Here is a 120,418-nt window from a genome sequence, read left to right as displayed (position 1 = left end):
GTTGATGGTCGCGGGGCGACATTTTCGAAAGAATCGACACAAAATTGTGAATTTTTGGAAATTTCAAAAATTTCGATATTTCAACCGCCGATTCTGGAGAAACGGTTGCCGCTATCAAAAAATCGAGGCCGGAAGTGAGTTCTAGGGCTCGAAATCTACAAGAAAATGTATTCAGTTAGGTTTCGAAAATGTCAAAATGTGGCCGAAATTTGAAGAAGGGGGGACCATTGGAAAATTTTCGATTTAAAAAAAGTCGTCTAAAAATTGTGAAAAAATTCTGCGACGTAGATCTCGACGTGCTGATTCTAAAAATATAGCCTGTTGATGATCGCGGAGCGACATTTTCGAAAGAATCGATACAAAATTGCGAATATTTGGAAATTTCAAAAATTTCGATATTTCAACCGCCGATTCTAGAGAAACGGTTGCAGCTATCAAAAAATCGAGGCCGGAAGTGAGTTCTATGGCTCGAAATCTACAAGAAAATGTATTCAGTTACGTTTCGAAAATGTCAAAATTTGGCCGAAATTTGAAGAAGGGGGGACCATTGGAAAAATTCAGGGACGTAGATCTCGACTTGCTGATTCCAAAAATATAGCCTGTTGATGGTCGCGGAGCGACATTTTCGAAAGAATCGATACAAAATTGCGAATTTTTGGAAATTTCAAAAATTTCGATATTTCAACCGCCGATTCTGGAGAAACGGTTGCCGCTATCAAAAAATCGAGGCCGGAAGTGAGTTCTATGGCTCGAAATCTACAAGAAAATGTATTCAGTTAGGTTTCGAAAATGTCAAAATTTGGCCGAAAATTGAAGAAGGGGGGACACTGGAAAATTTTCGATTTAAAAAAAGTCGTCTAAAAATTGTGAAAAAATTCAGGGACGTAGATCTCGACGTGCTGATTTTAAAAATATAGCCTGTTGATGATCGCGGAGCGACATTTTCGAAAGAATGCCGCTATCAAAAAATCGAGGCCGGAAGTGAGTTCTAGGGCTCGAAATCTACAAGAAAATGTATTCAGTTACGTTTCGAAAATGTCAAAATTTGGCCGAAAATTGAAGAAAATTTTCGATTTAAAAAAAGTCGTCTAAAAATTGTGAAAAAATTCAGGGACGTAGATCTCGACTTGCTGATTCCAAAAATATAGCCTGTTGGTGGTCGCGGAGCGACATTTTCCAAAGAATCGATACAAAATTGCGAATTTTTGGAAATTTCAAAAATTTCGATATTTCAACCGCCGATTCTGGAGAAACGGTTGCAGCTATCAAAAAATCGAGGCCGGAAGTGAGTTCTACGGGTCGAAATCTACAAGAAAATGTATTCAGTTAGGTTTCGAAAATGTCAAAATTTGGCCGAAAATTGAAGAAGGGGGGACCATTGGAAAATTTTCGATTTAAAAAAAGTCGTCAAAAAATTGTGAGAAAATTCAGGGACGTAGATCTCGACTTGCTGATTCCAAAAATATAGCCTGTTGATGGTCGCGGAGCGACATTTTCGAAAGAATCGGTACGAAATTGCGAATTTTTGGAAATTTCAAAAATTTCGATATTTCAACCGCCGATTCTGGAGAAACGGTTGCAGCTATCAAAAAATCGAGGACGGAAGTGAGTTCTACGGTTCGAAATCTACAAGAAAATGTATTCAGTTAGCTTTCGAAAATGTCAAAATTTGGCCGAAAATTGAAGAAGGGGGGACCATTGGATAATTTTCGATTTAAAAAAAGTCGTCTAAAAATTGTGAAAAAATTCAGGGACGGAGATCTCGACGTGCTGATTCCAAAAATATAATCTGTTGATGGTCGCGGAGCGACATTTTCGAGAGAATCGGTACGAAATGCGAATTTTTCAAAATTTCAAAAATTTCGATATTTCAACCGTCGATTCTGGAGAAACGGTTGCAGCCATGAAAGAATCGAGGCCGGAAGTCAGTTCTAGGGCTCGAAATCTACAAGAAAATGTATTCAGTTAGGTTTCGAAAATGTCAAAATTTGGCCGAAAATTGAAGAAGGGGGGACCATTGGAAAAATTTCGATTTTAAAAAAAGTCGTCTAAAAATTGTGAAAAAATTCAGGGACGTAGATGTCGACGTGCTGATTCCAAAAATATAACCTGTTGATGGTCGCGGAGCGACGTTTTCGAAAGAATCTGTACGAAATGCGAATTTTTCAAAATTTCAAAAATTTCGATATTTCAACCGTCGATTCTGGAGAAACGGTTGCAGCCATGAAAGAATCGAGGCCGGAAGTCAGTTCTAGGGCTCGAAATCTACAAGAAAATGTATTCAGTTGGGTTTCGAAAATGTCAAAATTTGGCCGAAAATTGAAGAAGGGGGGACCATTGACAAAATTTCAATTTTAAAAAAGTCGTCTAAAAATTGTGAAAAAATTTAGGGACATAGATCTCGACGTGCTGATTCCAAAAATATAATTTGTTGATGTTCGCGGAGCGACATTTTCGAAAGAATCGGTACGAAATGCGAATTTTTCAAAATTTCAAAGATTTCGATATTTCAACCGTTTCCACTCTAGAAAACAATTCCAGATAACGTTGCTAGAACCATTTTTCAGTCAGAGAATTTAAAATAAACAGTTAACAATAAATCAGACTACACTCAGACTCACGTGACAAATTATAAAAATTACTTAGAAACAAATTATATCTTTTTGAACACGATTATTATCAGCCGCATCATGTCATCTGATTCGGTCAGTTTTGAAACGAATTTGACATTTATACAAAACTTATTTCATTTAATTTGGCATTAATCCAGCAGAAAATTTGGGTCACCGTAGCTTTGTTATCAGTTAATAAAAGCACAAGGTGATCTCTGCAACATGTGTAACATTTAGTACAGTACATAAATAATAAAAAAATAAGCAAATTATCTGTGACAGACAACATCGTACTCCACAAAATCGATTCTTTATTTTGAAATTATGCACATTTCATCATCTCCACTGTCAACAAGCGTCGTCGTATCTTATCTCACAATTTCACGAATTTGATTTACGACAAATAAACTTATTGTTTGTTTTTATTTTCCATAAATGGTTATTTCCGGTTTATTTTTTTTTTTTTCAAGAGATTGCAAAAGATCCTCTCCTAAATTTCATTTTTACGGTTTGTTTAAAAACCGATAAAAAAAATTATCTTTTAAAATGTTTAATATATTCAACACAAGTTATCACCAGATGCAAGCTTCTGTTTACAATCGGAATTATTTAAATATAGGTACCTACTTACAAAAGCTGTATCTCTACATCAACAATGATACGACACTTTTATAATTACTCTTTATTTTGAATTCCGCAATTAACGTAAGTTGGATTACATAATAAAGTTGTAAATAATAGTTTACTGCGTTTACAGAGGACTTTTGCGATTAGCTGCGTTATTTTTAAAACAACACATACTACAAACAAGACTTATCGGAGCAGTATCTTAGGATAAATAAGTTTTTACAAAGGGGGCTTCGCCCTTTTGTCGTTCTGTAGCAGGTAGACTCTGATGGAGTCTTTGTCTAGGGTTTTGTCCATTATTATGGCCACCCATTTACGATGGGATGAAATAAGCCGACTCAGCAATAAATCACTCAGTTTGTATCTACCGAAGTAAATCCTGAAGGTCCAGGTATTGTCAGTGCCTGAATTGAAATTGTGCCATTTAGAACTTTACAACTAAAGAACGAATCCAGTTTCCTTCACTTGTTTACTGTTTGGGCTAGGTATTAGAAAATGAGTCATCTTTAGAATTTCGTGGACACCTGTGCCCGATCGCCACTGCGTAGAGTTCGAAGAATTGCCACTATTTATTAAGAGACTTCAACGCTGTCGTAAACACGGAAAGACTTGCTTAAAAGAAACACAAAAATACATTGGAACTGTGAAAATTGTGTCATTGTTATGAATCAATTTTTGAAAAATAAATCTTATTGATATTCAACATCTGTGCTTCTTCACAGAAGTATTTTAAATTCACTACAGGTGAAGGTTAAAACAGTTTTATGAAAGGGACGTACCGAGTCATATTTTCTTCCTTCACTGCAACAAAGGAAGAACACGTAATGACAATTTACAACTTAATTTATTCATTCCTTAAATCTTGTCACATTTTCGCAACACTCATAGATCCCCTAAAAACTGTTTACATGAACTATAAATTCTTATGGTAAACATAATAAACCGCTAATCAAAATTTATGTGTTTATGCTCTGAGACAAAAGCCTGCTAACGTCCTGTCAGGACTACTTTATTAAATATTTTACACAATAACGATTTACACAAATTTAGTTTGTTACTCTTCGATTTACACAGATAATAATTAATTGATAAAATGTTGATGACGTCATCGCACAATTTTGGTTCTAGTAAAAAAAATTAAATTCGTATAATCAAATTCTATAATTTTTCGAAAAAGCTAGATTTGCTTCTTTTTTAACAATATTTTTGTTGTTGTTTTAGCGCTTTTGGTCCTCTTTTTCCAGGACTTTTTCAATTCCCATCTTTTATTGGCATTTTTGTCGCGTTTTTTGGCTCCTTTTTTTAGTCACTGTTTGAAGTGGGATTTTTCTAATTTTTATGTATTTTGTCCTCCATCTTCTCATTTTTTGGCTACTTTTTGTCTTATTCTATTGTTTCATTTATTGTGACATTTTTGACTCCCTTCGACTGGTCGTATTTTTCTTGTTGTCTTTTTTTCTGTTTTTGTCATTTTTTTGTAGTGGAGCTTTTTTTGTAGATTTTTGTCGACTCGAAAATGTAAAAAATCCAAAATTTAAAATATCGAATAGATGAAAATGTTGAAAAATGTGAAATTGAAAAACTCGCAAAATTTTAAAAAATCGAATAAGTAAAAGCTCAAAAAAAACAGAAAGTCGAAATGACGAAAAATTGGGAAATCGAAAACTGAAGAACTGAAAAATCGAAAAATCTAATAATTTTAAGATCGAAAAAGCGAGAACTCAAAAATTAAAATCGAAATCTTGAAAAATCACAAAACTTTAACAGATAAATCGAGAAATTGAGAAAACGAAAAATCCAAAAATTGAGAAATGCCAAAAATTAAGAAATGCCAAAAATTGAAAAATCTAAAAATCTAAAAACGAGAAAGCAAAAAATCGAAAGAGTGAGATCTAAAATTTAAGAATTCGTAAAATTGAAAATTTAAAAAATCGAGAAATCAAAACATCAACAAATCGAAAAATCCAAAAACTGAAAAATCGAAAAATGTAAGATATAGAAAGTCGCAAAATTATTGCAAAATCCCAAAATTGAAAAATCTTAAAACTTAAACATCGGAAATTTGACTATTTGAAAAATTGAGAAATCGAAACATCGGAAAGGTGAAAAATCGAAAAATTAAAAAATCGGTTAACCGAGAAACTACGAAATCGAAAAATCCAAAAATTTATAAAGTCAAAAATTAGAAGAAAAAGATAAATTATTGTTGAAATACTGAGAAATCCAGAAATCGAAATCGAAATCGATAAATTTAAAAATCGCGAAATCGAAACATGAAAAAATCAAGAAGTCGAAAAATCGAAACATTTTGATATCACAATTTTTCCATTTTTTAATATTTCGGTTTCATAATTTTTTGTTTTTGCAACTTTAATTTTTTTCAATTTTCAGTTCCTTCACTTCCGAATTTTTCAATTTTTCGTTTCTTCAGTTTGCAGTTTTTCAATTTTGCAATTTTTCTGTACTACAATTTTTGATTTTTATTTTTCATTTGCCCCATTTTTTAATTTTCATTTTCTCGATTTTATATCGCAATTTTTCGTTTTTTTTTGTTTAATTCTTCAAACTTTCGTTGTTTGATTTTTCAATTCGTGGATTCTTTAATTTTTCGTCTCTGATTTTTGATCTGCAATTTTTCGTTTCGGTTTTTCATTTTCTTTATTCTTACAATTTTCCGAGTTTCGGATGTTCGGATTTTATAGTTTTGTTTTTTCAATTTCGATTTTTTCAATTTTAAAATTAAAAATTGTAAAGTCGAGAAATTTTAAATCGAAAAATTGCAAAGTTTAACAGTGGAAGAAACAAAAAAAATAAAAATTGAAAAATTGGAGAAATGAAAAATTCAAAAAATTTAAATTGAAAAAACACTAAACACTAAACACTTAAAATTCGAATATTTGAAAAAATAAAGAAAATAAACGGAAACGAAAAACTGCAAACAGGAAAGTTTAAAAATGAAAACTCGAAGAGTTTATGTCGTAACTTTGAGGCAACAAAAAAAATTCCAAATCGAAAAATTAAGGAAATCGAAATTGAAAAAATAAAATTTTATAAAATTGGGGACTCGATAGTCGAAAAACTGAGAAATCGAGAATTGTAAATCGAAAAATTGAAAATTTAAACTTAAAAAATCCGATAAATCAAAAATTAAAAAATCGAAAAACGAGAAAGCAAAAAATCGAAAGATTGGAAAATCGAAAAATCGAAAAGATGAATTAGTGTTGAAATTCTGAGAAATCGAGAAATCGAAATCGAAAAGTTTAAAAATCGGGAAATCGAAACATGAAAAAATCAAGAAGTTGAAAAATCGAAAAATTTTTAAAAATTTTTTGAAATCACAATATTTCGTTTTTTCATTACGTTTAATTTCTTTAATTTTTCCATTTTTTTTATATTTCGGTTTCATAATTTTTTGTTTTTGCAACTTAAATTTTTTCAATTTTCAATTCCTGTACTGCCGAATTTTTCAATTTTTCGGTTTTTCAAATTTTCAAGGTCTTGATTTTTATTTTCCATTTTCTTTATTCTTAAAATTTTCTGAGTTTTGGATGTTCGGATTTTATAGTTTTGTTTTTTCAATTTCGATTTTTTCAATTTTAAAATTAAAAATTGTAAACTCGAAAATTTTTAAATCGAAAAATTGCAAAGTTTAACAGTAGAAGAAACAAAAAAAATAAAAATTGAAAAATTTCCAAATCGAAAAATTGGAGAAATGAAAAATTCAGAAAATTAAAATTGAAAAAACAAAAATATAAATTCTAAACACTAAAAAATCGAATATTTGAAAAAATAAAGAAAATGAACGGAAACGAAAAATTGCAAACAGGAAACTTAAAAAATGAAAACTCGAAGAATTTATGTCGTAATTTTGAGACAACAAAAAAAATTCCAAATCGAAAAATTAAGGAAATCGAAATTGAAAAAACAAAATTTTATAAAATTGGAGACTCGATATTCGAAAAACTGAGAAATCGAGAAATGGAAATCGAAAAATTGAAAATTTAAACTTAAAAAATCCGATAAATCAAAAATTGAAAAATCGAAAAACGAGAAGGCAAAAAATCGAAAGATTGGAAAATCGAAAAATCGAAAAAATGAATTAGTGTTGAAATACTGAGAAATCGAGAAATCGAAATCGTAAAGTTTAAAAATCGCGAAATCGAAACATGAAAAAATCAAGAAGTTGAAAAATCGAAAAATTTTTTAGAATTTTTTGATATCACGATATTTCGTTTTTCCATTACGTTTAATTTTTTTAATTTTTCCATTTTTTAATATTTCGGTTTCATAATTTTTTGTTTTTGCAACTTTAATTTTTTCTATTTTCAATTCCTGTACTTCAGAATTTTTCAATTTTTCGGTTTTTCAAATTTTCAAGGTCTTGATTTTTATTTTTCATTTGCCCCACTTTTTAATTTTCATTTTCTCGATTTTATATCGCAATTTTTCGTTTTTCTTTTGTTTAATTCTTCAAACTTTCGTTCTTTGATTTTTCAATTCGTCGATTCTTTAATTTCTCGTCTCTGATTTTTGATCTGCAATTTTTCGTTTCGGTTTTTCATTTTCTTTATTCTTAAAATTTTTCGAGTTTTGGATGTTCGGATTTTATACAAAAACAAATTCTAAACACTAAAAAATCGAATATTTGAAAAAATAAAGAAAATAAACGGAAACGAAAAATTGCAAACAGGAAAGTTTAAAAATGAAAACTCGAAGAGTTTATGTCGTAATTTTGAGGCAACAAAGAAAATCCAAATCGAAAAATTAAGAAAACCGAAATTGAAAAAACAAAATTTTATAGAATTGGAGACTCGATAATCGAAAAACTGAGAAATCGAGAATTGGAAATCGAAAAATTGAAAATTTAAACTTAAAAAATCCGATAAATCAAAAATTGAAAAATCGAAAAACGAGAAAGCAAAAAATCTAAAGATTGGAAAATCGAAAAATCGAAAAGATGAATTAGTGTCGAAACACTGAGAAATCGAGAAATCGAAATTGAAAAGTTTAAAAATCGCGAAATCGAAACATGAAAAAATCAAGAAGTTGAAAATTCGAAAAAATTTTTAGAATTTTTTGATATCACAATATTTCGTTTTTTCATTACGTTTAATTTCTTTAATTTTTCCATTTTTTTATATTTCGGTTTCATAATTTTTTGTTTTTACAACTTTAATTTTTTCAATTTTCAATTCCTGTACTTCCGAATTTTTCAGTTTTTCGGTTTTTCAAATTTTCAAGGTCTTGATTTTTATTTTCCATTTGCCCCATTTTTTTATTTTCATTTTCTCGATTTTATATCGAAATTTTTCGTTTTTCTTTTGTTTACTTCGTCAAACTTTTGTTCTTTGATTTTTCAATTCGTCGATTCTTTAATTTTTCGTCCCTGATTTTTGATCTGCAATTTTTCGTTCCGGTTTTCCGTTTTTTGAAAATTTAAAACAATCTTGAGGTTCTAAGTATTCTTGTTTGGAAAGAATTCGAAAGTGCTAGGGACTCCTAGCGTCATTTTTTTAAATCCTTGTGATGTTTCGTTTTTGAGGGAGAGATCAAAATATTGTCAAAGCCGGAAAATTGAAAAATCAGGAATTTAAAAAATCTAAAAACTCCAAAATTTAAAATATCGAATAGATGAAAATGTTGAAAAACGTAAAATTTAAAAACTCGCAAAATTTTGAAAAATCGAGTAAGTAAAAGCTCAAAAAAAAAATAGAAAGTCGAAATGACGAAAAATTGGGAAATCGAAAACTGAAGAACTGAAAAATCGAAAAATCTAATAACTGAAAAATCGAAAAAGCGAGAACTCAAAAATTCGAAACATCCAAAAATCAACGCAAATTTTTGAAAAATCGAGTAGGTAAGTAAAAAGTCAAAAAACAGAAAGTCGAAAAATCTAGAAATTTAAAAATCGAAACCTTGAAAAATCCCAAAACTTAAACAGATAAATCGAAAAATTGGAAAATAAAAAAATCGACTAATCAAGAAATTGAGAAAACGAAGGATCCAAACGAGAAGGCAAAAAATTGAAAGACTGAGAAATCGAAACAAAAAAAAAAAGTGAAAAATCTAAAATTTAAGAATTCGTAAAATTGAAAACTTAAAAAATCGAGCAAATCAAAACATCAACAAATCGAAAAATCCAAAAACTGAAAAATCGAAAAATGTAACATATAGAAAGTAGCAAAATTTTGAAAAATCGAATAAATAAATTATTGAAAAATCTCAAAATTGAAAAATCTTTAAGAAACTTAAACATTGAAAATTTGACTATTTGAAAAACAGAAATCGAGACATCGGAAAGGTAAAAAATTCAAAAATTAAAAAATCGGTTAACCGAGAAACTACGAAATCGAAAAATCCAAAAATTTATAAAGCCAAAAATTGAAAAATCGAAAAATCGAGAAGAGGAATTATTGTTGAAATACTGAGAAATCCAGAAAAATCGAAATCGAAAAATTTAAAAATCGCGAAATCGAAACATGAAAAAATCAAGAAGTCGAAAAATCGAAAAATTTTTTTTAGAATTTTTTAATATCACAATTTTTCCATTTTTTAATATTTCGGTTTCATAATTTTTTGTTTTTGCAACTTTAATTTTTTCAATTTTTAGTTCCTTCACTTCCGAGTTTTTCAATTTTTCGTTTCTTCAGTTGTTCGATTTGCAGTTTGTCAATTTTGCTATTTTTCTGTACTACAATTTTTGATTTTTATTTTTCATTTGTCCCATTTTTTAATTTTCATTTTCTCGATTTTATATCGCAATTTTTCGTTTTTCTTTTGTTTAATCCTTCAAACTTTCGTTCTTTGATTTTTCAATTCGTCGATTCTTTAATTTTTCGTCTCTGATTTTTGATCTGCAATTTTTCGTTTCGGTTTTTCATTTTCTTTATTCTTACAATTTTCCGAGTTTCGGATGTTCGGATTTTATAGTTTTGTTTTTTCAATTTCGATTTTTTCAATTTTAAAATTAAAAACTGTAAACTCGAGAAATTTTAAATCGAAAAATTGCAAAGTTTAACAGTGGAAGAAACAAAAAAAATAAAAATTGAAAAATTGGAGAAATGAAAAATTCAAAAAATTTAAATTGAAAAAACACTAAACACTAAACACTTAAAACTCGAATATTTGAAAAAATAAAGAAAATAAACGGAAACGAAAAACTGCAAACAGGAAAGTTTAAAAATGAAAACTCGAAGAGTTTATGTCGTAATTTTGAGGCAACAAAAAAAATCCAAATCGAAAAATTAAGGAAATCGAAATTGAAAAAACAAAATTTTATAAAATTGGAGACTCGATAGTCGAAAAACTGAGAAATCGAGAATTGTAAATCGAAAAATTGAAAATTTAAACTTAAAAAATCCGATAAATCAAAAATTGAAAAACCGAAAAACGAGAAAACAAAAAATCGAAAGATTGGAAAATCGAAAAATCGAAAAGATGAATTAGTGTTGAAATACTGAGAAATCGAGAAATCGAAATCGAAAAGTTTAAAAATCGCGAAATCGAAACATGAAAAATCAAGACGTTGAAAAATCGAAAAATTTTTTAGAATTTTTTGATATCACAATATTTCGTTTTTTCATTACGTTTAATTTTTTTAATTTTTCCATTTTTTAATATTTCGGTTTCATAACTTTTTGTTTTTGCAACTTTAATTTTTCAATTTTCAATTCCTGTACTTCCGCATTTTTCAATTTTTCGGTTTTTTCAATTTCCAAGGTCTTGATTTTTATTTTTCATTTGCCCCACTTTTTAATTTTCATTTTCTCGATTTTATATAGCAATTTTTCGTTTTTCTTTTGTTTAATTCTTCAGACTTTCGTTCTTTGATTTTTCAATTCGTCGATTCTTTAATTTTTCGTCTCTGATTTTTGATCTGCAATTTTTCGTTTCGGTTTTTCATTTTCTTTATTCTTAAAATTTTTCGAGTTTTGGATGTTCGGATTTTATAGAGTTTTGTTTTCCAATTTCGATTTTTTCAATTTTAAAATTAAAAATTGTAAACTCGAGAAATTTTATATCGAAAAATTGCAAACTTTAACAGTGGAAGAAACAAAAAGAAATTAAAATTGAAAAATTTCCAAATCGAAAAATTGGAGAAATGAAAAATTCAAAAAATTAAAATTGAAAAAACACTAAACACTAAACACTAAAAAATCGAATATTTGAAAAAATAAAGAAAATAAACAGAAACGAAAAACTGCAAACAGGAAAGTTTAAAAATGAAAACTCGAAGAGTTCTATGTCGTAACTTTGAGGCAACAAAAAAAAATCCAAATCGAAAAATTAAGGAAATCGAAATTGAAAAAACAAAATTTTATAAAATTGGAGACTCGATAATCGAAAAACTGAGAAATCGAGAAATGGAAATTGAAAAATCGAAAATTTAATCTTAAAAAATCCCATAAATCAAAAATTGAAAAATCGAAAAACGAGAAAGCAAAAAATCGAAAGATTGGAAAATCGAAAAATCGAAAAGATGAATTAGTGTTGAAATACTGAGAAATCGAGAAATCGAAACCGAAAAGTTTAAAAATCGCGAAATCGAAACATGAAAAAATCAAGAAGTTGAAAAATCGAAAAATTTTTTAGAATTTTTTGATATCACAATATTTCGTTTTTTCATTACGTTTAATTTCTTTAATTTTTCCATTTTTTTATATTTCGGTTTCATAATTTTTTGTTTTTGCAACTTTAATTTTTTCTATTTTCAATTCCTGTACTTCGGAATTTTTCAATTTTGCGGTTTTTCAAATTTTCAAGGTCTTGATTTTTATTTTTCATTTGTCCCATTTTTTAATTTTCATTTTCTCGATTTTATATCGCAATTTTTCGTTTTTCTTTTGTTTAATTCTTCAAACTTTCGTTCTTTGATTTTTCAATTCGTCGATTCTTTAATTTTTCGTCTCTGATTTTTGATCTGCAATTTTTCGTTTCGGTTTTCCATTTTTTGGAAATTTAAAACAATCTTGAGGTTCTAAGTATTCTTGTTTGGAAAAAATTCGAAAGTGCTAGGGACTCCTAGCGTCATTTTTTTAAATCCTTGTGATGTTTCGTTTTTGAGGGAGAGATCAAAATATTTTCAAAGCCGGAAAATTGAAAAATCAGGAATTTAAAAAATCTAAAAACTCCAAAATTTAAAATATCGAATAGATGAAAATGTTGAAAAACGTAAAATTTAAAAACTCGCAAAATTTTGAAAAATCGAGTAAGTAAAAGCTCAAAAAAAAATAGAAAGTCGAAATGACGAAAAATTGGGAAATCGAAAACTGAAGAACTGAAAAATCGAAAAATCTAATAACTGAAAAATCGAAAAAGCGAGAACTCAAAAATTCGAAACATCCAAAAATCAACGCAAATTTTTGAAAAATCGAGTAGGTAAGTAAAAAGTCAAAAAACAGAAAGTCGAAAAATCTAGAAATTTAAAAATCGTAACCTTGAAAAATCCCAAAACTTAAACAGATAAATCGAAAAATTGGAAAATAAAAAAATCGATTAATCAAGAAATTGAGAAAACGAAGGATCCAAACGAGAAGGCAAAAAATTGAAAGACTGAGAAATCGAAACAACAAAAAAAGTGAAAAATCTAAAATTTAAGAATTCGTAAAATTGAAAACTTAAAAAATCGAGCAATCAAAACATCAACAAATCGAAAAATCCAAAAACTGAAAAATCGAAAAATGTAACATATAGAAAGTAGCAAAATTTTGAAAAATCGAATAAATAAATTATTGAAAAATCTCAAAATTGAAAAATCTTTAAGAAACTTAAACATTGAAAATTTGACTATTTGAAAAACAGAAATCGAGACATCGGAAAGGTAAAAAATTGAAAAATTAAAAAATCGGTTAACCGAGAAACTACGAAATAGAAAAATCCAAAAATTTATAAAGCCAAAAATTGAAAAATCGAAAAATCGAGAAGAGGAATTATTGTTGAAATACTGAGAAATCCAGAAAAATCGAAATCGAAAAATCGAAAAATCGCGAAACATGAAAAAATCAAGGAGTCGAAAAATCGAAAAATTTTTTTAGAATTTTTTGATATCACAATTTTTCCATTTTTTAATATTTCGGTTTCATAATTTTTTGTTTTTGCAACTTTAATTTTTTCAATTTTTAGTTCCTTCACTTCCGAGTTTTTCAATTTTTCGTTTCTTCAGTTGTTCGATTTGCAGTTTGTCAATTTTGCTATTTTTCTGTACTACAATTTTTGATTTTTATTTTTCATTTGTCCCATTTTTTAATTTTCATTTTCTCGATTTTATATCGCAATTTTTCGTTTTTCTTTTGTTTAATCCTTCAAACTTTCTTTCTTTGATTTTTCAATTCGTCGATTCTTTAATTTTTCGTCTCTGATTTTTGATCTGCAATTTTTCGTTTCGATTTTTCATTTTCTTTATTCTTAAAATTTTTCGAGTTTTGAATGTTCGGATTTTATAGAGTTTTGTTTTTTCAATTTCGATTTTTTCAATTTTAAAATTAAAAATTGTAAACTCGAGAAATTTTAAATAGAAAAGTTTGCAAAGTTTAACAGTGGAAGAAACAAAAAGAAATTAAAATTGAAAAATTTCCAAATCGAAAAATTGGAGAAATGAAAAATTCAAAAAATTAAAATTGAAAAAAGCAAAAATATAAATTTTATACACTAAAAAATCAAATATTTGAAAAAATAAAGAAAATAAACGGAAACGAAAAATTGCAAACAGGAAAGTTTAAAAACAAAAACTCGAAGAGTTCTATGTCGTAACTTTGAGGCAACAAAAAAATTCCAAATCGAAAAATTAAGGAAATCGAAATTGAAAAAACAAAATTTTATAAAATTGGAGACTCGATAATCGAAAAACTGAGAAATCGAGAATTAGAAATCGAAAAATTGAAAATTTAAACTTAAAAAATTCGATAAATCAAAAATTGAAAAATCGAAAAACGAGAAAGCAAAAAATCGAAAGATTGGAAAATCGAAAAATCGAAAAGATGAATTAGTGTGGAAATATTGAGAAATCGAGAAATCGAAATCGAAAAGTTTAAAAATCGCGAAATCGAAACATGAAAAAAATCAAGAAGTTGAAAAATCGAAAAATTTTTTAGAATATTTTGATATCACAATATTTCGTTTTTTCATTACGTTTAATTTCTTTAATTTTTCCATTTTTTTATATTTCGGTTTAATAATTTTTTGTTTTTGCAACTTTAATTTTTTCAATTTTCAATTCCTGTACTTCCGAATTTTTCAATTTTTTGGGTTTTTCAAATTTTCATGGTCTTGATTTTTATTTTTCATTTGCCCCATTTTTTAATTTTCATTTTCTCAATTTTATATCGCAATTTTTCGTTTTTCTTTTGTTTAATTCTTCAAACTTTCCTTCTTTGATTTTTCAATTCGTCGATTCTTTAATTTTTCGTCTCTGATTTTTGATCTGCAATTTTTCGTTTCGGTTTTCCATTTTTTGGAAATTTAAAACAATCTTGAGGTTCTAAGTATTCTTGTTTGGAAAAAATTCGAAAGTGCTAGGGACTCCTAGCGTCATTTTTTTAAATCCTTGTGATGTTTCGTTTTTGAGGGAGAGATCAAAATATTGTCAAAGCCGGAAAATTGAAAAATCAGGAATTTAATAAATCTAAAAACTCCAAAATTTAAAATATCGAATAGATGAAAATGTTGAAAAACGTAAAATTTAAAAACTCGCAAAATTTTGAAAAATCGAGTAAGTAAAAGCTCAAAAAAAAAATAGAAAGTCGAAATGACGAAAAATTGGGAAATCGAAAACTGAAGAACTGAAAAATCGAAAAATCTAATAACTGAAAAATCGAAAAAGCGAGAACTCGAAAATTCGAAACATCCAAAAATCAACGCAAATTTTTGAAAAATCGAGTAGGTAAGTAAAAAGTCAAAAAACAGAAAGTCGAAAAATCTAGAAATTTAAAAATCGAAACCTTAAACAGATAAATCGAAAAATTGGAAAATAAAAAAATCGATTAATCAAGAAATTGAGAAAACGAAGGATCCAAACGAGAAGGCAAAAAATTGAAAGACTGAGAAATCGAAACAACAAAAAAAGTGAAAAATCTAAAATTTAAGAATTCGTAAAATTGAAAACTTAAAAAATCGAGCAATCAAAACATCAACAAATCGAAAAATCCAAAAACTGAAAAATCGAAAAATGTAACATAGAAAGTAGCAAAATTTTGAAAAATCGAATAAATAAATTATTGAAAAATCTCAAAATTGAAAAATCTTTAAGAAACTTAAACATTGAAAATTTGACTATTTGAAAAACAGAAATCGAGACATCGGAAAGGTAAAAAATTGAAAAATTAAAAAATCGGTTAACCGAGAAACTACGAAATCGAAAAATCCAAAAATTTATAAAGCCAAAAATTGAAAAATCGAAAAATCGAGAAGAGGAATTATTGCTGAAATACTGAGAAATACAGAAAAATCGAAATCGAAAAATCGAAAAATCGCGAAATCGAAACATGAAAAAATCAAGGAGCCGAAAAATCGAAAAATTTTTTTAGAATTTTTTGATATCACAATTTTTCCATTTTTTAATATTTCGGTTTCATAATTTTTTGTTTTTGCAACTTTAATTTTTTCAATTTTCAGTTTCTTCACTTCCGAGTTTTTCAATTTTTCGTTTCTTCAGTTGTTCGATTTGCAGTTTTTCAAGTTTGTAATTTTTCTGTACTACAATTTTCGATTTTTATTTTTCATTTGCCCCATTTTTTAATTTTCATTTTCTCGATTTTATATCGCAATTTTTCGTTTTTCTTTTGTTTACTTCGTCAAACTTTCGTTCTTTGATTTTTCAATTCGTCGATTCTTTAATCTTTCGTCTCTGATTTTTGGTCTGCAATTTTTCATTTCGGTTTTTCATTTTCTTTATTCTTATAATTTTTCGAGTTTTGGATGTTCGGATTTTATAGAGTTTTGTTTTTTCAATTTCGATTTTTTCAATTTTAAAATTAAAAATTGTAAACTCGAGAAATTTTAAATTGAAAAATTGCAAAGTTTAACAGTGGAAGAAACAAAAAAAAATAAAAATTGAAAAATTTCCAAATCGAAAAATTGGAGAAATGAAAAATTCAAAAAATTAAAATTGAAAAAAGAAAAACAAATTCTAAACAATAAAAAATCGAATATTTGAAAAAATAAAGCAAATAAACGGAAACGAAAAATTGCAAACAGGAAAGTTTAAAAATGAAAACTCGAAGAGTTCTATGTCGTAACATCGAGGCAACAAAAAAAAATCCAAATCGAAAAATTAAGGAAATCGAAATTGAAAAAACTAAATTTTATAAAATTGGAGACTCGATAATCGAAAAACTGAGAAATCGAGAATTGTAAATCGAAAAATTGAAAATTTAAACTTAAAAAATCCGATAAATCAAAAATTGAAAAATCGAAAAACGAGAAAGCAAAAAATCGAAAGATTGGAAAATCGAAAAATCGAAAAGATGAATTAGTGTTGAAACACTGAGAAATCGAGAAATCGAAATCGTAAAGTTTAAAAATCGCGAAATGGAAACATGAAAAAATCAAGAAGTTGAAAAATCGAAAAATTTTTTGATATCACAATATTTCGTTTTTTCATTACGTTTAATTTTTTTAATTTTTCCATTTTTTAATATTTCGGTTTCATAATTTTTTGTTTTTGCAACTTTAATTTTTTCTATTTTCAATTCCTGTACTTCCGAATTTTTAAATTTTTCGGTTTTTCAAATTTTCAAGGTCTTGATTTTTATTTTTTATTTGCCCCACTTTTTAATTTTCATTTTCTCGATTTTATATCGCAATGTTTCGCTTTTCTTTTGTTTAATTCTTCAAACTTTCGTTCTTTGATTTTTCAATTCGTCGATTCTTTAATTTTTCGTTTCGGTTTTTCATTTTCTTTATTCTTAAAATTTTTCGAGTTTTGGATGTTCGGATTTTATACTTTTGTTTTTTCAATTGCGAATTTTTCAATTTTAAAATTAAAAATTGTAAACTCGAGAAATTTTAAATTGAAAAATTGCAAAGTTTAACAGTGGAAGAAACAAAAAAAAATAAAAATTGAAAAATTTCCAAATCGAAAAATTGGAGAAATGAAAAATTCAAAAAATTAAAATTGAAAAAAGAAAAACAAATTCTAAACAATAAAAAATCGAATATTTGAAAAAATAAAGCAAATAAACGGAAACGAAAAATTGCAAACAGGAAAGTTTAAAAATGAAAACTCGAAGAGTTCTATGTCGTAACATCGAGGCAACAAAAAAAAATCCAAATCGAAAAATTAAGGAAATCGAAATTGAAAAAACTAAATTTTATAAAATTGGAGACTCGATAATCGAAAAACTGAGAAATCGAGAATTGTAAATCGAAAAATTGAAAATTTAAACTTAAAAAATCCGATAAATCAAAAATTGAAAAATCGAAAAACGAGAAAGCAAAAAATCGAAAGATTGGAAAATCGAAAAATCGAAAAGATGAATTAGTGTTGAAACACTGAGAAATCGAGAAATCGAAATCGTAAAGTTTAAAAATCGCGAAATGGAAACATGAAAAAATCAAGAAGTTGAAAAATCGAAAAATTTTTTGATATCACAATATTTCGTTTTTTCATTACGTTTAATTTTTTTAATTTTTCCATTTTTTAATATTTCGGTTTCATAATTTTTTGTTTTTGCAACTTTAATTTTTTCTATTTTCAATTCCTGTACTTCCGAATTTTTAAATTTTTCGGTTTTTCAAATTTTCAAGGTCTTGATTTTTATTTTTTATTTGCCCCACTTTTTAATTTTCATTTTCTCGATTTTATATCGCAATGTTTCGCTTTTCTTTTGTTTAATTCTTCAAACTTTCGTTCTTTGATTTTTCAATTCGTCGATTCTTTAATTTTTCGTTTCGGTTTTTCATTTTCTTTATTCTTAAAATTTTTCGAGTTTTGGATGTTCGGATTTTATACTTTTGTTTTTTCAATTGCGAATTTTTCAATTTTAAAATTAAAAATTGTAAACTCGAGAAATTTTAAATCGAAAAGTTTGCAAAGTTTAACAGTGGAAGAAACAAAAAAAAAATAAAAATTGAAAAATTTCCAAATCGAAAAATCGAAGAAATGAAAAATTCAAAAAATTAAAATTGAAAAAACAAAACATAAATTCTAAACACTAAAAAATCGGAAAATTGGAAAAATAAAGAAAATAAACGAAAACGAAAAATTGCAAACAGGAAAGTTTGAGGCAACAAAAAAAAATTCCAAATTGAAAAATTAAGGAAATCGAAATTGAAAAACTGAAAAATCGAGAAATAGAAATCGAAAAATTGAAAATTTAAACTTAAAAAATCCGATAAATCAAAAATTGAAAAATCGAAAAACGAGAAAGCAAAAATCGAAAGATTGGGAAACCGAAACACAAAAAAGTGAAAATTTATATTTTGCCTTTTTTCTTAATATACGTAGTATATTTTGAGCAACACGATACTCATTAACATGTTTCTAATTCCTTGTAAAGAAATGAGTATTTTGCAGTTAAGTTCCGCCTCCTTGATTCTTGAATAAAAAAAATCATCACAAATGAGATAGGGCGGGTGGGCGGGCTTACATTTTGCCTTTTTGTTTTAATATGTGTAGTCTTCTTTTCAGAACAAGAAACTTAAAACATGTTTGAAATGGAAATATTAGACAATTTTAACTAATCTGAAACCAAAGATCCACGATTTGGAACGACGAATGTTGTTTCCTCCCCTTCATTGCGCGATTGGACCTATCCGGACGCTTTTACGTCTATTGCGACAGTTAGTATGACCCAAGTATGTCAACGCTGCGACACAGTAGCCACATTTTAGGATTTGATGAGACGGTTTTCAGTTTCTCAGGAAAAAAATGGTATCAAGGTGTCAGGCAAATAGATGGAAATAATGAAAACATATTTATTAATAGAACAATGATTGCATGTATGAAATGATTTTTATTACACTTCAAACTTCTAAAGGTGTAACAAACACATATTTACCCAAGAGTAAAATACGAAACCTGAAAACGCACATTTTTATTACATCTATGTTAAGTTAAAAGATTAGATATTGCGGTCATATATAAAATCAGGGATACACCGGGAGGATTACAAAGTAACATTCGTTGTAAAGTGTAGGTTCTATTGAAGCAGACGGACCAACTTGACGATTTTAAGACGGACAGCTTAATGGGATTAGTAGTGGGCGTACTGGTGGCGATTTCGTAACTGTTTTCCACTCCATTTGGTAAGGACGTCCGAAGAAAAGGATAATAGTTTTTAAACGCTTTCAAATCGCGGGATAGATAAATTTGAATTATATAAAAAAGAAGAGTAATGACTTTCTCTAGGAACTCCTGTATTGATCTAGGCTTCCTGCCAAGATAAAAAGCGTCTCGATGTCATGTTTACGTCAAAACAATTACGTCACAGCAAAAGCCGCCCCCGAAAAATCAATCGCCCAACCCCACAAACCCCTTGTGAATCCCCACATCCCCCATCGTTTTTCCCGTCACACAACATCACCTGTTCCCGTACATCCCATAAATGGGTAAGTGGTGCAATCCTTCGCCCATGCGTATTTCCTCATTCTCCGCATCTCGCACGCTTTTCTGAGAAATCTCTCAATCGATTTTCTTTCATCAAGCTGGCGCACGACCATGCCCAAGCCGTCCTCTCCCGAATCCGCCGTCTCCTACCTGCTCCGGCACCTGCTTCTGACCTGCTCGACCCATTGTCCCATCGGCGCCAAAACCCATGGCCACAATCCGAACAACAATTTACCTGGCTGTGACGTGTATAAACTCGTTACCAAACCCGTGCGGCGTCCTCCCCTCTCTGTCTAACCCATCGCGCTCTTCGTCGCTCTCTGTCGCGGTTTCCCCTTCACTCGGTCCGCGTAGAGGGGATTTTATCAAGAGGATCAAACACCGTCAAGATAACGGGAATTGGTAGTATTGTCGATTTTCGCAATGGTGGTGACGGTTCCGTGCAAGGGTTGCCCCGAAATCGGCGCGGTTTGACCTCTCCGCGTGCTCTTTTGTGCTCCGTGCGTGGCCATATTGACCACTTTTCCACCTTTTGCCTTCAGGAGTTCGTACGTTCGAACATGCTTTCATTTGCGTTATGGTCGGTGCGAGTGTAGTTGGTGTGTGGTGCGGTGGACCTTAGCGATTTTTCGAAAAGGATTAGGATTTCCGGGATTTCTGGAATATGTGAGTGCGAGTGCGGAAATTACTCCCACCAGGTGAGGAACGTGTTGTTGTTGTTATTGATCACGAAAAAAATGATGGCACATTGTTTTTCCCAGAAAGGTGGGTTCGGGGGTGCACTTTAAGGTTTAAAGCGACGGATTAGGAAAAGTCTTGAAAACCCAAACTATCTATTTATGTAGTTATACTTATATTGATTGAGGGAAAGTTTGGATTTAACCTTTACCACGAAAACGCAAATTTCACCCTTTTCGTGTCTCTATTTCTATACTCCCCTTCATCAAAATTTTCTACTCTCTTTCTATTATCGCTGTCTTTGTCGTGTCGCCATTCACCAAAATTAAGCTAGGAATATTTAATACAAATGAAAGCGGCTAGAAGGATACTTCTATTAACTGGTGCAAAACACACACAAACTTTATTGTTGCTATTTTTTACCTCTCTCATTTGCCAAAACATTCCAATATTATCAACCATTGTCTTTCAAATCATACTCCAGCTCCTATTTTTGTCATACTGTGTATATTTGCATCACGTGATATGCCGGACGTCTGATATTTTGTTTTATAGATAACATCGCACTCGCATTTACACTGGAATGCGATAAAAAAATGTTTTAATAACAAGCGAAATTGACGTCAAGTTTACTTTTGGATTGATTTTGACAAAAAAAAATGGGTCAAAGCTTACGAAATCGCAACCGGTCTAGCGTTTTTTGTGGTCGAAAGATTTACTAGTCCGTCTGGAGCTTGATTATGATAATGCCAGGGGCGGTTCCAGGACAACAAACTCGGAAAGTCGTTTCAAAGCAACGCAAATAACTCCAAAACGGCGTAATTATTGTGTTTTCGATCTATTGTTGTTGGAAACGTGCAATTTTTTGCGAGGTTTGAAGACTATTAAATTTCGAGTGTTGGGTTCGAAATGTATGTAAATCTGATTCCGATCAATTCATTGTGGTTGAATAATTACACGTGATTATTATGTTGGGTCGCGATTTTGTAAATAATTAGTCTAATTAAGCAAAAATTATGCAAACTAATTTTATACGTGTTTTGATACCCATTATTTTGATGTCTCTATAGTTAGCTATTTTGCAATCTTAGAATATGAAAAAGTAGTTCTCTCGTTTTGTCGAAAAATTTTTTTTCATTTTTCGACCACCTTCGAACATTAGCTAGACATTTTCGAAAATTCCTACCATTTTGCGGAATCATCAGTTGAAATATGGCAATTTTTAAGGTTATTAAAAATTTGGTTCTAAACCGAGTATTTCGAAAATCTTGTTCGGGACCAATAAAATATGTATATTTCTCGAATTAGCGCGTTGAGATCTGCATTTCAGATTTTTTTGCAGATTTGTTGTCAATTTTTCAGTCCTCAGTTTTTCAATACTGTTTCATATGAAATTTTTGATAGTTTTTCAACCACCTTGAAAGACATTTTTTGTACTTCAACTCCCAGAAGTTATTTTCGGGTCTATTTCCTCAAAAATCTAAAAACTGAAAAATACTTAGTAAAACAAAAAATCGGGAAAGTGGAAATTCGAAAAATGGAGTTATTTTAATATTTACCACCGTCGAAAATTAACTAGATATTTTTTGAAAGATTCAACCCCTAGGAGTTATTTAGGCTCCATTTTTTCGAAAATTCGTACCATTTTTGCATAATCGCCAGAAATATGCCAATTTTTAGCACTATTAAAAATTTTGGTTTTCAAACCCAATATTTTGAAAATTTTGTTCTGGAGCAATAAATTCTTTACATTTTTCGTGTTAGCACTTTGAGCTCTAGAATTTTTTTAGATTGTTTGTTAATTTTTCAAAAATCTTAATTTTTCAATACTCCCCCACACCTCTAAGAAATTTTTGATCATTTTTCAATCAACTTAGAAAACAGACATTTTTTGTAGTTTAAGTTCCAGAAGTTATTTTCGGCTCCTTTTTTTAAAAAAATCTGGATGTCTACGGTAAAAGCTTAACACGGATTTATAATCCGCAAGTGCAGGCGTTTGTAGCTTTCTCAATAAAATCAAATAATTTTAAAAACCAAGAATTGCAAACTGATACATTGAAGAAAAAAAAATTTTGAAAAATCAAAAAATTTTAATATTTAAAAGCTGTAAAAATTGCAAATCTAGAACTGAAAAACCGAAAAATAGTAAAACTAAAAATCAGGAAACTCGAAATTGGAAATTCGAAAAATGGAAAAATCGAATAATTTCGAACACGAAAAATTGAAATCTCCAGGAACTGAAAAATTTTCAAAAATTAGCTGAAGAATTCAAAACCTAGGGGTCATTAAGCCTAAAATGACTCCTAGGTTTTGAATTTTTCGAAAATTCCGACGTAATTAATTTTTTTGAAGGGGACAAACGGATAAATTTAAAACTGAACATTTGAAAAATTCTAAATCGTAATAATGTTGCAAATCGTAAAACTAAGAAATAAACTAATTTAAAAAACCAAATATTAAAATATCTTGATTATGAAAAATTTAAAAATTTTAAAAGCGAGTCGAAAAACTGAAGGAATAAAAATTTGGAATATCCGAAAATAGTAAAATTAAAAGTTGGAAAATCGAGAAACTAAAAAATAGTCAAACTAAAAATCCAGAAACTGAAAAATCGAAAAATGGAAAAATCGAATAGTTTCAAAAACGAAAAAATTAAATATCTAGAAATTGGAAGGTTATAAAACCGAAAAACTGACATTTTTCGATTATCTTCGAACATTAGCTAAAGACTTTTTTTAAAGAATTTAACCCCTTCATTTCTTCGAAAATTCCTACCATTTTTGGATGTCAATTTTTAGAATTATTAAAAAATATTTCAAAAATCTTGTTCTAACACAATAAATTCATTATATGTTTCGAATTAGCACGTTGAGATCTATACCTCATAATTTTTGTAAATTTATTTGTCAACTTTTCAAAAACTTTTTCACCAACTTGAAAATTTGCTAGACATTTTTTGTACTTCAACTCCCAGAAGTTATTTTCGGTTCCATTTCTTCAAAAATTTTTATGTCTAGGGTAAAACTTAACTTAAAAATTCGAAAAATGGAAAAGTCGAATAATTTCAAAAGCGAAAAATTAAAAATCTAGAAATTGAGGGTATGTTATTTGACAAAATCAGTCTTATCTTAACAAATACTAGTTGACCACTTTCTAAAATTAGCTAAAAACATTTTTTTGAAGAATTCAAACCCTAATAAGAGATATTTTAGGCTTCATTTCTTCTCAAATTTCTACTATTTTTTCTAAACCTCCAATTCAAGTACATTTGTCAATTTTTAAGATTATTAAAAAATATTGGTTGTCAAACCGAATATTTCGACCATTTTGAATCCACCTTTTCAAGAACCTCAATTTTTCAATAGTCCCTTTTATGACATTTTTGATCATTTTTCAACCACGTTCAAAAATCAACTAAAGACTTTTTTGTAATTCAATTCAATTTCTTCGAAAATTCCTACCGTTTTTGCGGAATCATAAGTTGAAATGTGCCAATTGTTAGGGTTATTAAAAATTTGGTTCCAAACCGAGTATTTCGAAAATCTTGTTCTGGAACAATAAATTCTTTATATTTTTCGAATTAGTGCGTTGAGATCTGCATTTCAGAATTTTCTTGTAGATTTGTTGTTAATTTTTCAAAGTCCCCAGTTTTTCAATACTGTTTCCTATGAAATTTTTGATAGTTTTTCAACCACCTTGAAAATTTGCTAAAAAACATTTTTTGTACTTCAACTCCCAGAAGTTATTTTCGGGTCTATTTCTTCAAAAATCTGGATGTCCACGATAAAAACTTAACCTGGATTCATAAACCACAAGTGTATGAGTATGTAATTTTCTCAATCAAATCAAATAATTTTAAAAACGAAAAATTGAAAATTGAAAAACTAAAGCTATACAAATTTGAGAAATTCAAAAATTCTAAAATTCAAAAGTTGAAAAATCAGATCTAGAAACTGAAAAATACTTAGTAAGTATTTAAGTAGTAATCGGGAAGGTGGAAATTCGAAAAATGGAGTTATTTTAATATTTACCACCGTCGAAAATTAACTAGATATTTTTTTGAAGGATTCGACCCCTAGGAGTTATTTAGGCTCCATTTTTTCGAAAATTCGTACCATTTTTGCATAATCGCCAGAAATTTGCCAATTTTTAGCTCTATTAAAAATTTTGGTTTTCAAACCCAATATTTTGAAAATTTTGTTCTGGAGCAATAAATTCTTTACATTTTTCGTATTAGCACTTTGAGATCTAGAATTTTTTTTAGATTGTTTGTTAATTTTTCAAAAATCTTAATTTTTCAATACTCCCCCACACCTCTAAGAAATTTTTGATCATTTTTCAATCAACTTAGAAAACAGACATTTTTTGTAGTTTAAGTTCCAGAAGTTATTTTCGGCTCCTTTTTTTAAAAAAATCTGGGTGTCTACGGTAAAAACTTAACCTGGATTCATAATCCACAAGTATAGGAGTGTGTTATTTTCTCAATCAAATGAAATAATTTTAAAAACGAAAAATTGAAAATTGAAAAACTAAAGGTATACAAATTTGAGAAATTCAAAAATTCTAAAATTCAAAAGTTGAAAAATCGATAACTCAAAAATTTAAGTTAAACGCGGTAAAAACTGCAGATCTAGAAACTGAAAAAATCGGGAAGGTGGAAATTCGAAAAATGGAGTTATTTTAATATTTACCACCGTCGAAAATTAACTAGATATTTTTTGAAGGATTCAACCGCTAGGAGTTATTTAGGCTCCATTTTTTCGAAAATTCGTACCATTTTTGCATAATCGCCAGAAATATGCCAATTTTTAGCACTATTAAAAATTTTGGTTTTCAAACCCAATATTTTGAAAATTTTGTTCTGGAGCAATAAATTCTTTACATTATTCGTATTAGCACTTTGAGATCTAGAATTTTTTTTAGATTGTTTGTTAACTTTTCAAAAATCTTAATTTTTCAATACTCCCCCACACCTCTAAGAAATTTTTGATCATTTTTCAATCAACTTAGAAAACAGACATTTTTTGTAGTTTAAGTTCCAGAAGTTATTTTCAGCACCTTTTTTTAAAAAAATCTGGATGTCTACGGTAAAAACTTAACCTGGATTCATAATCCACAAGTATAGGAGTGTGTAATTTTCTCAATCAAATCAAATAATTTTAAAAACGAAAAATTGAAAATTGAAAAACTAAAGGTATACAAGTTCGAGAAATTCAAAAATTCTAAAATTCAAAAGTTGAAAAATCGAGAACGGAAAAATTTAAGTTAAACGCGGTAAAAACTGCAGATCTAGAAACTGAAAAAATCGGGAAGGTGGAAATTGGAAAAATGGAGTTATTTTAATATTTACCACCGTCCAAAATTAACTAGATATTTTTTGAAGGATTCAACCCCTAGGAGTTATTTAGGCTCCATTTTTTCGAAAATTCGTACCATTTTTGCATAATCGCCAGAAATATGCCAATTTTTAGGATTATTAAAAATTTTGGTTTTCAAACCCAATATTTTTAAAATTTTGTTCTGGAGCAATAAATTCTTTACATTTTTCGTATTAGCACTTTGAGATCTAGAATTTTTTTTAGATTGTTTGTTAATTTTTCAAAAATCTTAATTTTTCAATACTCCCCCACACCTCCAAGAAATTTTTGATCATTTTTCAATCAACTTAGAAAACAGAAATTTTTTGTAGTTTAAGTTCCAGAAGTTATTTTCAGCTCCTTTTTTTAAAAAAATCTGGGTGTCTACGGTAAAAACTTAACCTGGATCCATAATCCACAAGTATAGGAGTGTGTAATTTTCTCAATCAAATCAAATAATTTTAAAAACAAAAAATTGAAAATTGAAAAACTAAAGGTATACAAATTTGAGAAATTCAAAAATTCTAAAATTCAAAAGTTGAAAAATCGATAACTCAAAAATTTAAGTTAAACGCGGTAAAAACTGCAGATCTAGAAACTGAAAAAATCGGGAAGGTAGAAATTCGAAAAATGGACTTATTTTAATATTTACCACCGTCGAAAATTAACTAGATATTTTTTGAAGGATTCAACCCGTAGAAGTTATTTAGGCTCCATTTTTTCGAAAATTCGTACCATTTTTGCATAATCGCCAGAAATATGCCAATTTTTAGCACTATTAAAAATTTTGGTTTTCAAACCCAATATTTTGAAAATTTTGTTCTGGAGCAATAAATTCTTTACATTTTTCGTATTAGCACTTTGAGGTCTAGTATTTTTTTTAGATTGTTCGTTAACTTTTCAAAAATCTTAATTTTTCAATACTCCCCCACACCTCCAAGAAATTTTTGATCATTTTTCAATTAACTTAGAAAACAGACATTTTTTGTAGTTTAAGTTCCAGAAGTTATTTTCGGCTCCTTTTTTTAAAAAAATCTGGATGTCTACGGTAAAAACTTAACCTGGATTCATAATCCACAAGTATAGGAGTGTGTAATTTTCTCAATCAAATTAAATAATTTTAAAAACGAAAAATTGAAAATTGAAAAACTAAAGGTATACAAATTTGAGAAATTCAAAAATTCAAAAATTCAAAAGTTGAAAAATCGAGAACGGAAAAATTTAAGTTAAACGCGGTAAAAACTGCAGATCTAGAAATTGAAAAAATCGGGAAGGTGGAAATTCGAAAAATGGAGTTATTTTAATATTTACCACCGTCGAAAATTAACTGGATATTTTTTGAAGGATTCAACCCCTAGGAGTTATTTAGGCTCCATTTTTTCGAAAATTCGTACCATTTTTGCATAATCGCCAGAAATATGCCAATTTTTAGCACTATTAAAAATTTTGGTTTTCAAACCCAATATTTTGAAAATTTTGTTCTGGAGCAATACATTCTTTACATTTTTCGCATTAGCACTTTGAGATCTAGAATTTTTTTTAGATTGTTTCTTAATTTTTCAAAAATCTTAATTTTTCAATACTCCCCCACACCTCCAAGAAATTTTTGATCATTTTTCAATCAACTTAGAAAACAGATATTTTTTGTAGTTTAAGTTCCAGAAGTTATTTTCAGCTCTTTTTTTTTAAAAAATCTGGGTGTCTACGGTAAAAACTTAACCTGGATTCATAATCCACAAGTATAGGAGTGTGTAATTTTCTCAATCAAATCAAATAATTTTAAAAACGAAAAATTTAAAATTGAAAAACTAAAGGTATACAAATTTGAAAAATTCAAAAATTCTAAAATTCAAAAGTTGAAAAATCGAGAACGGAAAAATTTAAGTTAAACGCGGTAAAAACTGCAGATCTAGAAACTGAAAAAATCGGGAAGGTGGAAATTCGAAAAATGAAGTATTTTATTTTATCAAGGACAAACGGACAAATTTGAAAAACTGCAAATCGTAAAATTGAAAAATCACTACTAAATTAAAATCGGAAAACTGCTGCTCGAAAAATTAAAAAGTCAAATCATTTAAAAGAATATCTTGAAATTTTGGAAAATATAAAAACGAAAATTTTTAAAACGAAGAATTGCAAATCGAAGAATTGAAGAAATAAAAATTTGAGAAATCCGTAAGTTGAAAATCGATAATTGAAAAATTTAAGGTTGAACGCTAAAAAAATTGCGAATCGATAATTTGAAAACTTGAAAAATCGAAAAACTGAAAAATTTAAAAAGTGGAAAAGCAAAACAAAAAAAATTAAATGAAACATTTGAAAAATTGCAAATCGGAAAATTGTTAAAAAAATAATTAAAAACTTGTAGAAACGAAAAATTGAAAAATTTCCAATTAAATACTGGAAAAACTGCAAATCGAAAAACTGAAGGAACAAAAATTCCAGGAATTCAAAAACTATAAAATTTAAAGGTCGAAAAATCAGTAATTGAAGAATTTAAGACTGAAGGTTTAAAAAACTGCAAATCGTAAAACTGAAAAATCAAAAATTAAAAACGTGAAATTGAAAAATCGTAAAATTCCAAATCGAAAAATTAAAAATCAAATAATTAAAAAAACGAAAAATTAAAATATCCGGAATATGGAAAATTGTAAAATTCAAAAGTTGAAAAATCGATAACTGAAAAATGTAAATTGCGAATCGATAATATGAAAAATTGAAAAATCGAAAAATTGAAAGAATAAAAATTGAAAAATCGAAAATTTCCAAAATTCCAGGGACCCAAAAACTGTAAAATTCAAAACTTGAAAAATCAATAATTGAAAAATTTAAGACTGAACTTTTGAAAAATTGCAAAGCTAGAAACTAAACAATAGTAAAATTAAAAACTGGGAAACTAAAAATTCAAAAAGTTTATCAGATTTCTTAGACTTCGCGAATAACTGTCCATTTTGTTGTACGTACCTTTCAATAACACCCTGTATATAGAAATCGAAAAATTGCAAAAACACAAAGCAGCAAATAAAAAATTAAACGGATAAAATGTGAAAAATCGAAAAATTCCAAAATTCAAATGATGAAAAATCGATCATTCAAAAATTTGAGTTTGAATGCTCAAAAAAAAATTGCAAATTAACAAACCAAAAAGTCGAAAAATTAAAAATCCAGAAACCGAAAAATTGAAAAAGTGAAAGAAAAGAAATCCAAAAATTGTAAAAAATAAGAGTTGAAAAAAATTTAAAACTGAACGCTAGACAAATTGCAAAACTGAAACATAATTAAATTAAAAATCGAGAAACTGTACATTCAAAAATTGAAAAATCAAGTAATTTTAAGGACGGAAAATAAAACATTACGAATCGAGGAACTAAAAAATCAAAATATATATAAAAAAAATTGGGAGACGAAAGAATCGAAGAATCTTAAAAAATGAAAATAAAAATTTCAACATCGAAAAACTGAGGAATCAAAAATTAAAAAATTCGCAAGATAAATAGAAAAACTGAAAAATCGAATATGTAATTTAAAAAACTAAAAATTAAAATATCTTGAATATGGAATATGGAATTTTTTTAAAAACGAATTATAGCAAATCGAAAAATTGAAGGAGTAAAAATTAGAGAAATCTAAAAATTGCAAAAATCAAAAGTTGAAAAATCTATAATTGAATAATTTAACATTGAACGTTCGAAAATTGCAAATCTAGAAGCTGAAATATCGTAAACTGAAAAACCGGAAAACTGCAATTCAAAAAAATGAAGGAATAAGAATGTGAAAAATCGAAATTTTCCAAAATTCAAAAGTTGGAAAATCGATTTTTGAAAAATTTAACACTGAACACTCGAAAAATTGGAAAACGAAAAACATTTTTCGATCACTCTCGAAAATTAGCTAAAGATATTTTTTTGAAGAATTCGCCCCCAGGAGTTATAGTTGCTATAGAATTTTGATTTTTTTTTTTTTCAAAAAATCTAGATGTGTGGAGTAAAACTGAACACGAATTCATAAACTAAGTACAGGCCGGGAAGTAAAAACACAAAATTTGACGGTAGAACCTTACTTTTATCGTCACTGGTTTTTTGGGGAGTTTTGATGGTGACAAAAAAGAAAACCCGTATTTTCGTGTTTTGCGAAATCTACAGTTTAGCTTTAACGTCAGATTGATTCAGGTAAATGCTTTCTATGTACCTTCCAAAGGCGAAAAACTGGAACTCTTATAAGTGTTAATCCGATAAAGCTTTGTCTGATATAATTGGACCTCTAATCGTTTTATTCTTGTGTGAGCTGTGTACCCAAGATAGTTTTAGTTCGTTATTTCGTTATAAAAAAAACCCGAGTAAGACAACAATAGATTATAATATCGTAAATATAAAAGGATTTTCTCTTATCAAAACAGTGACATCTTTAATAAATTTATATTTACTACCGTATACTAGAGAAACTAAAAATAGTCCAGATAATCGTGAAAATTTGAAATGATAATAGTTTTGTCTATTCAAAAAACAATCAAATATTTCTTAAAACGCAGAAATTTATGTTGTTTTTCCAGCCGTCACATCAAAACCTGATTTACTGCGCAGACAGTATCTAAACTCATAATTTATCATTTTGACTCATAACTAAAACCCCACTTAATTGCGGATCGCTCACATAGTTAACTTTCAAAAATTAGAATATGGGTTTTTCGTAACCATTCCTCCACTTTATTGGTTTGCGTCTCTAGGGTGTGTCTTTCTGGCTTTTTGCGTTTATGGGTGGGTGGAGGGTGTTCTTTGTGGCATCGAGCCATTGGAACAGGAAACGTTGATTTATTGCGGGACAGTTTATCCGGGGAATAGCTTTGTTGTTGAACTTGGCCAAGCTTGAAACATTTATATATTCATATTGATTGTGAGAAAGTGAACGTGTGATGGACGCAACCCTGCAAAAGCGGTTTTTTTTATAATTTTAGTAGCACAGAACGGAAAGTTTTAATTGGAGTTGTGCGCACATGTAATCCACTTAAATGGAAGTTCCACATTGTCTAAATAGCTTTGGCCAACTTTCAGAATCTACTGCGCTTGGAAACAAATAACAACGTTTTTTAGACGTTGCGAAAGAGATTATTGATAATCGCGTGGAATTAATATCTCGTTTGTGATAAATGCAGAAAAACAAACAAAATCTTTAATCAGTCAGTCGATGTTGTGTGAAATAATAAATTTGCTCATTTTTGGAAGTTCAGGTAGATGAGAATGGTTCTATTGTCTGTGTTCTCTGGTAACCCAATTCTGCTGAATATCCAAGGTTAATAATCAAGCAAAACTGTGCACGATTGCACAGACATAGTTTTGAGGTCCTGGCACGCAAACAAATTGGGTTACTAATTAATAATTATTTATTATTAACCAGAATAAAGTCCGGCGTACTGATTTTTTTTCTTTTCAGTTTTATTACACCAGTTTTTAGTGTTTTTCGTTTTAGTGGCGAAAATGACGTTCGAACCATCCTCGTTTCGCTAATTACGTGATCGTCACGAAATCATCATTTGCAAATATATTCCGCAATTAAGTGCTCGTATACAAATTAAAAATACCATTGATAACATGATGCAAAATTTACTTGGCCTTGTATCGAGTATATTGGCTACTTTCTACTTTGTGTGTACACAGTTTCGCGAATTAAGCCATAGATTTCCATCCATCACCCTCAACGCTTCTAATAAAAGTCACGGAACTATTTAATACACATCCACATTTGCATAAAATGCGAACTATGTTTAATAAACACGGCTCGACTAGTTTAAATATAAAAATTAGTATGCGATTCCACGATGATCAAAACAACTTTAGGTATGTCGCAGATAAAGTTTAATCAACTGACACAGATCTCGTGGCAGCTTTAGGAAACATCACGCTGAGGTTATTAACTTATCTTATAATGGAAATACTATTTGTTATCTGGCTCAGAATGCGTAAATGAATTCATTTGCAAATAACAGAAATGCGGTGTTGCCTACACGCTCGAGGGCCCGAATCGCCGAATTTCCAATCTCGGAATGAAGTGTCGTAAATACTTGTCAAAACTGTAATGTGCTGATAACGCGAAAATGCACTAATTGAGGGTTTATTGTTGGTTTGGTTGCGAAACTCAATTAAAGCAGCGGTCTTGGAAATAATTTAATTAGTGTTGTTGATAAGAGTGAAATGTAAATATTTAAGGACTACTATTAGCTGAAATCCCGTGCAAACAGATTAGAGCGGGCTGATATTAATAACAGTTAAGCCGAAAACGGTTCGCGAAAATTGATAAGGAATTCGGTGATAAAAAGTGGTCTTTGGACCAGTAAATACGTGCGGCGTTCCTTGATTTTTGATTGCAATTTTCCAATTCCTCGATTTTCCCATTTTTTGGATTTCTAGAAATGCGATTTTCCGATTTCTTTAATTTTCAGTATTTCGTGTTTTACAATATAGACCTGGTTTTTTCGGTTTTGTAATTTTTCGATTTTTAAGTTTGTCAATTTTTCAAGTTCTCGATTCCCAATTTTTAGATTTTTCAGTTTTCATTTTATTCGTTGTCGTTTTTTCATTTTCGATTTGTCAGTTGTTGAATTTTTCCGTTTTTTTGATTCCAAAACTTGAAAAATACAAAAACTGGAAAGTCGAAAATTAGTGAATTGAAAAATTGGGAATAAGAAAAAACTAATCGAATCGGTAAATTGAAAAACCCAAAAAATGTGAAAAAAGCTGGAAAAGTGTAACATTCCCAAAAAAACTGAAAAATTAAAAATAGAAAAACTGAAAAATCGACTAATTGAAAAATCAAAAGCATTCCAAAAATAAAATTTGAAAAAGTGAAACATTTTAAAAATTATTGTTATATATTTAAATTGAAAATAGAAACAAAAAAATCTAAAACTGAAAAAACGAACAATTAAGGAATCAAAAGGCTGAAATATCTAAAAATTGAAAACCGAACATTTGAAAAACCCAAATTGAAAAATTTTTCTTTGACAAATTCTAATTTGTAAAATCTGAAAACTGAAACATCCAAAAGTTGGAAAAAATAAAAATCCGAAACAAAAAATTGCAAAATCTAGAATTTGAAGGAACAAAAAAAAATTAAAAATTAAAAGACCGCAAATCGTACATTAAAGAAACGAAAAACTGAGAAAATCAAAATTTAAAACACAAAAAAATTATAAAATTGAAAAAATAAAGAAAACAAAAACCGAACCGAGAAATTGCAAGTCGAAAAATGAAAAATTGAAAAACTAAACACCGGAAAAAATTGAAAAAGCGAAAAATTGTAAAAGCGAAAATCGAAGAACTGAAGAACCGAAAAATTGAAACATTAAAAAATTAAATATGTGTAGAGAAATCGAAAAATTAAAAATTGAAAAATGGATTAAATCAAAAATTTTTAAAATACAATAATCGAAAAATCCAAACAATTCTAAAATTGTAAAATTTGAAAAAGTGAAACATTTTAAAAATTATTATATACATACATTTAAATTAAGAATAGAAACAGAAACATCTAAAACTGAAAAAACGAAAAATTAAAAAATTAAAAAATTAAAAGAAAAATTGAAAAACCCAAAAATTGAAAATTTTCACATTGAAAAGAAAAAATTATAATAACAGAACATTGAAACACCGAAATATTGAAAAAATAAAGAAAAGAAAAACCGAAACGAAAAATTGAAAAATCATAAAATTGAAACATCCAAAAGTAGGAAAATCGAAAAATTGAAAAATTAAAAGATAGTGAAATTGAAAAAACAGAAAAAAATGAAAAATTACAAATCGAAAAATTGAAGAAACGAAAAATTTAAAACACAAAAAAAGTAAAATAAAAAATGGAAACGAAAAATCGCAAAATCCAGGATTTGAAGGAATAAAAAATCGGAAATCGAAAAATTGAAGAAACGAAAAACTGAGAAAATCGAAATTTAAAACACAAAAAATTATGAAATTGAAAAATTGAAAAAATAAAAAAACAAAAACCGAACCGAGAAATTGCAAGTCGAAAAATTAAAAATTGAAAAACTAAAGATCGGAAAAAATTGAAAAATCGCAAAATTGTCAAATCGAAAAATCATATAAAAATTGAAAAATTAAATATGTATAGAGAAATTGAAAAATTAAATATGTATAGAGAAATTGAAAAATTAAAAATTGAAAAATCGATTAAATAAAAAATTTTTAAAATACAATAATTGAAAAATCCAAACAATCCTAAAATTGTAAAATTTGAAAAAGTGAAACATTTTAAAAATTATTATATACATATATTTAAATTAAAAATAGAAACAGAAACATCTAAAATTGAAAAAACGAAAAATTAAAAAATCAAAAAGTTAAATGAAAAATTGAAAAACCCAAAAAATTGAAAAATTTCACATTGAAAAGAAAAAATTATAACAGAACATTGAAACATCGAAATATTGAAAAAATAAAGAAAATAAAAACCGAAACGAAAAACTGAAACATTAAAACTCGTGAAATTGCAAATCAAAAAATTGCAATATCTGAAAATTGAAACATCCAAAAGTTGGAAAATCGAAAAATTGAAAAATTAAAACATTGTGAAATTGAAAAAACAAAAAAAAAATGAAAAATTATAAATTGAAAAATTGAAGAAACGAAAAATTGAAAACCGAAAAAAAGTAAAACAAAAAACCGAAACGAAAAACTGCAAAATCCAGGTTTTGAAGGGATAAACAATGAAAAATTTAAAAATCGGAATTCGGAAAAATGAAGAAACGAAAAACTGAGATAATCAAAATTTAAAACATCAACTATTATAAAACAGACACATTGCAAAAGTAAAACATTTTTAAAATTATTATACATTAAAATGAAAAAAGAAACAGAAAAATCTAAAAATTGCAAATCGAAAATTTGAAGAAACGAAGAATTGAAAACATAAAAAAGAAAAACAAAAACCGAAACGAAAAATTGCAAAATCTAGAATTTGAAGGGACAAAAAAATGAAAAATTTAAAAATTGCGACTCGAACAATTGAAGAAACGAAACACTGAGAAAATCGAAATTTAAAACACAAAAAATTATGAAATTGAAAAATTGAAAAAATAAAGAAAACAAAAACCGAACCGAGAAATTGCAAGTCGAAAAATTAAAAATTGAAAAACTAAAGATCGGAAAAAATTGAAAAATCGCAAAACTGAAAAATCGAAAACGTGGAAAATCGAAGAATTGAAGAAACGAAAAATTGAAACATTGAAAAATTAAAAATCGAGAATATTAAAAATCGAAAAAATCAATGAATCGTCAAAATTGTAAAGCGAAAAAACTGTAACATCGAAAAATCATATAAAAATTGAAAAATTAAATATGTATTGAGAAATTGAAAAATTAAAAATTGAAAAATCGATTAAATCAAAAATTTTTAAAATACAATAATTGAAAAATCCAAACAATCCTAAAATTGTAAAATTTGAAAAAGTGAAACATTTTGAAAATTATTATATACATATATTTAAATTAAAAATACAAACAAACATCTAAAACTGAAAAAACGAAAAATTAAAAAATCAAAAAGTTGAAAGAAAAAATTGAAAAACCCAAAAATTGAAAAATTTCACATTGAAAAGAAAATATTTTAACAACAGAACATTGAAACACCGAAATATTGAAAAAATAAAGAAAATAAAAATTCGTGAAATTGCAAATCAAAAAATTGCGATATCTAAAAATTGAAACATCCAAAAGTTGGAAAACCGAAAAATTGAAAAATTAAAAGATCGTGAAATTGAAAAAACAGAAAAAAATGAAAAATTACAAATCGAAAAATTGAAGAAACGAAAAATTTAAAACAAAAAAAAAATAAAACAAAAAATCTAAACGAAAAATTGAAGAAACGAAAAACTGAGAAAATCAAAATTTAAAACACCAAAAATTATAAAACAGAAACATTGTAAAATTGACTTAATGAAAAAGTTTTAAATAAATGAAAAATCAAAAGAATTGTAAAATCCTAAAATTAGAAAAAGTAAAACATTTGTAAAATTATTATACATTAAAATGCAAAAAGAAACAGAAAAATCTAAAAATTGCAAATCGAAAATTTGAAGAAACGAAGAATTGAAAACATAAAAAAAAGAAAATAGAAAACCGAAACGAAAAATTGCAAAATCTAGAATTTCAAGGAAAAAAAAATTAAAAATTAAAAAATTGCGAATCCAGCAATTGAAGAAACGAAAAACTGAGAAAATCAAAATTTAAAACACAAAAATTATCAAATTGAAAAATTGAAAAAAAATAAAGAAAACAAAAATCGAACGGAGAAATTGCAAGTCGAAAAATTAAAAATTGAAAAACTAAAGATCGGAAAAAATTGAAAAATAGCAAAACTGAAAAAGCGAAAAATTGTAAAATCGAAAACGTGGAAAATCGAAGAACTGAAAAAACGAAAAATTGAAACATTGAAAAATTCAAAATCGAGAATATTAAAAATCGAAAAAATCAATGAATCGTCAAAATTTGAAGCGAATAAACTGTAATATCGAAAAATCATATAAAAATTGAAAAATTAAATATGTATAGAGAAACTGAAAAATTAAAAATTGAAAAATCGATTAAATCAAAAATTTTTAAAATACGATAATCGAAAAATCCAAACAATTCTAAAATTGTAAAATTTGAACAAGTGTAACATTTTAAAAATTATTATATACATATATTTAAATTAAAAATAGAAACAGAAACATCTATAACTGAAAAAACGAAAAATTAAAAAATCAAAAAGTTAAAAGAAAAATTGAAAAACCCAAAAATTGAAAAAATTGACATTGAAAAGAAAAAATTATAACAACAGAACATTGAAACACCGAAATATTGAAAAAATAAATAAAATGAAAACCGAAACGAAAAATTGAAAAATCATAAAATTGAAACATTAAAACTCGTGAAATTGCAAATAAAAAAATTGAAACATGCAAAAGTTGGAAAATTGAAAAATTAAAACATCGTGAAATTGAAAAAACAAAAAAAAATTAAAAATTACAAATCGAAAAATTGAAGAAACGAAAAATTGAAAACACAAAAAAATAAAATAAAAAATCGAAAGGAAAAATTGCAAAATCTAGAATTTGGAGGAATAAAAAATGAAAAATTTAAAAATCGGAAATCGAAAAATTGAAGAAACGAAAAACTGAGAAAATCAAAATTTAAAACACCAAAAATTATAAAACAGAAACATTGCAAAATTGACTAAATGAAAAATCAAAAGAATTCTAAAATCCTAAAATTTGAAAAAGTAAAAATTTTTAAAATATGCATTAAAATGAGAAAAATAGCAGAAAAATCTAAAAATTGCAAATCGAAAATTTGAAGAAACGAACAATTGAAAACATAAAAAAGAAAATAGAAAACTGAAACGAAAAATTGGAAAATCGAAAAATTAAAAAATCGTAAAATCGCAAATTCTAAAAGTTGCAAAATCTAAAAATTGAAACATGGAAAAGTTCGAAACTCAAAAACCTGAAAAATTGTAAAATTTAAACTAGAATGAAATTGAAGCAAAAAATGAAAAATTGAAAATTCGCAAATCGAAAAATTGGAAACAAAGAGAAAAAAAGAAAAAATATATAGAATTTGAACTAACAAAAAAATCAAAAATTGAAAAATCGCGAATCGAAAATTGAGGAAATCAAAATTTAAAACAAAATTATAAAATGTGCCAATCGAAAAATTAAAATTTGAAGAACTGAAGAAACGAAAAATTGAAATATTGAAACACTAAAACTCGAGAAACTTAAAAATCGAAAAAAAAATAATGGATCGAAAAACTGGAAAACCCAAAAATTGTGAAATCGAAAAATTATGGAATCGTCAAAATTCTAAAGCGGAAAAACTGGAGCATTGAAAGATCATATGAAAATTGAAAAATTAAATATCGAGAAATTCAAAAATTAAAAATAGAAAAATTCGAAAATCGACTAATTGATAAAAAGTTTTAAAATTCAATAATTGAAAAATCAAAAGAATTCCAAGAACGTAAAATTCGAAAAAATGAAACATTTTAAAAATCATTATTATTAATTTAATTTGAAAAAAGAAAGAAAAATCTAAAACTGAAAAACTAAAAATTAAAAAATCAAAAAGTTGAAACATCGAAAAATTGAAAAATTTTACATTGAACATTCAAAAAGCGAAATATGAAAAAATAAAGAAAATAAAAAACCGAAACGAAAAATTGAGAAATTACAAACTCGTGAAATTGCAAATCAAAAAAAGATTTGGAAAACCCAAAAACTAAAAAATGAAAAGTTGCAAATCGAAAACGTGAAGAAACGAAAAATTGAGGAAATCAAAATTTAAAACACAAAAACTTATAATATTGGAAAATTGAAAAAAAAATTGAAAACTCGAGAAACTCAGATCGAAAAATTGCAAAATCTAAAAATTGATAAATTTAAAAGTTGGAAAATTGAAAAACTGAAAAATAATCTTACAAAGCCGAAAAATTGAAACATTTTGGAAAAAAAAATCAAAATTATATGGCAACATTTTACGATGTAACTTTGAAATTGCAAAATTGATAGCTCTGGAATTTTCCAAACTTTTTGATTTAATCAGGGAAATGGCAAATTGTTCAGCAAAATAAAAAAAAAATCCTGTTCGTCTATAAAACAAACTTGTTTCAGACAGGGTATTCGTGAAAATATATACTTATTTAAAACATGTAGTACGTTTGTCCTGACTGCGATTACGGTTTAAATGTTTCAGATAATCCTGACATGGAAACTTGAACTTACTGGACATACGGCTTTTATTAAACACTTCCTTTCTGGAATCAGTAGTAACCTTAGCTGCTGATATGTGTTAAACAATGACAATGGAGTTGTATTACTAACAACGCAAAATATACATTAAAAATATTTGAATTTGTAGTAATAGTAAAATTCTTACGATATTTCTCTGTCATATTTTTTTGGTTTTTTGAACTACTTTGACGAGCTTAGAACATGAAAAAAGCTGCAGTTTGTGATCCATAATAATAATAATAATAATAATAATAATATTACTTTGTCATAGAAAAAAGGAAAAAATTGCTATATTTCTTGTAGCCGGTCCCATCACACACCGCTAAATTATTTAACAAACGTGCACGTGTCCACCCCAGCCCTTCACCCTCCGTAAAACCAGCAATATTGCCAAGTCGCCACTCGGCCACCCCTCGCAACATCATCCCCAACTTCCTATCCACCGTCTACACAATCGATCGAATCATAAAATTTCGTAAATGAATGCAGCTTGCCCTTTACATTAACATAGTGCGCCCCTCCGGCGACAACCCCATGTCGTACCTACGCCCGGCGACAGTCCAACCCGACAATGATCATGACCGGTCTTTTTTCGATAATAATTTTATTCTTCTACAAGGTCGGCCGACACCTGCGACGATTTAGATAAACGTAACCGCGATTATTTTTATCGTGGCGAATTTCCCTATCAGTTGTAAATGAAGCTCGCTTTTCCAGATAAATGATGCATACCCCCGTCGGCACCCTGGAGAAGGACGCCGTTCCTCCGCCCTATTCGGCCACCATTCACGACCAGCCCTCCGTTATTGATATGGATGTTGTGTCACGTGTTATCTCGTTGAGGAATAAGGATGAGCGCAATAATTTGACTAACAGGTATGTTCGATGGGGTTTATTTGACTGGAAATTCCAAATTCTGAACAAAACCGAAAACAGAAATTGAAATAAAAATGAAACTATTGTTAAAAAAAATGTTATTAGGAGAAGGTCCACCTGAAGATTTAGGTTGGACTTGTTCTTGTTCCAGGTATCAAAAATGAGGTTTTCGCAGCGTTTTATACTATTGGTTCACTTTTGAAGAGTAAAATTGCTTAGGGCTTGAAGCCATACATTTTTAACTTTGTCAGCTTCATAATTTGGGCTTGTAATCCGCTAATTAAGTAGTTTATGATATGCCCAAGCTGATACTTGGGTTTGGAATTTTGTAATTAAGGTTTGATTAATATAGATATTTTTTAATAATTTTGTCGGTGGCTTGTCAATTTTTACATTGGCGAATTTGGCTCCCATTTTTGGAAATATCCAGGTTTCTCCATTACAATAAAAGTCTATTATTTTCAATCTTAAATGCTTAATCGTCCGTCTGTCTGTCTGTCTGCCTGTCTGTCCGTCTGCCTCTCTCTATCTGTCTACCATCTGTCCGGATTGTTGTGAAATTTTATATTATCAGAAATTACCATTCTATAATTTTGCCGAAAAAATATATTTAAATTTTATAAAATAATATACTCCACCACTTGTGGCTTATGAATACGAAATATGGGTTTTTAGCATTCATATCCAGGTGTTTGTATGAAAAAAAATAATATATAATAACATTTTACAATTTAGTTTTGGAAGCGAAAAACCGATTTTCAAAGGTGATTGAAAATGCTAAAAAATTTAATTGAAAAATTGACGTGTTTGGAAAGTATAAAATAAAAAAGTAATATCAAATATCTAAAAAAACATTAGAGATGTAAATTTCAAGGGGCTAATTCGTAAATTATTGTTTTATTGCTCCACAACAACATTTTCGAAATATTCGGAATTCGGTTTGAAAACCAAATTTTTTCTGGAACATAGATCTCGACGTGCTGATTTGAAAAATATGTAGTTTATGACTCCGTGTTGAGTTTTTACCCAGAAGCATAATCAATTTTTAATAAAGATATATTTGCTTATCCCTTCCAAAAAATTGATGACGCCAACTCAAAATTTTGCCGGATAAATCCTATTTAAAATGTGCAAAATATGACTCAAAAAAATTAATGAATGGGTGAATTTATTTTATTGATTTAACCAGGAACTGCAAAATCTTGGAGATGTTTTAAAGTTATAATTATGGTAAATTTTTTATCAAAATGTATTTGGTCATCCCCCTAAAAAATTGATGACGTCACCTCAAAATATTGCCCAATTTTAAATGTCCACAATATGATAAGTCTATACTTGTGTTTTATTTTTAATATACGTATAATTAATATTTTTTTAATTTACTTATACAGGCTGTCTCAGAAAAATTAATGACTGAGTGCTAAAAAATAAATATCCAATCAGATTTAGGAATTTAACTCATTACTATGGAAATATGCAATTTAACACCTTTGAAATTTACAAATTTTTACAAGCTTAATGGGGGCAAAATCAGTCTTATCTTAGCAAGTAGTAGCCCCGCCCACCCGCCCCCTATTTGCTCAGAAGATATGTGATTTGCCAAAATCAGTCTTTTCTTACCAAATACTAGCCCCGCCCACCCGCCCCCTATTTTCCCGAAGTATATGTGATTTGCCAAAATCAGTCTTTTCTTACAAAGTGCTAGCCCCGCCCACACGCCCCCATTTTATCAAAGGATATGTCATTTGTCAAAATAAGACTTATCTTACCAAGTACTAGCAAGTACTACCCTCTGGGAAAATAAACAGCGGGTGGGCGGGGCTAGTACTTGGTAAGACATGACTGATTTTGGCAAATCACATATCCTCTGAGAAGATAGGGGCGGGTGGGCGGGGCCTAGTACTTGGTAGGATAAGACTGATTTTGGCAAATTACATATCCTATGAGAAAACAGGGGTGGGTGGGTGGGGCCATGTTTTACTTAGTTTTAAATCTTAGATTCTACCACTTGTCAAAATAAGTCAGCGAAATAGGGAAAAGAGGTGGGCGGAGCTGAGTTTAACTTTTATCTAAAGAGCCTTATTAGCAAGCAGTAGCCCCGCCCACCTACCCCCTACTCATTCTAGTGACTTTCCATATTGTTCAGTCTTATCTTAGCAAGTACTAGCTCCGCCCACCCGCCCCCTATTTTCTCAGAGAATATGTGATTTTCCAAAATCAGTCTTATCTTACCAAGTACTAGCCCCGCCCACCCGCCCCCATTTTCTCAAAGGATATGTCATTTGCCAAAATAAGACTTATCTTACCAAATACTAGCAAGTACCACCTTCTGAGAAAATAAAGGGCAGATGGGCGGGGTTAGTACTTGGTAAGACAAGACTGATTTTGACAAATCACATATCCTCTGAGAAAATAGGGGCGGGTGGGCGGGGCCTAGTGCTTTGTAAGATAAGACTGATTTTGGCAGATGACATATCCTATGAGAAAATAGGGGTGGGTGGGTGGGGCCACGTTTTAGTTTGTTTTAAATTTTAGATTCTACCACTTGTCAAAATAGAATTCAACTCTCATTTTACAGTAAATAAAATAAGTTAGCGAAATACGGAAAAGAAGTAGGCGGGGCTGAGTTTAACTTTTATCTAAAGAGCCTTATTAACAAGCAGTAGCCCCGCCCACCTACCCCCTATTCATTCTAGTGACTGTCCATATTGCCCAATCTTATCTTAGCAAGCAGTAGGCCCGCCCACCATCCCTCTATTTTCTTAAAGAGCATATAATTTGCCAAAATTAGTATTATCTTAATTAGTACTTGCTAACAAAGTCGTATTTTGACAAATCACATATCCTCTGAAAAAATAGGGGCGGGTGGGCGGGGCCTTATAATTTGTAAGATAAGACTGATTTTGGCAAATGACATATCCTATGAGAAAACAGGGGTGGGTGGGTGGGGCCACGTTTTACTTAGTTTTAAATCTTAGATTCTACCATTTGTCAAAATAGAATTCAACTCCCATTTTACGGTAAATAAAAGAAGTCAGGGAAATAGGGAAAAGAAGTGGGCGGGGCTGAATTTAATTTTTATCTAAAGAACCTTATTAGCAAGAAGTAGCCCCGCCCACCCGCCCCCTATTCATTCCAGTGACTGTCCATATTGTTCAGTCTTATCTTAGCAAGTACTAGCTCCGCCCACTCCCCCTATTTTCCCAGAGGATGTTATTTGTCAAAATCAGTCTTATCTCAGCAAGTTCTAGCCCCGTCCACCCGCCCCCTATTTTCTCAGAGAATGTGATTTGCCAAAATCAGTCTTTTCTTACCAAGTACTAGCCCCGCCCACCCACCCTCTATTTTCCCAGAGTATATGTGATTTGCCAAAATCAGTCTTATGTCACCAAGTACTAGCCCCGCCCACCCGCCCCCATTTTCTCAAAGGATATATCATTTGCCAAAATAAGATTTATCTTACCAAGTACTAGAGAAAATATAGAGCGGGTGGGCGGGGCTAGTATTTGGTAAGACAAGACTGATTTTGGTAAATAACATATCCTCTGAGAAAATAGGGGCGGGTGGGTGGGTCCCAATACTTGGTAAGATAAGACTGATTTTGGCAAATGACATATCTTCTGAGAAAATAGGGGTGGGTGGGTGGGGCCACTTTTTACTCAGTTTTAAATCTTAGATTCTACCACTTGTCAAAACAGAATTCAACTCCCGTTTTACAGTAAATAAAAGAAGTCAGCGAAATAAGGAAAAGAGGTGGGCGAGGCTGAGTTTAGCTTTTATCTAAAGAACCTTATTAGCAAATAGTAGCCCCGCCCACCTACCCCCTATTCATTCTAGTGAATCTCCGTATTGTTCAGTCTTATCTTAGCAAGTACTAGCCCCGCCCACCCGCCCGCTATTTTCTCAGATATGTGATTTGCCAAAATCAGTCTTATCTTACCAAGTACTAGCCCCGCCCACCCGCCGCCATTTTCTCAAAGGATATGTTATTTTCCAAAATAAGACTTATCTTACCAAGTACTAGCAAGTACTACCCTCTGAGAAAATAAAGAGCGGGTGGGCGGAGCTAGTATTTGGTAAGACAAGACTGATTTTGCAAATCACATATCCTCTGAGAAAATAGGGGCGGGTGGGCGGGGCCTAGTACTTGGTAAAATAAGACTGATTTTGGCAAATGACATATCCTCTGAGAAAATAGGGGTGGGTGGGCATGGCCACTTAGTTTTAAATCTTACATCCTACCACTTGTCAAAATAGAATTCAACTCCCATTTCACAGTAAATGAAATAAGTTAGCGAAATACGGAACAGAGGTGGGTGGGGCTGAGTTTAACTTTTATCTAAAGAGCCTTATTAGGAAGCAGTAGCCCCGCCCACCCTATTCATTCTAATGACTGTCCATATTGTTCAGTCTTATCTTAGCAAGTAGTAGCCCCGCCCATCCTCCCTCTACTTTCTCAAAGAGTATATGATTTGCCAAAATTAGTATTATCTTAATTAGTACTTGCTAACAAAGTCTTATTTTGACAAATGACATATCCTCTGAAAAAATTGGGGGCGGGTGGGCGGGGCTAGTACTTGGTAAAATAAGACAATTTTTGCAAATCACATATCCTCTGATAAAACAGAGGGTGGGTGGGCGGGGCTAGTACTTGGTAAGATAAGACTGATTTTGGCAAATCACATATCCTCTGGGAAAATAGGGGGTGGGTGGGCGGCCTAGTATTTGTTAAGATAAAACTGATTTTGCCCCTATTAATCTTGTAAAAACTTGTGAAATTTAATCCCAGAAAATTTTGGGTATACAATACTGTTATTTTTAGTATTACAGTGCACCAATCCAAGTGTCTTTGCAAAAATGTTGATGACGTTATCACAAAATTCTGTAAATTAAAGACTCAACTCAAAAATGCTGGATATATTTTACTATACTTTAGGTGAATTTTTTGATTCTGAAAAGTTTTTAAGAAACTCTGGGCATCTTACTATTTTCATTTTCTGAAAGTTTTAAAGAATTTCGGGGGCTCCGGGTGTTTTGTTTTTGAGAAAGTTTGAGGATTTTCAGCGGATCCTAGTGTCTTGATTTTTAAGAAGTTTGAAAAAATCTCAAGGGTTTTAATGAAATGGTAGTAATTTAAAAAAATGAGGCCGAAAATTACTTCTGGGAGTTGAACTACAAAAAATAGCTTCAATTAATTTTCGAAGTTGGTTGAAAAATTACAAAAAATTTCGTAGGGTAAATTTGCGATTTTTTGTCAAAACATCTACAAAAAATTGTAAGATGTTCATCTGAACGTGCTAATTCGAAAATGTTTTATTGTTCCACGTTCCAGAACAAGATTTTCAAAATATTCGGTTTGAAAACCAAATTTTTAATATTCTTTAAAGTTCACATACGAGTATTTCAACTGTCGATTTTGCAAAAATAGTAGGAATTTTCGAAGAAATGAAAACCAAAATAACTCGTAGGAATTCAATTCTTCAAAAAAATATCTAGCTAATTTTCGAAGGTGGAAAGATGATAAAAAATTTCATAAAGGAGGAGTATAAAAAATTTGAGGGTTTTTAAAAGTAGACAAATTTGTAAAAAATTCTAGGATGTAGATCTCAACGTGCTAATTCGAAATATATAAACATTTTATTGTTCCAGAACAAGATTTTTGAAATATTCAGTATGAAACCAAAAACTCCTAGGTTTTGAAATCATAAAAAAAATGTCAAACTAATTTTTGCAGGTGCTCGAAAATGATCAAAAACTTAATAAGTATTGAAAAATTGGTCCGATTTTAAAATAAATAAAATTCTTGCAATCGAAACGAATATTAATAATAATAAAAACATCTGTACGGATAAATCTTATCAACATTGTTGCAGTGGCAGCATTATCAGTAAATTTCATGAGTTATTTATTATGCATAACTCAGAAGTACCCACCATATTAAGTAGTAGTACTCGAAAATCATCAGAAATTTTTTCAATCGTGATTAAAAATATTTTCACGTTAATTTAATAGTAGACCCTATTTTTGTCGTTATTTTTATCCTGTTAGAAGTGCCAAAGTATGCCAAAATAGTACACCGCTATCGCCCTCTTATCTAAAGTAAACATTTTTTCCAAGATAGGGAAAGCACCCGCACTTGCCCTTTGACCACATGTCCCCCCTCCCCATTTCCATCCCTCAACCCCCCGGCCTTTTCCCGCCCAAACCAACTTTACTAAACCCATAAAACCGCATTCACGCCTCAAACTCCAAAGTCTGCAAAACAAAACCCACACTATCTCCTCCTATCAGCGTCCGAATTTGGACTTGCGCTAAATATCGCCTCTTATCTACGCATAACAACCGATAAGCCCCCAGTTGCAAAACGTTCCCGGCTGTGAAAATGCGCAAAAATGAACTATCCACTGCCGCTATCGCATTTAAAAGAAAAAGTCTTCGAACTCATCTCCAACAGCCCTCTCCCGCTGAAATGGGGTGACACCACGCTGCAGAAATGGTAAATACGCTCATTATTTCTTTGTCGACGCAGCAGCCCAAACCACCACTGTTCACAAATAGATTCGGTGTTGGGCCTTTAATTAGAAGCCCGATAAAATTTATCTCCTCCTTATCTCGTAAATCTGTCAGGTTAATGAATGTGGTGCGATATTTACGACCGCACTAATAGCCGCGACAACTCGGTCACGTGACACTTTCCTGGGTCGAAAAGGTTTAGGGCGAAGTTTGCAACGTGGAGTTGCGAATTTGTTGTGTTTACGGACGTTATCTTGACGCTTTTATCTGCGTAGTTGCTTGTGTTTCCGAGTCAACGTCGTCGGTATATACAGGACTGAGAAAAGAATTCCAGAACTCAAATTTCCATCAAGATTTGTTATAGAAATACAAGGCCAGCTTGATTATTACTTCCCGAGCGTAAGCAAAGGAAGTATTGTAATCGAGCCCGTCGGCCGACTCTCTACTTTTACGTTTTTTCGGTCTTTCATGACCCCTAGAATACCAAGAAATAGGTCTCCCATTTCCGTCTATCTGTCCGTCTGTCTGCCGTCCCGGATTTTTATTAGACAGATAATCTCCGAAAGTACTGGACCGATTGTTGTGAAATTTTGTAATTGTATTAGGAATATCATGTAGATGGTAAAACGCTAACCAAAATTTGTGTAATCATCCCCACCACTAATGCGATGACGTCACTTCAAAATTGTACATAGTAAATGGGCTTTAAATTGTATAAAATAATATAGTCCTAAACATGTAGTTTACGACTCCGAATTGAGTTTTTATCCGAAACGTCCAGATTTTTGGAAAAAAAATTCAAAATTATAAAACAACATTTTGCAATTTAATTTTGAATCTGCTAACCCGAATGTTTTGAAATGTTGCAGATGTTTTACGGCTATAAAGAGCATCATAAATCTTTAGTCAAAAAATATTTGCTTATCCCCTCCAAAAACTTGATGACGTCAGCTCAAAAGTTTGCCGAATAAATCCTATCTAAACTGTACAAAATATGATGAGTCTGTACTTGTGATTTATCACTCCATTCATTTTTTTTGGATTTTCATATACAGAGTGACTCAAAAAAATTAATGAATGCGTAAATTAGATAATAGATTCGATTTCTCGTTTTTTGATTTTTAATTTTCGACTGTTCAATTCTCCGGCTTTTAAATTTTTCGATTTCTCAATTCTTCGATGTCTCAGTTTTGGGAATTTTCTGTTTTGGTCTTTGCAATTTTTCTTCGATTTTTCTATTTTTCCATTTCTCGATTGATTGAATTTTTGATTTCTTAAATTTTAGGTTTTTCGATTTATCGGTTTTTGGTTTTTCAGTTTTTCGATTTTTGAGTGTTTCGTTTTTAAATTTTATGCTTTTCGATACTTTAATTTTTCGATTTTTCAGTTTTACCAATTTTTGGATTTTTTGTTTTTCGATTTTTCAATTTTTCGTTTTTAAATTTTATGTTTTTCGATTCTTCAATTTTTTGATTTTTCAGTTTTACGAATTTTTGGATCTTTTTAATATAAATTTTTCGTTTTTGGACTATTTCGAACTTTAATTTATTCATTTTCCAATTTTTCGAATTTTCATTTTTAAATTTTATATTTTTCGTTTGTTCAATTTTTTGATTTTTCAGTTTTATCAATTTTTGGATTTTTTTTTATTTAAATTTAAAATTTTCGATTTTGGGCTATTTCGATTTATAGATTATTCGTTTTTTACAATTTTTCGACATATCGATTTCTCGATATTTTGATGCTTTGATTTATAGATGTTTCAATTGTTAAAATTCCCAATTTTTCTACATTTCAGTTTTGGGACTTTTCAATTTCTGGACTTTTCAATTGTTCGATTTTAACATTTTTCAGGTTTTTAATTTTTTATTTTAGATTTTTCGTAATATCGATTTATCGTTTTTTGATTTGTCAGTTTTTCGATTATTCAATTTTTCGTTTTTAAATCTGATATTTTTCGGTTCCTCAATTTTTCGATTTTTAGATTAGCCGTTTTTCACAATTTCTCGACTTTTTATAAATATTTCAATTTTCTAATTGCTCGATGTTTCGATTTTTCAATGTTTCAACTTGTCAATTGCTGGATTTTTCAATTTTTCTACATTTTAGTGTTGGGATTTTTCAATTTCTCAGTTTTTCAATTATTCGGTTTTTAAATTTTCCAGGTTTGTGATTTTTCAATTTTACTAGATTTTTCGACTTTACGATTTCTCGATTTTTCAATTCTTCGATATCTCAGTTTTCGATACCTTAGTTTTGGGAATTTTCTGTTTTGGTCTTTGCAATTTTTCTTGGATTTTTCTATTTTTCCATTTCTCGATTGATTGAATTTTTGATTTCTTAAATTTTAGGTTTTTCGATTTATCGTTTTTTTATTTTTCAGTTTTTCGATTTTTGAGTGTTTCGTTTTTAAATTTTATGCTTTTCGATACTTTCATTTTTCGATTTTTCAGTTTTACCAATTTTTGGTTTTTTTGTTTTTCGATTTTTCAATTTTTCGTTTTTAAATTTTATGTTTTCCGATTCTTCAATTTTTTGATTTTTCAGTTTTACCAATTTTTGGATTTTTTTTATGTAAATTTTTCGTTTTTGGGCTATTTCGAACTTCAGTTTATTCATTTTCCAATTTTTCGAATTTTCATTTTTAAATTTTATATTTTTCGTTTGTTCAATTTTTTGATTTTTCAGTTTTATCAATTTTTGTTTTTTTTTTATTTAAATTTAAAATTTTCGAAATTTTTCGACATATCGATTTCTCGATATTTTGATGCTTTGATTTATAGATGTTTCAATTGTTAAAATTCTCAATTTTTCTACATTTCAGTTTTGGGACTTTTCAATTTCTGGACTTTTCAATTATTCGATTTTAACATTTTTCAGGTTTTCAATTTTTTATTTCAGATTTTTCGTAATATCGATTTATCGTTTTTTGATTTGTCAGTTTTTCGATTATTCAATTTTTCGTTTTTAAATCTGATATTTTTCGGTTCCTCAATTTTTCGATTTTGGACTATTTCAATTTTTAGATTATCCGTTTTTCACAATTTTTAGACTTTTTATAAATATTTCAATTTTCTAATTGCTCGATGTTTCGATTTTTCAATGTTTCAACTTGTCAATTGTTGGATTTCTCAATTTTTCTACATTTTAGTGTTGGGATTTTTCAATTTCTCAGTTTTTCAATTATTCGGTTTTTAAAATTTCCAGGTTTGTGATTTTTCAATTTTACTAGATTCTTCGACTTTACGATTTCTCGATTTTTCAATTCTTCGATATCTCAGTTTTCGATACCTTAGTTTTGGGAATTTTCTGTTTTGGTCTTTGCAATTTTTCTTCGATTTTTCTATTTTTCTATTTCTCGATTGATCAATTTTTCGATGTTTGAATTTTGGGATTTTTCAATTTTTGATGTTTAAATTTTTTGATTTCTTAAATTTTAGGTTTTTAGATTTCTCGATTTATCGTTTTTTGATTTTTCAGTTTTTCGATTTTTCGATTTTTTTTTAATGTAAATTTTTCGTTTTTGGGCTATTTCGATCTTTAGTTAATTCATTTTCCAATTTTTCGAATTTTCATTTTTAAATTTTATATTTTTCGTTTGTTCAGTTTTTTGATTTTTCAGTTTTATCAATTTTTGGATTTTTTTAATTCAAATTTAAAATTTTCGATTTTGGGCTATTTCGATTTATAGATTATTCGTTTTTCACAATTTTTCGACATATCGATTTCTCGATATTTTGATGCTTTGATTTAGAGATGTTTCAATTTTCCAATTGCTCGATGTTTCGATTTTTCAATTTTTCAAAATTTTCAATTGTTGGATTTCTCTCAATTTTTCTAAATTTCAGTTTTGGGACTTTTCAATTTCTCGATTTTTCAATTATTCGATTTTTAAATTTTTCAAGTTTTTGATTTTTCAATTTTACTAAATTTTTCGACTTTTCGATTTCTCGATTTTTCAATTCTTCGATATCCCAGTTTTCGATGCTCCAGTTTTGGGAATCTTCTGTTTTGCTTTTTGCAATTTTTCTTCGATTTTTTATTTTTACATTTATTGATTGAACAATTTTTGGAATTTTTCAATTTTTGATTCTTGAATTTTTTGATATTTTAATTTTTTGATTTCTTAAATTTTAGATTTCTCGATTTATCGTTTTCAGATTTTTCAGTTGTTTGATTTCTTAATTTTAGATTCTCCGATTTCTCGTTTTTTGATCTTATATTTTTCGATTGTTCAATTCTTCGGTTATTAAATTTTTCAACTTTTCAATTTTTTGATTTTTTGTAATTTAAATTTTTCAAATTTTAATTTCGATTTTGGGCTGTTTTGATTTCTTGATTTTTAGGTTATTCGATTTTTAAAATTTTTCGATTTCTTGATATTTTGATGCTTTGATTCAGATTGTTAAAATTCTCAACTTTTCTACATTTCAGTTTTGGGACTTTTCAATTTCTGGACTTTTCAATTATTCGATTTTTACATTTTTCAGGTTTTTAATTTTTTATTTTAGATATTTCTTAATATCGATTTATCGTTTTTTGATTTGTCAGTTTTTCGATTATTCAATTTTTCGTTTTTAAATCTGATATTTTTCGGTTCATCAATTTTTCGATTTTTCAGTTTTATCAATTTTTTGATTTTTTTAAATTTAAATTTTTCGTTTTTGGGCTATTTCGATTTTTAGATTGTTCATTTTTCAATTTTTCGACTTTTCATTTTTGAATTTTAAATATTTCGATTCTTCAATTTTTTTGATTTTTCAGTTTTATCAATTTTTGGATTTTTTTTTATTTAAATTTAAATTTTTCGAGCTATTTCGATCTTTAGATTATTCATTTTCCAATTTTTCGACTTCTCAATTTCTCGATCTTTTGATGTTCTAATTTATCGATGTTTAAATTTTCCCAAATGCCCTATGTTTCGATTCAATTGCTGGATTTTTCAGTTTTTCCACATTTCAGTTTTAGGACTTTTCAATTTCTCAGTTATTTGATTTTTAAATTTTTCAGGTTTTTGATTTTTCAATTTTACTGGACTTTTCGATTTCTCGATTTTTCAATTCTTCGACATCAGTTTTGGGAATTTTCTGTTTTGGTTTTTGCAATTTTTCTTCGATTTTTCTATTGTTCTATTTCTCAATTGATCAATCTTACGATGTTTGAATTTTGGGATTTTTCAATTTTTGATATTTAAATTTTTTGATTTCTTAAATTTTAGGTTTTTCGATTTCTCGATTTATCGTTTTTTGATTTTTCAGTTTTTCGATTTTTGAATGTTTCGTTTTTAAATTTTGTTTTTCGATTCTTCAATTTTTCGATTTTCGAGTTTTACTTATTTTTTGATTTTTTGTAATTTCAATTTTTCAAAGTTTAATTTTTCGATTTTGGGCAGTTTTGATTTCTCGATTTTTAGGTTATTCGATTTGAAAAATGTTTCGATTTCTCGATATTTTGATGCTTTGATTTAGATGCTTCAATTGTTAAAATTCTCAATTTTTCTACATTTCAGTTTAGGGACTTTTCAATTTCTGGACTTTTCAATTATTCGATTTTTACATTTTTCAAGTTTTTAATTTTTTATTTTAGATTCTTCTTAATATCGATTTATCGTTTTTTGATTTGTCAGTTTTTCGATTATTCAATTTGTCGTTAAATCTGATATTTTTCGTTTCCTCAATTTTTCGATTTTTCAGTTTTATCAATTTTTTGATTTTTTTTAAATTTAAATTTAAATTTTTCGTTTTTGCGCTATTTCGATTTTTAGATTGTTCATTTTCCAATTTTTCGACTTTTCATTTTTAAATTTTAAATTTTTCGATTCTTCAATTTTTATGATTTTTCAGTTTTATCAATTTTTGGATTTTTTTTTATTTAAATTCAAATTTTTCGAGCTATTTCGATCTTTAGATTATTCATTTTCCAATTTTTCGACTTCTCGATTTCTCGATCTTTTGATGTTTAATTTATCGATGTTTAAATTTTCCCAAATGCTCCATGTTTCGATTCAATTGTTGGATTTCTCAGTTTTTCCACATTTCAGTTTTAGGACTTTTCAATTTCTCAGTTATTCGATTTTTAAATTTTTCAGGTTTTTGATTTTTCAATTTTACTGGACTTTTCGATTTCACGATTTTTCCACTCATAAGTTTTTCGATTTTTCAGTTTTAGCAATTTGTTTTTTTTAATTTAAATTTAAATTTTTCGATTTTGGGCTCCCATTTCCGCCTGTCTGTCCGTCTGTCTGCCGTCCCGGATTTTTATTAGACAGATAATCTCCGAAAGTACTGGACCGATTGTTGTGAAATTTTGTACTTATATTAGGAATATCATGTCGATGGTAAAACGCTAATCAAAATTTGTCTAATCATCCCCACCACTAATGCGATGACGTCACTTCAAAATTGTACATAGTAAATGGGTTTTAAATTGAATTAAAAAAAGCACATGTAGTTTACGACTCCGAATTGAGTTTTTACCCGAAACGTCGAGATTTTTGGGAAAAAATTAAAATTATGAAACATTTTGCAATTTAATTTTGAATCTGGTAACCCGAATGTTTTGAAATGTTGCAGATGTTTTACGGCTATAAAGAGCATCTTAACTCTTTAGTCAAAATATATTTGCTTATCCCCTCCAAAAACTTGATGACGTCAGCTCAAAAGTTTGCCGAATAAATCCTATCTAGTAAATAAACAAAATATGATGATTCTGTACTTGTAATTTATCATTCCATTCATATGTTTTGAATTTGCATATACATTGTGATTCAAAAAAATTAATGACTGAATCAATTTATTTTATTGTTCAAGTCAAGAATTGCAAAAAAAATTTTTAAATTTTCCGATTGTTTAATATTCCAGTGTTTGGTGTTTCTAAATTTCCTAATTTGCTATCAACCGATTTTTTGATTTTTCCACTTTCTGATTCCTCCGTTTTTCGACTATTAGAAGTTTTAATTTTTTAATATTTTGAATTTCTCATTTCTCGATTGCTCAATTTTTCCGTGTTTCGGTGTCTCCACTTCTCAGTTTTCCGATTTTCATATTCTCGATTGTTTGTGGACTTTTGATTTCTGGATTTTTTAATTTTCCCGTATCTCAGTTTTTCAATGTCCCTATGTTGAGATTTTTCAGTTTTCTATTCTCCAATTTTTCGTCGATTTTAAAATTTTTCTGTATCCTAGTTTTAGGATTTTTTAATTTTCGAGTTTTTGGTGTTTCCAAATTTTCGATTTTTCGAGTTTTTCTTTTTCAATTTTGGGATTCTCTCGTTTTCTGATTTTTCGGTCGTCATTTCTTTCCCAAATTTGGAAATTATTCAGGCTGAAAATGACAAAATTTTGGAGACCTCCATATACTTACTTGATTTATTTGTAAAAAATTAACATCGCATTCTTTAATAAAATAATTTAGTATTTATGGGTATTACATAACCAATTAATTATTTATTTGGAAATTTCATTTGGTAGCAATGTTTTTATTGTATGTTTATGAGACCTTTTAGACTGATAAGGAGTCAACGATTTCGAACTTAAGATTAATTTACAGATAGGACGAAACCTTTTTTTCGGTCTGTGTGTTTGTATGTATGTAGACCCATTAAAAACAACTAACATAAACGTGAAGTTCATGAAAATCAATAGTTAAAATTTTCCAATAGTGTGAAACTTGCTGACGAGACCCCGTACAATTTAATATATTCATCCAAACACAATTATGACTAAGGGAGAATGCAACCGATCCACCTGAAGTTCCCCTCCCGACGTACACTCATAGGTACGGTCTCTGAGGGCATTAAACCTATAACACAAGGTTTTTAATGCGTGAAAGATGGCGGTAACACCTGCTCGACTGTCTTAAAAACGAACCGGGAACAGGTAATTGATAACATAACCTTAGCACTTCAATTTTACGGCTTTTTTGCAATTGGTCCTTCAAGAAATGGAAATTTTGCAGAGGACTCGCAACCACAACATCCTCGACTATGTCGAGTGATTATTCTATTTCTATTCGTTTTTACAATGTACATATCGAAGAAAGCGCGGAACTATCTAGACCTTCGGCTGAAGGGAAGGTCGTTTTGGGTTGTTGATAATGATAAGAGCGAAGAAAGCTAAAACGTGAAAAATGCATATGCATTACAACAAAAGTGATTATTTAATGTGGTGTCGGAAGTAGCGATAAAGTGGATTTTTAGTACGCATTTATGCGTTAGCGGAGGGTTTTGTTGGTTGTAAAATGGCGACAGTGTGCGTGGAGGAACAAAAGAATAATTATTGGAACAGGGGTGACTTATCGTTCATCACATCTGAATTTTTTGCCGCCACGCGCTCTATTTAAACTCGTGTGAAAATGAGTTCGGAAATTTTTTTCAGTTTTTCGAATTTTCAATTTTTCGGTTTTTCAATGTTTCAATTTTGAAAGCCTGAATTAACTTCTGGGTCAAAAACTGAAACGACGTCATCAAATTTTCGTTAGACAAAGAGAAGACCACTTTTTCCTATTCTAGGATTTGCGAAACGATAATTTGTGCATATAAATTCGCGTCCAGATGCATTTTGTTTCTGTTGTAATCATAAAATAGAAACCGTGAATTATATAATTCGTATTTAATGTAGCGGCGGCTACACAATGGTCTCATTTACATTAATGTTTCAGAAAGTTTTAGACCGAGGATATCCGTAATCATACAAAACACAACATTCGTTTTCCCACAAGAGCCATTCGTTTCGGCTCGATCAAGAACCTCAACCGCGAACATAATTACCGACTGACCAAATTTCGGAAGCCGATCTCGCGAGGCTCTCCCATAAAATTCCCCGACCTCTTACGCAACACCTGCATGCCAATAACATTGCAATCAGGTGACACATTTTCCTCGGCGGCGGTCAAACAGCATTTTTAACATCGTTTATGTTCATACCGCGATGTTAACTCGGAAAACAGGAACAACACACGTCGTAAAAACGTCAACGTCAAGATAACGAACGTAAACAAAGGAACGAAATTTTCGCCCTAGACCTTTGGGAAAGCGTGTTATCAAGTTGACACATTTCAACTTCTGTAATCGTTGTGAAAAGATGGCTATACATTTTAAGAAAAAAAGGCAAAATATTAGCCCGCCCACCCACCCTGTCCCATTTCGGATGATTTTTTTTATTTGTCGTAAGCCGAGGGGTAGAGCTTCATTGTAAAATCCTTATTTTTTTACGAGAAATTACCATGTGGAATATGTTCGGAAGTAATCGTGTTATACAAAGAAAACTAAATGTATTAATTGAAAAAAAGAAATTGGTCTAAAGAGTCACCCTGTATATGCAAATCCAAAAAATATGAATGGAGTGATAAATCACAAGTACAGACTCAACCATATTTTGTATATTCTAGATAGGATTTATTCGGCAAACTTTTGAGCTGACGTCATCAGTTTTTTGGAAAAGATAACCAAATATATTTTGACTAAAATTTTATTATGCTCTTTATAACCTTAAAACATCTGCAACATTTCAAAGCATTCGGGTTGGCAGACTCAAAATTAAATTGCAAAATGTTTTATAATTTTGATTTTTTTTTCCAAACTCAATTCGAAGTCGTAAACTACATGTGTGATAGATGTAGTGTAATACTAAGAATAAGATTATTGTATTGCCAAATTTTCGGGAAAATGAATTGGGTCGTTTTGAATATTGATTTGTAATAATCGTGGCGTAAATAGCACCCCCGCGCGGGGGGGGGGGCAGACCATAACGTAACCGATATTTTTTTTTAAATGTGCAATTTTTAAAGCAGGGGTTTTCATTGGAATTGAAAATGAGACCAGGTAAATTAATAGCTATTTAACGAACAAGTTTGTTAATAAAAGCGATTAATAATCGAGATATTTTAACGCGCGAGGAACGAGTTTTTATATTTTTTCTTTTTCTCAATTTGAAATTTTTCAGTTTTTGGATTTTTCAATTTTTTTTGTTTTCAATTTTTCATTTCTTCAATTTTTGATTTGCAGGTTTTCTAATTTTCATTTTAGATATGTAATAATAATTATAATTTTTATTAGAGTTGTTCACTTTTTCAATTTTTCGTTTTTGGAATTTTTTAATTTTTCGATCTTTGAATGTTAGTTTTTGGACTTTACGAATATTTTTCGATTAAATTCGTTCTTTGATTCATTAATTTTTTCTCGATTTCTAGTTTTTCAATGTTTCTATTTTTCGTTTCTTCAGTTCTACAATTTTGTCAAATAAATGTTACATAAATTAAAAAAAAGTAACAGTGTACCTATGGTCTATGAATCCGTGTTGAATTTTTATCTTCGACATCGAAATTTTTGTGGAAAAATAAAACAAAATTGAATTACAATTTTTCGATTTCTTGATTTCTCGATTTTTAGTTTACTTAATTTTTTGATATTTCAGTTTTACAATTTTTGCAATTTAAAAAAAAATCCATTTTTACATTTCTTAATTTCTCTATTAATCAATTCTTTGATTTTTCGATTTTTCCTCTTTCCAATTTATCGATTTTTCAGTTTTTCGATTTTTCAAGTTTTCGTTGTTGCAATTTTGGGATTTTTCAATATCTCCAATTTTTTAATTTAAAATTTTTCACTTTTTTGATATATCGATTTCTCGATTTTTAAAATTTCTGATTTTTCGAATTTTGAATATTTTGGTTTATCGTTTAAATATGTATTTCAGTTTTAAATTTTCCGGTTTTTCGATTTCTCCATTTCACGGATCTTTTGATGTCTCAATTTTTTAATTTCGATTTTCGGCTTTTCCATTTTTCAATTTTTTATTTCTTCAAGTTCGATCTCCCGATTTTAACCTTTTCAACGTTTATTGCAATTTTTCGTTTTTTCGATTTTAAAATGTTTTTACTTTTCGTTCTTTTTTTCAAGTCTTCGATTTCTCAATTTTTCAACATTTCAATTTTGGAATGTCTATATTTCTCAGTTTTTTGATATTTTCATTTTTCAACTTTTTAAATTCTGATGTTTCGACTTACCGGAAATCGATTTTTGGGTTTTTCAATTTTTCGACTTTTCAGTTTTGAGATTTTTCAATTTGTCGATTTTTTAGTTTTTCGTTTTTCAAGTTTTCGAATTTTTAAATTTAAAATTTTTCAATTTTTCGATTTTATTTTTTTTACGTTCCGATTTCCCGATTTTACTTTTTTTATGCTTTTCAATCTTTGGTTTTTCTAAATTTTCATTTTTCCATTTCTCAATTTCTCGATTTTTCGACTTTTTGATTTTGTGTTTTTTTTAATGTTAAATTTTTCGTTATTGTAATTTTTCTATTTTTTAAATTTTAGATATTTAGATTTTTCGACATCTTGAATTCTCGATCTTTTTTCTGTCTGAATTCCTCGGTTTGTCGATTTTCCAAAATTTCGAGTTTTCTATCTTTCGACTTTTCAGTTTTGAAAATTTTCGATTTCTCGATTTTTCAGTTTTTGATTTTCCAACTTGTAGATGTTTCAAATTTTAGAGTTTGCAAATTTCACGAGTTTTCAGTTTTTAATTTCGTCAATTTTTCGATTTGCAATTTTTCGTGTGGGTTTTTAGTTTTCTTTATTTTTTCAATTTTCCGTTTTTTTAATTTTTCATTTGCAGTTTTTCTAGTTTTCATTTTAATTATGTAACACTCGTAATAATTATAATTTTTAAAGTTGTTCACTTTTTCAGTTTTTCGTTTTTGGAATTTTTCAATTTTTCGGTGTTTGAATGTCACAGTTTTTGGACTTTACAATTTTCAAGATTCTATAATTTTTCGATTTTACAATTTTTGGATTTTCCAATTTTTCAATTCGAATGGTTTTTCTTCTTTCCCATTCTTCGATTCATTAATTTTTTTTAGATTTTTAAGTTTCTCGGTTTTTAGTTTTTCATTGTTTCAATTTTTCATTTTATCGAGTTTTTAATTTTTCGAATATACAAAATCAAAAAATTGTAAAACTGAAAAAGTACAAAATGAAAGCTTCGAAATATAAAAAAATTGGAAATCAAGAACTTCAAAAATCAAAGATTGAAAATGTAAAAAATTGAATAACCAAAAAATTATAAAATCCAAAGAAACATTGAAAAAATAAAGGTAATGGAAAAATGAAAAATTGTGATATAAAATCAAGAAAATGAAAATACAAAATCAAACGTTCAAAATCGAAAAACTGAAAAATCAAAAAACGATAAATCGAGAAATCGAAAAACCTAAAATTTAAGAAATCAAAAAATTTAAATATCAAAAATTGAGAAATCCCAAAATTCAAACATCGAAAAATTGATCGATCGAGAAATGGAAAAATAGAAAAATCGAAGAAAAGTTGCAAAGACCAAAACAGAAAATTCCCAAAACCAAGGTATCGAAAATTGAGATATCGAAGAATTGAAAAATCGAGAAATCGTAAAGTCGAAAAATCTAGTAAAATTGAAAAATCACAAACCTGTAAAATTTAAAAATCGAATAATTGAGAAACTGAGAAATAGAACAATCCCAACACTAAAATGTAGAAAAATTGAGAAATCCAATTGACAAGTTGAAACATTGAAAAATCGAAACATCGAGCAATTAGAAAATTGAAATATTTATAAAAAGTCGAAAAATTGTGAAAAACGGATAATCTAAAAATCGAAATAGCCCAAAATCGAAAAATTTCTATCTCTATCCAAAAATTGATAAAACTGAAAAATGGAAAAATTGAAGATTCGAGAAATATGCAATTTAAAAACGAAAAACTGAAAAATTGAGAAATCGAAAAGTCTAAAATTGAAGAAATCAAAAAATTAAAATATCAAAAAATTCTAGAACCAAAAAATTGAAAATTTCCAAAATTCAAACATCGAAAAATTGAAAATAAATTGCAAAAACCAAAACAGAAAATTCCCAAAACTGGGACATCGAAGAATTGAAAAATCGAAAAATTTAAAAGCCGGAGAATTGAACAATCGAAAATTAAAAATCAAAAAACGAAAAATCGAATCTAAAATTTAAGAAATTAAACAATTAAAATATCAAAAAATTCTATTTTCTGCATCTTTACGTTTTTTAAATTTGTGGAAATGTAAATGTTTGGAAATAAGGCGAATATTTTTTGAAAACTAAGAAAGTACTATAATAGGGTTCAACAGGTGAACGGCTAATTTCATGTTTTCCCGACGTTTCATGAAAAAAAAATCGAAATAGCCCATAAACGAAAAATTTAAATTTAAATTAAAAAAAAAATCGAAAAATTGATAAAACTGAAAAATCGAAAAATTGAGGAACCGAAAAATATCAGATTTAAAAACGAAAAATTGAATAATCGAAAAACTGACAAATCAAAATTGATAAATCGATGTTACGAAAAATCTAAAATAAAAAATTAAAAACCTGAAAAATGTAAAAATCGAATAATCGAAAAGTCCAGAAATTGAAGTCCCAAAACTGAAGTGTAGAAAAATTGAGAATTTTAACAATAGAAACATCTAAATCAAAGCATCAAAATATCGAGAAAAATTAAAAAAATCGAATAACCTAAAAATCGAGAAATCGAAACAGCCCAAAATCGAAAAATTAAAATTTGAAAAATTTAAATTACAAAGAATCAAAAAATTGAAAAGTTGAAAAATTTAAAAACCGAAGAATTGAACAATCGAAAAGTATAAAATCAAAAAACGAGAAATCGAAGAATCTAAAATTAAGAAATCAAACAACTGAAAAATCTGAAAACGATAAATCGAGAAATCTAAAATTTAAGAAATCAAAAAATTAAAATATCAAAAAATTCAAGAATCAAAAATTGAAAAATCCCAAAAATTGTTCAATCAATAAATGGAAAAATAAAAAATCGAAGAAAAATTGCAAAAAGTAAAACAGAAGATTCCCAAAACTGAAGCATCGAAAACTGGGATATCGAAGAATTGAAAAATCTAGAAATCGAAAAGTCGAAAAATTTAGTAAAATTGAAAAATCAAAAACTTGAAAAATTTAAAAATCGAATAATTGAAAAGTCCCAAAACTCAAATTTAGAAAAATTGAGAATTTTAACAATTGAAAATTTTGAAACATTGAAAAATCGAAACATCGAGCAATTGGAAAATTGAAACATCTATAAATCAAAGCATCAAAATATCGAGAAATCGATATGTCGAAAAATTGTGAAAAACGAATAATATACAAATCGAAATAGCCCAAAATCGAAAAATTTACATTAAAAAAAAAATCCAAAAATTGGTAAAACTGAAAAATCGAAAAATTGAAGAATCGAAAAACATAAAATTTAAAAACGAAAAATTGAAAAATCGAAAAACAAAAAATCCAAAAATTGGTAAAACTGAAAAATCGAAAAATTGAAGAATCGAAAAACATAAAATTTAAAAACGAAACATTCAAAAATCGAAAAACTGAAAAATCAAAAAACGATAATTCGAGAAATCGAAAAACCTAAAATTTAAGAAATCAAAAAATTAAATATCAAAAATTGAAAAATCCCAAAATTCAAACATCGAAAAATCGATCAATCGAGAAATGGAAAAATAGAAAAATCGAAGAAAAAATGCAAAGACCAAAACAGAAAATTCCCAAAACTAAGGTATCGAAAACTGAGATATCGAAGAATTGAAAAATCGAGAAATCGTAAAGTCGAAAAATCTAGTAAAATTGAAAAATCACAAACCTGGAAAATTTAAAAATCCAATAATTGAAAAACTGAGAAATTGAAAAATCCCAAAACTAAAATTTTGAAACATTGAAAAATCGAAACATCGAGCAATTGGAAAATTGAAACATCTATAAATCAAAGCTTCAAAATATCGAGAAATCGATATGTCGAAAAATTGTGAAAAACGAATAATCTATAAATCGAAATAGCCCAAAATCGAAAAATTTAAATTTAAATAAAAAAAAATCCAAAAATTGATAAAACTGAAAAATCAAAAAATTGAACAAACGAAAAATATAACATTTAAAAATGAAAATTCGAAAAATTGGAAAATGAATAAACTAAAGATCGAAATAGCCCAAAAACGAAAAATTTACATTAAAGAAAATCCAAAAACTGGTAAAGCTGAAAAATCGAAAAATTGAAGAATCGAAAAACAAAATTTAAAAACGAAAAAATGAAAAATCCAGAAACAAAAAATCCAAAAATTGCTAAAACTCGAAAATCGAAAAATTGAAGAATCGAAAAACATAAAATTTAAAAACGAAACATTCAAAAATCGAAAAATTGAAAAATCAAAAAACGATAAATCGAGAAATCGAAAAACCTAAAATTTAAGAAATCAAAAAATTTAAATATCAATTGAGACATAGAACAATAGAAAAATCGAAGAAAAATTGCAACAACCAAAACAGAAAATTCCCAAAACTGATGTCGAAGAATTGAAAAATCGAGAAATCGAAAAGTCCAGTAAAATTGAAAAATCAAAAACCTGAAAAATTAAAAAATCGAATAACTGAGAAATTGAAAAGTCCTAAAACTGAAATGTGGAAAAACTAAGAAATCCAACAATTGAATCGAAACATGGAGCATTTGGGAAAATTTAAACATCGATAAATTAGAACATCAAAAGATCGAGAAATCGAAAAGTCGAAAAATTGAAAAATGAATAATCTAAAGATCGAAATAGCTGGAAAAATTTAAATTTAAATACAAAAAAAAATTCAAAAATTGATAAAACTGAAAAATCAAAAAAATTGAAGAATCGAAAAATTTTAAATTTAAAAATGAAAAGTCGAAAAATTGGAAAATGAACAATCTAAAAATCGAAACAGCCCAAAAACGAAAAATTTAAATTAAAAAAAATCAAAAAATTGATAAAACTGAAAAATCGAAAAATTGAGGAACCGAAAAATATCAGATTTAAAAACGAAAAATTGAATAATCGAAAAACTGACAAATCAAAAAACGATAAATCGATATTACGAAAAATCTAAAATAAAAAATTAAAAACCTGAGAAATGTAAAAATCGAAAACTGAGATATCGAAGAATTGAAAAATCGAGAAATCGTAAAGTCGAAAAATCTAGTAAAATTGAAAAATTTTGAAAATTTAATAATCGAATAATTGAAAAACTGAGAAATTGAAAAATCCCAACACTAAAATGTAGAAAAATTATGAAATCCAACAATTGACAAGTTGAAACATTGAAAAATCGAAACATCGAGCAATTAGAAAATTGAAATATTTATAAAAAGTCGAAAAATTGTGAAAAACGGATAATCTAAAAATCGAAATAGCCCAAAATCGAAAAATTTCTATCTATCCAAAAATTGATAAAACTGAAAAATGGAAAAATTGAAGAATCGAAAAATATGCAATTTAAAAATGAAAAACTGAAAAATTGAGAAATCGAAAAATCTAAAATTGAAGAAATCAAAAAATTCTAGAATCAAAAAATTGAAAATTTCCAAAATTCAAACATCGAAAAATTGATCAATGGATAAATTGAAAAATAGAAAAATTGAAGAAATATTGCAAAAACCAAAACAGAAAATTCCCAAAACTGAGACATCGAAGAATTGAAAAATCGAAAAATTTAAAGGCCGTAGAATTGAACAAACGAAAATTAAAAATCAAAAAACGAGAAATCGAATCTTTTTTTTTAAATTTGTGGAAATGTAAATGTTTGGAAATAAGGCAAATATTTTTCGAAAACTAAGAAAGTACTGTATTAGGGTTCAACAGGTGAACGGCTAATTTCATGTTTCCGCGACGTTTCATGAAAAATTTAATTTAATTTATTATCCGCTAGATTATAAAAAAATGGGTTTTTTGTTTTCGAATGTGTATCTGTCTGTCTTTCATCTGTCGTCTGCCTGTCATCTGTTGATCTGTCGTCTGTCTGTCGGTATGTCGTCTGTCTGTCTGTCTGTCTGTCTGTCTGTCTGTCTGTCTGTCTGTCTGTCTGTCTGTCTGTGTCTCTTTTTTATTAGGCCAGACAGATAACGTTCGAAATTACTGATTGTTGTGATTTTTTTTTAAACTATAGCTAAAAGTTTTCACTGAAACTTTGATGACGGCGTTACAAAATTTTGCTCATTTAAATTTTGTAAAATAATATATTACTGCACTTACGGTTTATCAATCCGTGTTTATTAAGTTTATTAAAAATTTGAATGAATTTAATTTCCTCTATACCGTGAAAAAATATGTTTTCCGTATCCGTTTGTATGTCTGTATATCTGACTCTCTATCTGTCTGTGTCTCCTCTAGCTGTGGTTCATGAATCTGCCTTGAGTTTTTTACTCTAGATATCCAGATTTTCCCAAAAAATTTAAAAATTGTATAATCACGTTTTATAGTAACGTAATTCATTCACTTTTTTCCTAATTTAGAAAAAATCCTCTCTTCCTGACCTGACCTGATTACCTAAATGCGGGTGCCGAATGAAAATAGTTCCCTTCGCTCCCCGACAAGATAAATTTTAAACTGATGGCCAAACCTTGTTTTTAGGTCAAAATTTGGACTGACCTTTACGCTAACTTTCAAGTAGCATTTAATTACCAGTAGTTTGAAGTGAGCGAAAAAAATCCAACTCGTGCCAATACAAACCAGGTCCCCAAAATAATTATTCCACTCAGCTGTTAGTCATTTAATCAAATCACTTTCCGTACAAGCTGAAAATTTTAGAAAGCACACTAGCAATACCTTAAACCTTATCACCTTCCACACTCACACCATGTAGCATTTAAATGAAGAGTGAATCACCGCTCTCCTCGCTTAAAGATGTCAACACGCACTTCCACCTACAGCCGACCCCAGCAATCACTCGAAAACAAAATAGCGTTATCAACGTCCGAGTCAATATTTGCCCAAAAATTATAATCGCTTGTCCTCTCTCTCTCCAGTGTCGTCCGGCTGCAGAACGAACTCAACAACTTCAGCCTCCAGAAGAGCGTGAGCGAGCCCACGATGGTCGCCGCCACCATGCCCCCGGCGGTGCAGGACAGCTCGCCCGACACCCCCCAGCCCGCCTACGACCTCAACAAGGGCTGGATCACGGGGATATTCGGCTGCCTCAGGCCCGTGCTATCGATAATCGGAAAAGGAGCAGTCAACGAGATAAAAAACAGCCATCAAGGTGAGCTTACATAAGTCATTTTTAATAATAGCGAATTGAAAACAAGGCTCACGAGTCGGGTCGAGAGCGGTTTTGTAATTATTGTGAGAAAGTGGCTATTTAATTTATAAATGAGAAAAATGAAGCGAGAAGTAAGTGGAAGCAATTACACGCGGGCAGGCGATAATTCGTGTTTGTTTAGAAATCGAATTTAGGATTGATTATTTGGAGAGCAGTGAGTTTCGGTTCTTTGTGACTTTATTTTGCTTGTTTTTAACCGCGGCGAGACGAAATTTCGAAGATCGTAGATGTTTTTTTGGAGGTTTTTTACGGATATCACTAGAGTTTCTATTTATTTTAAATAATGTGTTTAGGATGTTGTGAATATTCAAGGTTTTCAACTGTCCTCACATATATTATAGGGTTTTTATGATTGCGGAAATTTTTTGAATATTGCTCAAAATCTTTTCTGAAGTATTTAAAGCCAGTTATGATAATTAAAAGAAGACAGTTTGAGTTATATCGTCTTATTTAAATTCGTCGAAGAAAAACGAATTTTGCTTCAAATGGTGCGTGACATCACAAATAATTATTCTCATGATCATTGTTGCTAATTTTAAACATTACTATGAAGAAACTGCCATGAACTAAATTTCAATCACATTTTATTAAAATCCCTTCTCTTGTTACATTTTTGACTTTTTCGTTTGAATATTCACGATTTTCTATAACAAGAAATATTTACTTTTTAAAAATTAAAAAAAAATCGCCAAAGGGTGAATTAAGTTCCCAATTTATTGCAATGACAAATAGAATTGTTGGTTTTAGAATATTTAATATATTTTTTTTAATATTAATTTCTTTTTTTGGGGCTGTCTATTCTCGAAATACTATTTTTTCGTAAATAGTATTTCGAGATTTTTTGAAAATTTTCAGATCGGAAAAGGGAAACTTCAAATTTTCGACGAATACATTTTGGAAATTAAAAATTTTTGAGATTCTATACTTTTATCATTTTAAAATTTTCGATGATGGTGATTCAGAACAGTGTATTTATTGACGTAAAAAGTAGCCAAAATGCTTACGAAATAATTTAAAGTTTCCCTTATGAAAATTATTAAAACTAAAAATATAAGTGGGAAAACGGATCGAACTCCAAAAACATCCGAAAAAGAAAACAATGTTTTGATCTGAATGGCTTAAAGTGAAAAGTGAATTAAGTCCCCAATTTATAGCAGTGTCATATTTTTCAAAAAATATTATTTGGATTTATTTTTCGAGATTTTTTGAAAATTTTCAGATTGTAAAAGAACGGATTTATTTTAGATAGAGGTATAATATATTTTGTATATTTTAAATGTTTGAGTGGTCACTTAAAATTATCACAGATTTCTAGTATTTCTTAATTGAAATTTTCAAAAAATTCAACAGAAACTTCAAATTTTTGACGAATACATTTTGGAAATTAAAAATTTTTGAGATTCTTATTTTATCATTTTAAAATTTTCGGTGATGGTGATTCAGAACAGTTTATATATTGACGTAAAAAGTGGCCAAAATGCTTACGAAATAATTTTAATTTAAAGTTTGCCTTATGAGAATTGTTAAAAGTAAAAATATGAGTGGGAAAACGGAGCGAACTCTAAAAACATCCGAAAAAGAAAACAATGTTATGATCTGAATGGCTTAAAGTGAAAAGTGAATTAAGTCCCCAATTTATTGCAGTGTCATATTTTTCAAAAAATATTATTTGGATTTATATTTGGAGATTTTTTGAAATTTTTCAGATTTTAAACAAACGGATTTTTTTTAGATACAGATATAATATATTTTTTTTATTTTAGTTGTTTGAGTGATCTCCTAAAATTATCGTAGATTTCTAATATTTATTAATTGAAATTTTCAAAAAATGCAACAGAAACTTCAAATTTTTGACGAATACATTTTGGAAATTAAACATTTTTGAAGTTCTAAATTTTAACATTCTAAAATTTTCGGGGACAATGATTCGGAACAGTTCATTTATTGACGTAAAAAGTGTCCAAAATGCTTACGAAATAGTTTAAAGTTTGCTTTATGAAAATTATTAAACGTAAAAATATGAGTGGGAAAACCGATTGAAATCCAAAAACATCTGAAAAAGAAAACAATGTTTTAATTTGGATGGCATAAAGTGAAAGATGAATTAAGTCGCGAATTTATTTCAGTGATATATTTTTCCAAAAATATTATTTGAATTTGTATTTTGAGATTTTTTTTGAAATATTTCAGATCGTAAAAGAGAACGGAATTTTTTTAGATATAAGTATATATTTTTATTTTAGATGTTTGAGTGGTCACCTAAAATTACCGCAGATTTTTAGTAAAATTTTTGAAGTTCTAAATTTTAACATTTTAAAATTTTCGGTAATGGTGATTGAAAACAGTTTATTTATTGATGTAAAAAAATATCCAAAATGCTTAGGAAATAGTTTAAAGTTTGCTTTATGAAAATTAGTAAACGTAAAAATATGAGGGGGAAAACCGATCAAACTCCAAAATAATCCAAGAAGGAAAACATTTTTTTGATGTTGATGGCTTAATATTAAAGGTGAATTAAGTTCCCAATTTATTGCAATGGCATAATATGGCATAATTTTTCATAAATGCTATTTTGATTTATAATATTTCGAGATTTTTTGAAAATTTTCAGATCGTAAAAGAGAAGAGATTTTTTTAGATTCACGTATATTTTTTATTTTAGCTGTTTGAGCGGTCACTTAGAATTCCCCTATAGTTTTAGTATTTATTGAATGAAATTTTTTAAAATTTCAAAAGAAACTTCAAATTTTTGAAGATTAAAATTTTGGAAATAAAAAATTTTCGTGGTTCTAAATTTAAACGTTTTAAAATTTTCGATAATGGTGATTGGGAACAGTTTATTTAATGACACAAAAAGTATCCAAAATGCTTAGGAAATAGTTTAAAGTTTGCTTTATGAAAATTAGTAAACATAAAAATATGAGGAAGAAAATCGATCGAAATCCAAAATCATCCAAAAAGGAAAACAATCTTTTGATGTTGACGGCTTAAAATGAAAGCTGAATTAAGTTCCTTATTTATTGCAATGACATACTTTTTCAAAAATAGTATTGTGATTTATAATATTTCAAAATTTTTTGAAAATTTTCATATCGTAAAAGAGGAGAGATTTTTTTTAGATGCATGTATATTTTTTTATTTCAGCTGTTTGAGTGGTCACTTAGAATTCCCCTACATTTTTAGTATTTGTTGATTGAAATTTTAAAAAATTTCAAAAGAAACTTCAAATTTTTGACGAATACAATTTGGAAATTCAAAATTTTTGAGGTTCTAAATTTTAACATTTTAAAATTTTCGGTGATGGTAATTCAGAACAGTTTAAAACGGTAAAAAGTAGCCAAAATTCTTACGAAATAATCAAAATTTTGGCTTATGAAAATTATTAAAAGTAAAAATATGAGTGGGAAAATCGATCAAACTCCAAAAACATCCAAAAATGAAAACAATGTTTTGATGTTGATGGCTTAAAATGAAAGGTGAATTAAGTTCCCTATTTATTGGAATGACATACTTTTTCAAAAATAGTGTTCTGATTTGTAATATTTCCAGTTTTTTGAAAATTTCATATCGTAAAAGCGGAGACATTTTTTTTTAGGTGCATGTATATATTTTTTTTCGGCTGTTTGAGTGGTCACTTAGAGTTCCCCTACATTTTTAGTATTTGTTGATTCAAATTTTCAAAAATGTCAAAAGAAACTTCAAATTTTTGACGAATACAATTTGGAAATTAAAAATTTTTGAGGATCTAAATTTTAACATTTTAAAATTTTCGGTGATGGTGATTCAGAACAGTTTATTTATTGACGTAAAAAGTAGCCAAAATGCTTACGAAATAATTTAAAGTTTGCCTTATGAAAATTATTAAAAGTAAAAATATAAGTGGGAAAACGGATAGAAATCCAAAAACATCCGAAAAAGAAAACAAACTTTTGATCTGAATGGCTTAAAGTGAAAAGTGAATTAAGTCCCCAATTTATTGCAGTGTTATATTTTTTTAAAAATATTATTTGAATTTATATTTTGAGAATTTTTTGAAATATTTCAGATCGTAAAAGAACGGATTTTTTTTTTAGATACAAGTATATATTTTTTTATTTTAGATGTTTGAGTGGTCACCTAAAATTGTCGCAGATTTTTAGTACTTGTTAATTGAAATTTTCAAAAAATGCAACAGAAACTTCAAATTTTTGACGAATACATTTTGGAAATTAAAAATTTTTGAAGTTCTAAATTTTAACATTCTAAAATTTTCGGTGATAATGATTCAGAACAGTTTATTCATTGACGTAAAAAGTAGCCAAAATGCTTACGAAATAGTTTAAAGTTTGCGTTATGTAAATTATATATTAAACGTAAAAATATGAGTGGGAAAACCGATTGAAATCCAAAAACATCTGTAAAAGAAAACAATGTTTTAATTTGGATGGTTTAAAGTGAAAGATGAATTAAGTAGCGAATTTATTTCAGTGATATATTTTTCCAAAAATATTATTTGAATTTATATTTTGAGATTTTTTTGAAATATTTCAGATCGTAAAAGAGAACGGAATTTTTTTGGATACACGTATATATTTTTTTATTTTAGATGTTTGAGTGGTCACGTAAAATTATCGCAGAATTTTAGTACTTGTTAATTGAAATTTTCAAAAAAAGCAACAGAAACTTCAAATTTTTGACCAATATATTTTGGAAATTAAAAATTTTTGAGGTTCTAAATTTTAACATTTTAAAATTTTCGGTGATGGTTATTCAAAACAGTTTAAAAAGGTAAAAAGTCGCCAAAATGCTTACACGAAATAATTTAAATTTTGGCTTATGAAAATTTATTAAAAGTAAAAATATGAGCGGGAAAACCGATCAAACTCCATAAACATCCAAAAATGAAAACAATGTTTTGATGTTGACGGCTTAAAATGAAAGCTGAATTAAGTTCCCTATTTATTGCAACGACGTACTCTTTCAAAAATAGTATTCTGATTTATAATATTTCGAAATTTTTTGAAAATTTTCGTATCGTAAAAGAGGAGAGATTTTTTTTTTTAGATGCATGTAAATTTTTTTATTTCGGCTGTTTGAGTGGCCACTTAGAATTCCCCTACATTTTTAGTATTTGTTGATTGAAATTTTCAAAAATTTCAAAAGAAACTTCAAATTTTTGACGAATACAATTTGGAAATTCAAAATTTTTGAGGTACTAAATTTTAACATTTTAAAATTTTCGGTGATGGTTATTGAGAACAGTTTAAAAAGGTAAAAAGTAGCCAAAATGCTTACGAAATAATTTAAATTTTGGCTTATGAAAATTTATTAAAAGTAAAAATATAAGTGGGAAAACCTATCAAACTCCAAAAACATCCAAAAGTGAAAACAATGTTTTGATGTTGACGGATTAAAATGAAAGGTGAATTAAGTTCCCTATTTAATGCAATGACATACTTTTTCAAAAATAGTATTTTGATTTATAATATTTCGAAATTTTTTGAAAATTTTCGTATCGTAAAAGAGGAGAGATTTTTTTAGATGCATGTATATTTTTTTATTTCATCTATTTGAGTGGTCACTTAGAATTCCCCTACATTTTTAGTATTTGTTGATTGAAATTTTCAAAAATTTCAAAAGAAACTTCAAATTTTTGACGAATACAATTTGGGAATTCAAAATTTTTGAGGTTCTAAATTTTAACATTTTAAAATTTTCGGTGATGGTAATTCAGAACAGTTTAAAAAGGTAAAAAGTAGCCAAAATGCTTACTAAATAATTTAAATTTTGGCTTATGAAAATTATTAAAAATAAAAATATGAGTGGGAAAACCGATCAAACTCCAAAAACATCCAAAAAAGAAAACAATGTTTTGATGTTGACGGCTTAAAATGAAAGCTAAATTATGTTCCCTATTTATTGCAATGACATACTTTTTCAAAAATAGTATTCTAATTTATAATATTTCGAGAATTTTTCAAAAATTTTCATATCGTAAAAGAGGAGAGATTTTTTTTTAAATGCATGTAGATTTTTTTATTTCAGCTGTTTGAGTGGTCACTTAGAATTCCCCTACATTTTTAGTATTTGTTGATTGAAATTTTCAAAAATTTGAAAAGAAATTTAAAATTTTTGACGAATACAATTTGGAAATTCAAAATTTTTGAGGTTATAAATTTTAACATTTTCAAATTTTCGGTGATGGTAATTCAGAACAGTTTAAAAAGGTAAAAAGTAGCCAAAATGCTTACGAAATAATTTAAATTTTGGCTTATGAAAAATTATTAAAAGTAAAAATATGAGTGGCAAAACGGATCGAACTCCAAAAACATCCAAAAAGGAAAACAATGTTTTGATGTTGAAGGCTTAAACTCAAAGGTGAATTAAGTTCCCAACTTATTGCAATGTCATATTTTTTCAAAAATACTATTTTGTTTTATAATATTTCAAGATTTTTTGAAAAGTTTCAGATCGTAAAAGAGAAGAGACTTTTTTTTAGATGCATGTATACTTTGTTATTTTAGCTGTTTGAGTGGTCACTTAGAATTCCCTTACAGTTTTAGTATTTATTGAAAGACATTTTTGAAAATTTCAAAAAAACTTCAAATTTTTGACGAATAGAATTTTGGAAATTAAAAATTTTTGTGGTCCTAAATTTAAACGTTTTAAAATTTTCGGTAATGGTGATTGGGAACAGTTTATTTATTGACGCAAAACGTATCCAAAATGCTTAGGAAATAGTTTAAAGTTTGCTTTATGAAAATTAGTAAACGTAAAAATATGAGCGGGAAAATCGATCGAACTCCAAAATCATCCAAAAAGGAAAACAATGTTTTGATGTTGATGGCTTAAAATGAAAAATTAATTAAGTTCCCAACTTATTGCAATGACATATTTTTTCAAAAATACTATTTTGATTTATATTTCGAGATTTTTTGAAAATTTTCAGATCGTGAAGGAGAAGGAATTTTTTATCTGCATGTATATTTTTTTATCTTAGCTGTTTGAGTGGTCACTTAGAATTCCCTTACAGTTTTAGTATTTATTGAAAGACATTTTTGGAAATTTCAAAAAAACTTCAAATTTTTGACGAATAGAATTTTGGAAATTAAAAATTTTCGTGGTTCTAAATTTAAACGTTTTAAAATTTTCGATAATGGTGATTGGGAACAGTTTATTTATTGACGCAAAAAGTATCCAAAATGCTTAGGAAATAGTTTAAAGTTTGCTTTATGAAAATTAGTAAACGTAAAAATATGAGGGGGAAAATCGATCGAACTCCAAAATCATCCAAAAAGGAAAACAATGTTTTGATGTTGATGGCTTAAAATGAAAAGTTAATTAAGTTCCCAACTTATTGCAATGACATATTTTTTCAAAAATACTATTTTGATTTATATTTCCAGATTTTTTGAAAATTTTCAGATCGTAAAAGAGAAGAGATTTCTTTTTAGATGAATGTATATTTTTTTATTTTAGCTGTTTGAGTGGTCACTTAGAATTCCCCTATAGTTTCAGTATTTATTGAATGAAACTTTTAAAAATTTCAAAAGAAACTTCAAATTTTTGACGAATAGAATTTTGGAAATTAAAAATTTTCGTGGTTCTAAATTTAAACGTTTTAAAATTTTCGGTGATGGTAATTCAGAACAGTTTAAAAAGGTAAAAAGTAGCCAAAATGCTTACGGAATAATTTAAATTTTGGCTTATGAAAATTATTAAAAGTAAAAATATGATTGGGAAAACCGATCAAACTCCAAAAACATCCAAAAAGGAAAACAATGTTTTGATGTATATTATTTAGATTTATATTTCGAGTTTTTTTGAAATTTTTCAGTTTTGTAAAACAACGGATTTTTTAGATACAGATATAATATATTTTTTTTACTTTAGATGTTTGAGTGGTTACTTAAAATTATCCTAGATTTCTAGTATTTATTAATTGAAATTTACAAAAAACTCAAGAGAAACTTCAAATTTTTGACGAATACATTTCGGAAATAAAAAATTTTCGGTGATAGTGATTAGGAACAATTTATTTATTGACGTAAAATGTAGCCAAAATGCTTACGAAATAGTTTAAAGTTTGCCTTATGGAAATTATTAAAAGTAAAACAACGTTTTGACCTTGGTAGCGTAAGATGAGAAGTGAATTAAATTCCCAGTTTATAATACGATATATTTTTCAAAAATATTTTTTTGGTATATATTTCGAGATGTTTTCAAAATTTTCAGATTATAAAAGAAAATAGTTCAAATAATTGAGGAATAAAATTTTGGAAATAAAAATTTTTTTGAAATTTAAAATTTATTCGTGTTGCTATTTAATAAAATTTACGTTACACTCATTTCAGATTTTTGTGGACACTTTCAGATTTTAAGTTTTTAGAAATTTAACAAAATCCTGCAAAATTTTGAATCTGAAGATCTAAATGTGAGACTTGGTTTTAAAATCTTTTGATTAACATTGTATTTTTTTTGATAAACTATTAGTTAGAATTTACCCCGAATTAATTTAAAAAACTTTTGTAGATATTTCTTGTAATAATAACATTGTCAAAATATACTCCATTAACACATTTTTTCAAAAAATTCATTTTCGATTTCGAATTTTTATTTGAAACTATTTTAATAATAATTGAGCAAACAATATATTTAGATTATTTTTTTTTATTTTAGACATTTCAGTCAGTTTAGAAATTTTCATTGTTCTAGAACATTTTAGAATTTCGAACATCCTTACTCTTTTGGAAATTTTTAAAATTTAAACTCCAACTGTAAAAACTTTTGAAAATTAAATTGTATTACATTTTCAGTATTTTAACTCATCATTTTAAATATATGTCTTGAAACCTGAACACAATAAAAATTAAAAAAAAAAATTAAAAAGCTAATTTTTCTCATTTCGTTCTTAAGGTTTTTTCAAACCTCGTTTTTGTAATGTTGAATTTTTGATTTGTTCTTTACTTTATATAAATTTAAAAATTCCGAACCGAAGTTTAAATTTTTTTTTTAATTCCAATTTTTTTGAATATCGAAAATTTTCTGCACTAATTTTACGGAGGCCTGGATATGTTTGTATATTTATTATTTCAAATATAGTGTATATTTCTGGTGTCTTTAATTTTTAAAAACAGTAGATATTCGAACGTTTCAACAACTGTAAGTTAACAAAAAAATTAAAAGCAAGATAATTTTGAATTTAATTGACAAATTTTTAGATTTCATACATTTTTGAGTTGGTCTTTATTTAATAATTTGTGTTTTTTTTATTCGAGTTATAAAATAAACATTAGTACTTGCTCAGATAAGACTGAGTTTTTACAAGATTAATAGGGGCAAAATCAGTTTTATCTTAACAAATACTAGGCTGGCCCACCCACCCCCTATTTTCGCAGAGGATATGTGATTTGCCAAAATCAGTCTAATCTTACCAAATACCAGGCCCCGCCCACCCACCCCTGTTTTCTCAGAGGATATGTGATTTGCCAAACTCAGTCTTATCTTACCAAGTACTAGCCCCGCCTCCCACCCCCTTTTTTGTCAGAGGATATGTCATTTGCCAAAATAAGACTTATCTTAGCAAGAACTACCCTCTGATAAAAAAATGTGTGTGTAGGGAGGGGGGGGGGGGCTAGTACTTGGTAAGATAAGACTGATTTTGGCAAATCACACATTGTCTGAGAAAATAGGGGGCGGGTGGGCGGGGCTAGTACTTGGTAAGATAAGACTGATTTTGGCAAATCACATATCACATGAGAAAATATGGGGCGGGTGGGCGGGCCTAGTATTTGTTAAAATAAAACCGATTTTTAATCTTGTAGAAACTTCCGAAATTTAAATGTGTTAAATTGCAAATTTCATAGTAACGAGTTAAATTCCTAAATCTACCCGATGATTCAGAACTTACTGAAATTTTTTAACATCCGTAAGTTTAAAATTATCAAACGTTGAGTTCAATATTTGAATCCTTAGGACACTTTTGAAACTAAAGTAACGTTTTTTATAGGAAATTTCTTTCTAATATTAAATTTTTTAATTTTTGTTTTCTCGACCTAGAAATTTTTTATGACGTTTCAAAAACTGTAGTTAAAATGAGTTTTACATGAGAACAATTAACTGTTTTGTTAAGTGTCTATTAAAAAACAGTTTAACCTTTATGATAAAGAATTTTTCATAATGTAACGTTTTAAAATGTTCTCCAAATGTTAAACAGATTAAAATTTACCGGAAATCTTAAAATTTGTAAAGTAAAATAGTCAATTTTTAAGTTACTTTTTAAACAATATTCAAGTTCTTTTAGAACCACCTAAATTAGCAACTTTGATATTTGGCAAAATTGAACACTTTAAATATTTACGAGTAATATTGGACCTGAAATTTGCAAAATTTGTATTATTTTGGCAATTTTCAAAAATTTCGTGAAACAGCGTGATATTTTGATCATTCGAAATTTTTAATTTAATTCAATAATTCCTAATTGTTGTTATCATGTTATCAACGCTTCTAAGAACTCCGTTGTGCAATCTCTAATACAAAGTGTAAAATTTGATTTTCCGAATTAATTTTTTTAAGATAACCCATATACCTACTTAAACTTGAAAGTCGGACTGTTCTGCAAATTTACTTTAGATTACAAGATTTTGTGATGACGTCGTCAATTTTTTCGAGATAGTGAACAAACATTACCATATTTCCCAGACGACAAATAACAAAACCGAGAAACTCGTATTTTCGCATTCCAGAAGCTGCGAATTTTATATACCAACTTTCGCATTTTCAGACGACTGGGAAATCCCCTTCGAACAAATCACAGACCTAACCTACCTCGGCTGCGGCGGCCAGGGCATCGTCTTCTCCGGCATGCTCAACAACCAGCCCGTCGCCGTCAAGAAGGTCCTCGACATCAAAGAAACCGACATCCGAAACCTGCGCAAACTCAACCACCCCAACATCGTCAAGTTCAAAGGGGTGTGCACGCAGCCCCCTTGCCTCAGCATCGTCATGGAGTTCTGCCCCTACGGCCCCCTCTCCGACCTCCTCAAGAAGCAGAAGAAGGTCGTCACCACCAATAGGGTGGTGTCGTGGGCCAAGCAGATCACCTCCGGGATGCACTATCTTCACTCGCAGAAGATAATTCACAGAGATTTGAAGAGTCCCAAGTAACTTAATCTAGTCTTAATCTAGTCTTTCTGTAATTTTGACTCTGATTTTTAGTGTTTTAATTGGGGAGGAAGAAGTGATCAAGATTAGCGATTTTGGTACTTCGAGGACCTGGAATGGGGTCAGCGAGAAGATGAGTTTCGCTGGGACTGTGGCGTGGATGGCGCCTGAAGCTATTAAGGAATTGGAGTGTTCGGAGAAGGTCGATATTTGGTCGTTTGGGGTGGTGTTGTGGGAGTTGTTGACGTGCGAGGTACCATATGATGGGATGGAACAGAGCGCTATCATGTATATGGTAGGGTGCGGGAAATTGAAGCCTCCGATTCCCAAGACTTGTCCAGATGGGTTTCGATTGATCATGGAGATGTGTTGGAAGCTTAACCCTAAAGAAAGGCCGTCGTTTAAGTTGATCCTGAACCATCTGCAAATTGCGTCTGTCGAGGTAATTTGGGGGCGGTTACTGTTGATTGAAACACTATAATCTGATTCATATACTTAGTTTCATTAATAAATCAATGAATATTGATTTTGCTGTGACTAACCACATTGTTATTTAGTTTGTAATTGATCACTTTTTAGATTCTCGGCAAATACGAAGACTCTCAATTCTTCGAAACTCAAGAAAGCTGGAAGGAAGAAATCAAATCTCAAATAACGCAATTCAAGGCGCAGCTGCAGAAGCACCGAATCGAGTTTCAGCTGAAAGAAGAGCAGCTAATCAAGAAGCGTGAAACTGAAATTAAGCACATTCGCGACATTCGGGAACTGTATGACCGGAAACTTGAAAAGGTTAACCAGTTGTACCTGGAACTGTCCGCTGTGTTGCAGCAAGTCGACCAGTATAATAGACAGGGTGGTCGGAAACGTGACATCCAGAATAAGAGGCGCTTGATTAATCCTTTTGTAAGGAAAATGGAGAGGAGGAGGAGCAATCATAGCACCACGCCCACGAGTCCGGAGTGTAGCCTCACTAGTCCCGATAGCCCCCAAACGGTAACTATTTTTTTTGACCACTCAAAGATGTGCAATTTATATAGTTTTAAATCAGTGGCTTAAATAATAAATAACAACGAACTCAATACAAATCCTTGTCTTACCCGAAAATTATTGTAACGGGTGTTCTTATAACATCCATTTGGCAGAAATATAACCTATTTTATGTTATATACGTATTATACGAACAGACATCCCATTTGTGTCAAATGATATTCCAATGTCTTCTCTGAGTGATTTTTCAACTGCACATCCCTTAGAATATGCTGAATTATTAGAGGAAGAAACCGGGAATTTTCCAGCCAATGCCTGAATCCAAATTTTATATATTTTTAAATGAAGTAAATTTTCCGCCTTTTAAAATTTCCCGCGCTTGTTCAACAGGTCCCATGCACTTTGGTTCACGCGATTCCGAGATTTTTTAAAACCATTTCAAAAACCAAATCCCCGAAATTCTGTGAATTTACTTAAAAAAAGCAAAAGGTGTCTTCGAGATTCTTGCAAACTACTTAAAAAATAACACAAGGAATCTCCGACATTCTTTCAAGCTACTTCAAAAATCAGGCACCAAAGGTCCTCGAGGTTCTTTCAGATTACTTCACAAACAAACTAAAAGGGGTCCCCGAGATTCTTTCAAATTACTTCAAAAACTAGATACAAAAGGTCTCCGATATTCTTTCAAATTACTTTAAAAACCAGGCACAAGAGGTCTCAGAGATTCTTTTAAACTACTTCACAACCAAAACAAAAGGTATCTCCGAGATTCTTTCAAGCCACTTCAAAAACTAGATACAAAAGGTCACTGAGATTCTTTCAAACTACTTCAAAAATAAAAAAAGGGGTCCCCGAGCTTCTTTCAGTCTACTTCACAACCAAAACAAAAGGTGTCTCCAAGATTCTTTCAAACTATTTCAAAACCAGACACAGGAGGTCAACGAAATTATTTCAAACTACTTCAAAAAAAAACGAATGTGGCCCCCGAGATTCTTTCAAACTACTTCAAAAACCAGACAAGGAGTTCCCTGAGATTCTTTCAAACTACTTCAAAAACTAGAGACAAAAGGTCCCCGAGATTCTTTCAAACTACTTCAAAAACCAGACAAGGAGGTCCCTGAGATTTTTTCAAACTACTTCAAAAACTAGAGACAAAAGGTCCCCGAGATTCTTTCAAACTATTTCAAAAACCAGACACAGGAGGTCAACGAAATTATTTCAGACTACTTCAAAAACAAAACGAATGTAGCCCCCGAGATTCTTTCAAACTACTTCAAAAACCAGACAAAGAGGTCCCTGAGATTCTTTCAAACTACTTCAAAAACTAGAGACAAAAGGTCCCCGAGATTCTTTCAAATTACTTCAAAACCAAAACAAAATAGGTCTCCGCTATTCTTTCAAACTACTTGAAAAACCAGGCACAAGTGGTCTCCAAGATTCTTTCAAATTACTTCAAAAACTAGACACAAAAGGTCCCCGAGATTCTTTCAAACTACTTCAAAAACCAGACAAAGAGGTCCCTGAGATTCTTTCAAACTACTTCAAAAACTAGAGACAAAAGGTCCCCGAGATTCTTTCAAACAACTTCAAAAACCAGACAAAGAGGTCCCTGAGATTTTTTCAAACTACTTCAAAAACTAGAGACAAAAGGTCCCCGAGATTCTTTCAAATTACTTCAAAATCAAAACAAAATAGGTCTCCGATATTCTTTCAAACTACTTCAAAAACAAAACGAAAGAGGCCCCCGAGATTCTATCAAACTTCGCCACAACCAAAACAAAAGTTGTCTCCGAGATTTCTTCAAACTACTTCAAAAGGTAGATACAAAAAGCCCCCAAGATTCTTTCAAACTACTTCAAAAACAACAAAAGGGGTCTCCGAGATTCTTTCAGACTACTTCACAACCAAAACAAAAGGTGTCTCCAAGATTCTTTCAAATTACTTCAAAAACTTGACCCAAAAGGTCCCCGAGATTCTTTCAAACTACTTCAAAAACCAGACAAAGAGGTCCCTGAGATTCTTTCAAACTACTTCAAAAACTAGAGACAAAAGGTCCCCGAGATTCTTTCAAACAACTTCAAAAACCAGACAAAGAGGTCCCTGAGATTTTTTCAAACTACTTCAAAAACTAGAGACAAAAGGTCCCCGAGATTCTTTCAAATTACTTCAAAATCAAAACAAAATAGGTCTCCGATATTCTTTCAAACTACTTCAAAAACAAAACGAAAGAGGCCCCCGAGATTCTATCAAACTTCGCCACAACCAAAACAAAAGTTGTCTCCGAGATTTCTTCAAACTACTTCAAAAACTAGATACAAAAAGCCCCCAAGATTCTTTCAAACTACTTCAAAAACAACAAAAGGGGTCTCCGAGATTCTTTCAGACTACTTCACAACCAAAACAAAAGGTGTCTCCAAGATTCTTTCAAACTATTTCAACAACCAGACACAGGAGGTCAACGAAATTATTTCAAACTATTTCAAAAACAAAACAAATGTGGTCCCCGAGATTCTTTCAAACTACTTCAAAAACCAGACAAAGAGGTCCCCGAGATTCTTTCAAACTACTTCAAAAACAAAACGAAAGGGGCCCCCGAGATTCTGTCAAACTTCTTCACAACCAAAACAAAAGTTGTCTCCGAGATTCCTTCAAACTACTTCAAAAACCAAAGAAAAGGGGCCCCCGAGATTCTTTCAAGCTACTTCAAAAACTAGACACAAAAGGGCCCCGAAATTCTTTCAAGTTACTTCAAAAACAAAACAAAAGTGCTTCCCGAGATTTTTTTTAAACCACTTCAAAAGCAAGAGAAGGAATTTCCGAAATTCTTTCAAAGTACTTTAAAAATAAACTACAAGGGATTCCCAGATTATTGCAAATTACTTTAAAAATAGGACAAGAGACCCCAAATTTTTTTCAAACTACTTCAAAAACAAAACAACAGGAAAAGTGAACAATATAATTAGATTATTTTTTATTTTAGACATTTCAGAGTCTTATTTAAAACACTTTTATTATTCTACAACATTTTAGAATTTTCAGCTTTCTCAATCTTTGGAAATTTCAACGTTTTGGTGACTTTTCTTTTCAAATTCTAATAAAAAATTTCGGATATTAACAGTTTTTGAAATAATAAATTTTAACTTTGGGTTAACATTTTTTATGTGTCTTTGCGTTTTTTCAATTTAATGCAAATTGTGATTCTAGCTTCATCTATATCTAACTTTAATATGGAAATAAAAAAAATGACATTCTAAGTATTTGAATTTCCATCATTTTAAGCATCTTGAAATCTAAGCACGAAAAACGATTTAAAAAATTTAAATTTTTTTCACTGTTGATTTGTTCTTAATGTTTTTCAAAACCACATTTTTGAAATGTTGAGCTTTTGATTAGATTAGATTTTTTTTTATTTTTTATAAGCCGATTTTTTTTAGTATCGAAAATTTTCTGCACTAAATTTATATAATCAGTTTAGACATGATTGGACATTTGTTATTTAATATTTCAAATGTTGTATATATTCCTGGCAAAAAGCAAGGAAATTTTGAACAATACTTAATTTTAAGTTCACACAATACCGATAAATTTTATAATTTACAAATTTTTGGATTTGATAAATTTTCTTTCACATTATTTAAAAAGCAAGACAAGGGATCCTCAAGAGTTTTACAAATTACTTCAAAAACAAAGCAACAGGAGTCCCCGATATACTTTCAACTACTGCAAAAACCAGGTTCCCGAATTCTTTTAAATTACTTCAAAAATAAGACAAGGGATCTCAAGATTCTTTCAAATTACTTCAAAAACAGTACAAGGTATCTCTGAGATTCTTGCAAATTACTTCTAAAAGAAGACAACTATACCCAAAATTTTTGCAAATTACTTCAAAAACCAGATCCCCAAAATTCTTTCAAACTACTTCAAAACGACTCTCTGAGATTCTGTTAAACGACTTCCAAAACAATACAAAGGTGTTTTTCGACATTCTTTCAAATTACTTCAAAAACCCAAATTTGAGCCGTAATGAAAGTCGGTTTCTAAAAATTTTTAGTTAGACTTGGTTCCCATTCTCAGTATTTTAACTTCCATCATTTTGAACATATTGAAATCTGAGCACGAAAAAAGCTTTAAAAAATTTAAAAGCTAGTTTTTTTCAATGTTAATTTTGTGTAGATCTGGACATGTTTGTATATTTATTAATTTTTTAATGTCAAACATTCCATATCTGGCGTTTTTAGTTGACATTTGAACGTTTCACCAAATAAAAATAATTAAAAGTAGGGGAATTTTGAACAATATTTAATTTTTAACTCACGCAATACCGATGATTTTACAATTTTTTAGTTCAAAAACAAGACTTGGTATCACCAAGATTCTTTCAAACTACTTCAAAAATATAGCAAAAAGGATCCCCCCGATTATTTCAAGCTACTTCAAAAACAAACCAATTCCCGAGATTGTTTCACATTACTTAAAAAACAAGAAAAGAAATCACCAAGAGTTTTTCAAACTACTTCAAAACAAAAGAAGTCCCCGAGACACTTTCAAACTACTTCAAAAAATAAACAAGATGGGTCCCCGGGACTCTTTCAAAACTACTTTAAAAACCAAATCCCCAAAATTCTTTCAAACCACTTTAAAAATAAAACAAAAGGGGTCTTCGAGATTCTTTCAAAGTACTTCAATAAACAAAAGGGGTTCCCAAGATTATTTTAAACTACTTCAAAAACCTAACAACAGGAAAAAGAACAATATATTTACATTTTTTTTTTTTTTTAGATATTTCACAGACTCTTTAGAGCACTTTTGTTATTCGAGAACATTTTAGAATATTCAGATTTCTTAATCTTTGGAAATTTCAACGTTTTGGGGGCTTTTATCTTTAAATTCTAATTGTAAAAGCTTTGTATTTTTTTTTTCACGTTATAAAAATTTTAAGGCTTAAGGCTTCTAAGTTCTTATTTGTTTTTCTTTAATCCGTTTTTCTTTTTAATTTATTGTAGAGCTCTAGTTTTTAAAAACAGTAAACATTCGAACGTTTCACCAAATCTGTAAAATTTTCTATAAGTCGAAAAAAATTTTGAAAGCAATAACATTTTTAACAACATCGATGAATTTTACAATTTACAAATTTTTGGATTTGACAAATTTTTTACTTCAAAAACAAGACAAGGGATCTCCGAAATTTTTCAAATTACTTCACGGGCTGAAACCATCTGGAAATATATTTTTAAATGAAGGCGCGGTCCTAAATTTTTTCCACCCCTGCGATTTATCTTATCAGAAAGACCGGATTTTGATAAACAAAACATTTTTATCGATGAGTGCATTTTATAAGTTATTTTTATTATTTGTCCGATCTGCATTAACCACTGTAATTTATATTAATAGCACCAGATCATCGATATCAATTATCACAGATTATTCATTGTGATGACACAACAAAAATCCCCCCGACACCTCGTCCCTATCAGTCCTCAAACCTGCAGTTCGATTTAGATACAAACCCGATAAACACGGCAAAGTTGTACCACTCGAAAAACATCAAGTTACTGTTTAAAACCCAGTGGTAAATAAAAATCGTGTTCCAGACCCCCGCGAAGGCGCCGCTCTTCGCCAAACTCAACACCTCCACCAACAACGCCGAGTCCGTGACGCAGTCCAACCCCAAGTTCCGCAAGAGGCACTACCGGACGAACTCGGGCTCTCCCCGGAACTCGGCTTCGAAGAGCTCTTCCTGCAGGAGTTCGTGCGTCGTGGACGCCGAAACCCAAACTGACTCGATGGATCTCAGCGAAACCGAACTCAGCCCCACCTACGACCTGCCGTCGAGCATTTCCTCGAAGAAAGTACCCCAGAGAGTCATCCTTCGTGAAATTAAGAACGAATCGGACGACGAGGGGTATAATGGGAATTCGATACAGCTGCGGTACGTCAACGACTGCGAAGATTCAGGTGAGTACCAAGAGATGGTAAAAAGACGTTTTTTATTAAATGGGTTGTTTTTTTTTGTTTTAAGTCGTTTTTTTTTTTTGGTTTTGTTTTTACTTTCCGAACGAAAGCTAAGTTTTCTCGACTTTCATGATCCCTAGAGTACGAAAAAATATGTTTCCCGTTTCCGTCTGTTTGTCTGTTTGCCGTCCCTCCGGATTTTTATTAGACACAATTTTTGAAATTGCTGGACCGATAGTGTATACATGTATCAAAATTTATTCGTTTATCACCTACCAAAAAATTAATAAAACCTCTCCTAAATATGAAAAATCTTGTGACTATACTTGTGGTTTATCAATGCACCCATTGTTTTTAGAGTTTTATACAGGGTAACGCGAAAAAAAAAATGCATGACGCACTCTATTGTATTGATAAAATCAAGAACGACTCACTAGATTTTTATCATAAAAATTTCAATTCGCAAAATCAAATCTTATTTATTACAATTTTTCATTTTTAGATTTTTCAATTTTTTGTTTCCTCAAGTTCTTGATTTTTATTTTTCATTATCTCGATTTTATGTCACAATTTTTCGTTCTTTTATTTCTTTTATATTTACAATGTTTTTTCGATTTTATAATTTTTCGTTTATTCAATTCTCCCAATTTTCAGTCTTTGATTTTTCTATTCCTCATTTTTTAAATTTTTGAATTTTGCAGTTTTTGGATTTCTTAATTATCCAATTTTCCGATTTCGTTAATTTTTTATACTTCAATTTTAGTTTCGTTTTTTCGATTTTGTGGTTTTTCGTTTCTTCAATTTGATTTCCAATTTTCAGATTTTTCAAAGATTTCATTTTATATTTCTTCGTTATACTTTTGCGTTTTTTCATTGTTGCTTTTTTAGTGTTACAATTTTTTCTTTTTTTTTTATTTGAAATGTGGAAAAATCGAAAAATTAAAAATCAAAAAACTAAAAAATCGGAAAAATGAAAAAATCCACTGAAGAAGTGAAGGAACGAATCAATTGGAAAGGGGACAAAACAAGTAAAAATTATGATTATTATAGCATACATATTCAAAATGAAAATAAGAAAAACCGAAAAATGGAATACCGAAAAATTGCAAATCGAAAAATTGAAAAATTTAACATTAAAAAAGAATAATTAGAAACTCAGGACAATAAAAAATCGAAAAATTGAACAAAATAGAGAAAATAAAAAACCAAAACAAAAAATTGAGAAATATAAAAACTGGATAATTAAAAATGGAAAACTCCTGAAATTGTAAACCGAAAAATTGGAAAATCTAAAAATTGAAACATCCAGAAGTTGGAAAATTGGGGGAAACTGAAAAATTTAAAAATGAAAACTAGAAGAGATGCTGCTGCATATCGTAAACTAGAAGAAACAACAAAAATAAAAAATTGAAAAAATGCAAATAAAATAATCGAAGAAACAAGATTTAAAAAATTTTGTTTTTCCAAAAAATAATAAAATCCGAACATTGAAAAATTGGAGAAATGAGAAACTGAAAACTATAAAATTTCAAAAACTGAAAATTGAAAACTCGTGAAATTACAAATCATAAATTGCAAAATTTAAAACTGAAACATCCAAAATTTGGAAAATCGGAAAAATTTAAAAATTAAAATCGTAAGAAGAAAAAATCGAAAGAAGAAACAAAAAGAATCGAAAAATTGTAAAAGTATGGGAAATCAAGCACGAAACCAAAAATTGCAAATCGAAAATTTGAAGAAATGAAAAATTAAAAAATTTAAAAATTGAAAAATTAAAAATTAAGATCTCGAAAAATTTTAAATCGAAAAGTTGCAAAATCCAAAAATTGAAATATGTAAAAGTTGGGCAATGGAAAAACTAAAAAATTTCAAAAAGAAAATTTGAAAAATTTTAATTCGAAAAATTGTAAAATCTAAACATTGAAGAAGCAAAAAAATGAAAAATTGAAAAATCGAAAATCGATAAATTGAAGAAACAAAAAAGTAAAAAAATTCAAATTGAAAAAACACAAGAACACATAAAATCGGAACAATGAAAAATCAAATCGAAAAATTGTAAAAGTAAAAAAAAAGAAAAATTCGAAAAGAAAAAGTGAAAATCGATAATTTGGGGAAATAAAAAATAGAAAAACTGAAATTGAAAAAACAAAGGAACTATAAAATCGGAAAAATCGAAAATTTGTAAAAATAGTGAAAATAAAAAACGAAACCAAAAATTTCAAATCAAAAATTTGAAGAACTTAAAAATTAAAGAATTTAGAAATTGAAAAATTTACAATTGAAAGGTCGAAAAATTTTAAATCGAAAAGTTGCAAAATCCAAATATTTATGAAAAAAAAAATTAAAAAACTTAAAAATCTGTAATCGAAAAATTGAAAACTAGAAAAATAGAGAAAACAAAAAAATACAACATACAAAAATCTAAAATCAAAAGTTGAAGAAACGAAAAATTGAAAAAGTGGAAATTGAAAAAACTGAAGATTAAAAAATCGGAACGTTGTAAGAAAAGAAAAATTCGAAAAGAAAAATTGAAAATTAATAATTTGAGGAAATGAAAAAAAGAAAAAAATTAAAATTGAAAAAACAAAAAAAGATAAAATCAGAAAAATCGAAAAAAAATAGAGACAAATAAACAACTAAAAAAATTTGAAATCGGAAAGTTGCAAAATCTAAAAATTAAAACATGAAAAAGTTGGAAACTGGCAAAACTGAAAATTTTCACAATGAAAACTCAAAAAATTTTGAATCGAAAAACTGAAAAATCGCAAATTAAACAATTGAAGAAAAAAAATTGAAAAAAATGAAATTGCAAAAACTTAAAATTATATCAGAACATTGAAAGATCGAAAAATTATAAAAATAAAGAAAATAAAAAGCCGAAACAAAAAATTGAAAATCGATAATTTGAAGAAATGAAAAATTGAAAAATAAAAATCGGATAAATCGAAAAATTGTAAAAATAAAAAACAAAGAACCGAAACCAAAAACTGTAATCAGAAAATTTGAAGAAATAAAAATTAAAAATGGAAAACTCGAGAAACTTAAAACCGAAAAATTGAAAGAAAAATTGAAAAATTGAAAAATCTTTGGTCGAAAAATTGAAAAATTAAAAATTGGAAACGCCAAAAATTTAAGAAACGAAAAATTGATAAAATGAGGTCAATTGAAAAATTGTAAAAATAAAAAAACAACCGAAACCAAAAATTGTAAACAGAAAATTCGACGAAATGAAAAATAAAAATTGAAAAATTGAAGAAATGAAAAATTGAAAAAGTGGAAATTGAAAACTGGAGAAATTTTAAATCGAAAAACTGAAAAATCTAAATCAAAAATTGAAGAAACGAAAAATTAAAAAAGTGGAAATTGTAAAAATAAAGAAAAAAAAATCCGGAAAGAAAAATTGGAAATCAATAATTTGAGGAAACGATAAATTGAAAAACAATAAAATTGAAAAAATAAAAAATGATAAAATCAGAAAAATCGAAAAATTGTAAAAATAGAGAAAAAGAAAGAACTAAACCAAAAATTTCAAATCATTTGAAGAAATGAATAATTAAAAAATCTAAAAATTGAAAAGTTAAAAATTGAGATCTCCAGAAATTTTAAGTCGAAAAGTTGCAACATGTAAAAATTGAAAAATCTTTAAACGAAAAATTAAAGAATCGAAAAATTAAAAAATTAAAAATTGAAAACGCCAGAAATTTTAAACCTTTAAAAATTGAGGAAACAATAAAATTAAAAATTTAAAAATCTAAAATCGAAAAATTGGAGATGAAAAACCAAAAAAAACCAAAACATTAAAACATCGAATAATTGAAAAAATAAAGAAAAGGAAAAAAAATTGCAAATTGAAAAATTAAAAAATTAAATACTGAAAACTCGTGAAATTCCAAATCGAAAAGTTGCAAAATCTCAATAACTAAAACATGAAAAAGTTTGGAAATGGCAAAACTGAAAATTCTAACAATGAAAACTCAAAAAATTTTAAATCGAAAAACTGAAAAATCGCAAATTAAAAAATTGAAGAAAAAAAAATTGAAGAAACGGAAAATTGATAAAATCGGATAAATTGAAAAATTGTAAAAATAAAAAACAAAGAACCGAAACCAAAAATTGTAAACAGAAAATTTGAAGAAATAAAAAATAAAAATGGAATACTCGAGAAATTTAAAAGCAAAAATTGAAAAATCGAAAAATTGAAAAAAAAAATGAAAAATGGAACAAACGTAAAATTAAAAAAAAACAAAACATTAAAAAATCGATTAATTGAAAAAATAAAGAAAATATAAAACGAAACGAAAAATTGCAAATTGAAAAATGAAAGATTGAAAACTCCTGAAATTTCAAATTAAAACATGAAAAAGTTGGTAAATGAAAAACTGAAAATTTTAACAATGAAAACAAACAAATCATATCAGAACACTGAAAAATCGAAAAATTGTAAAAGTAAAGATAATAAAAAGCCGAAACAAAAATTAAAAATCGATGATTTGAAGAAATGAAAAATTGAAAAATATGAAATTTGAAAAATTAAAAACTGAAAACTTGTGAAATTGCAAATCGAAAAATTGATAAAATCGAGTAAATCGAAAAATTCTAAAAATAAAAAAACAAATATCGAAACCAAAAATTGTAAACAGAAATTTTGACGAAATAAAAATTGAAAACTCGAGAAATTTTAAATCGAAAAATTCAGAAAATCGCAAATCGAAAAATTGAAGAAATGAAAAATTGAAAAAGTAGAAATTGAAAAAATAAAAAAATATAAAATCAGACATTGAAAAATCGAATCATTGAAAAGATAAAGAAAACATAAAATCAAAAGGAAAAATTGAAAAATTAGAAACTGAAAACTCCTGAAATTGCAAATTCAAAAATTGCAAAATCTGAACACTGAAGAAGCAAAAACGATGAAAAATTGAAAAATAGCAAATCAAAAAATTGAAGAAACGAAAAAGTAAATAAGTTCAAATTGAAAAAACAGAAGAATATAAAATCGGAACGTTGAAGAATTTAATCGAACAATTGTGAAAATAAAGAAAACAAAAATCAGAAAAGAAAAATTGAAAATCGAAAATTTGAAGAAATGAAAAATTGAAAAAAATTGAAACTGAAAAATCGAAGAAATCATAAAATCCGAAGAATCGAAAAATTGTAAAAATACAGAAAATAAAGAACAAAAAATTGAAACATAAAAAATTGAGATTTAGATATATTTTAAATCGAAATGAAGAAAAAAAATCGAAAAATTCAAAAATCTTTAATCGAAAAATTGAAAACTGAAGAAGTTTTAAATCGCAAAATTACAAAAATTGGAGAAACAAAAAAAAATTAAAAATTGAAAAATCTAAAATCGAAAAATTAAAAAATGGAATCATTGAAAAAGTAAAGAAAATATAAAATCGAAACAAAAAATTGCAAATAGAAAAATTGAAAAATTAAAAATTGAAATCTCGTGAAACAGCAAAATAAAAAAAATGAAACATCCAAAAGTTGTGAATTAGAAAAACTGAAAAATTTATAAAAATAAATGTATTTCATTAATTTGCATTAATTTACAAACACGTCTCATGTTTTAGTAGAATTAAAACAAGCCGTTTTTTATTCACTGAGTGCTTTCGACCAAAGCTGACCACATTCCCGGTTACAGAAATTCAAGTCTTCAGCCGGCTGCACCCGGACGCCATCATCACCGACCTCTACGACCAAGAGGACACCTTAAACCGGAACGACACCACCTGCCGGGAATCCAGCGACGAGGACCACCTCGAGACCATCGGCAGGAAGGTCTCTGCGCTGCGGAACGGCAACATCTTCCCCGACATCCAGATCGCCACGGAGAACGGGAACGTGACGACCGACCTCAGCGAGGTCCTCCGGGCCAAGACGTGCAACGGCCAGGACAGCACGGAAGACGCGTGCAATGACAGCTTCACCGACGAGGAAGGGGAGGTCTACAATTCTTTGAGAAGAAGAAGGTAATGCCGGACTCACTAATAAATCACCACTGTTTATGCGATTAGTCGTTGTAAAACCAGCAAAAATTGCCACGAATGTGGAAGAGTTAATTCAGTAATTCCGCGGTTTATTTATGCCGGTGGTAACATCTGGCAGACGACAAGAAGTTGGCTTTACTCGAAATACTTGGGGTTTGAATGTCAGCGCTTGTGGCGCGTGCAGGCTGAGGTTATTATTTTGGGTTTGTTTATTAATCAGTGTCGGGGGGTTTGAAGAAGCGACGCGGTTGTTGATTTTGGGAAAATAAAAGGACGCGGTAATGCTGGGGATTACGGTGGGTATTTTTGGCAAATTCATCAAAGGAGAATTGGTTGATTGTTGGTGTTGTAAGGCGGTACAAAGCCCTGCGTCAGGTTCGCGGATTTCGTAACAGGCGGAATGAGTAATGGGTCTAAAAGCGTTTTAATTTTTTTTAGTCACGCATTTTATTCGTGTTTTCATTTACTTACGTATAACTGGGATCAGAAGTTTCTTGGAAGCAATTTGCATTTATTAAGTAGGTAAACACGTAAAAAGTGACTTCATCCGGATTTTTTCAAAGAAAATATGTAATTGTTATTCCAATTTTTCAGTGAGGTGTATTTTCTTGGTTCTGTTTTGTGTACTTTAAAAATTGTCTTTGAAATTTAACACCCAAAATATTTTTCTTTTATTGCTCTCCTCGTATTGAACACCTCTGTTCTATTTAGATGACTAGTGTCAAAATTTTTTTTTTCATAATTTTTTTTTCTTTAATTTTTTTTTACAAAAAAATTCTAAAAGTTCAGCATGAAAAGACGGCTATGTATATTAAGAAAAAAAAGGCAAAATATATTCCCCACCCACCCACCCTATTTTAATTCTGATGATTTTTTTAATTCTCTTAAAGTCCAAGAGTGAGCTCTGATATTTTGAAGGGTGCGAGAATTTGTAACAGTTCCCTTCTGCTTCACCAATTGTAAAATTCATATTTCCTTACAAAAAAAAATACCATTTTAAACGTGTTTTGAGTTTCTAAGAATAAAAAAATCATCACAATTGAGATAGGGTGGGTGGGCCCTTTTCTCTTAATATACATAGTATTCTTTGTACAATACGATACCTCAATACATGTTGTTAATTTCTTGTAAGGAAATAAGTATTTTGCAGTTAAGCTCCGCCCTCTTGCTTCACGGCGAATAAAAAAAATCATCACAATTGCGATAGGGCGGGTGGGCGGGCTTACTTTTTGCCTTTTTGTTTTTAATGTATGCGTGGACTTCTTTTCACAACATGAAACTTAAAACATGAAAAAATGGAAAATTTGTATAAGAAAATATTGATTTTGCAATTAAACTCCGCCCCATAAATGTAAAATTCATATGTCCTTGCAAAAATGTACCATTTTAACCATATTTTACTTGTTGTGAAAAGACGGCCATGTGTATTAAGAAAAAAAAATGAAAAATATATTCCCCGCCCACCCACCCTATCTTAATTCTGATGCTTTATTTATTCCCTTAACTCTAAGACTGAGCTCTGATATTTTGAAGGGTGCGAGAATTCGTAACAATTCCCTTCTGCTTCACACAGTCAAATTTACCTTTAAGTTTAAATTATAATATAGTTCTGTTTCCATATAAATCTCATCAACTTTCTTAGAATCATATGGCATTACTTACACACAGTTTTTTGTTTATTTTTGAAACGAAAAAATTATGAAAGTTCAAAAAAATAGAGTTAGCCCTGATATCCTGAAGGATGAAGATCATCGCAGCAGTTCCCCTCTGCTTCACACAATTGCAAAAACCATATTTCCTTACAAAAATTTACCATTTTAAACGTGTTTTGAGTTTCTAAGAATAAAAAAATCATCACAATTGAGATGGGGTGGGTGGGCGGGGTTAATATTTTGCTCTTTTTTCTTAATGTACATAGTATTCTTTGAACAACACGATACCCAAAAAGATGTTTTTAATTTCTTGTAAGGAAATTTTGCAGTCAGCTCCGCCCTTCTGCTTCACGGCGAATAAAATAATCATCACAATTGAGATAGGGTGGGTGGGCGGGGCTTATATTTTGCCTTTTTCTTTTCTTAACATACATAGATATCCATCTGTTCACAACATGAAACTTAAAATATTTCCTTGCAAAAATGTACCATTTTAACCATATTTCACTTGTTGTGAAAAGACGGCTATGTATATTAAGAATAACAAGGCAAAATATAATCCCCGCCCACCCACCCTATTTTAATTCCGATGATTTTTTTATTTTTTATTCACATTCGAATTTAACTTTAAGTTTTTAAATTATAATATAGTTCTGTTTCCTTATGAATCTTCTTAGAATCAAACTCGTTATTTGACCTTCCATTTTGTCTCGTGATATCATTATTATAATTATGAAAAATCTAAGATTGAAAAATTGAAAAAATTGTGATTAAAAAAACAAAACATGAAAAATTAAAGATTGAAAACTCGTGAAATTCCAAATCAAAAAACTGCGTAATCTAAAAATTAAAACGTGAAAAATTTAGAAAATGGAAAAACTGAAAAATTTTAAAATGAAAACTCGAGAAAAATTGCAAGATCTAAACATTGAAAAACAAAAAAATGAAAAATTGAAAAATCTCAATAAATGGAAGAAACTAAAAATTAAAAGAATTGAAACTGAAAAAACAAAAAAATATAAAAAGAGAACTTTGAAAAATCGAAAAATTGTAAATATAAAGAAAATGAAAAATTAACAAATATAAAGATAGAAAAATTAAAAATTAAAAACTTGTGAAATTGCAATTGAAATCGAAAAATTGCAAAATCTAAAAATTGAGAAATTAAAAAGTTGGAAAATTTGAAAACTGAGAAATTTAAATTTGAAAACTGGAAAAATTGGAAAACTGATAAATTTAAATTTGAAAACTGGAAAAATTGTAAAAAAATACGTTTCAGAGAAAAAAAAAATAGTACCATTTTAACAATGTTTTAAATTTCTTGTTGTGGAAAGACGGCTATGTATATTAAGAAAAACAAAGAACAATATAATCCCCGCCCACCCACCCTATCTTAATTCTGATGATTTTTTTATTCCCTTAAACTCCAAGAGTGAGCTCTGATATTTTGAAGGGTGCAAGAATTGGTAACAGTCCCGTCTGCTTCACACAGTCGAATTTAGCTTTAAGTTTTGTAGCCCTAAATTATAATATAGTTCTATTTCCTTATAAATCTTGTTAACCTTCTTAGAATCAAACTGTTATCTGACCTTGCATCTTGTGTCGTAATATCATTATTATAATTATGAATTATTTGGCATTTATAAGACAAATATTTCTCCTAGTAAAATTTTTTTGTTTTTTTTTTGAGACGGAAATCTGAAAGTTTGGATTGTGATATTTTAAAGACTAACTATATATAATACAAAAATATATTTTGGCTTTTTTCCTAATATACATAGTAATCTTTCAACAACCGGATACTCAAAAACATGTTTTTAATTTCTTGTAAAGAAACAAGTATTTTGCAGTTAAGCTCCGCCCTCTTAGCTCACGGCGAATAAAAAAAAATCGTCACGAATGAGATCGGGTGGGTGGGCGGGCTTACTTTTTGGCTTTTTGTTTTTAGTATGTGCGTAGACTTCTTTTCATAACATGAAACTTAAAACATGTTTAAATTAGACTCCGCCCCATAATTGCAAAATCCATATTTCCTTCCAAAAATGTACCATTTTAACCATATTTCACTTGTTGTGAAAAGACGGCTATGTATATTAAGAACAAAAAGGCAAAATATAATCCCCGCCCACCCACCCTGTCTTAATTCTGATGATTTTTGCTTATGCTCTTAAACTCCAAGTGGGCTCTGATATTTTGAAGGGTGCGAGAATTTGTAACAGTTCCCTTCTGCTTCACCAATTGTAAAATTCATATTTCCTTACAAAAAAATACCATTTTAAACGTGTTTTGAGTTTATAAGAATAAAAAAATCATCACAATTGAGATAGGGTGGGTGGACGGGGTTTATATTTTGCCCTTTTCTCTTAATATACATAGTATTCTTTGTACAATACGATACCTCAATACATGTTGTTAATTTCTTGTAAGGAAATAAGTATTTTGCAGTTAAGCTCCGCCCTTTTGCTTCACGGCGAATAAAAAAAATCATCACAATTGCGATAGGGCGGGCGGGCGGGCTTACTTTTTGCCTTTTTGTTTTTAATGTATGCGAAGACTTCTTTTCACAACATGAAACTTAAAACATGAAAAAATGGAAAATTTGTATAAGGAAATATTGATTTTGCAATTAGACTGCGCCCCATAAATGTAAAATTCATATTTCCTCGGAAAAATGTACCATTTTAACCATATTTCACTTGTTGTGAAAAGAGGGCAATGTGTATTAAGAAAAAAAAAGGAAAAATATATTCCCCGCCCACCCACCCTATCTTAATTCTGATGATTTTTTTTATTCCCTTAACTCTAAGAGTGAGCTCTGATATTTTGAAGGGTGCGAGAATTCGTAACAGTTCCCGTCTGCTGCACATATTCGAATTTAGCTTTCAGTTTTGTAGCCCTAAATTATAATATAGTTCTATTTCCTTATAAATCTCGTCAATGTTCTTAGAATCAAACTGTTATCTGACCTTGCATTTTGTGTCGTAATATCATTATTATAATTATGAATTATTTGGAATTTATAAGACAAATATTTTTTTTAGTGAAATTTTTTGCTTTTTTTTTGAGGCGGAAAAAATTCTGAAAGTTTGGTTTGTGATATTTTAAAGACTTACTATACAGAATATATGAAAATATTTTGGCTTTTTTTCGTAATATACATAGTAATCTTTGAACAACACGATACTCAAAAACATGTTTTTAATTACTTGTAAAGAAACAAGTATTTTGCAGTTAAGCTCCGCCCTCTTAGCTCACGGCGAATAAAAAAAATCGTCACAATTGAGATCGGGTGGGTGGGCGGGCTTACTTTTTGCCTTTTTGTTTTTAATGTGTGCGTAGACTTCTTTTCACAACATGAAACTTCAAACATGTGAAAGTTTGTATAAGGAAATATCGATTTTGCAATTAGACTGCGCCCCATAATTGCAAAATCCATATTTCCTTGCACAAATGTACCATTTTAACCATATTTCACTTGTTGTGAAAAGACGGCTATGTATATAAAGAAAAAAAAGGCAAAATATAATCCCCGCCCACCCACCCTATCTTAATTCTGATGATTTTTTTATTCTCTTAAACTCTAAGAGTGAACTCTGATATTTTGAAGGGTGCGAAAATTCGTAACAGTTCCCCTCTGCTACACACATTCGAATTTAGCTTTAAGTTTTTAAATTATAATATAGTTCTGTTTCCTTATGGATCTTTTTAGAATCAAACTTGTTATCTGACCTTGCATTTTGTCTCGTAATATCATTAGTATAATTATGAAAAATCTAAAATTGAAAAATTGAAAAAATTACAAAAGACAAAAAAAACACAAAACATGTAAAAATCCAACAATTGAAAAAATGAAGTAAATGTTAAACCGAAACCAAAAATTGAAAAATGGGAGATGAAAACTCGTGGAATTCCAAATCGAAAAACTGCATAATCTAAAAATTAAAACGTGAAAAATTTGGCAATTGGAAAAACTGAAAAATTTAAAAATGTAACTCGAGAAATTTTTAATCGAAAAATTGCAAAATCTAAACATTGAAGAAACAAAAAAATGAAAAATTAAAAAATCGCAAATCGATAAATGGAGGAAACGAAAAATTAAAAGAATTGAAACTGAAAAAATTATGATTAAAAAAACAAAAAAAAAAACAAAACATGAAAAAATCTAATAATTGAAAAAATGAAAAAAATGTTAAACCGAAACCATAAATTGAAAAATGAAAGATTGAAAACTCGTGAAATTCCAAATCGAAAAACTGCGAAATCTAAAAATTAAAACGTGAACAATTTGGGAAATGGAAAAACTGAAAATTTTAGAAATGAAAACTCGAGAAATGTTTAATCGAAAAATTGCAAAATCTAAACATTGAAGAACCAAAAAAACGAAAAACTGAAACACCGCAAATCGATAAATGGAAGAAACGAAAAATTAAAGGAATTGAAACTGAAAAAACAAAAAAATATAAAAAGAAAACATTGAAAAATCGAAAAATCGTAAAAATAAAGAAAATGAAAAATTAACGAATATAAAAATAGAAACAAAAATTATAAAATCGTAACATGTAAAAATTGAGAATTTGAAAACTCGAAAAATTGTAAAACAAAATTATATTTCAGAGAAAAAAAATGTACCATTTTAACAATGTTTCAAATTTCTTGTTGTGAAAAGACGGCTATGTATATTAACAAAAATAGTCAAAATATAAACCCCGCCCACCCACCCGATCTTAATTCTGATGATTTTTTTATTCTCTTAAACTCGAAGAGTGAGCTCTAATATTCTGAAAGGTGCGAGAATTAGTAACAGTTCCCCTCTGCTTCACACATTCGAATTTAACTTTCAGTTTTTAAATTATAATATAGTTATGTTTCTTTATGAATTTCCTTAGAATCAAACTTGTTATCTGACCTTCCATTTTGTCTCGTAATATCATTATTATAATTATGAAAGTCTTACATTGAAAAATTGAAAAAATAGTAATTAAAAAAAACAAAAAAAAAAACAAAACCTGAAAACATCTAATAATTGAAAAAATGAAGAAAATGTTAAACCAAAACCAAAAATTGAAAAATTAAAGATTGAAAACTCGTGAAATTCCAAATCGGAAAACTGCATAATCTAAAAATTAAAACGTGAAAAATTTGGGAATTGGAAAACTGAAAAATTTAAAAATGTAACTCGAGAAATTTTTAAGCGAAAAATTGCAAAATCTAAACATTGAAGAAACAAAAAAATGAAAAATTAAAAAATCGCAAATCGATAAATGGAAGAAACGAAAAATTAAAAGAATTGAAACTGAAAAAACAAAAAATGTAAAAAGAGAACATTGAAAAATCGAAAAATTGTAAATATAAAGAAAATGAAAAATTAACCAATATAAAGATAGAAAAATTAAAAATTGACAACTTGTGAAATTGCAAACCAAAAATTGTAAAAATAAAAAAACAAAGAACTAAAACCAATAATTCCAAATAGAAAATTTGAAGAAACGAAAAATTAAAAAATCGAAGAATTGAAAAATTAAAAACAGATTACTCGCAAAATTACATTGCAAAATTGAAGAAACAAAACGGAAAAAACAAAAAATTATAAAATCGTAACACGTCAAAATGGAATAATTGAAAAATTAAAAATTGAAAACTTGAGAAACTGAAATCAAAAAATTGCAAAATTTAAAAATTGAGAAATTAAAAAGTTGGAAAATTGGAAAACTGATAAATTTAAAATTGAAAACTGGAAAAATTGTAAAAAAAATATATTTCAGAGAAAAAAAAGTACTATTTTAACAATGTTTTAAATTTCTTGTTGTGGAAAGACGGCTCTGTATATTAAGCAAAAAAAGGCAAAATATAATCCCCGCCCGCCCACCCGATCTTAATTCTGATGATTTTTTTTATTCTCTTAAAGTCTAAGAGTGAACTCTGATATTTTGAAGGGTGCGAGAATTCGTAACAGTTCCCCTCTGCTTCACACATTCGAATTTAGCTTTAAGTTTTTAAATTATAATATAGTCCTTATGAATCTTTTTAGAATCAAACTCGTTATCTGACCTTGTATTTTGTCTCGTAATATCATTATTATAATTATGAAAAATCTAAGATTGAAAAATTCCAAAAAATCGAGTTTACAAAAAAAAAAACATGAAAAAATCCAATAATGGAAAAAATGAAGAAAATGTTAAACCGAAACCAAAAAATGAAAAATGGAAGATTGAAAACTCGTGAAATTCCAAATCGAAAAACTGCATAATCTAAAAATTAAAACGTGAAAAATTTGGGAATTGGAAAAACTGAAAATTTCAAAAATGTAACTTGAGCAATTTTTAAGCGAAAAATTGCAAAATATAAACTTTGAAAAAACAAAAAAATGAAAAACTGAAAAACCGCAAATCGATAAATGGAAGAAACGAAAAATTAAAAGAATTGAAACTGATAAAACAAAAAAATATAAAAACAGAACATTGAAAAGTCGAAAAATTGTAAAAATACAGAAAATGAAAAATTAACGAATATAAAAATAGAAAAAAAAAATCGTAACATGTAAAAATGGAATAATTGAAAAATTAAAAATTGAAAACTCGAGAAACTGAAATCGAAAAATTGCAAAATCTAAAAATTGGGAATTTGAAAACTCGAAAAATTGTAAAAAAAAATTATATTTCAGAGAAAAAAAATGTACCATTTTAACAATGTTTTAAATTTCTTGTTGTGAAAAGACGGCTATGTATATTAAGAAAAAATAGTCAAAATATAATCCCCGCCCACCCACCCGATCTTAATTCTGATGATTTTTTTATTCTCTTAAACTCGAAAAGTGAGCTCTAATATTCTGAAGGGTGCGAGAATTCGTAACAGTTCCCCTCTGCTTCACAATTTCGAATTTAACTTTCAGTTTTTAAATTATAATATAGTTATGTTTCTTTATGAATTTTCTTAGAATCAAACTTGTTATCTGACCTTGCATTTTGTCTCGTAATATCATTATTATATTTATAAAAAATCTAACATTGAAAAATTGAAAAAATGAAAAAAATGTTAAACCGAAACCAATAATTTAAAAATTAAGATTGAAAACTCGTGGAATTCCAAATCGAAAAACTGCATAATCTAAAAATTAAAACGTGAAAAATTTGGAAAATTGAAAAACTGAAAAATTTTAAAATGAAAACTCGAGAAATTTTTAATCGAAAAATTGTAAAATCTAAACATTGAAGAAACAAAAAAATGAAAAACTGAAACACCGCAAATCGATAAATGGAAGAAATGAAAAATTAAAGGAATTGAAACTGAAAAAACAAAAAAATATAAAAAAAAACATTGAAAAATCGAAAAATCGTAAAAATAAAGAAAATGAAAAATTAACGAATATAAAAATAGAAACAAAAATTATAAAATCGTAACATGTAAAAATTGAGAATTTGAAAACTCGAAAAATTGTAAAACAAAATTATATTTCAGAGAAAAAAAAATGTACCATTTTAACAATGTTTCAAATTTCTTGTTGTGAAAAGACGGCTATGTATATTAAGAAAAATAGTCAAAATATAATCCCCGCCCACCCACCCGATCTTAATTCTGATGATTTTTTTATTCTCTTAAACTCGAAGAGTGAGCTCTAATATTCTGAAGGGTGCGAGAATTAGTAACAGTTCCCCTCTGCTTCACACATTCGAATTTAACTTTCAGTTTTTAAATTATAATATAGTTATGTTTCTTTATGAATTTTCTTAGAATCAAACTTGTTATCTGACCTTGCATTTTGTCTCGTAATATCATTATTATATTTATAAAAAATCTAAGATCGAGAAATTGAAAAAATGAAAAAAATGTTAAAGCGAAACCAATAATTTAAAAATTAAGATTGAAAACTCGTGAAATTCCCAATCGAAAAACTGCATAATCTAAAAATTAAAACGTGAAAAATTTGGAAAATTGCAAAACTGAAAAATTTAAAAATGAAAACTCGAGAAATTTTTAATCGAAAAATTGCAAAATCTAAACACTGAAGAAACAAACAAATGAAAAAGTGAAAAATCGCAAATCGATAAATGGAAGAAATGAAAAATGAAAAGAATTTAAACTGAAAAAACAAAAAAATACAAAATCAGAACATTGAAAAATCGAAAAATTGTAAAAATAAAGAAAATGAAAAATTAACCAATATAAAATGGAAAAATTTAAAATTGAAAATTTGTGAAATTGCAATCGAAAAATTGTAAAATTAAAAAAACAAATAACTAAAACCAAAAATTGCAAATAGAACATTTGAAAAAATGAAAAATACAAAATTCGAAAAAATGAAAAATTAAAAACTGATAACTCCAGAAATTTTAACTGGAAAAATTGAAAAATCTTACATCGCAAAATTGAAGAGACAAAACGAAAAAACAAAATAAATAGAAAACTCGAGAAACTGAAATCGAAAAATTGCAAAATCTAAAAATTGAGAAATTAAAAAGTTGGAAAAGAAAAAGGCAAAATATAATCCCCGCCCACCCACCCTATTTTAATTCTGATGATTTTTTTTATTCCCTTAACTCTAAGACTGAGCTCTGATATTTTGAAGGGTGCGAGAATTCGTAACAGTTCCCTTCTGCTTCACAGACTCGAATTTACCTTTAAGTTTAAATTATAATATAGTTCTGTTTCCATATAAATCTCATCAACCTTCTTAGAATCATACGGCATTACTTACACACAGTTTTTTGTTTATTTTTGAAACGAAAAAATTATAAAAGTTCAAAAAAATAGAGTTAGCCCTGATATCCTGAAGGATGAAGATCATTCGCAGTAGTTCCCCTCTGCTTCACACAATTGCAAAAACCATATTTCCTTACAAAAATTTTTTACCACTTTAAACGTGTATTGAGTTTCAAAGAATAAAAAAAATCATCACAATTGAGATGGGGTGGGCGGGCGGAGTTTATATTTTGCCCTTTTTTCTTGATGTACATAATATTCTTTGAACAACACGATACCCAAAAAGATGTTTTTAATTTCTTGTAAGGAAATTTTGCAGTCAGCTCCGCCCTCCTGCTTCACGGCGAATAAAATAATCATCACAATTGAGATAGGGTGGGTGGGCGGGGCTTATATTTTGCCTTTTTCTTTTCTTAACATACATAGATATCCATCTGTTCACAACATGAAATTTAAAATACTTCCTTGCAAAAATGTACCATTTTAACCATATTTCACTTGTTGTAAAAAGACGGCTATGTATATTAAGAATAACAAGGCAAAATATAATCCCCGCCCACCCACCCTATCTTAATTCTGATGATTTTTTTATTCCCTTAAACTCCAAGAGTGAGCTCTGATATTTTGAAGGGTGCGGAAATTGGTAACAGTCGAATTTAGCTTTAAGTTTTGTAGCCCTAAATTATAATATAGTTCTATTTCCTTATAAATCTAGTTAACCTTCTTAGAATCAAACTGTTATCTGACCTTGCATCTTGTGTCGTAATAATCATTATTATAATTATGAATTATTTGGCATTTATAAGACAAATATTTCTCCTAGTAAAATTTTTTTGTTTGTTTTTTTGAGACGGAAATCTGAAAGTTTGGATTGTGATATTTTAAAGACTTACTATATATAACACAAAAATATATTTTGGCTTTTTTCCTAATATACATAGTAATCTTTGAACAACCCGATACTCAAAAACATGTTTTTAATTTCTTGTAAAGAAACAAGTATTTTGCAGTTAAGCTCCGCCCTCTTAGCTCACGGCGAATAAAAAAAAATCGTCACGAATGAGATCGGGTGGGTGGGCGGGCTTACTTTTTGGCTTTTTGTTTTTAGTATGTGCGTAGACTTCTTTTCACAACATGAAACTTAAAACATGTTTAAATTAGACTCCGCCCCATAATTGCAAAATCCATATTTCCTTGCAAAAATCTACCATTTTAACCATATTTCACTTGTTGTGAAAAGACGGCTATGTATATTAAGAACAAAAAGGCAAAATATAATCCCCGCCCACCCACCCTGTCTTAATTCTGATGATTTTTTATTATGCTCTTAAACTCTAAGTGGGCTCTGATATTTTGAAGGGTGCGAGAATTTGTAACAATTCCCCTCTGCTTCACACATTTGAATGTAGTTTTAAGTTTTTAAATTATAATATAGTTCTGTTTCCTTATGAATCTCATCAATCTTGTTACTTGAACTTGTATTTTGTCTCGTAATATCATTATTATAATTATGAAAAATCTAAGATTGAATGAAAAATTAAAAAAATTGAGATTAAAAAAGCAAAAGAAACAAAATATAAAAAAATCGAATAATCGAAAAAATGAAGAAAATGTTAAACCGAAACCAAAAATTGAAAAATGGAAAATTGAAAACTCGTGAAATTCCAAATCGAAAAACTGCGAAATCTAAAAATTAAAACGTGAAAACTTTGCGAAATGGAAAAACTCAAAAATTTAAAAATGACAACTCGAAAAATTTTTAATCGAAAAATTGCAAAATCTAAGCATTGAAGAAACAAAAAAATGAAAAACTGAATACCGCAAATCGATAAACGGAAGAAACGAAAAATTAAAAGAATTGAAACTTATAAAACAAAAAAATATAAAAACAGAACATTGAAAAGTCGAAAAATTGTAAAAATACAGAAAATGAAAAATTAACGAATATAAAAATAGAAAAAAAGAAAATCGTAACATGTAAAAATGGAATAATTGAAAAATTAAAAATTGAAAACTGGAGAAACTGAAATCGAAAAATTGCAAAATCTAAAAATTGAGAAAGTAAAATGTTGGAAAATCGAAAAACTGATAAATTTAAATTTAAAAACTCGAAAAATTGTAAAAAGTATATTTCAGAGAAAAAAAGTACCATTTTAACAATGTCTTAAATTTCTTGCTGTGAAAAGACGGTTATGTATATTAAGAAAAAAAGGCAAACTATAATCCCCGCCCACCCACCCTATCTTACCGTTGATGATTTTTTTTATTCTCTTAAACTCTAAGAGTGAGCTCTGATATTTTGAAGGGTGCGAGAATTTGTTACAGTTCCCCTCTGCTTCACATTTTCGAATTTAGATTTAAGTATTTTAGCCCTAAATTATAATATAGTTCTGTTTCCTTATGAATCTCATCAATCTTGTTATTTGACCTTGCATTTTGTCTCGTAATATTATTATAATTATGACAAATCTAAGATTGAAAAATTGAAAAAATGGATATTAGAAAAACAAAAAAAAGAAAACATGAAAAAATCGAATAATTGAAAAAATGAAGAAAATGTTAAACCCAAACCCAAAATTTAAAAATTAAGATTGAAAACTCGTGAAATTCCCAATCGAAAAACTGCATAATCTAAAAATTAAAACGTGAAAAATTTGGAAAATTGAGAAACTGAAGAATTTAAAAATGAAAACTCGAGAAATTTTTAATCGAAAAATTACAAAATATAAAGACTGAAGAAACAAACATATGAAAAAGTGAAAAATCGCACATCGATAAATGGAAGGAATGAAAAATTAAAAGAATTGAAGCTGAAAAAACAAAAAAATACAAAAACAGAACATTGAAAAGTCGAAAAATTGTAAAAATAAAGAAAATGAAAAATTAACTAATACAAAATGGAAAAATTTAAAATTGAAAACTTGTGAAATTGCAATCGAAAAATTGTAAAAATAAAAAAACAAAGAACGAAATCCAAAAATTGCAAATAGAACATTTGAAAAAATTAAAAATACAAAAATCGAAAAATTGAAAAATTAAAAACTGATTAACTCCAGAAATTTTAAATGGAAAAATTGAAAAATCTTACATCGCAAAATTGAAGAGACAAAACGAAAAAACAAAATAAATAGAAAACTCGAGAAACTGAAATCGAAAAATTGCAAAATCTAAAAATTGAGAAATTAAAAAGTTGGAAAACTGAAAAATTTAAATTTGAAAACTCGAAAAATTGTAAAAAAAATATATTTCAGAGAAAAAAAAGGACCATTTTAACAATGTTTTAAATTTCTTGTTGTGGAAAGAGGGCTATGTATATTAAGAAAAAAAAAGGCAAAATATAATAAAAGTAATCAGAGCAATAAAAACACGATCAACGACAGCCATGGATTTTTGAAAGTTTGTCTTTTATCGCTGCATTTTCAACTCAAACTTTTTAATTGACGGTAATTTAACAAGATGAAAATTCTATCAAAGACAAATCGCCAAAAATCCATGGCTGAATTTGATCGTGTTTTTATTGCTCCCTCGATACGAAAAAACTGTATTAATTTTCTAGTTTTTTTCTGTGGTCCTTACTTATTGTTTCCATAAGGACGTTGTTAGGCTGAAAATAAAGCATTGCTCTTATCATAATTATTATTGTTTAAAAAAATCTGGAAATTTACTGTGTTAGAAATCGTAATTTGGGACTTCAGTTACATATATTAAAAAATGTGTTCATAAAATTGGGAAAAATTCTTCCTAAAGATCACTTTAGAATTCATTTTTTTAAATTTTTTATTAAGTGATGAAAATTATTGTTGGCTTGAAAGCGTGCTAATGAAATTTCGGTACTTCATTTTGGTTCACCCTGTATATAGACAACGCCGTGTAACTGCCAAAGACGAAAAACGAACTCACTTTTATTCGTTCATTTGTTTATAATATTAATACGAAAAAATGAAAATTTGACAAACTTTTAAAGTTAGAAATCCAAAATACTACAAAGCCTGTCCGAGCAAATTAAAAAGGTCGAGAGCCAACAGATTAATAAGTAACTAAAAATAAAATGTTCCCGCACCCGTCACTCGTGTGTAGGAACATGTGTCAGAGAATACCAGAGAAGTGACAGTTTGAAATTTCGACGAAATGACTCTTAATCAAAACTGACTAACCGTCTCCACCGCCGCTTGCATTGCAACAAGAAGCAAAATAAGGCATGTCGACGTCTGAAGCAATTAAAAGCATACATTAACGAAAACATGTAGATTCTCTGTTTTAGTTGCCAAGTAACACTTTGTTGTATGTATGCTCTCTGATATTGTCACTTCTCTAGAATTCTTTGACCTGTATGTAAACATTCAAAACTGGGTACTTATTAACCAGAATTTAATGTTTAACAGTAAGCTACTCGGAAAAGAGATCCCCAAACTAAGGTATGTGATTGCCCCAGTAGTGACAAAAATGAGCGCTTTTTCCCTTTCGTACTCGCACGATTTTCGAGTTTCTAATTTCGTGTTATTTTTTTAGCCTCGCCCGCCGCCCCATCTACCCCGGCCGCCGCTCCAGCCGCAACAAGTCCAGCTTGAGCTACCACCAGAAGCAGAACGGCTCCGACGAAGGCGACACCTCAGAATACTCAGTTTCACCGTCCAGCAAGAGCTCCACGCTCGAATCCAACCCCGACCGGACGAAAGTTCCCCAGTCCCTCAAGAGGCCCAACGAGAAATCTAATTCGTCCGACAGCGAATCGGACCAGAACGTAACGATCGTTACTCAAGTATCCTACAGTTTAAACAAGTCTGAGAGTGTAGTCTGAATTGTGATTATTTTTGTATTTGATAGGTATCCACTTGTGTATTTTTTACCTGAATGTTATGGAACCGTGCAATTTTTATTTGTTGTTTCGTACGGGTGTGTGTTGACCGCGTCAACTTTGCCGTCTATTTTTAATTAGTCTTAAATTAATTTATAGAGGAGGAATCGTCGGGCGGACTTGGATCCCTAACCGAGTCTGAGTTATGGATTGTATAGTTCGAGACACTAACAACGCACCGTTTCACTTTTTCGTACTTCGTGGTGTTGGTTCGGGGACTTATTTCAACACTAACGCATTAACACTTCCATAACATAGGCGGAACGCGCGACCGATTTTCGGATCCTGCAGACAATCAGACAAATTTAATTTCTAGTAGTGCGATCAGAATTCATCCGAGATCAGTTTATCTAGAAGTCAGATTGTCTGCAGGATCAGATTCTCGGACGCAGACAATCTGTCACTGCAGTTGCCTTTACTAGAAATCAGTAAGAACAGATTATCTGGCGGCGCGTTCCCACGTTAGGACTCTTAGAACTTAGCAGTATTGACTGTAGCTGAAAAGGAACAGTATTTTGGTAAAATTCGAAACTAACCTTCTTCTTAACGTTAAAAACTACTGCATGATGCACTCTACCTTCTGCACTTATCTAGAAGTAGTATTCTGTAATACTCATGTATAGTGACAACTTTTTTATTTGTATTTATTTGCTCAGCTAAGACATGTACAACCTAAATTTGTGTAAGTTCTACGACTTGTAGAAACCTAGATAAGTATTTTTCTAGTTAGGACTTGACTTTCGAGCCGTGCGAGCTTATTGGTGGGAAACTCAGGTGCGATGACTATTTTTGAAGTTCACGTTCGTACCACTAGGCAAGTTAGATGAAATTGTCAACTTTTTTCCGTTGTAAATTCGACTATAGGAATATAATACAGTTGCATATTGTACTTGAATTTTAACTAAGTGCTTGCGACGTTTCTTTATAAACGATACCCATAGTACAATATCGCATTTAAGGACTTCACTTGATACTGAAATATTTGTATAGTGAACTCTATTTTGTAGGACTTTTAGTGTAAATGGGAGAGATATTTATTGAAACTTTATGGAGTTCTACTGTAACCTTACTGTCATTTTGGTTGTTGAGGTGTCAAATTCCGCATCGAAATTGTTTTAATCCGGCCACTGTTTACTCTTTATCGTTGTGTTAATTGTGGCAGCATTGTATGGCAACTAGTATTAGTTTAATTTATTGTTGTGAAGACGGCCGTCGTGGTCTCGGTCGTCCTGTCTACTTACATCCGTTATCTTGTCCGTTATGACTTTCTTGATTTATTTATCGTATAACCGAATGTGATATGAAATCATTCCTAATTACTTATTTACTTAATAACTTTCTTAATTCAGGACTTTCGCCGATCAAAAGTTATTGTGATACGATGTCTAGTTTTTAGTTTTTTTTTATTTTTGTGCAAAATTTGTCCTTCCAACTGCCAAGGAATGCCTATTTTGACTTTATTTTGTAACGTTTTTATTTGTTTAATTGATGATGTGTAAGTTGTTAATTGAATAGAAGTGTCGATAATTGAGCCGACTTTCATTTTTACCCCCTGAAAAAATAAAAGCGAGCTTTGGTTCGCCGTAAATGGCTGCAAGCTCAAACTTGTGCGGAATCTGTTTATTTTATTTTCTGTAATTTGTAACAAAATTCCTTGCACAGAATCGGATTTATCTTTAACATCTGGCGTTGCATGTTATTATCTAGTAATTCCCTACGAGTGCTTGATTGCCGGCATTCTTGTACGCAATTCTGCATTGTTCGAATTTTTGTTTTATGATTTATTGATGCGAATGCGTGTATTTAGTGGGATATTTCAACTTTATGGCATTTTATTCTGTCGCCAGTTCACTAATTACGAATCAGATTTTTTTTGCGAACAGCTGGTCGTGTTTTCGTCATCATTTTTAAATGAAGCGATTATGTAGCTTCAGAAATTTCACAAGAGACCTGAATCTATTTTTCCCGTTTTTATAAATGACGGTTTCTGAAGTGTTTATCTGTTTGTATTTTTTTTTTTAAATCGGACATTTTAAAATTGGTAGTTTTGAAATATTAGACAATTTAAAGTTCGGCAAAAATATCAAATATCCACCATTTGGAAAATTTCCGATAATAAATACGTAACGGGAACTAGAATAAGTTAGGTTTTGACCAGTGGCGTATCATTTGTGTTCTAAACTAGAGACAGTCTATAAAATTTGTTGTCGTATGTATATTTTTCAAAATTAGATTCAGTTATTATACTTGACGAATTGGAAAAAGTGTAATAAACATCAGTAATGTTTAATTTTTTTTTGTTCCTTCCTCTTTTTTTCTTCCGTTCTGCCATTCCCTTTGTCTTTCTTTTTATTTTAAGTTCATTTCTCATTCCTGTTTTTTCCTCTGTCGTCCTATCTGGTTTTTTATGTCGTCCCTTCTCTTTCTTCTGTTTTTTTTTACTTTTTGTTTTCTTTCCGTCCCTTTTCTGTCGTCCTTTTTGTCTTCCTTTCTCTCTTTATCTCTCTGTCGTTCTCGTTTCCTCTGTCTCCCCTCTTTGTTTTCTTCCCTATTTATACTTCTGTATTTTTTTCATTCTGCCACTCTGTTTTTATCTCCATCTTTTTGTCTTCTTTGTCTCTCTTTGCGTTCCTCTGTCTACGTCTCCCTTCTTTCCGCCATCTTTTCTGTTTTTCTCTCTGCCTTCCTTTGTGTATTCCGTTCTTCCCTATTTCCTGCATTCCTTTTTATTGTCTTTTCTGCCTTCCTTTCTTTATTTTGTTGTTTGCTTTTCTGTTTTCTTTTCTCACTCTCTTCCTATCTGTTTTCATGCTTACTGTCCCCCGCTCTGTGTTCCTCCCTACTTGCCCTCCTGCTTTTTTGTCTTTCTTTCTTTTTTCTGTCTCTTTTTCTGTTTTTCTGTCTTCTTTTCCGTCTCCTTCTTTGTCGTTTCTTTTTCTGTGTTTTTCTCTTTTTGTCCCCCATTGTTTCTCTGTCTCCGTGGCACTCTGTTTTTTGTGTCTTTCTTATTTTACACCTCCTTCTCTATCGTATTCTCTGTCCTTCCTTTTGTCTTCTTCAGTGTTTCCTTCAGTGCGTCCCATTCTATCTTCCTTTTTGGCTACCATTTTGCTTTTCTTTTTAACTATTTATCTGCTTTATTCCTTTTTGTCGTCTTTCTTTCTATCTTCCTTTCTATCTTCCGTTCTTCCCTTATTCCTACCTTCCTTTCTATCGTCTTTTCTGTCGTCTTTTCTGTCTTTCCCCCTGTCGTCTCCTCTATCGCACTCTGTCTGCCTTTCTACTTTTCGGATTTTCTCTCTCTTTTTGTCAACCGTCTCTCTTTCTTACCTACTTTCCCTTTCCTTTTCTGTCGTCTTCTATGTCGTTTTCTTTATCTCCTTTTGTATTTCTGTCGTCTCCTTTGTCTCCCTCTCTGTCTTTGTTGTCGTCTTTTCTATCGTTCTCTTCGTCTCTTTCTGTATTTCTTTGCCTGCGTCTCACTTTGACTTCGTCTCTGACTTTCATTCTGCCTTATTTTCTGCCTATCCCTGTGCCTTCCTTTTGTCTTTCTTGTATCTTCCATTCCTCCCTCATTCCTGTCTTTCCCTCTGTCGTCCTATCTGTTTATTTTTGTATGCTTTTCCGTCTTACTTTCTCTCTCTCTCTCTCTTCAATCTTTTCAGACTTCTTATTTGTATCTCCCTCTCTGTCTTCCTTTCTGTCTTTTTACCTTTTTTTCTTTCTGTTGTCTTCCTCTTTGCCTTCCTTTGTCTTCCTCTCTCTACGTCTCATTTTATCCTCTTTTCTGTCTTTTTCGGTTCTTCCCTCATTCCTGTCTTTCTTTCTGTCTTTCTCTCTGTCGTTTGCTCTATCTCCCTCTCTGTGTTCTTTTGTCTTCTTTTTGACTCCCTTCGTCTTTCTCTATTTTCCTTTCTGTCTTTTTGTTCGTTAGATTCGCGCTTTTTCTTCCACTCTGTTTTTATCTCCATCTTCTTTTTTATACCCCAGTGTTTTTCTTTCTCTCTGTCGCCTCCTCTGCTTACCTTTCTGTCTTGCTTTGTGTGTTGTGGTGTCTTCTTTCCTGTTTTCCTCTCTCTCTCGCTCTCCATTACTTTCTGCCTTGTTGACTCTTTCCCTGTCTTTTTCTCTGTTTACTTTTGTATCATTCTTCTTTTTTTCTATCTGTTTTTCTTTATGTGTTTCTGTCTTTAGTTCTGTTTTTTTTTCTGTCTTTCTGCCGTATTTTCCACCTCCTTCTCTATCGTATTCTCTGAGTCTTGTCTCTTGTCTTCTTCAGTGTTTCTCTGTCTGCGTCCCATTCTATCTTCCTTTTTGGCTACCATTTTGCTTTCCTTTTTAACTATTTATCTGCCTTATTGCTTTTTGTCGTCTTCCTTTCTATCGTCTTTTCTGTCTTTCCCCTTGTCGTCTCCTCTGCCTCCCTCTAACTTCCTTTCTGTCTTCCTCGCTGTCTGTCTTTTTGCCTTTCTACCTCTTTGACTTTCTCTCTTTCTTTTTGTCAATCGTCTCTCTTTCTTATTGTCCCTCTCATTGTTGTCGTCTTTTCTATCTTTCTCTTCGTCTCCCTCTGTATTTCTCGGCCTGCGTCTCACTCTGACTTCCTCTCTGACTATTATTCTGCCTTATTTTCTGCATATCTCTGTGCCTTCCTCTTTGTCCTTCTTTTTATCTTCCATTCTTCGCTCATTCCTGTCTTTCCCTCTGTCGTCCTATCTGGGTTTTTTATGTCTGATTTTCCGTCTTTCTTTCTCTCTCTCCTCTTTCTTCTCAGTCTTCTGCTTTGTTGTTTCCCTCTCTCTTTTCCTTTCTGTCTTTTTACATTTGTATTTTCTTTTCGTCCTTTTTCTGTCGTCTTCGTCTTTGCCTCCCTTTGTCTTCCTCTTATTTTCTGTGTTGTTCGGTTCTTTCCTCATTCCTGTCTTTCTTGACTTTCCTTTCTGTCTTTTTGCCTGTTGTCTCCTTCTTTATCTTTTTCCATGTTGGTTTTTCTGTACTTTTTCCTTTCTGATTTCTGTTTTTATCGTATCTTTTTGTTTTCTTTGTCTCCCCTCGCGTTACTCTGTCTACGTCCCCCTTTATTTTCTTTCTGCCCTCTTTTCTACCTTAATCACTGCCTTCCTTTCCGCATCCCATTCTTCCCTAATTCCTGCCTTCCTTCCTAATGTCTTTTCTTTATTCCTTTCTGTGTTCTGTTGTTTTCTTTACTGTTTTTCTTTCTCGCTGTCTCCCGTTCTTTTTTCATGATTACTGCCTACTGCTCTGTGTTCCTCTCTATTTGCCTTTCTGCTTTTTTGCCTTTCTGTCTTTCTGTTTATGTTTTCTGTCTCTTTTTCTGTTTTTCTGTCTTCTTTTCCGTCTCCTTCTTTGTCGTCTTTTTTGTTTTTGTCTTTGAATCCCCCAATGATTCTGTCTTCACCACACTCTATCTTCCTTCCTTGGTTATCATTCTGACTTCCTTTTTACCTATCTATCTGCCTTTCTTTCTTTATTTCGTTCTTCCCTCATTCTTGTCTTTCTTTCTATCGATTTTCTGCCTTCCTTAGTGTCTTTCTATTTGTCGTCTCTTCTGCTTACTTTTCTGTCTCACTTTGTGTGTCCATTCTTGTTTTTGTTTCTATTTCCCTTATTTTCTTTTCTCTCTCCCTCTTCCTTTATGCCTTGTTGACTCTCGTTCTGCCTTTTTCTCTGTCTACCTTTCTTCTTTTCTGTCTCTTTTGCTTTCTACATATATGTGTTTCTGCCTTTCTGTCGCTGTTTCCCTCTTTCTTTTTGCTTTTTTCTGTTTTTTTCTATCTTTCTGTCTTCTTCTCTATCGTGTTCTCTGTCTTTCTTTTTGTCTTTCTCAGTGACTTCCTACTTTTCTGACTTTCTCTCTTTCTTTTTGTTAATCGTCTCTCTTTCTTACCTACTTTTCCCCTCCTTTTCTACCGTCTTCACTGTCTTTCTGTTGCTCTCCTTCTGTGTTTCTCTGTCTGCGTCCGATTCTATTTTCCTTTCTGGCTACAATTCTGTTCCTTCTAGCTTTCTATCTGCCTTCTCTTTAGTTTTCATTTCTTTTTTTCGTTTTTCTCTAATTTTTATCCTTCTTTCGATCGTCTTTTCTGTCTTTCCCCCTATTGTCTCCTCTATCTCCTTCTTTGCCTTCCTCCCTGTCTGTCATTCTGACTTTCAACATTTCCGGCTTTCTTTATGTCAATCGTCTCTCTTTCTTTCCTATTGTCACTCTTCTTGTTGTCGTCTTCTCCCTCTTTCTCTTTGTCTCCCTATGTATTGCTCTCTGTGTGACATATTCTATCCCCCTTTCTAGCTACTATTCTGCCTTCCTCTTCACTTGTTCGCTTTTATTTTTTTCTAACGTCTGTTTTCTTTTCTCTCTTCCTTTATTCTTGGTGTTTGTCCTTCTGCATTTCTGCCTTTCTGTCTTTCTGTGTTTTTTGTTTTTTTCTGGTTTCCTGTCTTTCTTTTGTTCTGCCTTTCTTCCTGACCTATTTTTCGTCTCCTTGACTATCGTCTTCTCTGCCTTCCTCTTTGTTCTTCTTATGTTTCTTTATCTACGTCCCACTCAATTTTTCTTTCTTACTACCATTCTGCCTTCGCTTCTCTCTCTGCTTTATTTTTATCTTTCGTTCTTCTTTCATTTCTGTCTTCCTTTCTATCGGCTTTTTGTCTTCCTTTCTGTATTCCGTCCGGCTTTTTCTCAATCTGCCTTTCTGTGGTCTTTTATGTCCTCTTTTCCTGTCTTGGTTTCTCTCCTTCTTTTTCTTCCTCTCTGTGTTCTTAGCTAACGTCAATCTTTTTGTTTCCTTCTATCCTTCCGTTCTGCCATCTTACTTTACGTGTTTCTTTCTCGCTTTACTCCTGTCCCCCCCCCCCCTTTCTCTTCTTTTCTATATCTTTGTTCATCTTCCTTTAAATCGTTCTGTCTTTTCTGTTTTCACTCCTGCTCTTTGTTTCACTCTGTGACTTTCTTTCCGTCTAGTGCCTTTTCATCTTGCTTTATGAATTCTTCCGTTCTAACTTATTGGTTTCTGCATTACTATTTTCTGTATTCCTCATTTATGTTTCTTTTCCTTTAGGTTTTTCTTATTGTATTTGTCTTCGCTTTTCTTTCTGTCTTTCATTGAATAGGTATATACTTTCAGTTCATATAAATCGAGGAAGTTTCAAATTTGATAGACAGAATTTTAGTTTTGAGCTCAATTTGAAATACGAAAATAATTGAAACATTCGGCAAAGAAGTCGGTAATAACAATTAACAAAACTCCTATTAACATAAAAAATGTATAAGCAAAAGAAACATAGTAGTAGAAAATATTTTTTCCAATGACGTCATCCATCTTTTGGAGGAAATGAATAAAGGGCACAAATTTTAGTAAAGTCTGTTGCATTATTTTAAGGTAAGTATAATTTTTTTAGTTAAACTCTTATAAGCAAATTTAAAAGCTGTTACAGATTCCTAAAATGTCATCAATGGAGGCGGGGGGACAAACGAACTCAACGTAGATAGTTATTTTTTTATTTTTTTAAACCGATTTGGAAATTTAGTTTGAAAAAGTGTTTTTGCTTCAGTTGTTGCCATTTTCTACTTGAATTCAGAACTTTACAGTTGATTTACGGAAAAGACATTGAAAATAGACTAACGGAATTTACTTAATTTGTGTAATTCTCGGTGCGCCGCCGCTGTTTTTTTTTTTCTGGGTTACTAAATGGCAGCCGAGCAGTCCGCTACTTGGTTCTGTGAAACCGTGGTAGCGATTATTTTGCAATTATTAGCAGTTAGCAAAGCTTAGAACCTCCTGGAGGCCACGAAATTTCAGCATCACGCGAATATGATTGATGCGCCTAAATTGCTATCGAAGAGGATTTTTTCCGCTCTACGAATAAGGACAATCGCGAAATTATCTTGTCTTCTTTCGTTTTCCCAAAATAACGCAATAATTAACGTGGGCACAACTCTCAAATAATCAAGCAGTAAATTATCATTAAAGATAGTTATAACTAGTAAACATGCAAAGGCATAATAGAGATTAGCATATATGGCAAGGTAAGCTAGACCAAAGAAGTCATTCATCAGAAAACCTATTAGGTAATGACATACAAGTGTCTTGTCAGTAGGTTGAATTCATGAGATATTGCGGCTATCATTAGGTGGGATTTATCAGGAAGGTTATTAAAATGTCTAAAATTTTTAATTCGGGTTTGGTATTTATTTGCCGCGGTTTTTTCTTTGCCGCGTCGAACGAGAACGTTGACAGTTCGTGGGCTCTGTTGTGGTAACCGCAATGAACTAATGACATGATGACTGTATTTGTGCACTTGCGTTGACAGAACGTGCTGTACTGTAATTAGTACACCGACAGTATGATGGATGGGCGGATTGCGGTCAACTTTGCTGGGGTTTCGCGCTTTTAGGGACTTTTTATGTTACTAATTCGCACATTGGTGTAATTTTCAGTTACATTAGAATTCCATTCTACACCAAGGAAACTGTAATCACCCGTTACGCTTACCATGTGGTCAGGATATAGTGATCCAAGATAAGTGACTGTATTAATAGTGAGTGACTGTACAGTTTTGATCAATCAAGTTTTATTACAATAAAAAGGTGGAAATTAAAGTAACAATATAATGAAAAATGGGAGAAAGTTACTGATGACAGCTTTCCCCGTAGTGACGATAGAACTAAAATGAGTACATTGTAGTGTGACGTCCTCTAGCGGAAGTATTGGCAAACTGTATTCAAGGAGGTCATCTAGTGGATAAGTTTGGAACTTTTTTTGAATGAAGAAAAAAAACTTGGACTGTTTGATGTACACTTAATATCATGCAAAAAAGGAAAACATTGTTATACCTCCTCTAGCCAGTCCCCTTAAGTAATAATTATAACAAATCCATTCCCCTTTCTTTAACCCGATCCCCTTTTCCTTTGCCCCTTCGCCGCCTCGCCTTTCTTCGCTTCCTCTTCTTCTTATTTCCAATCACTCAGCCCGGCCGACACCCACAAATCCGCATACGCGAAAACCGAACCGAGTCGAAAAAAGGAGACTACAAGTGTCGGTTCGTATCAGACAAGTCCGAGACGGTCGGAGAAAGTCCCTCGAGTGAAGGCGGTTGTAGGCGCAAGACGTGACAGTTGTCGCGCGCCCCCTGAATACCAACGGCCGCCGCTCCCGCGATTGTGTGCCCCCGGCCTCGGTCTGATTTTGGTGCCGTACCCTGCAACCATATGTGCTGGGAAATTTACATAGAATTTTGCCGGCTTCCGAGAAGCTGCGCCGCCCAGGAAAACGCAAATCACGCCGAGTCGGGCTAAAATATTGCTTGGCTTTGAAACGGGGTTTGCTTTTTTTTGTAGACACATAGGTACGTGGTGGAAATTCAAAACATGATTTTTTTAGCTCCGGAATCCAGAAGGCATGTGGGTGGATATAGTTTATTTATTTTTAGGTAGAAAGATTTTCTTAAAAAATTGGTGCAAATTGTTTACTTTTCTGTCTCTCTTTCGGTTTTTTTTTTTTAATTTCAATCTGTCTTTCTCTCTGTTTCCTTCTCTTTCTTCCAGTTTTTTGGTCTCTGTGTTTTTCTTTCTCTTGCTCCATTCTCCCATCTTCCATTTGTCTTCTTTCTGTCTTGATTTATGTTTTTTCTGTCTTATTTCTTTTCGTCTCCAGCTCAGATCAGGTTGAATCAGGTCATGTTATGACAGGTCATGTCACGTCATATCACGCCACATCATATTAAGTCAACTCAAGTTAGGTCAGATCAAGTGAATTCTTTTCTATTTCTTCCTTTCTATCTCTCTGTATTTCGGTCTCTTCACTTCTTTCCGTATTTGAGTGTCCCTCTTCTTTCTAGTTCCTTGTTCCCTCTTCCCCTTTTTTTATTTTCTTCTTTTCTCTCTCGCTCTATCTCCCTTCTAATCTTTTGGTTCCTCTTCCTGTCTTCTTCATTTCTTTGTTATTTCTTTCGGTTTTCGTGTTTTCTGTTTTAGCCTCCTCCATCTACTTACTTTCTATGTTCATTTTTTCTGTTGTGTTCCTTTCTGCCTTACATACTGTTTTCTTGTCTTTATTCTTTTTGTCTTCTTTTCTGCCTTTTCAGTTTTTCCCGTTCTCTCGCTCCACTTCTGTCTTTCCACCTTCCAGTCTCCATGTATTTCGTTACATGTGGCTTTTTGTCTCACTTTCTCTTTTGCAATTGCTTGGTCTCTCTGGCTTTCTTTCTCTTCCTCCGTTCTCTCTTCTTGTTGTATGTTTTGTTGTTGGCTTCCTTTCTTTGTTATTTCCTTTGCTCTATTTTTTCCTTCTTCTTTTCTGTGTCACCCTCTTCAATTTACTTATGTCTTGTCTTTTTCTCTTTATTATTTTACTTACTATTTTGTGCCTTTCTGTTTTAGATTCTATTTTCTTATGTCTGTTTTTTTGTCCTCATTCTTTTCGTCCTCTTTTATACCTTTCTGTCTTTCTGTATTTCGATATTTCCCATCTTCAATCTCTCCCCTCCCTCTCTTTTTTTGCCTTTTCGTCTTCCAGTCTTTTTATATTTCGTTACATCTCCCTTTTTCTCTTTCTCACTTTCTCTTTTCCAGTTTGTTGGTCTCTCGGCTTTTCTTTATTTTCCTCCTTTATTTCTCTTTCCTGTTTGTCTTTTTGCTGCCTTCATTTCTGTATTCCTTTCTCCCTTCGTACTTTTTTTGTTATTTATTTTGTTCTTTTTCACGTTTTTTTTTTTGTATTATCCTCTACAGGCTACTTATTATCTGTTTTACCTTTCTGTTGTTTTCCTTTCTGTCTTGAACATTTCTGTTTTCAATCTTTTTGTCTTCTTTTCTACCTTTCTGCCTTTCTGTATTTCGGTCTCTACCAGTGTTTCAATCTCTTACCCCCTCTCTCTTTTTCTTTTCTTTCCCTCGCCATATTTCTATCTGTTGCCGTCTTCCAGTCTCTCTATATTTTGTTGTAACTGTCTATTTCTTATTCTTTCTCTCTGTCAGTCTCTTGATCTGTCTATGTTTCTTTCTTTTCCTAATTTCTCTCTTCTTCCCGTTTGTCTTCTTTCTGTATTAGTTTGTATTTTCTTTCTTCCTATATTTCTTTCTATCTTGTACCATCTTTTGTTATTTCTTTCGATCTTCTTTTTTATGTCTTCTTCCCTTTTGTCTATTTTTCTGTATTCTTTCTTTCTCTGTTTTAGCCTTTTTTCCTGCCGTTTTTGCCTTTCTGTATTTAGGTCTATCCCGACTCTCAACCTTTTTTTCTCTTCCGAATTTCTGTTTTCCTTCCCTTCATCTTCTTTCTGTTTTAAATTCTGTTTTATTTCTTTCTGTCCCGTTTTCTGTCTTACTCCTTCTTTTCGTCCTCCTTTCTTGGCTATTTCTTTCATCTATTTCCTTACAGTTTTCTTTTTTTGTCTTATCCTCTACTGTCTACTTACTTTCTATCTTATCTTTTCCTAGTATTTTCTTTTCTGTCTTTTATTCTATTTTCGAACGTTTGTATTTCTGCCATGTGCCATTCTGCCTTTCACGCTTCTGTCTTTCAATTTTCTGCGTTTCTGCCTCTCTCACTTTCACCATTCTGTCTTTCGATTTTCTTACTTTCTGCCCTTCTGACTTTTCGAGTTTGTGCGTTTCGGCCTTTTATCTTTCCGAATATCGATTTTGTGACTTTCTGCCTTTCATCTTTATGTCTTTCGATTTTCTGCCTCTGCCTTTTCGACTTTTCCACCTTTCCCGTTTCTGCCTATTGCCTTTATGCCTATTGCCTTTCTGCCTATTGCCTTACTGCCTATCGCGTTTGTCCCTTTCTGATTTTCTGCCTTTTGCCTTTCTACCATGTGCCTTTTTGCCTTTCACTTTTCTGTCTTTCGAATGTCTGCTTTTTTGCCTTTTTGGTATTCTGTGTTTCCGCCTTCCTACTCTTTTGTCTTTTTGTTTTTCACATTTATGTCTTTCGATTTTCTGCTTTTCTGTCTTTTCGGTCTTCTGCGTTTCCACCATTCACCTTTCTGCCTATCGCCTTTCCACCTTTCACCTTTCTGTCTTTCGATTTTCTGCTTTCCTGCCTTTCTGCCTTTCACCTTTCTGCCTATTGCCTTTCTGCTTTTCTACCTTTTATTTTTATGTTATTCGATTTTCTGACTTTCTGTCCTTCTGCCTTTTCGACTTTGTGCATTTGGGTCTTTCACATTTCTACCTATCGACTTTGTGACTTTCTGCCTTTCATCTTTATGTCTTTCGATTTTCTGCCTTTCTGCCTTTTCGACTTTTCCACCTTTCCCGTTTCTGCCTTTTGTCTTTCTGCCTATTGCCTTACTGCCTATTGCCTTTCTGCCTATTGCCTTACTGCCCATCGCCTTTGTCCCTTTCTGGTTTTCTGCCTTTTGCCTTTCTACCACGTGCCTTTTTGCCTTTCACCTTTCTGTCTTTCGAATGTCTGCTTTTCTGCCTTTGTGGTATTCTGTGTTTCCGTCTCCCTACTCTTTTGTCTTTTTGTTTTTCACATTTATGTCTTTCGATTTTCTGCTTTTCTGTCTTTTCGGTCTTCTGCGTTTCCGCCTTTCACTTTTCCACCATTCACCTTTCTGCCTATCGCCTTTCTACCTTTCACCTTTCTGTCTTTCGATTTTCTGCTTTTCTGCCTTTCACCTTTCTGCCTATTGCCTTTCTGCTTTTCTACCTTTCACTTGTATGTTTTTCGATTTTCTTACTTTCTGTCCTTCTGCCTTTTCGACTTTGTGCATTTCGGTCTTTTATATTTCTGCCTATCGACTTTGTGACTTTCTGCCTTTCATCTTTGTCTTTCGATTTTCTGCCTTTCTGCCTTTTCGACTTTTCTACTTTTCCCGTTTCTGCCTATTGCCTTTCTGCCTATTGCCTTTCCGCCTATTGCCTTTCTGCCTATTGCCTTACTGCCCATCGCTGTTGTCCCCTTCTGGTTTTCTGCCTTTTGCCTTTCTACCATGTGCCTTTTTGCCTTTCACCTTTCTGTCTTTCGAATTTCTGCCGTTCTGCCTTTTCGTCTTTCTCTGTTTCCGCCTTTTTACCTTTCTGTCTTTCTATCTTTCTGTCTTTCATCTTTATGACTTTCGATTTTCTGCCTTTCCCTAGTTTCGGCTTTCTGCATTTCTGCATTTCGCCTTTCCATCTTTTACCTTTCTGCCTATTGCCTTTCTGCCTTTTGCCTTTCTCTCCTTTTGGTTTTCTGCGTTTCCGCCTTTCGCTTTTTTGGCTTTCTGTCTTTCACCTTTCTGCCTTCCTACCTTTCACCTTTATGTCTTTCGATTTTCTGCCTTTCTGCCTTTTCGGCTCTGTGCGTTTCCGCCTTTCACCTTTCTGCCTATCGGCTTTGTGTCTTTCTGCCTTTCTGCTTTTTCCTTTCCTGCCTTTTGCCTTCCTGCCTTTCGCCTTTTGTCTTTGTGCCATGTCTCTTCCTGCCTTTCAATTTTATGTCTTTCAATTTTCCGCCTTTCTGCCTGTTCGAATTTCTATAGTTCCGCCTTTCGGCTTTCTACTTCTCACGTTTCTGCTTATTTCCTTTCTGCCTATCACCTTCGTGCCTTTCTGTCTTTCTGGTTTTCTGGCTTTCTGCCTTTTACCTTTCTGTCATTTGCCATTCTGCCATTAGTCTTTCTGTCATTTACCATTCTGCCATTAGTCTTTCTGTCATTTGCCATTCTGCCATTTGCCTTTCTGCCTTTCACGTTTCTATCTTTCGAATTTCTGTATTTCTGCCTTTCTGGCTTTGTTTTTCGACTTTCTGCCTTTTTGCCTTTGTCTTTCGACTTTCTGCCTTTCTGCCTTTTCGGCTTTCTGCGTTTCAGCCTTTCGTCTTTCCACCTTTCACCTCTCTGCCATTTGTCTTTCTGCCTTCTGCCTTTCGCCTTTCTGCCTTTTTGGCTTTCTGCGTTTTCACTTTTCGCCTTTCTGTCTTTCTACCTTTCTGTCTTTCTACCTTTCCGTCTTTCCCCCTCTTGCCTTCCTCCTTCCTACCTGTTTGTTTTCCTGTCCAGCTTCCTGTCCATCTCTCTCCCTAAATCACCCTGTTTTTTTTTAATATTTGTCTTTCTGAATGTCATTCTTTCTGTCGGCTTTCCTATCAGTTTTCTTGTTTGTCTTTCTCACTGTCTTCCTATCGTGCTGTCTGTCTTTCTTTTTCTCTTTCTGACCAGCTTTTTCTCTCTCTCCCTACCTATCCTTTCTACCTTTCTACTCTTTCAATATCGACAGCAATGCAACTAGTCCCCATTTCGTTGGCATATTCTAGGAAAAAAAAGACAAAGTGAGTCATTCATTGAAAATTCAAAAAATCTGCAGAAATAATTGCCAACTATTTGCTTATTTAATTGAACACCTGTCGATTTCAAGCACTGAAAAATTTATGTCCTTGTTTACGCATTGAAGCGCATTCGAGTACACCGTTCTCTACACGGATTTGCACTGAAATTTCCTCGCCTTTATAATTTCCATCTAACGCAGCTGCTGAGACTTTACTAAAAAATTTCACGAGCATTCTCAAAATTTTACGACCGCCGCCTGACGACTTTTGGCGCGAAACGCTGCCCCACTAAATTATACCTTCCCTTTGTTTTGGCAATTACGTAAGTCCATAAATTGCGCGCTTCATCTCTTTGTCGCTGCATTCAAGATCAAAGCCCCACTTAATTAATAACTATTTCCAGCGAAAAGGTTAACCAGGTGCACTCAAAATTCTCACTCGCCAAGAAAATGTCCAGATGAACTGTTTGGATTGTTTAGTCTACCCACATCACTTCTAATTACCTGCATCTAAAAACCGTAATTGCAGCTGAGCCTCTGAAATGTTGAATTTATTGCGCATGGACTGGGTCCACTTGCTGCAAGTTATTTATTTAAAATTATTATGCTCGCTCAGTTTCAACAGGATTTATTATTGCACTTACAATTTTCATATCTTTAGATGTGGTTTAGTCATTATACAGGTATTTAGTTTATCGAGAAGCAAAAGGCGAACCTTACGTAATAGGGCGGCGTGTGAGAAGAGTTGGACGCGAGAAGTCCCAGAGACTCGACGATTTCGAGCAGGATGGCTATTCCGGGATTTTTCCGGAGATAATGATGATGAATATCGCGCTGACTACTTAACATCGCCTGTGAAAAATGGCCCGATTTTTGAAAGTCTTTATGCACGGAGTCGTTGAAAGGTCCAGTAGTCGGATTAAATTACAAAAGGCCGGTTCCATAAACGTGGTGTCAGGTTAGTATACTGTTGGCGAACTTTGACCCTTACTGCATTGTGCCATCATACTGGTAATTTATTTACTTTAGCGTGCCCCACTCACATACTGGCGAGGTAATGTCTTCACATAAATTTTACGCTTTTGTCTTGCCGGACCCGACGAGGAAATTAAGGACGTCTACGAAACTTGGAGTTTCTAAAGATAATCATAATCGTCCAATGAAAATTATTTACAACAATGAAAACGATGCAAAAGAAGTATTAAAGTCCAACAAAAATAACAAAAACCGAAATAACCATTTTTGTCCGGACTTGACGGAAAGACAAAGGAAGCATATAAATGCAGTTAAGAAAGAATTGCAAGACAGGCTTTCGAAAGGAGAAGACTTGGCTTTGAGATATAAACATAACACTCCTTATATAATTAAACGTAATTCTTCTAAAAATGTCCCAAAAAACTAATAAACTGTTACTATCATAATGTTGGGGGAATAAGATCTAAATTAGAGGAATTTTCAATTAATGTCAATAGTTGTGTTTATGATGTCGTAATAATTATAGAATCTTGGTTATGTGAAAAAATACAAAATGAGGAGTTAATGTTACATAATTTTAATATTTACCGTGCAGATCGCAACGAAATTACTAGTGCCAAATCTCGAGGAGGTGGAGTATTGATAGCCATTAACAAATGTTTGAATTCTTCGATTGTATATATTGGTGAGGTTGTTGAAAGTCTTTATGTTTCTCTGAAATTGAACGGTTCAGCTTTCATCATAGCGGGTGTCTATATTCCTCCGAATTCGCACATTAGTGCATATGAATCACATTGTAATGATATGGAAATAGTGTCAGAAAAATTTCCCGATCATAAATTCATAGTTACAGGTGACTTTAATTTACCTGATATTAAATGGACCCAAAACGGTGTTGAAGGACATGGGCATACTGTTCTTAATCAAGACTGCTACGATGTTGTACTTAGTACTTATTCATTTTTAAATTTAACTCAAGTTAATCTAATTCCGAATAATCGAAATACTTTTCTCGATCTAATCTTTACAAGTGTAACTGAAATGAAAATTTACCCTGCAATTGATCCACTAGTAGGGGATAGTATACATCATATTCCTTATTCGTGGTCGATCTGCACCGCTTCAAATCCATCTCTTGAAATAGAATACACTGTATTCGACTTTGCAAATGGTAATTACTTTCTATTTAATGATTATTTAGCTTCTGTGTGTTGGAATACATGCTTTGAAGGTTATGAGCTTGATGAAATGATAGCGATATTTTATGATATTATATATGAAGGTTTAGAAGTTTATATTCCAAAAAAGGTTATAAAAATAAAATCTTCCAAATACCCTCAATGGTTCAGTTCTGAACTGAAAACACTGTGCTACGAAAAAAGGAAAGCACACGCTATATTTAAACAATCGAATGAACTTCAAGATTACGTTTATTTTAAGAGTTTGAGATCAAAATGTAAACTACTATCGAAAAGTCTTTATAGATCGTATGTGGATACTGTCAGCGTTTCCATTATTAACAATCCTAATGTCTTTTGGAAATTTATTCGAGAAAGGAAAGTCCCTAACAATATTCCAGAAGAAATGTCTTATTTAAATAGAGTGGTGAATGGTGGTAAAGAAGTTGCCAATTTGTTCGCAGAATTTTTCTCATCGGTCTATATGGTTAATGATTCTTCTAAGATAATTGATAGTCAATTTAAAGATGAAGTTATTGATACGGGTTTTATAATAACGATTAAGGATATATTTAACACTATTTCTTCGTTGAATGACTCTACA

At 30.0% G+C, this 120,418-nt stretch overlaps 2 protein-coding genes across 4 annotated transcripts; one reads left to right on the top strand and one right to left on the bottom strand.

Annotated features, from left to right (window-relative positions):
* The first annotated feature begins 19,851 nt into the window (after positions 1-19,851).
* On the top strand, positions 19,852-104,912 carry LOC135127669 (mitogen-activated protein kinase kinase kinase 13-like). 3 transcript variants are annotated; one of them, XM_064054201.1, is made up of 10 exons: positions 19,852-20,480; positions 39,310-39,468; positions 63,810-64,042; positions 74,865-75,243; positions 75,299-75,686; positions 75,824-76,237; positions 81,823-82,186; positions 87,834-88,161; positions 102,911-102,943; positions 103,038-104,912. In XM_064054201.1, the coding sequence occupies exons 2-10, from the start codon at positions 39,314-39,316 to the stop codon at positions 103,324-103,326; spliced, it is 2,583 nt and encodes an 860-aa protein (XP_063910271.1). In that variant the 5' UTR covers positions 19,852-20,480; positions 39,310-39,313; the 3' UTR covers positions 103,327-104,912. The 3 variants fall into 3 exon arrangements, with proteins under 3 accessions (XP_063910271.1, XP_063910272.1, XP_063910274.1); XM_064054202.1 differs by lacking the exon at positions 102,911-102,943 and having other exon boundaries at positions 19,854-20,480; XM_064054204.1 differs by lacking the exons at positions 19,852-20,480; positions 39,310-39,468 and adding an exon at positions 45,814-45,964.
* An 11,429-nt stretch (positions 104,913-116,341) lies between these two features.
* On the bottom strand, positions 116,342-116,809 carry LOC135127988 (octapeptide-repeat protein T2-like). The gene is made up of 2 exons (XM_064054749.1): positions 116,647-116,809; positions 116,342-116,577 (listed from the first exon to the last, which is right to left on the bottom strand). The coding sequence occupies exons 1-2, from the start codon at positions 116,807-116,809 to the stop codon at positions 116,342-116,344; spliced, it is 399 nt and encodes a 132-aa protein (XP_063910819.1).
* Between the last annotated feature and the right edge of the window lie 3,609 nt (positions 116,810-120,418).

This window comes from Zophobas morio, unplaced genomic scaffold (genome assembly GCF_036711695.1).
Source record: "Zophobas morio isolate AGI-343-1 ecotype UQ-CSIRO unplaced genomic scaffold, CSIRO_AGI_Zmor_V1 ptg000012l, whole genome shotgun sequence".
Classification (NCBI taxonomy): Eukaryota; Metazoa; Arthropoda; class Insecta; order Coleoptera; family Tenebrionidae; genus Zophobas; species Zophobas morio.
Note: the sequence above shows the minus strand (reverse complement) of the source record. Positions and strands in the feature narration are given on the sequence as shown.

Coding starts and splice junctions, on each gene's coding strand:
- LOC135127988 (XM_064054749.1), bottom strand. CDS start 116,809: ATGGCACAAAGACAAAAGGCGAAAGGCAGGAAGGCAAAAGGCAGGAAA. Junction 116,578..116,646: donor GAAAGACATAAAGGTGAAAG/GTAGGAAGGCAG, acceptor GAAAACCAAAAG/GAGAGAAAGGCAAAAGGCAG.
- LOC135127669 (XM_064054201.1), top strand. CDS start 39,314: ATGATGCATACCCCCGTCGGCACCCTGGAGAAGGACGCCGTTCCTCCG. Junction 75,687..75,823: donor TGCAAATTGCGTCTGTCGAG/GTAATTTGGGGG, acceptor ATCACTTTTTAG/ATTCTCGGCAAATACGAAGA. Junction 76,238..81,822: donor GTCCCGATAGCCCCCAAACG/GTAACTATTTTT, acceptor ATCGTGTTCCAG/ACCCCCGCGAAGGCGCCGCT.